Here is a 117099-nt window from a genome sequence, read left to right as displayed (position 1 = left end):
CGATTTTAATATTCTGGCAAGCGAAAGGATGGGCGCGATAGTAAGCTCAAGAAAGAGTCAGTGGTTTCAGAGGCGTAGCGACCCTACCCGGCGCTCGGGGATAAACTTTCGATTTGCACCCCCCCCCCCTCGAACTTTTGATTTGCACCCCCCCCCCCCTCAAACTTTCAATATGTTTTTTCAAGCCATTTTGGCGCCCCCCCCCCCTAAGGTCGGCGCCCGTGGACATATGTCCCCCCGCCCCTCCCCCCCCCCCTCGCTACGCCTCTGAGTGGTGTAGCTAGGATTATTGGGCCCCTATGCAAAAAGTGTTAGTGAGCCCCTCAGAGGCGTAGCGACCCTTCCCGGCGACCGGGGACAAACTTCGATTTGCACCCCCCTCAGACTTTCGATTTGCACCCCCCCCCCCACTCAAACTTTCGAAAAAGGGCCCCTATTTGCCTTGGGCCCCTATGCCTTGCTTACGCTAGCTTTACGGTAGCTACGCCACTGGAAAGAGTGTGTTAGAAACAGTATAAAAAATATGTATATTAGAAACCACAAGTACATTGTGTTAAAAGCAGTAGGCTACAAGTGGATTATAGAGCTAGATCTAGTCGTGAATGGTATGGTTAGTGCAGAGGCGTAGCGAGAGCGGGAGGGGGGTGCGGACCGCATCGGTTGACACCATTTAGGGGGGTGACACCAAGGCAAAAAATTGCAAAATGCACAGAAGAAAAATGCTTTTTGCCACTTCCATTAATGATTAATTAAAGTTAAATAGGCTTTTAAGTGTACAAATCGACAATTATTACAAAAGGGTGGGGGTGACACCATGGCGTAAACGTGCTAACTATAGAGAAAACAATGCTACATCCAACTGCACTATTAACTGACTATAGATAAACACCGTAACTATTAAGTCTGCAGTGATCAAAACTTATACACCGGGTGACACCCGACCTAGCGACGCCATTGGGATAGTGATAGAGCACCTATAAGCAAGCATATTAACACACAACAAACGCGTTATGATTATTTTAATTATACGAATCGCATAATTTCAGAGAAAATCTGTAGCAATTTTAAAATAAAAAGTTGAAATTATGTATTGTATACAGAAATAACTATTAGCAAATATTGTATCAACATATTCATCCAACGATTCTAAATATTTCGCAATAATAAGAAAACGAAAAGCAGTGTTAGATACAATTATTGCTCTCTGCCAATATAACAAAATCATAAGCCACCCTCAACCGCAGAGTTTCTTCCAGGCCTATCTTCGGGGGGGGGGGGGGCGAAGCCCCCCCCCCCGAAAATTTTTTACCGCCCCCCCCCCCCCCCCCGAACGAAATGAAATTTATATAATTTATATAGAAAATATATACTTTTAACAGTGTCCGCCCCCCCGAAGAAAGTCTACCGCCCCCCCCCCCGAAAATTTTAAGTGCCCCCCGGAGAAAAAAGTCTGGAAGAAACACTGCTCAACCGCCTTCGTGTTCTATAATGTATTTACCATTGCTAATTAGTTCTGTGTTTGGTTTTGAATTTATCAGTGTTAAATGTCCGCAAGGTAACATCATAGTATATAAAGGAGGCTGTCAAAATGGGTTTGGCCTTTGTTTGCTAGTACCACCTAATTAGCCATGGTCCTTGCTTTAAACCAGGGGTCTCCAAACTACGGCCCGCGGGCCGGATGCGGCCCGCGAAGTCCTCTCATCCGGCCCGCGGATATCTTTTTGTCTAAGGAAAAATCGTAGGTTGGTGATGGCTGAGGAACTTTGCCCAGAAAAATTAAAGACATGCCTGAAAGAAACTGGCCCCCGAACTGAAATTTGATAGTTAATGCGGCCCTCGGACTGAAAAGTTTGGAGACCCCTGCTTTAAACTCAGGCGTAGTCCTAATCCATGATTTTCGCTCTCTTCCGGTTCGTAATCTCGATGTTGACACTACTAGCGGCGCTAATGTTTTTGTGATTATAATTATAATGATAACAACAAAAAAATATAACCAGTAGTAAAACAATATCAACGAAGACGTCCACTCGGTTAATCCGTAAGAAGAGTTATCTAACTTTAATGTTACTGGGTTTTAGGTAGGGTATTAATTAGCATACATAATGGCAGTATCGAGTTCTTTGGTGTTTTATTTTGTATTGGTATCGCTGTTAGCACCATTATTAGAACTAGTGTCATATTCAGTTGTCGGTTCTTCCAGTTTTAAAACAACAAATAACGTGGTTAAACAACAAGTAGGTCTGCCAATGACGTTATTTGCTTTTAAACAAGATTACCTTAGTATTTCTAATGTCATACCTTAAGCCGACCCTACTTGTTAAATCACTATGGAAGTCCGATTTTGTATTTTTCATTCCCCCACTATGTGGGCTTTATATTTTTAAAAATGTTCTTTTCAGTTCTTGTTGCAGCATTAAGTTGTAGATCTACCAAATTCAGACAAATTTAATAGTAAACATAAACTTTAAAATGCTAGGTAATTGTTCAAACTGGTGCGACAATGTTTCAAATTTAAATATGACAGTGCGCAAAACATGCATATTATGTTATTGGAAACTTAGAGACAAATGGACAAGCTAATAATAGAAATTATGCAATAGGTGGTACCAAAGTAGAATAGTTTGACCTTGATAGACATTGTTGTCAACACCGGATGTACATCTGGGTGTGACTGGGTGTGTATTAAATAGAAGATGCGTGAGAAACAAGGAAGAACTTTGTGAGGGAAAGGATTGCAAGGTAGAGACGCCGATGAACGATTGATAGGCTGAAATGAAGATTAAACGTTTGTGGTCAGAAAGACCGAGAGATAGAGAATGGATTGAATGCAGAGACAACCCAGTCAGCACACATATATTGGCCCAATATTGGCTAAACATTGGTTACCAATATTGGCTACATCTTGGTGCAACATTGGCTTAACCTTGGCCAAACATTGGTAGTGAAACTCGGCATGATGTTGGCGCAATGTTGGCACAATATTGGCTATATCCCGGCTACATATTGGCCCAACATTGGCTAGATCTTGGCCAAATATTGGCTATATCTTGGCCCAATATTGGCTATATCCCGGCTACATATTGGCCCAACATTGGCTATATCTTGGCCAAATATTGGCTATATCTTGGCCCAATATTGGCTATATCTTGGCCCAAAATTGGCAATATCTTGGCCAAATATTGGCTATATCTTGGCCCAATATTGGCAATATCTTGGCCAAATATTGGCTATATCTTGGCCCAATATTGGCTATATCTTGGCCCAATATTGGCTACATCTTGGCAGAATAATGGCAATATCTTGGCCCAATAATGGCTATATCTTGGCCCAATAATGGCTATATCTTGGCTATACCTTGGCTCATTGTGTATTTTATCCTGGCTACATCTTGGCCCAATATTTGCTATATCTTGGCCCAATAATGGCTATATTTTGGCTATACCTTGGCTCATCCTGTATTATATCCTGGCCTAAAATAGGCTCAAATTTAATTTTTTACATACAAAAAGCTCCATTCTCATATCAGTCATAATATTTACAAAGTTAATTTCAAAATGTGAAAGAAACTTTAATCAAAATGTAATAAAGCAGCAATACATTCACAAAAAACTGTTCATCTATTAAAATATGTATTATACAATTCATTCAAATGTAAGAAAACTATAACTATATTATAAAGTACTGATAGAAAATGAATATGTAAATAGTAGTGTAGTAGCTTTCATGTTGACTTTTAATTTTATACAAACAAATTAAAAACAAATATACAAAAATGTTCATATAATGTAACAGCTGTTAAGTACAGTTTAAATTAAACTAATGTAAAAACTTAATTTACTGTACAAGAATACAGAAGCTGTCATGTACTATGGTAAGTAAAAATAACATTCAAACAAAATACTTAATTTATACATTTAAATAACAGGGGTAATAGTATTTGTTAAAAAAATTCAGCATTTTCACAGATTTACAATGTAGTAAACACTATCACTAAGTCATTTATGTTATTTTGAATAAACTTGTACTTCTATTAAAAAAAATGATTTTTTAAAAATACCATTAATGAAGGTAAGCAATTTTGTTTTACTTGGGATTGGGGGGGGGGGGGGGGGGGCTGATGCTTAAAATAATCACTCAGCCTCTTTATGATTATGTAGCTGTTTGTTGGGGCCCTCTCTTCTTTTTCTCCCCCCTGCACGGTCACCAGACATGGCAAGCCATTCACTTGTCCCCTTTTCCAGTTCTTTTATAGTAGAATTTTTAAAAGATCTTAGTATAGAATCTGAAAAAAAAAAGTAAAACTTATCAGCATCTTGCCTTGTCAATTCTTCTGTCCATATATCTGTCATTTACCTCATCTTTGTCTTTCTGTATAAGCAGACAGCTTTAGATATATACAAATAGGCCTACATAATTTTAAGTTATTGGAAGCAAAGAAGCCATTTTCATTTTACCAAAAATTGTCATCTTGAGGTTCCGGAGGTCATTGAATTTCAGTTTTCCTTTTTTGCCTTCAAATGAATAAAGAGTCGACAACTGAGGACTTATTAATTCTTTTAAAACCCTGAACAGACCATGCCGAGCATTTTTACCTCCATAGTTGCTGAGGTAAAGACTCTGTTGAACAAAAAGTATTCAGTTAATACAAAGTATTGAAAGAAATATAATACACTCTAGTTTCTAATTTAACAGTAATTTTGTTATAACATTGCTTACCATCCTCTTCTGTACTGCAGTGTCATTCAGACAACTATCCAGGCTGACCATTTGCTCCACTGTCTCTAAAGGAAAGGTGTACCCTTCTGGCAAGCTCTGGATAGTTTCTGGCATATCCTCTCCCATACCATTTAATTTTGCCTCAAGCCTATCCACTTTTCTATGCAGGCGCCGGATTTCTTCAAGCAGCTCTGCATTGTTTTCCATAATCTTTTTAAAAAATGGCATCAGCTGATCTGTACTTTGCTGGGTGACTAGAAAATAAATAGTTTATGTCAAATCTTTAATAAAAATTTTTACAAACAAAAGCAAGAATGCTAACAAAGTAATGATTTATTTTTAAAAAATACAATACACTTACAGCCAGAAAAACTAGGGGACGCTGAAAACTGTGCATATGATGCAGGTGGTTTTGGAACAGCTTTGGAAGCTTCAGGTGGTTGAGGCAAATATTTTATAGAAGGTATAGGTGACCTTGACCTCCGCCTCACCCCGACTCTGCACTGCTTCTTCCTGGCAGGTGATGATTCTGATGATTCAGAATCATCATTGGGACTCCTAATGCAACATTTTTATTTTCATTATTTATACAAACATAACAAACTTAAATGAGGCTATATATTTAGATCAAGATCTAAATTAGAGATTGTAATATATACCATCTAATTGTTGGCCGTGACTGCCGATGTGGCTCTGATCCTGAGCTCTCAACATCACTCTTATCTAGAGCCTTTCTCTCGAGTGATTTTATTTTTTCATAGGAAACTGTAATGTGATAAAAATGTCTAAATGTTATAATAAAACATTAAAAAACAATAATATAATTGTATTATAATAAGTATATGTTACTTTTAATATTTAAAATTTTTAATGTAAGTAATTGTTGTTAATTTAAAAATATATTAATTCTTACCATTGCTGTGCAGAATTTTCTCATATGTAAAAATCTGCCAGCTCTCACATGGCTCCTTTGCATTGCGCACCCATGCATCTCCAGCAGTTGGTGTGCTTGGCCAGTAACATTGATTTTTGCCAGCCAGCAGCCACACATCTGGCACCACCATCACCATCCTTACATTATCCTCAACAGTTTCCAGAAGGTGGTACATTCTTTAACTTTAATACAGACTTAAATACATAAACTATACTAATTGCAACAAATATGAATACACAGTATTTACATAAAAATTAAAGACTTAAATGGATTAGATAAAACAAATTCTAATATTTTTGTTCTTTGTGATTCAGAGGAAGCAGCACATATCTCTTTTTGTATGGTAAGAGAACACATTTCTGTTCAATTTTTGATACATTGAATGTCTCTAATTTACCTGAAAGATTTGACACCTCAAAAATGCTCAATTTTGAGGACAATAATGGATATTGAAAAAAATCATAACATGTTAGAAATCGCTCAACAACAAGTACTGGTTCAGAAGACAAATCCATAATGAGAATGTTTCTAAGCAAAAAGAAAGTGTCTTCAATTTTAACACAGTTGTCTCCATTATCTATGGAAAAAAATATACCTTTAAAATTAATTTGAGCAAATTGATCACATCTAACTCCATTTGGCAATGGCCCAAGACAATGTTTTTTTTTTGGAAAAGGATAAGGCTTGTCAGTTACAAAATCTTGAGATGAAAATAATCCTTTATCTGAGACTGCTCTTTCTGATAACCTCTTGACAACTTGTTCTAATGGTGTCTGTGGTTTGCGAACAAGTTTCTTCAACATACCCAAAAAATTTTCGAATGGAAAAGCACTGAAAGAATCTAGTGGTCCAAAATTCTTAACATCTGCTGCCAAATGTGTGAGCCCATGCACATTATAAACCAGAAATTCTTTACCATAAAGTTCTTTAGCTTCTTCTACAAACATACACAACAGTTCATGTGCATAATCAACATGACTGTAACATAAAGTAGGACTAGCAAGGCAATAAATACCAACAAAGAATAAAAGGTAGTGACTATAATGTACTTTGTCTATATTTCCTTTCAATGCAACTATACCACTGTATAACAAAAACTGCCTAAACTCTGTAGCTTTCCACCTTTCTATATCATGCAGAGAACGGCATTTTCTAGAGAATTCACGTGGAATATATTCTTTGAAGAGTAGTAGACGGTTTGATATCTGCTGGACAGCCTGATTTCCTATTCTAAGGCCTTTTGAAACTGGACTCTTAAGCCAGAGTAAAAGAATTCTTCTTGTAACCCCTAAGCACACTAAATGCATGTAATCTAAAGGAAACTGAGTGACCATGCCAACTGACAAACTAGTCAAGGGAGATAATCCATGAAATTGATGATTTTCATCTTCAATTAAATCGAAAGCTTCATCTGAACGTAATGTTGCATTTATTTCAGGAAAGATGACTTTTTCAGCCCACTCCCCTTTTTGACAACATTTATCACAGCCCCAGTAACCTGAATGCCCTTTTGTTTTCTTAACAAAAGACCGCGCTGGAGCATCACATATAAAACAAGATATACACAGTTTAATAGGAAAAATAGAATCTTCGTTGTCTTCAAATCTGAGTGAAGTGGCACCTTTCTCGAGTACTTGCATTTCATTCACAAAATCCGTTAAATATTCTTCAATGCTAACTGGTTTGCTATCTCCATAATACAAACCAATAAGGAATGGATCAGATTCAAATGGTTTACAAATTCTTCCAAGAATTGGCCAAAATTGACTGCATGAGGATTTAAATAAAGGCAAACCATCAAAATTAATTTGCAAATGGATAACTGGAGTCTCATTTGGATGAGAATGTAGAAATTTAAATAAATGTTTCGATTTTGTTAAGCAATTTTCAATTCCAAAATGGTAGTATGCACCACCTGTAATAGCTTTGACATTTATTTTTCTAGGAGTTTTCAGCAAAGTTCTTGAATCCTTTGGTAATGAAGGGTGGTAGGTGCACAATAAGCACAGTAAGGCACTAAGTGCATCATTTTTTATTTGAAAATCAATAGCCCACTTTCTGACTTCCTCTTGTAAATTATTTTCATAGTTGTCTTCTGGCGATGAGTCTGCATCTGTCTCACAATCTACATCCGACAGAATATCATTTAAATCTGTATAATCATAATTGCTAGTATTATCATACATGTGTTGCTCAGCGCCAGTCTGTTGATGGTGAGCTTCGTTTCTAACTTCTGAATAACATGCTTGGTGACCAGTTACTGTGACTGGTGTTGATGAATAATTTACACTGTCAAACTCATTGAGAATAGGCTTCTGATTACTACTTTTATAAATAGGCCTATCATACTCATAATCATAATTCCTGTGCCTGCCTCTGACAGAAACGTCATGTACTGCCCTTATACAGTCAGCTAAATCATTACTAGATTCTAACCCTTTTTCGGGTAGCTCTCCAAATAGAACATTTAGATGGTTCTTTCGTTGAAAACATATTTATTATTTAAAACAATCACCTAGCCTGTTACTGTAATGCCTAACTATGTAAATAGACTTCCTCTTATTTAATGACAGAAAGTGTTTTCTACACCGCAATATGAATTTATGTACATTATTCTCCTCACTGTTGAAAAATAAGTCAATAATTGGTGCAATACCTGTTGATGCGACAAGCTCACCTGTTGTCGGATAATCTGTTATCAATAAAAATTGACGATGTTACCTGTTGATTAAGTGGTTTTAAGTCCTTGAAAGGATTATTAACAGAATCCAAACGTCGGTAGATTAAGCGATGATAAAGACGAGGTCTTAGTGCCGCTGGCTTGATACAACAAAGGCTCTGTTGTTGAGGGAAATGGCGAGCGAAGAATGGCAAGCAAAGACCGGCGGGATGCTGGCTTGATAACAATAGAAAGGAATGTGGACATAGAATTTAGGCCGAGATGCGATGGACCAGCGTGACGCTGGACGGGTAGCCACGCACACAATTTTAAAAATATTAAACAAAATGTTTAAAACACGCAACATAGATTGTAGTTAAATCTAATTTTAAACTGAAGTATTATATTTGATTTTTAAACGTATTTCATGGAACATATATTAAGTTTAACAAACTTATTTAAATAAAATTGCTGCAGTAAATACATAAATCATTGTAATCTTGGCAAGCCAGGGTAAAAACGGTTAAATACCAAGGTATCAAGGGAAGCTATTCAAAACAAAGGGACGCAAGCACGTACAAATCTTGGCCGTATCCTGGCATAAGCATGGCGGGACCTTGGCCAATTTATCGCCAAGATAGCGATATTGGGCCAACCTTGGAACGACATTGGGTTAATAAATTGTGTTAGCTGGGAAGTGTTATTAGATTGAGAGACGGAGTGATACAGTGTGTGGACCTGTGACAGTGGAGGTCTGTTGAGATTCACCTAATTATCCCAACTGTGATTAATCATGAAGAAATTAAGTGTTAGAATCTTGAACCTGCGGTCAGAGTGTGCTTCTTTATATCAGGTGGGTGGATCGGTGCCAAATGAGGTGTCCGCGGCCTAGAGGCGGGATTTGCTAAGCCGCGGGCGAATAGCTTCAGACAGCGGTTACACGCCTCTGTCGCGTTTGAGTGCCGTGAGAAAGGGTTGCACAAGACCTAACAAAGAACGTCACACGTCTGCTGCTTTGGTCATATATATGTATATGTATATATATATATATATATATATATATATATATATATATATATATATATATATATATATATATATATATATATATATATATATATATATATATATATATATATATATATATATATATATATGTATATGTATATATATATATATATATATATATATATGTATATATATATATATATGTATATATATATATATATATATATATGTGTATATATATATATATATATATATATATATATATATATATATATATATATATATATATATATATATATATATATATATATATATATATATATATGTATATATATATATATATATATATATATATATATATATATATATATATATATATATATGTATATATAGAAATAGACAGGCAGGCAGATGAAGACAGACACAGACAGACATAGACCGACAATGAAAGACAGACAAGATGCGAAACGTAGGTGTAAAACGTCGAGCTTTGTCAAATTCTACACTTCGTAAGAAGTATCTAGTCATTCAGAAGTGTTTTTGGTGCTAAACATACATTAACAATTTTATTATGTGTAGGCCTCCATGCAAGCCGCAAAATATTCTTAATCTTTGACTAAGCTAAATTAAGTCATAGATTTAAACTTTAATGTCTGATTTTTAAAAAATATGGAAATGGCATACTGGAAATGAAAAATCTGGCACAACTAAACATGCTTCTTTGAAATATATCGATACTAATATTACACAAAATCAGAAAGGCCAATTCGATCTTTAGACTCAGAAAGCCATTCATTAGAACCACGACCCGTTTGTTTCCATAATATCTTTGCTTATTTCTAGATATAAAAGCATCTAGATATAGATTTAGATCAAGATACGGTTTTAATGTTAGGGAGGGAAAGAGGGGCGACAGTTCGGATGTTGTAGCTTACTTTTGGGTTGGTTAGCGTGTAATGTTTTATATATCGCTGTCCACCTATCCAATTTTTTCGTGTCATCCAAAAGTTATTTTGCTAATTTAAATTTAAAACACCTATTCCTTTCTACCCGTCAATTTGAATTGAGCTGGATCGGTATCGGTACGCTTTTAAAAAAAAATTACAACTAACAACGAAAATCGAAAGATGTGAAATATACGTTAAAATACAATGTTTTAAAATGTTGATGTTTGGCTTCTGATGCCTATTCCTGGTCACTCAATTCCTATTCACCAGTGTTTCTTCCAGACTTTTTTCTTCGGGGGGGGGGGGGGGGGGGCATTTGAAATTTTCGGGGGGGACACTAGTAAAAGTGTATGTTTACTATATAAAATCCATCTCGTTCGGGGGGGGGGGGGCGGTAGATGCCTGGGAGAAACTCTGCCACTCACACGCCGTGTGTGTGACATCATTTAAATGATATAGGAACGACAACTTACAATTTAAAAAAAAAGCAATGTCTCACCTCCCCCCCTCCCCCCCAACACACACACTGCTATTTCGGGTTTTTTATAGAAACATGCCTCAATACAAGTAAACAAGTAGTCACATCATGGCATGTAGTTTATATAGAAATCTACTTCGTAGATGCTAAAATTATTGTTTTTGTATAACGTGTTTTCGCTTTTTATTAGATCTAGTATCCGAACTGAAAGGAACCTGGAGCAATTGCGATAAAATAGCGTATCGATACTTTTCAGAAATCGTAAATTAACTTCCTTTTCATTAATTCTTGGACGCCATATTGAATAATTCTTCGTCGTCCAAATCTAGTTCTCCACACGAAGATGTCACGCTACTCAAGACCGCCAAATTCTTCTCTATACGTTAGAAACGTTCCTGACGGCACACGGTATTAAGTTTTAGTCATTTTGATTATTAATTTTGTGTTTATAATAACCACAAAGCAATGTCTACGATGAAATCTAGATTCTAGAGAAGTTCTAGACTAGACTAGATCTAGAAAATCTAGATTAAGATTCTAGAAGTCTAGAGATCAGACAGACAAGCTTGAAACCCCATAATCTTTTTCACGCTTAATTCACTTATCTCAATTTCTTGCATTTTATTATCCATTTCAGCTCTTTTTAGCATCTGTTCAAGCTTAAAGACTTACAATTTTGAGTTTTTGTCATTTTCTATTAAGGAATTTTTTGTTGTGTTATATTTATAGCCCTGAAGAGCTGAGAAGCATGTTTGGAAAGTATGGACCTATCACAGATGTCTACGTTCCTTTGGACTATTACACCAGACGCCCTCGTGGATTTGCATACGTGCAATATCCTTGTTACACATTATTTAAAGCCAGCAGAAATTTATCAGATTAAACTTTAAACTCTCTACAGCCAAAACTTTTATTTGGTTTTAAACATTCAACCGTTTGTCATGCCATATTACCTTGGCAAGTTTTTAAATATCTTTTAAACAGTTGTTGAATCTTTGGAAGGTATTAGCCCATCTAGATCTATCTATCTACTGTAATAGGGAAAGTGTTAAGATTTCACTTAGCGAATGGGAAGGGTGAGCTATGTAGGCCTACTGTGCTCTTAGTGAGCAAAAAGTTTTGCCTAAACTAGTCAACAGAGTGGCCTCATTTCCTTAAACAATACTAGATCTAGTTGAAATGTAACATTAATTACTTTTCCTTTTTTTATCAGAATGCCAAGTGGTTTCAAAGTTAAAGCACAAGGCAAGTCATTCAGTAGTTTATTATGGTCCGATCAAGCCCACAAGACCAAAGTCTTAAACAAGATCAGAGTTTATACATATGGTTCAAGTAGTTATGTGGTCGGGATGAAGAAAGGGAATGGGAATAGTCATTAAATAAAGAAATTAACAAGCAAGTTACAAAACTTCAGTCTTTTAATAACAAGCAAGTTAACAAGATACAGTATTAAGAGTAACAGATTTCAAGCTTTCAAGCAAGACCAACAAGTCATCATTTTGTCTTATATCCTAAGGTTATGTGAGTAACTTGTTGTAAACATTACAGCTGCTGGGTGGAGGGGATAAGTTCCATGTCTAAAGAAGAATATTCTTTTCTTTGTTCATGTAACTATAAAAAAAAACTAGCTTGAGTAATTTCATTTACATTTTAAAAATTCTGTATATTAAGTACTTCTACATTTTATAGAGATTCTCTGATGGCTTGTTTTGTTATTATTTTTTTAATTCTCCGTGACATTTGAGTAGTTAATCTACTTAAAGCTAAGCGGTTAGGATCCTTGATTGCGTGTGGGTTTCTTTTCATATTCTGTGGGCATTTTTAGACACACCCTGTTTTGTTTCTTAAAATGACATTTCTTTGAAGGTATAATAAACTCACTCCTTAACTAGCTCAAATTTGAAGACCCTCGTGATGCAGATGATGCATTGTATCATCTTGATCGCACACGATTTTATGGAAGAGAGTTAGAGATTGAGTTTGCTAGAGGAGACAGAAAATGTAAGTATCCATTGTGTTGGGGTTAAGCTTTGTGAATGTTTTGTGTAGGCTCTTTTTCTCACTTTACTTTTAATTCCTTTTTCTTCTCTTTACAGCCCCAGGTCAGATGAGAGGTAAAGAAAGGTCGTCACGTCGCTCTCCATATTCCAGATATGATGATTATGATCGTAGACGCAATCGTTCTAGAAGTCGAAGCCCCAGGTAAAGCTATGAAGTAGATATTGCTAGAAGTGTATCTGTAACTGTATTTTTTTTTCAGACATCTGCAGGGTGCCCACCTTGAGCATGGTAAACATTTTTTTGCATTAATTTCATTTATTTCAGGTACAGATCACTTTCACGCAGTCCTTATTCAAGTCGGTAAGTCTAAAGGTTTAGATTAAGCACTTGGATTTGTGTTTTTCAATAAGTCTAATTTGTGCTTGACTGTCATTCAACTATTTTTTATTTGAATACGGTTAAAACATAAAACTTTTGTTCTTTAGATATATATTTTTCAGGGTATTATTTTTTAGGGCCATTTTCTAGAAGCTGATATTTTACTACTTGTTTCAGTACTTCCCCCTACCCCCCTTATTCCAGAGCAATGAATAAATAACCTAGCAAATCTGTTATCATATTTGAAAATTGGTTTAGCATTCACCATATATTTCCTTTTTGTTTTCACAGTATTTATTTCAGCTTTAGCTGAAATTTTTTTCTCCCGGTATTTGAAGTGTTAAAAATAACTCATTTGTTTACAATTTTTGCTAATTTCTTTCCCTAATTTATACTTTCAATCATTGACATGAATCAACTTAGTTTCTATTATTTATAAGGTATATGATTAGTATGGATTGATTGCTGAAGACTTAAATCAGCTAAATATTTTGCAACTTTTCTTTTACAACATTAACCCAGCTTTTCATTATTTCTGTGACAAATTGTAAATGTGTGTTGTATCTATGAAACTACCAATATTCTCTTTATACATTAATTTACAATAATTTTCTGTGAATACTTATTTATTACAAATGTAGTATCAGACTTAAATTTCTTTTGTTTCAGAAACAGATCACACTCAAGGAGTCCTTATAAAGGCAGCAGGTGATAGTTTTGAATTTATAAGGCTTATTTTTATTTTAGTTGAAATATTTATTCGTCTCACTGTTTTAATATTTTTTACCTTACTCATAAAAGTTATTGTGTTGAAATAAACCAAATTGATGGTGTTTTCTAAGACTTATTTTCTACATTACCTATGTAGTGAGTTTTTTCATCTCTACTTACCACAATAATAATTTTGTTAGCAGTTGTAATTATTATCATGGTTTGTCATGGAAGGTTAATCATAGCTCTAAATGTAATACAATTGGGGCTTTTGTGTTTCATATTTTGGTTTCAGAGTTTAACCATTACTACCAAAATGATTGTTGTTGTTCTCAAACTTAGATTTTACCTTTTTTCTGATTAGACGCAGTAGGACAAGAAGTCGTACACCTAAAAGAGAAAGGTAAGCCTGATTTTTCAGTTCTAGTCATATGCTTTGCAACAGCACCTTCTTTCAAGTCTCAAAGGCGCATTGAATTTTCAACACACTTCAATGCTTATCATTTACCTTTTTTTACAATTGTTCTATTCCAGATGTTTTTGGGTCTCTCTTTTTTGTAGTTTCCATATGTCTATCTTTAACGCATCTGACACTAACCTGTTCACTATAACATTGTACACACTCTGCTAGTATGAACAAAATCACCTTTGTGTACTCTATCAATCCACTATATATTTATTATATAATAATATATATATTATTATGTATATATATATATCGTATATATAATATTTATATAATACTTTCAGCTGCATTTTACATTAGAGTTAGTAGCAGTTTGGTTAGATTAGAACTCCATATATTTTAAGTGCTACGCACTAGGATGTACATCTACTCAATGTTCTGCTAATGTCAATGCTTTCCCCATCTCTGACATAACTTTTTCTCCATATTCTCTTTGATATTCTCATAGCTTATCCTGCTTGCATTTATTAACAAGTTTATTATAGAATTTGAAATTATTTAATTTAAGGAGATCCTACAGTCATTCCAGAAGTAGATCAGCATCATATGATAGAAAGAAAGAAAATGGGTGAGTTTTCTATATTGTTTTTCCTCAAACTGCATGACAACTTGTTCGTGGGGGGTCTAGACAGTAGTGTGAACATACCTGGTTCCAATAACTAGGATCTAAGACATCAACTGTTTACATTTAAATAACTCATTATTTAAAAAACTAGGTCACACGTCTGAAAATATTGGTAACACATTTATAATTGTCAGCCTTTCTACTGAGTTTCAGAAAAAAAACGTGATGGGTACATTATATATATTTATATACAATTAATACAGCTTTTTTTAATGATATATTACATTTTTGTTTAGCTCAAGAAGTCGATCAAAGACAAGATCCCCTGCAAAATCAGATAAAGAGGAAAGAGAAGATTCACCTGCGGAATAAACATTACCTTTTTAATTCATTTTGTAACATTCATTTGCACATATTCATTTTTTTTAAATATAAATGTACTGGTGTTCTTTTAATGTTTTAAATTGTTGATTTTGAAATGTTGCATAGTGTAGATTATATCATTAATTTTAGTATGGAGATTACTTATTATTGTAATTTTTAATTAGGTTAAGATTCAAATAGAGAACCACACTTTGCCAGATTAAAGACCTATAATGAAACAGTTTTGTATTGAATGATTTTAGACAGCTAGATGTAAGTCAGGAAAGTTGTATGCTGAAATACATGGTTTTGAGCAGCTGGTTTTATTTTGATCTACATGCTATTTGAGAGGTGTGAAAACTTACATTAAGCTAGCTGTACTGTTCCATTTTATGTGGTTATAGTTATATTGTAAATACAAAACAATTTCATCAAGATAATTTAATTTATGAATTATTTCTTAATTGCACTCAATTAGATCAAAAAGTGTCTTTATAAAGTACCATGACTGAAGGATCTCTGAATTATTTATTATGATTTTATTAAGTCTAGTGTCTAGTGACTGCATCTAAAATATTGTAGGCTTTGTGATCGGAATAGGCTTAGTTTCAGAAATGTTAATGTATTTCAATATAGCCTATGGTACTTAACATCCACGGTCATTGACTAAGAATTTTTGACCATTTGGATTATTCTGGGTTTTCCAAGACGAAAGCCTGCAAATCTTTCAAATAAAATTTTCAGCTCTGCTTTTTGCAATTTTTTTTTGTTCTTTGTATTTCACTACTTAGCTACAGGTGTGCTTTAACATGAGATTGTGCTAATTTAAGAGGAAAAACAATTACAGCCTCTTGTTGGCGATGCACTGCGATTTTTCAGGGTAAATTATTAACATTACGGATATTCTACTAAGCCTGTACTCTTGAAATTTTCGGGGGGGGGGGGCGGACACTGTTACATTAGTAAAAGTATATAAATTTCGGGGGGGGGGGGGGGGGGCTTCGCCGCGCGGCTTTCCCCCCCCCCCCCCCCCCCCCCCCCCCCGAAGAGATGCCTGGAAGAAACTCTGGCACCGGGTGACACTCGACACGCCACTGCCCCCTGGAGACGTTGAGTTCAGTTGTTTTTTTTTATCTATAGACCTATTGTAATAGGCCGATAGCATACGTATTGCAGGAACAGCGATTTGAAATTGACTGAGACGTCATTTTTATTTTTCCCCCTAACAGTACCAGGCACGTAGGACTTGCGGTCATGATGTCACAAAAGCCACCATTGCTGCAAGGGGGGACGGGTTAGTCTAGTCCTTATAGTCACCATTTGCAAGGATTTCAATATTATTTTGAAATTGCGATATCAGGGAGTAACTAGATTCGGGCGGGTTATAATACCGATGAATAAATTAGGCTATATCAATAGCTAGATTACAAGGCTTGGGAGATGTAAGTTTCATTTGAAGAAAGGCATTATTTTAGATTACTTTTTCCCGTATTTTTGATAAATATTTAATTGAAAATATCAGCGGAAAATTTGGACTAAAAAATGTGCGTTCTGAAAAATTCGGAAATTGGCAGAAATACTCTGTCTTGACCTACATTTAATCTTATTCGTCAGACCTTGCGCAATTGTCCAATTGAAAAGAAATGCGCATATTCGATTGTCCGTTTGATCTAAGTACTATGATTCTCGATTTAATTATTATTAATTACGAATATGTGGAATGCGCATGTCGGCCGTTTCCGTAGATGCCATTTCCATTTTCCACCCTAATTTTAAAAAATCGAAAAACGGCGGAAAAATCTGCGAAAATGAAACGGAAAAATCGGTTCCCTTACAAATCGGAAAAGTCACATCAATTAATAACACTGAAAATTGTATTTAGCATCCCCTTTCACTACACCTTAACTCTTTTAATCAAAAATTTAAATATTGGGTAATGTACTGCTATAATTATAATGCATTTTTTAGCGCAATTTCCATACGGACAATTGCGATTATTAAGTCGTTATTTCTGGATGGATGGATCTGTGTCCGCAATGGATGGATGTGTGTCCGCAGCTTTAAGTCGTATCTCCTCCTCAACGAAGCAATATCGAGGACTAGTTCCAAAAGCAAATATGTTAAGCAAGTTCCGAGGATGATTGTGGGCCAAAAAAATTCCCGGAATTCCTTCCTGGATTTCCCGGAAGAGCCAAAGAACCTCGAAAAAATGCAGTTTTTTGCCCATATCTCGGCAACCAGACCACTTAGTGACTTGAAACATTTACCAATCGATTCCTGCCATAATTTAGAACAATATTGCCGAAGAAAGTTTTTAAAAATATCCTCTCGTTCGGTCACAAAAAATTAATTAAGAAAATTGCGCTTAAATTGTCACTAGACTTTTTATTAACTTGTTTTAGACGAACCCTTATCATTAATGCTATTTGTACTTCAACCTAAGATCCCTTCAGTTCCTAGCCCAAAATCTTGATAGTTGCTATACTTACTATAAATTCTGCCACATAGCACTTGAAAATATCTTTTTAAAAATAGCATTATATGAAATTACCTTCCATAAAAATATTTATTCCTATAATAAAAGGGTGGCCGGAAGCGCAAACGGAAAAAAGCGCAAAGAGAAAAAAGCGCACACGGAAAAAAGCGCAAAGAGAAAAAAGCGCAAACAGAAAAAAGCGCAAAGAGAAAAAAGCGCACACAGAAAAAAGCGCAAACAGAAAAAAGCGCAAACGGAAAAAAGCGCAAAGTGAAAAAAGCGCAAACGGAAAAAAGCGCAAACAGAAAAAAGCGCACACGGAAAAAAGCGCAAACGGAAAAAAGCGCAAACGGAAAAAAGCGCAAACAGAAAAAAGCGCACACAGAAAAAAGCGCAAACAGAAAAAAGCGCAAACGGAAAAAAGCGCAAACGGAAAAAAGCGCACACAGAAAAAAGCGCAAACGGAAAAAAGCGCAAACAGAAACAGAAAAATGCGCAACTTGAAAAAACACAACGAAAAATGTGCAAAAGAGAAATTTAGCACAAAGACCATATGGACTAGATGACACATTTATACATGACTGTTAGGGCTGCTGTGAGAGTGTCGACATTACACGGTAGGGTATAATAAATGGTGGGGTTAGGAAAGTTAAGGGGTCCATTCTCTAATAGGCAATCTATGTCTCTTTCGTACTTTCGTGTTGGTTTATTGTCGAACCTGTCCTCACCTTACATCACAACAGTTGGGTGACGCTTACCGTGTAATGTTAAAATAAATAGCATGTAATTGAGTTAGTTCGAAGTGAGTTTTCATACAAGCCCAACGCACTAATTAAGGTTGTCGCAAAATGTAACATATATGTAACAAATGTCAATGATGTCAATGAATTTTCATTAAAAAAATGATGTCTAGTACAGTTTACGAAACTTACGAACTTCGCCGATACTTTTTTGGTGGGTAGTTTGGTAAGTATGTAGGCGGGTAAGTGGGTAAGTGGGTAGGTGGGTAGTTAGGTAGGTAGGTAGGTAGGTGGGTAGTAGGTAGGTAGGTAGGTGCGTCATGATGTGAAAAAATATTAAATACAAAATTGTTATTTTGGTGCGAATGAATGTTGTTACGAGAGATATGACGAATGCATGTTTGATGACGCGGATGAAAGAGAGTGAAGTTTTGCTATAGGAACGGGTTGTTATAGTATGCAAGCTAGGTAGTTCGGACTAGGGAGAATGTGAAAGATACTTCGTGTAATGTCGATAGTTTTTTGTTTATACGAGAATAGTAGTTGAATAATTATTGACCACGAAAATAATAGGCATTGTGTAAAGTGATTATCGCCTGTATCGTGGTGATGGGAATGCAGATGGTAGTGGTACGCTTTAAATGGTAGTAGATCACGTGATCAAACACGACACTCTCACAGCAGCTCTAACAGTCATGTATAAATGTGTCATCTAGTCCATATGGTCTTTGTGCTAAATTTCTCTTTTGCACATTTTTCGTTGTGTTTTTTCAAGTTGCGCATTTTTCTGTTTCTGTTTGCGCTTTTTTCCGTTTGCGCTTTTTTCTGTGTGCGCTTTTTTCCGTTTGCGCTTTTTTCTGTGTGCGCTTTTTTCTGTTTGCGCTTTTTTCTGTTTGCGCTTTTTTCCGTTTGCGCTTTTTTCCGTGTGCGCTTTTTTCTGTTTGCGCTTTTTTCCGTTTGCGCTTTTTTCTCTTTGCGCTTTTTTCCGTTTGCGCTTTTTTCTGTTTGCGCTTTTTTCTGTGTGCGCTTTTTTCTCTTTGCGCTTTTTTCTGTTTGCGCTTTTTTCTCTTTGCGCTTTTTTCCGTGTGCGCTTTTTTCTCTTTGCGCTTTTTTCCGTTTGCGCTTTTTTCTCTTTGCGCTTTTTTCTGTGTGCGCTTTTTTCTCTTTGCGCTTTTTTCCGTTTGCGCTTTTTTCTGTGTGCGCTTTTTTCTCTTTGCGCTTTTTTCCGTGTGCGCTTATTTCCGTTGCGCTTTTTGATTTGCGCTTTTTTCCGTTGCGCTTTTTTCCGTTGCGGTTCTTTCTGGGAACCAATAAAAGCTAAATAAAATAAACTGGGAGTGATCTCCCCTAAACGTTCTCGAATGTAACACTACAGGGGATGTCAACTCGGCATATAGACAATATTTTAAATCCATTTTTAATTACCTAAAAAAGAATTGCGCACAAAGTGAACTCCAAACAATGTGTATAATAGTGCGCAATGTTATTGGTACTTTATAAATTCACCGATGTTTTTTGAGAAATCGGAAATAGTGTAAATTACTACTTTTACTTATGTGAAATTTCGTTCATCTATCTGAAACAGTACTCAAGTTATACTTATAGGCTTTTGAAAAATTGAAAGTAGAATAAGTTCCACTTCAGGTTACCGGAAATTGCTGAAAAGTTGATACAGAACTACAAATTTGATGTTATACTTATTAATGAAATTTCAAGCTAGACTCTAGCTGTAATCGTGTATACAGACAAGATTGGAGAATTATGTTTTTCCGATTCAGGGAGGTGCAAAAATCTCAATTTTTTTTTTTTGCACGATTACAATACTTTCTCTATACTTCGTATTCAAGAAAGTAAAGTAAAAATAATGTTGACTGAAAATAAGAATGCGTTTAATTTGTATTAAATGCTGGAATTTCTTACCATGGAATTAATGTCTTTTAAATGTGTGTAGTTAAAAATGGACAAAAACAGTCTTTTTTTTAAATTGAAGTTTAATGTAAAAACATTATATGGTGATTCACTTGAATGTGCAAATATACCAGTTACCAAAAAAAAAAAAATTAAAACATTTACATTATTTACACTTGCATTCTGAAAACCTTACAATAAATATACATTTTATTTAGAACATGAATTTGTGAAATGCAAAGTATAGAAATAATTTTACTGTTGGTGAAGTACCACTAAATCTGCAAATGTATGGGCATTAACAGTATTGTTTTAGAGTTACGAAACTCCAGAGATGTGTACATTTTATAACACCATTCTAAACAAATTTTAGAACTAAAAAGTCGTATATAAACTTTTAAAAAAATACATTGGGAGTTTCCTTTTTAGCTTTAGTGGTAGCCCACGGAAAATGGGCTTTAAAAAATAGTAGAAAATCATCACTGAGCATGAGGGAAAATATTTTTATTTTAAATTTTACATTAGGGCATGAACAGGAAAAAAGTTACCTAGTCAGACTTGACATTCTTTCAATTGTGTCAAAACTTTAAGCATTCCTGCAGTGTTTGAATAGTATAATGCAGAAGAGGCAATTAAGTAGCTTCTTTAAATACAGCAGTTTCTTTTTCAGATATTTTTGGCCGTAATTTTCTTAAAATTAACCTCAATTTGACCAAAAAAAAGTCCCCTTGGGAATACATATTGAAAAGTTTCAGATGCGAAAGAAAAAAAAAATAACTTAAGATGGTACCTTTCAGTCTTTACAAACAGCCATTTCACAAAAAAAACAAAATATATGATTTGATACAATAATGAATGATACATGTATGATACATCTATTCTTGTTTGATCTCTGCCTCAGTCAGTGGCGTATTGGTTGTAGGTGTTGTGGTAGCTGTTGATGGTTGGGGTGTGTTCTTGTCTCCACCCCATGGACTTTGTTGAATTGCAGGTGAATTGTGAAACTTGTCAGCATTATCATCATTATTTGTGGGCTCAAACTGTGAGTTCTCGAGTCGTGTGATAAGGCGTTCATCCTCATCTCCAAACTCACCACCCATCAAAGTTGGCTCACCAACAACCATAACATCCTGCATAATGTGTATAAAATATAGCTACTGAACAGATGATGATGTGAATATACAGGTGCTTATTGTATTTATAGAAGATAAAATGGTTTAAAAAATTAAGCTAAGTTGGTGAGAATCACAAAATACTTGCTATATATGTATGAAAAGAGTTACAAGACTGCCAAATTAAAGGGACATACAACTGCCTATGAAGTAATATTAAATGTTTTTTGCATTTTTAGCAGGATCTTTCTATGTATAATAAAACTATGGCTCAGAGGCTAACAAAACTACAGATACTTACGCCAGGTACAGTAGAGCCCAAATTAAAACCTTGAGGCCCTGGTGAACGCTTTTGTTTCCCTGATGGTGGAGCATCCCGGTTATTCATGTTTCCTGTACCTGCATTGTTTCCAGTAGAGCCTTTGCGCTTTCTACGCTTATTAGGCGGGCGAGCAGATTCTATAACAGTAAAAAAAAATGTAAAACAATATATGACACAAATTCAAACAAGCTAGGACAATTCTTTTAATATTATGAACATTTTATCCATTATTTCAAAACAAGGCAGTTTCTACAATTAGTAGTATTGCTAAAAAGATCTCTATTATTTCTACATATACTGCCCCTAACAATTGTCTTATAACTTGTAATAAATTCATACAATTTTTAAAAATATGCATGCAGTTGAAAAATAAAATCTTTTGATATTACCGTCAAAAATTAGTTATGCGTTAAAAAAAAACAACAACAGAATGATAGGCAGTAATACTTATACTTGGGACGATGCTTGCCTTTACCTGGCGGCGCCACCATTCGCTGCCATTTTTGAAAGAGAGTAGTTTTTAAACAATCTCGTGGATTTAGGCCATATGCTTTATGTCGGGACATCAACTCCTGCATAGGTTCCAATATTACACACAGCTGAAAAAAAAAAAGAATCGAATGAGGTATCTTCCAAAATGAGAATAACTCAAGTAATAAAATGTCAAGTTGGTGATAAATAAAATGAAGCTTACCCTCAGGAAGTTTAATGTATAATTTGTCAGACCCATTCTTGTGATATTTTTTGAAAGCTGTTCCACCATTGTTGGATCTTGCTAAACATGCAAAAAAAAAAATGGTAATCAAAATTATTAACTTAACATATAAGGGGTTGGTTTAAATAAGTGGAGATTTGCATTAAAACACTGCTGTAAGTACAGCATTTGATGATATAGAGTACATCAGTGATAAATGCACCAGAGTGAATCATTAGTGTTTAGAGAATGTATTTCTCTCCTGTATTAACTATGTAAACAGTAGGGTACAATGAATTATTTTTAGCTTATTATATTGTTTTTAATAGATGTAGATAAGAAAAAGTACAGCTATTAAATTATGGAAAATTAGACAACAGATTAATATTTTCCTTTCACTGAAGTTGTGGTTGTCCCCTTTAACACTACCTACTAAAAAATTTTAACACATGAACACCAACCTGGGAGAAAGTAGAGAAGAAATTTTTAAATTCAAATTTCTATTCTGAGATATTAGTAAATGAGATGGTTACTGTTTGAATTAATTTTTAATTTTACTTAATGAATGAAGATGAACTACAAGTGGTATATATTTTTGCGAATTAACTAATTGTCTTTATCAACACTTTCCTTATCATTTGAATTCTGAACTAAGTTAAATGAAAGTCAACATGAGATTTATTATTATCCCCATCATCATCAAAAACTCTTTATTAGGAATGTGTGATTGCCCATCTTCAAGAAAAATAAATTATGCTGATAAATTAAAGTTGATACAAATAGAAATTAAACTTGATACAATGCTAGATTTTACCCTGGCTATAGTTACAAGGCTGTATATCCATTTAAACAGTACTTTTCAACAGCACTTTTCAAGCATGCTATCATTTTTTATGCTTCAAAATATATATTTTTAAAAAAACTACAGTATGTATGTTCAATTTGAATAGCTTAATGATTTACACATCATTTATAAAATTCTATCGAAAGGAACAATGTAAAATGAAAATCCACAGCATTACTAATATTTCTTTGTTGTTATTGAAAAAATATTTTTTTATTGTACTATATTATTTACAATTCAATCAAACCAGCTGATTCATCAACGGAGAAGTTTGAATTAAAAAAATGTGACGAACAATTTACAAAATTTAATTAGTCAGCTGAGACAGGTTGTGATTAGAATTTCCAAATTATTTCTACTATTGAAGAAGAAAGGTTATTTCTAACTAGCACCACAATTAAACAATTATTTCAAAGAAAATACTGTATAAAGTAAAGTGAAGTAAACAAACCTGCATGCCGATCACACTACGTGGAATAAGCTCTCTGTGCTGCCTTATAGCAAAATGCCATGAACGAATTCGCATAAGGTCATCAAAGGTAAATTCTAATATCAGTCGACCTTCTGTAATTACCTGCTGGCGCAAAAAAAATGACACTATGCTGCTTGATTTATTAATAAAGAGTAATTAATAATTTATCTTTAAAAAAAAAAACTATTGGAAAATATAGCTAATAAACCTACGTTTGTGAACATTGGTTTTCCATGCTGAGTGACCATAAGTGCATGATCACAATCCAATGTAATTGTTGTGTTGTGAAATGACTCCTTGGGATACTTTAACACATAATGCAAATCAGTAACTCCTCCTTCAAATATGCTACGAAAATATCGTGGTATTAACGTTCTTCCTATGGCTGAAATTGTAACAAAAAAATTTAAGAGAGCATTCACTTGTAATTCATAACCTTGTACTGAAATAGTAAATTTTTGACAGAATAACTTACTGTATCTCTTAGGACCATCTTCAAGACAAAAGGTTAGCGTAAGCTGAGCATCATCTTCAAAAAATTCAGTTGTAAAAGAATCCCACCACAAATTATCACTGTCCTAATACAAAAGAATAAAAACACTGTTAATGGGTAAAGTAACCACACAGCTCTATAACCTAATATGATTGGATGATTGTGTCAAGGAACTTCAAGCACAAAGTCTGGACAGCGTGTTGAGAAGGGCCAGATGTTGTCCATGTATCACTCTACTCTATACACAGTTGATGGACCCATGAGAGGGGCGTTACCTAAATAAGTTACCTATATCTACAGCCGGAGTTTCCAAATTGAAACCAGTAGTAATCTTATCACCTAAGGTGCCCCACTTTTATTTATATTTATTGAGTTTTCTCTACCAGATGAGTTATCACACCCAACTAACTAGCCTCAACTTCCAGAGGGTTCAATATTTACTGGCAAATAACCCCTAAATTAATAGTACAGCAAGTTGTATTTAATAATAAAGTCAAAGTTCTCTTATGATAGCATCAAAATTTGAACTCCTATAGTAGAATAAGAAGTAAACTAAAACAAAAGATGGCAGATTTAAAAGCCATAAAACAAGTGTTCAGTTCATGCATGTAAATTATATTAACATTAATTGATCTTAAATCTCAAATAAAGCTGGCTGCTTTAAAGTTAAAGATAATTATAAATGACACCACTGACTTTTATAAAAAGAAAAAGATCTCAACACACATTTCGCCATCTAATTTTTAGTAGTATCAAAGACATTTGCAAAGCATTACTATACCTCAGTGCGATGCTGCAGTCGTTTATTAAGCTCATATATCCTGTAGTCAGGTTGTCCCATGTAAGGTGTTGGACGCCTGGATTTTTATGTGCACATTTAGAAAAAAAATTTAATAAATCAACTGAATATTTTTGAAATGCTAATCAGAAACTATTGTAAAACTTTTAAAATTCTGACTTACGGTATCATGTGATCTCTGTCCATAAACATAGGCATGGGACCTGGCATAGGGCCTGGCATTGAACCTGGCATGGGTCCAGGCATAGGGCCAGACATTGGACCTTGCATAGGACCAGCCATTGACATTGGACCTGACATTGACATAGGACCAGGCATAGGGCCTGGCATTGGTCCTGCCATTGACATTGGGCCTGGCATCATTGGTTCCCTTGGACCTGGCATCATTGGCTCTCTTTCCATAGGGGCAGGCATGATAGGGGGTCTGGACATGAATTAAAACTAAATGAGCCTCTTGTAAAGCTGAGCTTAGAGATACCTGAAAATAAATAAGAATTCAAGAAACATAAGAAAGACACAAAAAATGTGCAGCATGTAGATAAATATACTATACTAAAAATAAAAACAATAAAGCAACAAAATTAAATGTTTTCAAATTAACTTTTTTTAAAGGCAAAAATGAAAGAAAATGAAAAGTAACTGCACTAGGTTATAGCTGAACCTCAGTAGATTTTGAAAATAAGGTTGATTTGTTGAATGTAAAAGAATTTAGGCCTAGGCCTATTAATTTTTAATAAATAAGATACAATTGACCCATTGATTTGTTGATTGTAAAAGAATATAGACCTAGGCCTATTAATTTTCAATTAATTAGATACAGTGGTAAAAACAAAATTTGGAAAATCATTCAAAAGCTTCTTTGGCAGGGCATTGGTAAATGGTGAGATGCGAAACAACAAGGCGGTAAATTGCGAGATGGGTGCCAAACCTCTAGTCACATGACATTTTTGTCTCGCATCTAACCCCCCCCCCCCCCATACTTACACTGCAAAAATGATACAGAACCCAATTTTCAATTAACTGTGATGCAGACACTTGTTTGTATTATTATTTTCTGTTGCTAGATGTGCGATGATTTATCCATTTCTTTATTATTTTGTGTAGAACAACAGAGCTTCCCGATATGGTATATCGCTTTTGAACATTAATGTCTTGAAGCTGTTGCAAACATATGTGGTATTCTTGTAAAGAAATTTTGTATTATTACTGCTGCCTACAATTTATTTTTTCATCATATAAGCCTAAATATAAATTCGATTTTTAAAAAATGGCTTAAAATTAAATTAAATTTTAAAACTTTACTATTCGCAGTGTACTCAATGTTATCTTGTTTTGATGATAAGTCAAGTTTTACAACATGTGCATGCATCAAGTGAAGATCGATTCCTCACGACAGCTGAACGTTACATTTTTAAAATTTTATCTAAAGCAAAATAAAACATAAATTTTACAAATTTAAATAGATTTAGCTAAACTGATATCATAATACACGTTTTAAGCACAGTTCTTTAAACAGATAAGTGTTTAGGGCTCCAGTTCTAATATAATTTACGACTTTTATTAGCAAAGGAGTCGGAAGAGTCTTGCTGGCGATGGCATACCGGTGAATCATGCAATGGATTACCCTTGGTTAGGGAGCTAAATCTTTTACTTTTTTCTGAAAGCTTTATTATGACCCAAACATAGATGACGCACCATCCATCTGTAAAAGCACCACAGCCGTTTTCCCATTTTAATCCTCCAGTTTCAAAAAACTTATTTATTTTCTCCATTATATCTTCACAAAATAGCAACTCTTCTTTGCTAACATCTAAATGAATATATTTCACAAAGACAAGCAACTGCGAACACGAACTCACGTCTGTTGATTCATGAACTTGAAAAGCAAACTGAAACAACGGTGAAAACTTGATTTCATTCAAAATTTGTTCGTTAACATCTACGGACAAGCCTGCTATAACCCGCTGAATAGTATTATTAGGCAGATTATATTTGTTGCATCTTTACTGCACTGGAATCCCCAATAATTAATTTCATCATCTTCATCATGCAGGGTTTGATGAGATTTTATCCGACTGTGTGTGAGGGTTTTTTTTTTTTTTTTTTGGCTTGGCTATTTCTAATGCTTGCACTAATGCTGTGTTTACTCTGTGAAAACTTCCTGAATGATCAAGTCTGACCGTTTGCAACTAGCTTCATGGCGACGAGAGAACTCCATATCTTTGTGGGTGTGTTCCGAATGACTCGTCTCAAAATGACTTTAACACTTTTTAGGTTTGAAGGTTTTATAGACATAACTGAGCACAACTTTGCACAATTTCTTCTCTATTCCATCTCCAGTGATTTTAGTAAAGCCGAGTGTCAGATATTCTTCTAAATAATAAATTAAATATGTAGAATCTAGTACTAGAGTGTGTAGTAGGCCTAGCCTATGTATTTTTTTAATGCTAGGGCTTAGCCTACCAGTTGGCGACCCCCCCCCCCCCCCCCCCAGAAAGCCCTTCGCGACCCCCAAGACCCGACCCCCAGTTTGGGAACCCATAATCTAGACTTTAGAATCTAAAGTTGCTAGATATCTAGATCTAGATTCTAGACTTAGTCTAGTCTACCTACTCACTACTGACTAGAGTAGAGTAGTGATGTAGTGTAGTGGAGTTGGAGTGTAGTGTAATACTGAGTGATACCTTTTCAAATTCCAGTAATAACAAAACATGTAGACTATAAAACTCTTGTTGTTGAGCTTTTTTTCATTAAACTGTAACATATATTCTAGATCTAATTATAAATCCATAAAAACGTCCATGAAATTTATTTAATTTTGGATGGGAATAAAAGGAAAATGGTGTCCCTCTTGTTTTACCATTAATTTATTGGTTCTAGCCAGGATTTAAAATACATTTATGGCCAAATACACACGTTTGCTAAATACAATTTCTAGACTTCCTAAACGTAAATATAATTAAATTAAAGATTGAATACTTTTTGTTAAATATAGAAAACTTGATAAAGTATATATTCGCCTTGTCATAAGCACATTTCTAAATAAATTAGAACGAATTTTATAGAAGACCATTGCGGCAGATTGACAAAACGTAGGCCTAGGCCTAATATCGATTTCTAATTTGCCCAGTGGCCTTCTGGTTTTTCACTGCGCAGAGGCGTCACTAGAAGAGTTGCACATGAATCCAGTAGTTTAAGTTGCACCCGTACCAACAACTAGATTCATTTAAACTTTAAACAAACTACATTGCAAAAAAAAAAAAACAATAAAGGCTCTTATATTGAGGTCTGCGTCTGGTGTCCATAGAGGCTAGAGGTTAATGAAGGCGCACCTCATTGCTTTGACGTTGGCGTCTGTAAATACACGTTTGTTACATATTATGATAGAACGGGTATGAGAAATCGCTCGAATATATAGTCTAGATCTTGTCTACCTAACTTAACAGTTATTCAAGGCGCCAAGAACAGCAAAAAAAAAAAGAATGAGTTAATAACGTGTTTATAGCTTAATTAGTATAGATGTAGCGGCTTACTTGTACAGTATGGCGTTAATATTTAAATACCAATTTGCTACGATCGACATGGATGACTACGTATATTAATTAAAATATGCTGATAGGTGTGAGAGCAGCATTGAGTGACCATGCGTGAATGGATTATTTTAGACAAAACGGCCCCGACACCACCTCTATATTAAGGTCGTTTTGTCGAATGTTTGTCAAAAGTTTGTTTTTAATGAAAAGTAACTAATTATACTGACATTTTGAGCAGTGTTTCTTCCAGGCATCTCTCCGCCCACCCCCACCCCACCCGAAGAAAGTCATTTTTATAAAGAAAATATATACTTTTAACAGTGTCCGCTCACACCCCCCCCCCCCCCCCCCCGGAAATTTCAAGTGCTACCCGGAGAAGAAATTCTGGAAGAACAACTGCATTCTGAGCCCACGAATCGTTGATACAAAGAAGCAACCAATTCACGACTGTCTTCCTTTTAGCCATTAAAGATATACAATGGTGATATTTTTCGTGAAAACGACCTTTGGCCAAAGTGGCTTTTGGGCATTTATCGCATTCGGGCAAGTGTCCATTCGGGCAAGTGTCCATTCGGGCAAGTGTCCATTCGGGCATTTGTCGCATTAGGGCAAATATCCATTGGGGCAAGTGTCCATTCGGGCATTCGTCGCATTCTGGAATTTGTTGCATTCGGGCATTTGTCGCATTCGGGCAAGTGTTCGTTCGGGAATTTGGCCTATTAAAAAAAAATTAGGCATCCAATTAAGTCGATTGCATTTTCATAAGGTCTTGATCCACGTGCCGAATTTAAGAGAAATTGGTTGGTTACAAGTGCTCAACATTTTGCTAGCCAGTTTCGATCTAAATAGACAGAAAGACAGACAGACATGATCGAGGATAGAAGCTTGAAAAAAAAGCTCCTTTTTCGAACCTGACGATACATGATGCAAGTGATGTAGAGTTCACCTGTTTCTGTGACCTCGACATATGAAGGGATGGCGTGTTAGGTACCCATTGAGGATGTGTGAACTCAGGGACGTTCCTCTAACTTAAACCCGGAATCAAACTCGAAACTCTCTGGTTAGCAGATCTCTTAACCGCTAGGCCAAAGCCCGTTGCCCGGGAGATGAATTACTATGGTGGTAAATTTAGATGGGGATACATAATCTGGGGTGGGTGCAACTGCAAAAAAGTAAGGGGAATTTTATTAGGGAATTAATGAAGACAATATAGGATAGACCTATGCATATAGTACTCTTACACTCTATTAGCACTATATGCCTAAGGGTCGTCCATAAATGACGTCACACTCGTAAGGGGGAGGGGGTCTGTAATTTTGTGGCGGTGTGTGATGAGGGGGAGGGGGTTCAGATGGTGTGACGTCACACTTTTGCATTATAAAAAAAACAATGTTAGAAAACGTATTTTAGAAGTTATTTCGCGTTTTAGAAAACTGTTGTAATATATATAGTAATAGGAATTTATTAAAATACTCTATTTTGACAGAGTTCAGCCAAGATTTTGGAAAAATATCGATGTTTAAAAAAATTCAACTGCAATTTCGAGGGGGGGGGTTGTAGGCTGACTTGTGACGTCATTTTAGGGGGGGGTCTGTTTTTTGTGACGATGTGTGACGGAGAGGAGGGGGGGGGGGTAAAAATCGTCAAAAAAGCGTGGCGTCATTTATGGATGACCCCCTACTCACTCTGTTCTCCCTTTGGCGCAACAATGGAATTGATGTATGCCTAATTACATTGAGAACTAATATAACAAAAGCCATTTTATTTTGTGCCAGTCAGGAATTCTATTTGTGGTGAACCCTTTTTATAGGGAGCCAATATATAAGCCAGATAGTAGAGAGCATTTTTATCCCTTGTGTCGGGATAGTCCTTGTGTCGGAAGCCGAATAATGAATATGAGCCGATATGTCACTGTAAGTGCTAATTTGACTGAGTCGTTTTTTTTTATTTGTCTAATACTAATAGGCATACATCTCATTATCTGAATCGCTTTCTAATGGTTTTTTGGTTACCGGTCGTTTTAGGCGCCACAATTTTTGTCATATCTCATGGGCTGTTTTTCTCTGTTATTTTTTTTGGGCGAAAATAAAATTGTTTAAGTGCATACATTAGTTTAGGCGTTAACTAGTAATGGATAAACCCAGAGTTTCTTCCAGTCATCTCGGGGGGGGGGGGGGGCTCTGAAAAAGTCTACCCCCCCCCCGAACGAGATGGATTTTATATAATAAACATACACTTTTACTAGTGCCCCCCCCCCTCGAAAAATGTTTACCCCCCCCCCCCCCGAAAATTTAAAGTGCCCCCCCCCCCCCCCCCCGGAGAAAAAAAGTCTGGAAGAAACAGTGGAAACAGTGGATGGATACTCATTGTAATGAAATAGTTTAGTTATTTTTTTTTTTTTTTTACTGAGATTCGAGGTGAAAAACGTGTTCATAATCACTCTAAAGTTGTTTTGGAACTAGATTAAGAAATCTATACTTACTATAAGAGTCATTGTAGAGGAGGGGAGGGGAAAATTATTATAACGTTTTTTGGAAGATCTGGGAATATTAAGTTTTTGGGAGATAACTCCCGTTTTTTTCGGTAATAATTTCGGGCGAGTTAAAGTTTTACTAAAATTATTGCATTTCCGGATATGTCACTTAAACCCGGAAAAGAATCAGGAAAATATTTATTATTCTAAAATGTTTTTTGTTAGGCCTATGCTATGGATCTAATATTTTAAATACCATTTTAATCGTAATTTAGCTAGATCTATGTTGAAAATCTAATCTTGTAAGTATGTAGTAATGTAGTAGTCTAATTATTAATAATTTAGAATTTAGTTTAACTTTAGGCTGGATACTGGATCTAGATCTAGATCTAGATTTCTAGGCCTACATAAAAATTAAATGAAAATGGTAATCTATCGTTTTGGGTACGTAAAATCGCCGGCGATTTGTAATGTGAAAAACAGGTGACTCCTTAAATTTTAATAATTATTTCACATTTTGAGGAAGATTTATGTTTTAAAAAATTCAAAAATGTTTCCTTGATTCATTTATGTACCTGTTTTTAAACAATTGAATTAAATCTTTTCCGTAATAAATGAAGACTAGCGATGTTTCCAACAGATGCAACCATGCTCATTTACTATAGCAGCCATCTTGTCTAAGTTTTATTTTTATAAGCTTTTAGCGCCAGATTCAGGGGGAAGCCACTCTATTTTACAAATGGCTGCTATTTATATAGCAAATCTTGCTCTCAGACACTGCTGTTTAAAGTTAATTTCTGGCCTATATCGATATATTTAGCCATTGATTTAGGTTTATTATTAGGGAGGCTCACTAACTTAAAAGCGTCCTTGGTTGCTAACCAGAACATGGCGTAAGGATCGGACCATGACTTCCGGCGAGTTTTTCGACTTAGTTCCAGAGACCTTCTTAGAATTACTTTTAAAAATGTTTATCACGAGTAAAATGGCGGGTTTTCACGTTATAAAAACATGCTATAGGTGGCAAGGCTAAATATGCCAGAAAAGCATTTTCAAAAATTGCTTTGGGGGATGTTGGCTAAATTTAAAGTCGGTGTCATTCAAAATAATATAACTTTTTAAATATAGATTTCCATATCACAAAATTGATTTCCACAGTAAAGCATTATTAGTTTTATCATTCTATGAAAAAATAAATCAAATATCTTCAACCGTTTTTTTATAAGATCGACCGAGAAATGACAACCAAATTTTTTTTATTTTTTTTGACCACGTGACCGCTATTTGAATGGATACGTTTACCTGGCATGGTTTTTTTTTTTTGCTCTTTTGTACAATAAAAAATGTCATAAAATTAAAGAAATAAAAGAATTCAAAAATCACTTCTGTCTTGTCTTTTTTTTTAATTCTTTTCTGATGACATTCTCTTAAATTTTTTTCCTCTAAAAATATTACCCGACGATAGACGGGCCAATTCTACTTTTAGGAACTCTCTTGTGAAAAAAAATTAGATCTATTTCACGGTCACTTAAAAAGTTAAACCTTTCAACTTTTAACCAGGTTGTCATGGATGATCCGTCATATCATAGCTGTGAGTGACAAATAAATTTAAAATTCAATAATTTAGTCTAAACTCGCTACAACCCCCAAATTTAGTGCCTAGAGGATAAAGTATGGACGTTTTTTATTCAGTTGTCATGTTTAAATTGAGAATTAAGTAGATTTCACAAATAGTAAGAAAAACTATTTATTATTCATTTATCTATAATATTTGACACAAAAGTATGACAATATACTTCTATTAAAGCCTTGACAATGAGGTCACGTTTTCATACATAAATAGCCGCGGGCGATTTTACGTACCCAAAACGATAGATTACCAATTAAATTTCTACTCAAGATTGACTACCTTGGACCGTGACTGATTCGATTGAGATAGGTTAAAACTCCATTTTACTTTTTTTAGCGTATTTTATTCCCGCTTCACGTTCACCTCCAGTTGAGCATATTTTATTATAAACACAACCGAAACACACAAACAAAAACGTTAAGAAAACACTAGATTGATCTAATTAATTATTAATTATTACTAATTATTTTTTTTTTATGAATCAGAATGTGATTAAGTGATTTTTAATTAGAAAAGGTAAAAAAAAACTTTAAAAAGCATTAGAACTGTTCCAATTAAATATTGTGTGGTCGTCAGCGGGAGAAAAATCCTTACATGGTCACGGGTTCACCGTGAGTTCACATTGACTTTAATTATCAGCATACGTCATAGCTCGGGCAATAGCTGTTTGTAATTGTGTTGGCCTCAGTTTTGGGGTCATTGTAAGTTCATAAATGTGTATTTATAGTATCATGCCTGGGAGATACTTGTAACAATACAAACTTAACCACCTTGCAATTGTGAGTTACGTTTACGTACTTCACCCATTGCCATGATTCATGATTCGTGTGTCAGAATTTTCATGGCATGAAAATTCTGACACACGAACATAGCACATTCAATATTCCAAATTTGGACTTTTCTCAAGTTTTGACAAAAGTAAATTATCAAAATCTAAAACAAAGTCAGTCTCTTTGTTTTTTTATTCATTTTTATTCATTTGTTAAAACAAAAATACAATACAAATAAATAAATCATGTTTTCCTAATGTTTTGGTGTGTTTTGGTTATTATAATAAAATATGCTCAACTGGAGGTAAACAAGAAGCGGAGAATAAAATATGCTAAAATAGAGTTTTACCTTGAGATAGATCTAGGCCTATTCAAAATAAAATATTATAATAATAGGCATATTTAATTTAATAATAATTAAATAATAGTAATAGGTAGCCAAATAGGTAGGCCTATATAAATAATATATAGGCCTACAGGCCTAATTAATTAGTGATTAAATAGGGCCTAGGCCTATAGTATATTTTCTCTTACTCTACGCTAAGACATAAAAACTAATCAATGCTAGATCTAGATTATTCTAGATCTATCTATTAGTATCTACTGTTAAGTAACTATTACTATAGACTCTAGTCAGTCTAGTAACATGTAGGCCCTACTCAAAACTTTGCCAATTATTTAGGCCTAAAATAAAATAATTTTTTTTTAAAACCTCATGACCTAGTTAAGCCATGATTGTTGTCATTTTGTGTGATAAAATGTGTATATAACCAAATTGATTTTGCCTTTTTAACTTTTTAAATATTGTGTTTAGTTATCAAAAATACTAGGGCAGCGTGGTTGTATTTTTACCTGACAGTCTCTAGTTCTCAGGACCTGGCCAGAACTCCTACTCTATTCATGTTTAATCACAATGCTAATTACATAATTGTAATATTTGTATTTCAGAATAAGCAAGAGTTTTCTGCGATGAATTCTGAGCAGCCACACATTATTAGAAAATCTTCTGTATTTTATTAAATACAGTACTCCATAACAACATCTCATTTTAAAATGGTAACTACTCCATCACATAAAACTATATTAATTAACTATTTTAATTAAAAGATGCACTAATTCATGTCCATGAATGTTAAAAGTAAGACCATAAACTGATTGCGTATATGACCATCTGTCTACATACTCCATGTCATTGTTAAAGGATAGATAATAAATATGTTCATAGTTGGTATTGTCATTTTAGGTATTAGCAAAAGAATTGTTTTGAGTATATTGTCATCATAAATATAACATCTGCTCTTTCTTCAGCCTTATCATTGGCAGAGTCACAATGTCAAAACAAGTGGGGTGGATGACATGGTTCTGCTTCAGAAAATTTCTGAAGCAGGAATTATGGACAATTTAAAAAAGCGTTTCATGGATGATGTCATCTATGTATCCTTTTGTTATTAATTAATTACTTATATTTCAAATTTAAGTAGCAATTACAAGGTGAATTTTATACTAGTGTTAAGCTTAATTTATTTTTAATTTTGTGTACACAAAGCTCTTTAGATATAGTCTATTAATGTAATTTAGTGCCCATACTTAAATATTTAAACAGAGTGGCTGGTCCTTAATTATCTTCTCAGACATATATTGGCCCTGTACTTGTGTCTGTCAACCCTTTCAAAAGCATAAATATATATGGTGACAGGGAAATAGAAATTTATCAAGGAGCAGTGAGTGTCATTGTTTGGTGTTTTGTTATTGGACAATAGTTTGTAGCTAAAATTCTAACATGTAACACATTGTTTTATATAAAATTTAAAAAAAAGTGCATTTTTACTGCAAAGAAATATTAATTATTAATTTTATACCAGATTACATTTTTAAAGAAATGTTGATCAATCATTGGCAATTCAAGTCATTTTATGCATCATTATAGGCTCAATATGAAAACCCCCCTCATGTGTATGCCCTTACTGACAACATGTATAGGAACATGCTGATTGAGATGGAGAATCAATGTGTGATCATCAGGTTGGTAAAATTTTCATCCATGTATTATAAAAAAATATGGATAAATGCAGAACATACACAGACCCACATATAATATATATAGAATTAGATATAGATATAGATCCATATATATATATATAGATAGATTATATATTTATTGATGACTTAGATTATATAGATACAGAGATAAAGATTACAGAGATAGAGCTTATAGGTATAGAGATAGATATTTTTTATTCTGATTATTAATGTAGATATTTAGAAATTATTTTATAAATGACTGCTGAAGATTTTAAAAATATCACATTTTAAGTGGAGAGAGTGGAGCTGGTAAAACAGTTGCGGCTAAATATATTATGGGATACATTTCAAAAGTATCTGGTGGAGGTCCTCTTGTACAGGTAAGTTTCTCTTTCTCTAAGATTCTCTAATTGGAACTGTTACATTTTGATTATAGGTTTCACATGTTTTTCCTTAAATCTTGGTAATAGTGGCAGATAGTTTTTACAAGTGTTCTGTCTGTAAAATAAGGCCAATTAAAACAGCAATAGATTTTCATAATTTCATTGTTATTGGGCAATCCAGAAAAGATTCCATATTCCTCAAGTAGAGGAATAAAATGTTTAGACAATTATTATTATTTTTGTAATGGCTTGGTTGTTTGGTAGAGCACTTAATAGAAAAAAATAATAAAGTAAAGATTCCTCTTAAAACCTAGTGATCTATTGGGCAGATGAAGTAGAGTTCACGTTTTTTTTATTTTCAGTGCAATCATGCAATATTAATTTTTTATAATACTTACATATTTTAAATAGGAAAGAGTCGAGTAGTAAAAAAATATGAAGGGATAATGTGGTCAACACTATGCCCAGCCGCCTTTACTTTCGTGAGTTAGGCATCCATCAGAGCTGGGTGCACTCAGGGACGTTCCACTGTCTTGAACCTAGATTCAAACTTGAGACTTTTGGGTTAGAAGTCTAGCGCTGTACCGCTACTCCACAGAGCACTTGATAAACAACCCAAAAGTCTTGCATTTAGATCATGGTTCAAGTCCGTCAGATGTTCCTAAGCAAGTCAACTCTGAAATTTCCCATACCCAAGTTGAGGTGAATGAAGACAGCAGGCAAAGCAGTGACCTAACCATAACTTTCTTTCTTTCAAGTTATTTAAAAGAATCAGATAATTCTGACCACAGATCTTAATTTTTAAAGTTATTATAGTTAAAAGTGATCATTTTTCAGCATGTAAAAGAAATTATTCTTGAGTCAAACCCATTACTTGAAGCATTTGGGAATGCGAAGACAGTTAGGAATAACAACTCCAGTAGATTTGTAAGTTGGATTTTTTTTCCTGCACCAGTGTTCTTAGAATGAAATATGAGTTGGGTTTTTTAATTGAATAGGAAAATTATTTTGTTTTAAAAGAATTCATATATCATTTTTTTTTTACAGGGCAAATATGTTGAAATTCAGTTCAGCAGAGGAGGAGAGCCTGATGGGGGAAAAATATCAAACTTTTTATTAGAAAAGGTAATTTTTATATAATCAGTACAAAATGCTGTTTTTTTCATGAAGTTTCTTTTTCAGTAAGTGTCAAGTCTTTACAAAATGAAGAGTAAAATTAGTAAAAAAAAATTAATAATAAAATCCCTATGTGATAGCTGTAAAATAATTGATATTTTGCCACTTGTATATTTTCAGTCTCGAGTTGTCAGCCAGAATACTGATGAGAGAAGTTTTCACATATTTTATCAACTATGTTCTGGTGCCACTACAAAAGTTAGAGGTATGTTAATAATCACACATTTTTCTGATATCTGTATTCACAATCATTGTTAATTTTCTACAGCATCATTAATCACATGGAATTAATTTCCATAGTTGTTATAGTTTTATATTTTGATCATAAGACTATATTAAGCCTCTTGAAAATACATTTTCCTAAGTTGCTTCTGCATATTTTTAGTCATCAAAGTGACATAGTGGTTTGTTCAAATGTTAGTGATTCAAACAAACTTGCTTATTGTAAATCTACACCTACTTTAATGGCTTAATAATGTTATGCTTGGTAAAATTGACAAAACGGTGAAAACTCAAAATGAAGTTTTATTGTCTAAAATTTTATCATTTAATTAGCAAAATAATGAATAACCTTGATAAATAATGACCTTTCTGATAATATTATTGGGGAAAACAGCAGCTTACATCACTTACAAAAAAAATTTAAAAAGTTCGATGTCAACCTTCACTGGATATCAAAATCACCAAAAAATAAGATATATAAAAATGATTTTAGTTGAAAAAATTGAAATTTTTCTAGAAAGTTGACTACCACTCCCCCCGTAAACTGTTGAAAGAAGATAGAAGAAGGGAAAAACCTTAATCAGTATTCTATTTTTAAAATATCTTTTTCATAGTAATTATGTTTTTAAGCTCAAAGATTTGGTCTTGGAGAATGATTGTTTAATTCTTAAGTGTACTCATCTCCAGCCACTTAACACCTACTTAAAAATAATCATACCTCTTTACATGTATAAACAAAACAAACAGTTAAATATTACTTACATCTTATTTACAATATTGTTTACATCTACTTAAATTTACTATTGGGTTAAACAAATCTTCTATTGAAATAACTAAAAAGGATAGGAATCTTATTATCTTAAATTTAAAAGTACCCATTCTGAGCTGACATTAGGGCAGATAAAGTTAAGTTTGCTTTTTTCTTTTACTTTGGGTCAGGTTGGTACTAATTAGAGATAAATTAATTCAAGGAAATTATACAGCCCAAGCAAGCAATTATACCCTATTTCGCCTGACTTCATGTGTCAGTATAGTTTATTTCTAGCTTGGTTTAAATATTGAATACTATGAAAAAAATAAAAATAGCCATTAAATCTAAGACAAGGAAGTGAAAAGCTGGGTTACTTTGATTAAATATAACTATTGATTCAGTTTGTAACAAGGAAGTAAAATGCATAGTGTGCACAGAGAAAAAAATTCTTGAGCAGTTGTGTTTATCTTGGTACAAATTAAAATTGAAGTGCTGGGCTGGTACTTGTGTGTTTAAGTGAAGAACATGAATGGATTACCAGATCCTAAATAAATACTTGCTGCTGTGAAGAAAAGAAAAAACTGGTTCATTAAATAAAGCAGGAGTGATCTCCCCTAAAATTTCTTATATATTCTTATATAACAGGAAAGGGGATGGTACTTTCATATTCTTATGTAACAGTAAAGGGGATGGCATTCATGCAATAATATTTTTTTACAATACTTAAATTTTTTAAATAGAAAAGAGTCGAATAGAAAAAAGAATTGCGCACCAAATGAACATTGTACCTTATAAAGGAAACATTGATTAATTAAAAAAAAATTAATTAAATATCTAATTAATTGACATTTAATGTCACAGTGCAATATTATTGGGTCATTACATAAGTGAAAAGTTTGAAACAAATCCGTCCAGTCAAAGTGATATTTTTTGGTAAATCGGTAAAACCGTAAAGTATTACTTGACTGGAAATCACTCAAATTTTGTCAGATTCAAGACTAGAAGATCTTATAGCTAAGTGTAAAATTTTGCTTATCTAAATGAAATAGTACTTACGTTATCGGAATTTTAAAAACCGGAAATAAAGTACATCTTCCTGATTCTAAAAGATCTTATACTTCCAATGAAATATCTACTACCAAACTGTGTTATCAAGTTATCAGGTTCCCACGGAAATAGAGTAAAATACCACTACTGGTTGCTGGAGATTGTTCAAAAGCTAAAACATTCACATATAATCTAATACTTTGATTTGAATTTCCTCCACCTAACTGGAAATGGAGTAACTATCATTGTATCAACATCAAAAGTTGATAGCAAACTACAAATTTGGTGTAGTTCTTATATTATAAATTTTGTCAACCTAACAGGAACGATACTCAAGTTATCATGTTTACATATAATCGGACAGTATTGAAAAACTAAGATTTTCTTGCTGCAGAAGTTTATAAAATGTCAGTTTGTGAAACTGACATGATATAGATTTTTGCACAATTTCAATTCATCCTTTATTTTACGTATACGGTAAAGAAGGGAGGTGTAAAACTGAAAATGGTTGAAATATTTGTTAATTACTCAGTATGATTACAATACTTCATCTATCCAAGAAAGTAAAAATCTGTAACTTTTAGATTATGTTCAGATTTGTATTAAATGAAAGCATTACAAAAGATAAGTCTTTTGAAATGCTATAGGCAGTAATGTTGTAGAATGCACAGCTATGTCAGTCCCTCTACCCAGCTGTAAATTTACATGTTGTGTCATATATTGTCTGTATTGTTCATTTTATTTTTACTTTCTGGTATATACGAAGTATAGAGAAAGTATTGTAATCGTGCAAAAAAAAAATCGAGATTTTTACAAATCTCGACGTTCTACACCTCACTGATATGGAAAAACATAATTTTGCAATCTTGTCTGTATGTCTGTGTGTCTGTCTGTGTGTGTGTGTGTGTGTGTCTGTGTGTCTGTGTGTCTGTGTGTAAACACGATTACTTGAGTACCGTTACAGCTAGGTTGATGAAATTTTATATATAAGTATTTTATCAAAATCGTAGGTCCGTATCAACTTTTGAGCGATTTCCGATAACCGGAAGTGATACTTTTCCTACTTTGAATTTTTCAAAAGCCTATAACTTGAGTACTATTTCAGATAGATAAATGAAATTTCACATTTAAGTTAAATATCTAATTCTCTACCTTCTGTTAAATTTTGAGTAATTTCCGTTGACCGGAAGTAGTAATTTACGCTAGTTCCGATTTCTCAAAAAACTAATGTAAATTTTTAAAGTACTAATAATATTGCGCACTATTATGCACTTTTCTATTTGGAGTTCACTTGGTGTGCAATTCTTTTGTCTACGAGATTTTATTCTATTTTAAAAACTTTAAGTATTTAAAATGGATTAAAAATCATGTCTATAGCTCGAGTTATTTTATATAAGAATATTCGAGAAAGTTTTGGGGAGATCACTCCCGGTTTATTTAATTAAAAATGACACATTTTTACCATAAGTATGCTAGTGCCAAAGTGATTTATATCTTACACACACATTAGGCAAAAAAAAACAGTTGTAACAATGCAGCAGTAACATAGGGTTTTAGCTATAGTAATAACTCTACTGACTCTTTCACTGGCTAAATCTAATAGCCCTTAAGCCCTTGCATTATTGTGACATATAGAGCCATTGGAATAAAAAAATTTACAGGCCTGAAATTTGTTAGAAAATATGTTTAATTATTCATATCAATCAAATTACCAAAATAAATGGAAAAAAAGCAATAGACACTTCAATGGTAAACGTAGTTTTAAAAAGTTTATTTAAAAATTTGATAAGCGCATAGAAGTTAGATTATGCTCATGCTGAATTTAACAATGCTGAAATTAACACTCATCTATCACTGTAATTCTTTTATCACTGTAATTTTTTTCCACCAGAAAATTTTGGCATTACAGAACCAAACTACTACAATTATCTTCTCCAGAGTGGGACCTACAATGTTGATGGAATTGATGATAACAAAGAATTTCAAGATACCTTGGTAAAGAATTCATTGGCTTTTTTAAAACAATATTTAGTTAAATGAGTTTGCAACACATTTTTTTACCCACTTTTACTGAGTTAAATTAGGACATTCTTTTGGCACTTACTAAGGTAATATAGCGGTAAACACAATGGAGAAAAATTATTTATCATTAACAAAATGGCTGTCAGCTAATGACATGTAGTCCTGTAAAGTTAGTAAAGTGAAAAGACTCATAATTGTTACAATACATATGATTTCAAAATAATATTTTTATTTAGTTTATTTTTATAACTAATGTACTCCTTGTTTGATATCTTATGAGTCTGCTAATCTTAAGCAATTTTAATACTAAAAGTTAAAAAAAAATTGAAACAGGAAATACATTACAAAATATTACAAATTTTAATGTACATAAATGTTAAAAAAGGCATGGTTGGCTTATAACATGTTGGCTTTAGTTTTTTATTAGTTTCAAAATTTGACAGAAGTGTTCAATGATATCTAATGAATTTTTGATATTCTCTGATATGAGATTCTTTAGAAGTATGTTGCTAATCATCAACAGTCTTGTCATTAACCAAGCTGTACAGCATTCACTATTATATTTTATTTAAATATCTAACCTGTATTTATAATATGAAATATATTCATTGCTCTTTAATATTAATTTTATATTTTCTTTCAGCAAGCCATGCAGGTAATTGGAATCCACCCAGACACACAGAATGATATTTTATCCATTGTTGCTGGCATACTTCACTTGGGGAACATAACTTTTAAAGAGTCAGGAAACTATGCAGAAATAGCCAGTGCTGATTGTGAGTTAATAGAAGCTGAAAATTGCATTCTGTTGTTATTTTCTGTTAAAAAGTCTCCATTAAATTTAACTTTATAAAAATATATAATATTAGCACCACATAACTAATGTACTGTAATAGAACTTTCTTAAACTAGTTCAAAATCAATAGCTGAAATTTTACAAGTTCATTGCTTAAAGATTAGACACAATAAGTTTGTGTAAAATCAAGACACAACTTAAATAAATATTGATGGGAGGTAGTTGTCCATAAATGATGTCACACTTTCCCCCCAATTTTCTTATCTCTCCTTGTAACATGACATCATACCTTATCCTCCCTGCTCAAGTTTTAAGTTTTTCCTATTTGGAACACAAATTTAAAAAAAAACAACAATTGAGCAGTTTCTCTGTAATAAATAAATAGAATAATCAATAAATAACTGAAGACAAAATGGTATTATTTAACTGTTTACTATGTTAATTTTGCTGAAACCATCATTAATCAATATTTAATGCTGAACATGAACAAGATTAGGTACATTGATTATTTTTTTAATTACAAATTACAAAGGAGTATTTTAAAAATGCAAATTAATTTAAAATTCAGGACACAAAATTCTAAGTTTAATTTGTATACAATCCCTTTTTCAGTTCTTGAATTTCCAGCTTTTTTGTTGGGAGTGGATAAAGAACTGTTGAGAAATAAACTGATTGGCAGAATCATGGACAGCAAATGGGGTGGCCAGACAGAGAGTATAGAGATGAAGCTAAATGTCCAGCAGGCCGAGTTCACAAGGGATGCACTTGCAAAGGCCATCTACTCAAGAGTCTTTGATTTCCTGGTTGAAGTAATATCTCTTGCTGTGTACTTAATTATTAGTTGATGAAGAAAGGAAAATTTTCCTTTAATTGAAAGTTTATTGAATGTATATTTTTTGTTAAATATAATTTATCAGTAGGTCTGAAACATTTTTAAATGTAGGTTTTGTTTCTAAAATTAATGATGTCACTTCCTTTAGTAACACTATGATTGTAATTTTGAGCTGAAAATAGCCAAATAATAATAGTTACATAATTTTTACATTGCAGTCTATAAACAAAGCCATGCGGAAGGACATTGAAGTTGTGAACATTGGCATCCTAGACATCTATGGCTTTGAAATTTTTGGCCGCAATGGTTTTGAACAGTTTTGTATCAACTATGTGAATGAAAAGCTTCAGCAGATCTTTATTGAGCTGACCCTGAAGGCTGAACAGGAGGAGTATGTTACAGAAGGCATCAAGTGGACAGCTATTGATTACTTCAACAACAAAATAGTCTGTGATCTTATTGAATCCAAGTCCCCACCAGGCATCATGTGTGTCCTGGATGATGTTTGTGCCACCATGCATGCTGTCTCTGAGGGTGCTGATGAAAAGTTGCTAGAGGTGATATTTTCTTGTGATTTTATCATGTTTTATTTTTAGCATAAGTGATCAGATAAAGACAATATCTTGTTGTTTTAATCAGTTTGCTTAAATACAATGCTGATAAGTAAAGTATATAATATATAGCAAACTCACTGTTCAAGGACTGATATAATGGATATTTTGAAGTGAGGTCTTCAGCCTTCAAAAATTTGTTATAATAGCACTCAATTTAAAAAGAAAGAAATAAGGAAAACTTTTGATTAGAAAAAAAATCAACTTTATAAAAACAAGCTGTTAAAAAGTGATTCTTGCTTCTATTTAGTTTTAAAAATAGAGTTGCATTATTCTATTTTAAGATAATCATTTTTCTCCTTTTATTGGATATAGAAAAGCTTGTTACTACAAACGGTACAATATATTTATTGATTTTATTAAGGGGAAATAACAAAGCTGGGATTTTGAACACTGAAAATATTACCTGAGTATTTTCCCTTTGTATATAGTTCTGTTTTTGTACAAAAAATCAATCAATACAAGGCATTGTTCAATTTTCGTATCAATTTAAAAAAAAAAAATGGAGGAAATAAAAATGGCTAAACTTTAGTTTAAAAGACACCTGTTTAAAATACAGCCTTTCTTCCCTTCCACCTCCGCTTTTAACACTGTCAGAAAAGTTAGAACTGAAGAACATTTATCTGCCTTTTATCAATGGCAGTGTGAAAATATCTGTGAATTTCTATTATTTATACTTTTGTTATTGAATATAGTAATCTTCACATTAATTGTAGTGACTAATTTAATGTCTAATTATACTAAAAATGTGATTTTCTTGTGTTGTAAATAGAATTTATATGGAAATAAATACATTAAAAGTGGGTCGAAATTGAATTGCAATATTTGTTGACTGACCCACTGAGATATTTTTGTCTTGTGCACTACTTAAAAGTTTGTTAAAAAAAAAGGATGTTTGGGAAAATATGGGCAAAATATTCACAGCAAAGGGTTGTCAAAGCATCTTGTCACGTTTCCTGACGTTTGTCATTATGTCAGCATCAGTTTGATACTATAATAGCTGACACCTTGTATTTTAGTGTGCATGAAGTCTCTCAAATAAAAAAAAAATACATTTATCTCATTGACTCCCTAGTCTTGTAAGACTATCACATTTGATGTAACTTGTTGAGGGTGTCAGTCTTTGGGTATTTCACATGCAGGCAGATCTTTTCCTCTCTTTTTTTAAATAGAGGGTGTGGGGGGGGGTGCACCTCCACTTTTCTGTCGTGGGTTCTCACATTGCTAATGCTTTAATGTCACTGAATTACATATTTGTATCCAAGTTATACACCGCCTTTTCCCTTCAAAATATATACATTTTTAGTGCAATACATCTTTCAGAATTTCTCCATCACTCAACCTATGGACATGTTCCAGCCAATGAAGGCAGAATAGTCAATGTCAAGTGCCCATGCTGGGTAATTTTACCCACTCCAGGATAGGATTGTTTATTACGTGGTCTTTTCAACAGATCCTGTTTGTATCTCTAAAACTGCTTGTCAGGACCTCCGCCACATGTGTAGCCCCTCTCCTACATGCGTAGTCATCATTTGAGTCTGAACTAAGTCACATGTTAAAGCAGGCTCTGCATTTAATTGAGGGAGGCTTTTATAGTCTTTTGCTAGCTGTTAAGAGATTGTATGTAATGAATTTCAAGCAGTTTGAAAAAAATTATTTATTATTTTAAAACTATTTTGCTTGTTTAACTTTCAGAAATTACAAGGCCAATCTGCAACAAATAAACATTACCAAGGCTGTAGTGTAGGATTTATTATTCATCACTATGCAGGGCAGGTGAGTTTATACCTTTCCCCAGTTGTATCCCATCTTTCTGATGTAATTCTCCAGATCACTTCTCCGAGTCTTCCTTGATCTGCTTCTTTTTTTTTTGTGTGCACTTTAGTTGTTAACTGATGGCTGTACTTGGTCATTAGTTTTGTGCAGAATGATAGGATATTTGTAATATGTCTGGAACCTCTGTTGAAGAACATTAAGGAACAATATTTTATTACAGGTAGAGTACTATGCAGATGGTTTCTGTGAGAGAAACAGGGATGTATTGTTCTCTGACCTAGTGCTTCTCATGCAATCAAGTAGGAAGTGAGTGCCTTTAACTTAATGAATAACTTACCTGTTTTACATACATTGAGGCTGCAGGATGGGATCTGAATTTGTTTCTGGATATATCCAGAGTTGATATTTTTAATGTTTCCACTTGTCAATATTTTTAGCATTTTTTTTGTAAAAATTCTATCGTGTTGTTTAGATATAACATATGACATAATGACATAATTTTTGTGTGGTTTGAAGTTTTAAAAGATATTATTTACCCGTTCATTAGTTTATTTAGATAATTCTAATGATATATCATTTGCTTTTTTTTTCTCTTTTATTAGCCAATTTATCGTTAGCTTGTTCCCTGAAGTAGTCAACACTGCAGCAAAAAGCAGACCAACCACAGCTAGCATGAAAATTAAGGTCAGTGAGACTTTTTTCTACTAATGCTGTAGCAGTGTAAAAAATGCAGTTACATTATAAGTCATTGAGCTTCAGTAGAAATACTAATATTTTAAAAAATTCTTCATCCAGACTCAGGCCAATAAACTTGTCGAGACTCTAATGAAATGCACACCTCACTATATTCGATGCATTAAACCTAATGAGACAAAACGAGCAAAAGATTGGGAAGACCAGAGGTAGGCTAGGATTTTCTGTGCTTAACACGTCTCTGCAATTAAAAATATAGTAGCATGAATTGCTAAATATACAATTAATTCTGTTTTTAAGGGTCAAACATCAGGTTGAGTATCTTGGCCTCAAGGAAAACATCAGAGTGAGGAGAGCAGGTTTTGCATTTCGAAGAGAATTTGCAAAGTTTATCAAAAGGTAGGATAATATACTGTAAAGTAACAAATAATAATGTAAATTAGATCTCTAGAACACAGTATTTTTAAATTAAAACAGAAACGTAGAAGTAAATTTTACCCAATCTAGAGGTAATTTTGCATGCCAATCAATCACAACTTTTCTTATTTAAACAAATACCAGTAAGGTGGGAGAGATTATTTTCTGAATTTCTTTAGATTTCCCATTTTTCCCCATCATATTTGAATGTTTAATCTGAAATTTTCCAGATATTTTTCAATTACATATAGTAATTGAGCTTCCAATTTTTAGAGTGCAAGTGTTAGCTACTCACTTTACTGCTCTAATTTTTTGCAAAAAATGACCATTGCTAGTCCAAGCTAACTCACTGTTACAATTTAGGCTATTTACTGTGAAAAACTTTTCTGAAGTAAAATAATCTGAATACCATGTCCATCTTAAAAAGTATAGACCTGCTTAGGACTGTTCTGGTTGTTCACACTCGACTTGGTTCATTTGATGGGCAGGGAGGCTTATATCAGTATGGAGGAGAGAGTCTGTTACAGCACAGGGATACAGTTACTAGTTTAAATAAGTTTACTCTGTTAACTTGCTCTGAGTCAAAATAAAAACTATCTAAATTAATTACTATAACTTCATTAAGTTAATTAAAAAACTTTTCAGACGTTGGGGAAAAAATGTTAGTAATTATAAAATTGAAAGTAAATCAGAACTGCACTCTGTATAATTAACTTGTCCAACCCAAAATATTTCCTTTTTTTTAATGATCTGGTCACGTGTGTGATACTCAAAGCCTCATAGAAAGCAACACTTTATACATGATCTCACATATTTTTAGTAGTAGCTAATACATTTTAGCTAGATATTGGTTACTAATTGTTTTGGTTTTATGTATTTTGATTACAGGTATGCCATCCTTACACCAGAGACTTACCCTAACTGGAGAGGAGAAGCAAAACAAGGTGTCCTGCATTTACTTAAGACGGTTAACATGGACACAGACCAGTACCAGCTTGGGAAGACAAAAGTTTTTATCAAGAATCCAGAATCTGTAAGTATTCTTTGGTATTTGATGGAAATACATAGGGTAATTATTAAATTTGTAAACTTGCTTCCAACTAAATTAAATTTTATTTTATTCACTTTTTCAAAATTTTAACTGTCACACATTTTACTTCTTCTGTAGCTGTTCTTGCTAGAAGAAATGAGAGAAAGAAAATTTGATGGCTTTGCTAGAGTTATCCAAAAAGTGTGGAGAAAACATCACGCTCAACAGAAATATTTCAAGCTAAGAGAGGAAGGTAAGCCTAGTTTACCATGGCCTTTACCAACTTGTCAGCATGCAAATAAACAACTTGCCCATCCTAACCGAGCACCTAGATCTAACTCTTCTTAGAGGTCATCTATTTATGATGCCCGCAAAAAAAAAATGAACTTAAGTTCCACCAAGTTCCAATTGAAACATGAGCAAAACTATTTGATTGTTAATATTTAACATACATGTTATGTGTTCATTTTGACTTTAATTTTTAAGTTTTGTTAATTTGATCTTACATTTATAAATTACTTACAGCATCCGATATCCTCTTCAACAAGAAAGAGCGTAGACGTCATAGCCTTAATCGTAATTTTGTTGGGGACTATCTTGGCTTAGATGATAACCCTGAATTAAGAGCTTTGGCAGGGAAAAGAGAGAGGATAGAGTTTGCTGATTCTGTGAAGAAATTTGATCGCCGTTTCAAAGTAAGACTATTAACAAATCCTCTAATTTAAATCCCTTAAATTCTAGAATAAGCAAAGAGCAATTAACTCTAAAATGTGTTCATTACTTTGACATTTTTCAGTTCGTTAAAAGAGATATGCTGCTGACTGCTAAAAGTCTTCTGCTAGTGGGTCTTGAGACTGTAAGTACATCCACTTTTTAAAATCTTGTTACCAGAAAATTAGTTAATGAAATCTTATGGAGAAGGGTAAATTCAAATTTGCTATAACAAAAGTTCTTTTATTTCCTGTGTTTAGATTTATTATTTGACATGTGGTTAAAGTGAGTGAATTAAAAGAATGATTAATTTTTTTCTCTTTTGAATTTATTTAGATAAAAAAAGGACCAGATAAGGGAAAGAAACAATTGGTTGTGAAACGGAACATACCTCTAGACCAGATCTCAGGGATTGTAATGAGGTAATCAAACTTTGTACAAGTTTTGATCTTGTGTAATTATCATGATGAGATACACAAAAATAATATGCTGATATTAATATTAATCTACAGCACAATGCAGGATGACTTTTTTGTTCTAAATGTCAACAATGAATATGGAAGCTTTTTAGAGAATGTTTTCAAGACTGAATTTCTCACTGTTCTGGCAAAGAAATACAAAGAAAGAACAAACAGAGAAATTAGCATACAGTTTCAAGACACGTAAGAATGATTTCCTCCTTTTAATATAATTTATAAATATAAACAGTGCATTATTATAGTTGTTTGATTAAAATATATTGAATTTTGAATAATTTTCTTGATAGAAGTTCAGAGCAGTTTGTTAAGTTCTAATTAAAATAAAAGTTATCTAATAAATTTCACAATACTTCAAACGTGTCAATATTAGGTTAGATTTCCAAGTTAAGAAAGAAGGTTGGGGTGGAGGTGGATCCAGGCAGGTGAAATTTCTTCGTGGTGCAGGTGATATTGCACAGCTCAAACCCTCATCCAAAGTTCTGACAGTCACCATCGGACCAGGCCTTCCAAAGAACTCAAGTGAGTTATTAAATATGTCAGCCGCTTCAGTTCATTGTGTGTCCCACTTCTTAACCTACATCTAATTTCTTTTCTTACTTTAGTTTTTGGTAAATTAAATCTATTGTTAACAATTCAGAGAGCATAAAATCTGTTATAAAAATATATTTGCTATATATATATAAAACAAACACAACATAAGCAATAAAATAAAAACAATATCTAGTTATAATTGATTGGTTGTTCTTTTAGCTTTAGCTTTAAAATAAGTTTCTAATGAATTTTATGTTGACGAGACTAGTTAGAACTTTGCCATAGAACTGATGCATTTTTTTTTCTTTTTGTAGGACCTGGTAGAAAACCTGTAGTCAAGAGCAATGGTTCCAGTGCCCCGCGTCGAGCACCAGGCCCCCCTGCCCCTGTTGGAGTTGTGTCTGGTAGATCAGCTCCTGGTCGTCCTGCACCAGGTCGACCTGCTCCAGGTGCTCCACCCACTGGTCCTCCACCTGCTATACCACAAGGCAATGCTCCACCCCCTCCAACAAGTCAACCGCCTTCACGTAAAGCAGGTGATAAATCTTGTACGCAGATTTTTTGTTTTTATTTTATAATTTTTAAGTTCAAAGATCTTTTTATTTTAAATAAACTACCAGTACATTTGTTTTAAAATTGAACAGGAGGTTTTATATTAATTTGCCGTGGTCTAGTTGCTAAAAAGTCATGAGTTCAAACTCTCGGGCAGATGAGGCTTCTTAGCTGGGGACAGCCACTCTTCTAGGTGACAACTCCAAAATCAAACAACTGCTGCCTTGTAGTTTGTTCTTGGTTGGACAAAGGCTATGGAAGCAAATCCAAAAAGAAAGGCAGGCTGTAATCAGAGTCCTCAATGGCGCATAACCAGTTAGATGTATTTAATTGTGTTGGAGGTATGGTCAAGTCTGCTAACTCATGGTTGTTGAAATACGAAAGAAAATTCTGGAGTTCAAACCCACTGGCAGATAAGGCTCGATCCCTTCCAACACTAAAAATTAAGAATAAAGAAGAAGATCCTCACATAGGATGTCACCTAAGATTTTAAACTTCATTATTGTTTTTCAAAAAAACGCATTTGTTTTTAAATGACTATGATACTATGATTGATACGGTGGGTTAGTTTTTAAGGAATGTTGTGATGCAATTGTCCATGCAGCAGGAATGTGTCGTCTGCTAGATTTCTTCTCATCTAAAACTTGGCGGGCGAAGTGGGTGGGCTTAGTTGGCTGTTGTCTCAATCAGGTTATATTTTTAAGGAATTTTGTTTTTACCCTGATACATTTTTTAAATTAATGAAATTAGTTTAGTAAGACATAATATATAACTTTGTGTATGACACAATAAGTATAAGTGTTGACACAAAAGTATCAAGTACAGTAATTAATTTTTTTCACACATTATGATCTGCTAAAAATATTCTCAGCTTTTAGGCCAAATAATGTACAAAAAGCAAGTTTACATAAAACACTAATTGTCCATTGTTAAAACTAGATCGGTCTCATTGTATAAGACACAAATATGATTACAAATATGTGTTGTTGAAATGACCATGAAGCATTGTTAAAAAATGAAACCCCGGTATCGTTGTTTTTGACAACCATCATTACTATGACGACGATAAAAAAGTAGGTCAAGCGACAAAGAAATATATTTTTCCTTCCTCCCCAGTCAAACGCCAGTCAAGTAAAGATATCCAGGAGAACCTCATGCAAAGGCAAGCATCCAGGCGACCCACTGACAAGACACCTTCACTCCCAAGAGGTGCAGACAGTCCGGCTAAGATAATGGCAGCAGCTAAGAAAATGAACAACAACAACAATGCTAATTTCATGAGACCACCAGATCCTGGTATGGCAGGGTAAGTTCTCTCCCATAGCTTCTAAGAAGCTGAATACTTCATTGACCATCTAAATAATAGGAAGTTGGCATATATATAATTGATTGTTGCAATTTTTATGTCATATGAAACTAGAGCAATACTTGTGTCATTACTTTTTATGGGGGTCATCCCTACCCTACCCGGCCATCACACATCACAAACACCCTTTATATGATATCACCTCCCCATCCTGTTCCACTCTGAAATTGCTGTTCCTATAAAAAATTAAAGTTTTTTTATTTTAAGAAATATAAATTGCCTCCCCTATTCCCCCTTGTAGCTCATCCCAAAAAAAAGTCTTAAATCCCTTTCATAAGGTGTGTAGCCTCATGTATTCATTTTTAATTTGATGGCAATTTAATTACTACTCTCATCAAAGTTTTGTAGGTATTTGAAAATTTATTGAGTAATCTATATATATAATTCTCTTCTTCGAGCCGTTAGAAAACAAGCTGCAAACGCTCTCCCTACCTCCCCACCCCTACATGGTTTTAGTGAGCTGTGTTCACTCTAAATGTTTACAAGCAGAGCCAACGATTTTAAACGTAGGGGGGGGGGGGTAAGAAGGGGGGGAGGGAAGGAAGGGGGGGGGTTATGGTCCTTAACGAGCTACTTATAGTGTTTTAAAGAAATATTTTCAGTGTCAGCGTTGGTACTGTCGAATTCACAAATTATGAATTATTGAAAATTAGAAACAACTAAATAGCGGCGTATGTTATGCCGCGGGCCGGCTCGTCTATTATATTACAGCTTTTAGAATGCTATTCTAATACTAATAGCTCTAACAGGTTGGTTATCTGTTCTGGTTAATATGTGAATTAATCAACAAATATTTATATATTTTTTTAATTTCTTTTGAATTACTATAGACTTTGTTTGATTGTTGGGTATATGTTTGAAAAAATTCAACACAATTTTTTATTTTAATTTTAATGTTTTAAAAGTATCTGTATTCTAAAACTATTTTGTACGAATTAATAAAATTAGTACACATTTTTAACTCCATCCTAAAGACTTGTTACCCATTGGCATAATTTCAACATGTTTTTTAAAAATGTTTAATCGGTTTACTGTATATCTCCAATACTGTGAAGGTTTAATTATTTGACTTTTAAACACATCGGATCTTGATAGAGCTTATTTTGCTTAATTTCTCTGTGTCAACAAAATGATCAAAACCCAAACAATTATATTATGATATATGAAAGCCTTTGACTCCATCTTTTGTGTAACAAAATGTTATGTTTATTCATCCACTGTGTGCAGCCCATTTCATGTTGTTACACAATATATTGTTGCAAGGCACAAAAAATGCACACGTACACACTATTTTTCCCTTGTGAATAAATGTGTCTCCTTTCAACCTTGTCCTCCTCAGCATTGAATCCAAACAGTAAGTGCTGCTAGGATGTTGTACAGTCAATGTTGGTCTTGGTATACACTGGCTTTTGTCTGAAAAATTGTCTATTTGTGTTAGGTTGACAAGTAACTTAGCCTTCCATAGAATTTGATTACTTTAGTTTTTGTTTTAATATTATTTTTATTTCTTGACTGTAAGAAAAAAATTCAAGCTTTCAAATTTTAAACTTTAAAATAATGAAATTTGTTGCAAATGAAACAAAATTTCAAGCTTTCTAATTTTAAAACCTTCCACATATTGAGTGGCAGAAAAAGCCAATAGCAGCATGTGTGTTTTCAGTAATTGAGTACCTAGAGCTTTGGTTGATTTTCTAAATTAAGTCATTAAGTTTTTTACTTTCTCGTATATACGAAGTATAGAGAAAGTATTGTAATCGTGCACAAAAATCACTTGAAATTTTAACATCTTTCACCGTATTACACCTCAGTCCTTCATCACATCCGAAGTTTAGAGGACTTATTTTAATCGGGCAAAAATTATCAATCCAGATTTATCAAAATTAAAAGGTTTTATGCGTATTCCAGTCTGAAAAACTGGGCTTTGCAATTCTGTCCGTATGTCTGTGTGTCTGTGTGTGTGTGTGTCCGTGTGTAAACACGATAACTTGAGTACCGTTACAGCTAGGTTGATGAAATTTCATATATAAGTATTTTATCAAAATCGTAGATCCGTATCAACTTTTGAGCGATTTCGGATAACCGGAAGTGGTACTTTTTATACTTTGAATTTTTCAAAAGCCTATAACTTGAGTACTATTTCAGATAGATAAATGAAATTTGATATGTAAGTAAAAGATCTAATTCTCTACCTTCTGTCAAATTTTGAGAATTTTTCGTTGACCGGAAGTACTTATTTACGCTACTTCCGATTTCTCAAAAAACTAATGTAAATTTTAAAAGTACTAATAATATTGCGCACTATTATGCGCTTTTTTATTCGCGTTCACTTGGTGTGCAATTAATTTGTCTACGAGATTTTATTCTATTTTTAAAACTTTAAGTATTTAAAATGGATTAAAAATCATGTCTATAGCCCGAGTTCCCATCCCCTGTTATTTTATATAAGAATATTCGAGAAAGTTTAGGGGAGATCACTCGCGGTTTATTTTAAAAAAAGCCTGCAGTTTCATTGAATTAATCATTAGATACATGTTACTCATTTTGTTATAAATGTTTTTCACTTTTCTTCTTTGTAAAAAATAAGGAAGTATTTTACTACATATACACTCTGCTTTAACATGAACCCCCTCTACTACAGTTACAGGAATTTTCAGTACAATTCTATTACTTGCTATCTTTAGTCCTCTGTTTTAGAGAGGTTTATGAATGTTACCAAGTCACTGTTTGTGGTACTCTAGTTTTGCTTTGTTGTTTGTTTGCCCCAGCTTTGGTGATAATCTACATTTTCCATTGTCATAAAATAATTTAAATACTCTTGCCTTTTTTGATGGATGCTTTCTAAATTTAACGTTGCCTAAATACTGGCTATTACTAAAGAAGATACTTGTCTAGTCTATAACAAGTCTAATAAGTTAATTATTTCATCTTTCAAAATAATTTTTGTACACTATAGTAATATTGATCAGGCATGTAATTATTATAAAAACAGAAGTGAAAAACAAATTTAACTTAATAATTTATCTAGTATAAAAAAAGCTGTTAAGACAGTGTACATATTTGAAATTAACTACTCATAAACATTATACTTTGTTGAAATATACTTTTAAAGTTTTCTATGAAAACACATTATAATCTTGTCTCAGTAAGTTGTTAATTTAATTGCTTTAATTATTAATAATCTTGTTTTACTGAAAATAATGTAGAACATCCTGAATTTCAATAAGTAGAAAAGCTAGTGATGAATGATTTAGTTGTGTTGGGTCAGTTTAGCCCAAAATGTACATTGAGTTACTTATATATAGGAATCATGCAATAGTCCATCACATTAAAACATGTAAGCAGAGTGAAGTACATTTATTTCTATAGTGTATTGGGGGTTTAAGAAAAAAATATTGAAATGCAAATTTTCTGTCTGATCATAGTTAATTAAAAGCCATCTTATGTTTTGACTAATAAATATGGGTCAAATAAAAACAAAACATGATGCACTTTAATATATTCAGCTACATTTATACCTGACAGTGACTCTTTAACCACTCTGACACACTGCATGTTTTAATTTGACACTAACTTACTCTGATGTGACTTTTACACATGCCATAGTTACACTATGTATAATTGCAACATTGACGTTACCATTAAATCATCAGTGTTATTAAAATGTCTAATAAAATACATAAACTAGCACACATCACATTGGCATAGTTGGACACTTGCTTTTTTACCATGTAATCTTGTCACCCAGTTGTAACATATAAAAGTTGTCAAGCAGTTTTACTCAATAGAAATCCAAGATGTTTTTTGAGTCGAACTTTGGCTACATTGATTACTTCCTTGTTTGACCTTGTTTTACAGAAAGGCATTTCTTTCTATGTATATTTGATCATCATCATTTCACATTCTAATAACAAATTTTTATTATAGTGTTTTTTTAAATATACTTATCTACTAATCTTTCTCTCTTTTTTTTATTACTAATATTATTGATTGCATGGTTTTTTCTTACTTAACGTGAAATCCAAATTATAGAAATCTTTAAAATGAAAGGGGAAAATTTGTGTGTAATATAAGTGATTTAATTAGGGCCTGTTACCTTCCAATTTTACTAGTGTTTGTTCTCTTGCAAATGGCTATCATTAGTTACAAATTTTACATTGTCAAACCTACATTTAAAATAACATCTGAGTTAGCATAAAGTCTTTGGTGGAAATGTATGCACTAACATCTATTATAAAATACTATAAATATTGTTTCTTGAAATTGTTACTATTGTTGGTGAGAATAACATAACATCATCAGTGAATGTTTTGCTTGTGGTGCATTTAGACATGCCCATTATTCTTTATTTTCACAGAGCACAGAGACAAAGTTTGAGCAAGCCAGCCCCCGGCGGTGGAAGACCACGACCAACTCCTAAAGCCAAACCAGCTCTACCACAGTGCCGATGTCTTTATGCTTATGATGCTCAAGATACAGATGAGCTTAGCTTCAATGAGGGAGACATAATTGATATTATATCAGAAGGTATAGTCTTTATGCTTATGATGCTCAAGATACAGATGAGCTTAGCTTCAATGAGGGAGACATAATTGATATTATATCAGAAGGTATAGTCTTTATGCTTATGATGCTCAAGATACAGATGAGCTTAGCTTCAATGAGGGAGACATAATTGATATTATATCAGAAGGTATAGTCTTTATGCTTATGATGCTCAAGATACAGATGAGCTTAGCTTCAATGAGGGAGACATAATTGATATTATATCAGAAGGTATAGTCTTTATGCTTATGATGCTCAAGATACAGATGAGCTTAGCTTCAATGAGGGAGACATAATTGATATTATATCAGAAGGTATAGTCTTTATGCTTATGATGCTCAAGATACAGATGAGCTTAGCTTCAATGAGGGAGACATAATTGATATTATATCAGAAGGTATAGTCTTTATGCTTATGATGCTCAAGATACAGATGAGCTTAGCTTCAATGAGGGAGACATAATTGATATTATATCAGAAGGTATAGTCTTTATGCTTATGATGCTCAAGATACAGATGAGCTTAGCTTCAATGAGGGAGACATAATTGATATTATATCAGAAGGTATAGTCTTTATGCTTATGATGCTCAAGATACAGATGAGCTTAGCTTCAATGAGGGAGACATAATTGATATTATATCAGAAGGTATAGTCTTTATGCTTATGATGCTCAAGATACAGATGAGCTTAGCTTCAATGAGGGAGACATAATTGATATTATATCAGAAGGTATAGTCTTTATGCTTATGATGCTCAAGATACAGATGAGCTTAGCTTCAATGAGGGAGACATAATTGATATTATATCAGAAGGTATAGTCTTTATGCTTATGATGCTCAAGATACAGATGAGCTTAGCTTCAATGAGGGAGACATAATTGATATTATATCAGAAGGTATAGTCTTTATGCTTATGATGCTCAAGATACAGATGAGCTAAGCTTCAATGAGGGAGACATAATTGATATTATATCAGAAGGTATAGTCTTTATGCTTATGATGCTCAAGATACAGATGAGCTTAGCTTCAATGAGGGAGACATAATTGATATTATATCAGAAGGTATAGTCTTTATGCTTATGATGCTCAAGATACAGATGAGCTTAGCTTCAATGAGGGAGACATAATTGATATTATATCAGAAGGTATATAGTTCTATTTGTGGTTGAAATTAAAAAAAAAAACACCCACTTTATTGTGGGTTAGAACTGCAGTTGTTTTATTTGTATCTTGAAGTAGTCATTTCTTGTAGAAAGTAAAATGCATATTGGTATAATGTGCATACATCTAGTACGGACTTTTTTATTATATGTCAAAAATTTTTACTTTAAAAGCTGTAGAGAAAACGTGCACAAAACATTTATTATAATAATAAGTTTTGCTGTTTAAAAATCAAAACAAAACTTGCTGGCAAAATATATTTATGTTAGTACTCTGCATTACCTTAGGCAAGAGATCACATGCTCAATTCAGGATAGGCTGCATCACAAACAAAAAAAATATTAAAAAATCAGTTCTGTATTATGTTAAATTATTCAAAACAATATTTTATATTCCTAAATATAACATATCAAAGCTTGTAAAGCTGGAAATATGTGGAAAGTTGCATGGGCATGGCATTCATGAAGTGCTGTATCTACCAACAAGTAGTCTCTGTCTTGTGTTACATGACATTCAATTTAGGATACACGTTGCATTGGGCGGTATCTGTAGAATCCCTGTATAATGAGTATTTAAGACTGAAACCACTACTTTATAATTAGCAGTCTTTTTATGTTTTTGTTAATATTTCAACAGATGCATCGGGATGGTGGAAAGGCAAAGTGAGGGGACAAGAAGGCCTCTTCCCTGAGAATTATGTTCAGAAAATTTAACAAACATTTAAGGCAAGATGGCAGGATAATAAAACCTATTTCCTGAGAATTTTTTGAGTGAAAATGGAAACAAGGAGTTTGAAGCTCATTCTCAGGATTTGAATGTTACTATTTTTGAGGAATTAGGGAAAATCATCAACATGATATGATGAAATCAGTTCGATATGTTTTTATATATATATATATATTGTCTGAGTGAAATTAAATGGCTGGATGTAAACAAGTACACCATAAGGTATTAATTATTTTACTGTTCATTTCAGTGTGTGCAACATTTTGTTACTTATGCTGATCTTTTTAATGTCAATTTGCTGTTAAAATTCTTTTACATTATTTCATGCAGTAAAAACATTTTAAAGATTTTAAAAAGATTATTTGTTTGCAAAAAAAGAAAACACCAAAACAATGAAATCCTTGTACTATTTTGCTTACATACATTGTTTTCTAGTAATATTTAAATGCTTAAAATAACAAGACATTAGCTCTAAAAGTTGTTTGTTATTTAGTTTTGCTATTTAAACATTGTTGATGAGGATCATCTTTGGTATCATCATTTTAACATAGAACTATTTTTTTTAAAAGTGTCAGTTGATAAAAAATTCTTTTGATTAAGCAAAGAGCTTTTGCTGGTAGAAACTAATAACATGTTTAGCAAAGCAGTTTTGGCAACAACTACATAAATAATAACAAAAATGAGAATAATCTAGGTGAAAATTTTTAGTAACATAATGTCAGTACTCAAAAATTGATCACATCTCAGAGTGGCATGATTTTCTGAGACAAAGTTATGGTGCTGTAGGCTATTAAAACTTAATGTACTATTGAAATTTAGTGACATGTCTGTAAGTTAAGTCTATTGTGGTTTGAACTACAGTATTTTTAATGTCAGTGAATGAAATTGATTTTCAGTATTGTTTAGTTTGATGTATTTGACCTACTCTAAAGACCTATTTGTTTGTTGTATATGGCTTAACATTAAGCTTATTGGTTATGACTAAACTAAACATATGGCTTAGAACTTATTGTTTATGACTAAACTTGAGGCATTTAAGCTAGTTGTTTATGACTAAACATTGGGCATTTAAGCTAGTTGTTGATCGTATTTAATTTACATTAAGAACAAATTTGAAATTTAAAAAAAATATTGTTCTATATGTTGCTTTACTAGTCTATTCTGCCAAAAGAAATTTTGTATGGCTATTTGTTTTTATCTGTTATTTTTTTTTAAAAGAATTTTTTTTATTCTGTTAATTTTGTAAGAAATTTTGAATGTCAGCAAATCACTGTAATCTGTTATTTTTGGTTTACTTATATTTGCTTTCAATACACAATTCTACATTTATTTTTTTAAGTTACATTTAGAACCATTATTTTAAGTAGTATAGTATATGTGACTTCATAGGTTTAAGTTATATGAATAGCAAAATGTTAAATATAAAGCTTTTGTAAAAAAAAATTTTTTGAATGATCCAGTAAAACAGCGATTACTCTGAGGGTGTTTGAAGCCTAAATGGTTTTATCATTAGTATGGATGGCCATTCCAAATATCTCAAAATAGCACACTGGTGCTAAACTACTAAAATCATGTTGGAAATCACATGTTGTCAAGTTTTGTAGTCTCAACATGACAAGGATTGTATTTAGATTGAAAAATTCAATATGAAATGTAAATTGTCACTAATTTTGAATATTTATGAAATAATTTTATAAATGTTATGTGTAGGGAGATCTATCTGTATTATAATTATTATTTTATCATTCTGATATTCCTAGGTAGTAACATTTTTCTCCCCATTGTCAGGGATAATAAGATCAATTTACACTGTTTGATCTCTAATTGTGGCTTGTGAAAATTGCTTTCAACTTCAAAACAAAATACCTTACTGATTAAAAAAAGTATAAGCATGAATATGCATCTACAGCAGTTTCCAACCTTTTAACCTCTAGTGTAGGCCTACTTCTTGTCCATGTGTTCCTTTTATAACCCCCTCATGTTCTTATTTTAAAAAGTTAATAAATTCTAATTTGGGCATAAGAAGGTGTGGTTAGTCCATTACTTCCTATGGATTTTTCCCCTCACTGTGACTTTCACCAGTCTCTGCAAACCAGTACATTCATTAAGCCTAATTTTAGACCCCTTTTATTTAGTAATTTCCACTTTTTTCTACACCCCCCCCCCCTTCTCCAGCTAAAGTACATTTACATGGGTGTTGTTTTTTGTAAAATTCTTCTATTGAGACTGAAGTCATTCCATATTTAAACAGCTGATTACAACTTTTAAAATTCCTCATGTCTGTTAAAAAATAATCATTAAAAAACGCCTTAGCATTTAACCTGTGATTAAAACCAGTTGTGCAGTATGTCTTTCCAATTTTATGAAAATTTGCTGAGATAACTTTTTTTTACTGTCCCATGATTTGTGTAGTATCAATGCCTATTTCAGTGTGTTTGATATCTTGACATTAAAAATGAGCATCACTTGTCACTGTATGTTAAGCATTTTTGTGTCATTTTATTTTTTAAGTTAAAAAAGTTGATATGAGATTGTAAAATAGCTGTAACAAGCATTTTACTTTGATACTATATCTTGTTATTGTCCTTTGTATTTAAAAATACTTATTTAGTCAGTTTGTAAGACAGTGTCTTGATATAAATAAACCCTACAAGTAAATTCTTCCATGACTTGTACATTTTTAGAACAGTCTACTTTTGGCATCCAAATATAGTTATTTATATCTATCTATCTATATATATGCATTGTTTATTTTTTAATTTTTAGCATTTGGTATGTATATTTTTGTATGGCTTTACCTTGGTGAAAACTTTCTCAATTATCATATCATGTATTGAAACATTTCTATTTCTTGTCATTTATACAACAATGAAACCATCTATTTTAGTAAAGCTAATTAACTACCTGTGATTGTTAACTTTGTTGATCAATCCTGTGCTATTTTTCTTACAACTTTTATATCTCCACATTCCAATCTTATCAGATACAACCCTGTGAGTAGATTCTTGTACATACTGATTGTATCTGTCTTGTTATCTCTGCTTTGCTTCTGGGGCTTCTTTCAGAATTCTCTTTAAGGGGAGGGTCGTACCCCACCTACCCCATGGAAGATCTACTAACCCCCCATCAAATAAAAAGAATTTATATGCAAAATATATACTTTGTTCTTCATCTACTGTTTAACCCGCACCCCCACCCTGAAATTTAAGGCCCTTCCCCCATGGAGAAAATTGTCTGAAAGGAACGCTGTTGCTTCTACTGCTCAAAGCTCAAAATTCAAGTCTATTGCTATAAAGACTGTTGTGCCCATATTGCCAGCAGATTTTTTTTTCATATTGGATTACTGAGTATTGTTAAATCATTTAAACAATCTTCAGCTTTATAACAATGAAATCTATCTTAGATTTTTGAAAGATTAAAAACTGTATAATTTATTGTGCTGAGGTTAAATAATAATGATGTTCATAGAAAATTTCCTATGCTATAAAATTAAAAGTTATTAATTGTTATGTTTACTAAATTGTTTAAATACAGGATTTTTTTTTTTTAAATTACAATATTTATAACTCACACAGCCAGTCAGCAAATAGTCTATTAAATGTGTTTCTAAAAGTTTTAATTGTATATAAACTACTTGTATTGTTAATGATTAGTTCCCTTTCATTTGTTTCCACATGTTTTTAATGATACCATTACCCAGTCGTTTGATCTCTGAAACAAGTGAAGTAAAATTGAGGGGATATGATTATTTCCCTTGAGGGTATTTGGAAGTTGTTACACATCTCAGGCTAAATATAGAAAAGCTTCATCCATTTATTTATTCATTTAATTGAGAATAGTCTTTATTATTAGGTGAATGGAACTGTATACCTTTTCAATTTTTCACCATGTATTTTACTATTTGTTTATTTTATATTCATGTAATCTCTTCTTCTAATAATGACAACCATCTATGTCGCTGTGACAACAAGCAAATTTATTTGTGTATTTAATTTTTTTGCTTCTTTTGTGAAGCATTTACCATTTTTATAAATAATTACATGTAAACATTATATATTGCATGAGTTTCTCTATAAGCTTGCTTATTTTACTGAGTGCAAGGTGAAAGATATATGTATGTGCATATACATGTCCTTGTCTGGTTACACATGAACATTTGATCAATTCAAACGTGTACACTCTGCTATTAATAGTTCAGAAATAAAACAGATTGGGCTAAATATGTCTCTGACTTTTCAGTCAATTCTTAAAATGTTAACAAATTTTGTTTACTGCCATCTACCCCCCCCCCCCCCCCGACCCATACTATTTGAAAATAAAACATCTCAAATGGGATCATGTCAAGAGCAACTTTAACATAAATCATATTTTAAATGTAACTCTTCTTATAAGGAAAAAAACCCAATATTACCGCCTAGTGGCATAGCCAGGATCGTCTCAAGGGGGGGGGGGGGCTTCCAATTTTTACCCGGGGACAAACTTTCGATTTGCACCCCCCCCTCATACTTTATATATATATATATATATATATATATATATATATATATATATATATATATATACCGAGGGGTCTATGGGGGGTATGAGACCCCTAACCCCCCCTGCCTACGCCACTGTTACCGCCCATGTAAGAGGCGCATTCAACTAACATCAAATGTTTGTTATGTGATCAATTTTAAAATAATATTTTAGGAAAACCCCACACATCTTAACTAATTTATACACAGCGCACGTAACCATGATCTATAGTCGCTAGTGAAAGTAAGGCAAACATGTCCAATTTTAAAATGCGCTTTTTATTTTTGACAAGTAATCCCTAATAGCGTAATTTGTGATCATGTATTTAAAAAAAATCACTGTCCATTTTTGTTTTAACAAAACATCTCCAAACCATAATTTAAGTTGATGGAACATTTTCACAGTGTGGTGTAACCATGACCAAATTCTGAATCAGTGCGACCCAAACCCGAATGAAAATAAGCTGCCCCGCAGCGTCTTGTCGCGTTGATTTTATTGTGGTAACCTATCTCGCGTGCTGACTACAAATTGGGCAAATTAGCAAAATAATCATTATGGCGAGGTGGGGGAGATGAACTGAAGGAAAAATAAAGATTCTCGCCCGAGGGACGCGTTCGCGAGTGAAGCGGTTCTCATTTTGTTAACAAGCCTGTACCAACGTAAAAGTAATACTATCATGTTTCTAATACTTTTTTTAAAGTCGTGCTCACCCTATGACTTTAAACCTCAAACACACAGCATGTGCACCACTAAATAGCCTCGGTGGCCACTGATGTACGAGGCATCTTAATCAAAACGGGATCAGCAGAAGCGGAAGGACATGTGCCCAGACTCAGCGCTTCTGGGCGGATGGAGACAGATTTGCTTTAAACCCCATGATCTCCTTCCGACACCCTTAATTCTGTTTTACTCACTCAATTTCCCGCGCATCACAATTCCAATTACAGTTAGGGGGATGGAACTTAATCAAATGGCAGGGCGGGCGACGCTGTAGCTAATTCTATTAGCTCTTGGGCTGTATCGAAGGACGGGAGCGAGCGAGTACTTCGACTAAATCGAAAGTAGCTATTCAAGACGATTCTGCAAATCTTTATTCTTTTAAGTCAAGAATAACAAACTTTTAGTTGGTATGAGTCTATCTCAGCTTTTATTATGGTTTCTATATTTTAACCAGCAGATAAAAAAGTTAAAGTATTTAGAAAATCTACCAAAAAAATGCAAGAATTTGTGGTACGAGGTATCGATTCTTTTTACCAGGAATTAAAGCCACGACTACTTTTGTGGTGATTTGCTAGAACCGCTGGTGGTCGTTGGGCGCTCTAATGGTAATCAAATGTTGAATCTGCCCGAGGTAAGCGGTCGGCCCGTGATGTGGTTTGAATAGTCAAGTAAGTCACAGAACAGTGTATAGTTTGCAACTAGTCTCTTGCCACAGTGGCTGATATGCTTCCAAGAATTTGTAAAAATTGGATCACTCTGGTATTTTTAAACCGGATGTATCTGATTTTTTTCACAAATAAACCTTCAAAGTTTTTACAAAACCACCAAACGATCACTACGACTTCCATATCTAGATTTAACACTAGATGTTCAAACTGGTATTGAGTGAATGTTATTAGATCTAAATTATGCAAACATAGGTTACAAATAATCGCCAGTCCCACATTCTATAAACAAAATCAAACTTTCCTTTTATATAATATAATATATAAATTATACTACACGATAATGTTTCTCTTTAATCTTTTTTATTTTCCTCATCTCATCTTTACGTCTACAGGAAAATTTCAATATCATGTTGACTTTTCTACTGAAAATTAGAATCTAGAATTGATTGACTGCTGCTTTATTGATAATAAGGGATCAGCCTGGTAGATATAATGTGATAAAATTAGGTAAGTACCCTTAACTACAACAGCTTTAGTTATCTTCCTTTTATACTCACGAAAAGGTGTGGGAGGGGGTGGGGTATGGGGGGGGGGGGGGTTGAAGCGAGGGACCTCATTGTTGTGTTTTATTGTTTTAGATTCTAGATCTAATTGTGTTATATTTTGTGTTAGTGAAGTGCAAAATTTTCTTTTATATTATAGTTTATTCTTATCTTTTATAATTTTAATTTTTGTTTATAATGGTTAGAGGAAAAGGCTGATACTGCATGCTTACCTGTACACTGAGGGGGTTTGCTGGAAATGTTTTCTTTTTCGCAGTTGTTGTTTAGGTTTTGTTTTTTTTTGTTTTGAGAGTGCTAATAATAATAATATCGTTGGTATTTGAAGTGAAGTTTTGTAAACTTTTGTCGAATCAAGTCTCCAAAGGGCTGGCAACAACCCGATTCTATTGTTAACTGTTCGCAGCATGTATTCCTTCCTAGATCTAGTTCAAAACTATATTGAAATAAAGCATTTGACACTACTTTTAGATATTATTGAAGAGGGAGGGAGAATTAATGTTATTAATAATTTGCTTGAAAAGGTCTGTATTTCGGTATCTTTAACCCTAACCTCAACCCTAACCCGAGGAGGTTAAGCGGTTGTTTTTATGACGTGCGTTTCAATATTCACACGTCAGGACCTCAGAAACAGGTCACAAGTGGCGGGGCTTAACTTTTCGCCGAGCATTTTATCGGCGAAGATTATCTGGACAAGATCCTTATTTTCTTTTTTTTTTTGGACTATAGTGGTACAATAGGATTTACTTAAACTTGTACATTATTAACAGATTCGTAAAACAGAACAGGCCATATGGCACAACCACTATTTAAGCTGACGAAATAAGCAATAGCTGATCGATTATATTAGCTTCCCCTCCCCCCTCCCTCTTGTCCCATCGAGTCTTTGTGGTGACAAAAAGTAAACACTTGCAAGCTAAAGCCACTTAGTTTCATTCTGCTTTCTTTTTAGATTTTTCTCCTTCTCCTTGTCCTACAGCCCCCCCCCCCTCCCCCACTCACCATCATCTGCCATCAGACTGGTCCCACTGTCCACACAAAATGGACACGCGTGCGATTTGTTCTCACTTTTAAGTATGACAGACGTCAAGCCGATCTGGCGAGATTGATGAAAAAGATGATCGCGAGAAGAAAACACTTATGGAACTTTCGCGGAGGCGGTTTAAGCAGTTTGTCTCTCGTCGCTTTAACTGTCAGGGCTATTTTTCTCCCTTGCTTGCCGACTCAAGGATTAGTCCTGCTTGCCGACCCAAAGATTAGTCCTGCTTTGTTTTCCCCCTACTGTACAAGTAAATTATTTTTCACGCAAGTTATGACTCTTTGTTACGTCAAAGAAATATTATTTTTTGAGTCTGCATTACGACAATGAAACGTCCCTTTTGTGACGAGTATTCGTGGTCTCCAGAAACAAAACATTTTAATTTTTTCTTTTCGAAATGCATTTGAAATTAAGTTTGGAATGAATATGCTATTATTTATAAATGTTTCTAAAACACTACCAATTAAATAGGCTAATGCATTAATACAATTTCTAGAAAATACTTCTACAAAACTGTTATAAATAACGAGAACTTAGTGTTTAAAAATTTAAATAATTAACAAAGCAGTTTTAGTTTATCAAAATTAGTTATTAAAAAAAAAACATGTAACGCCTACAAAAGGCCAAAGAAGAAAATTTACGGTACACTAATCCTTACTAGTCCCCGTTATTATAAGAATCAAACACCATTGTTTGTAACTAATTTACTTCATGCCGTCCTAAGACCACAAGAAGCTTTGTCCCTCCCTTTTCCCCGCGCCATCCAAGAGCCTTTGTTACTGGGAAAAGCCGATCGACTCCGTTACCTGCAGTCACAGATTGCTCAAAGAACTCTACATACGAGAAAGCAATTAAGGGCAACAAGCTTAAGATTCGCAACAAGACGTGCTTGTCCGTTACTAATAGCATTGGGAAGAATTAGGTCGGCAGCCTCATCGTTGTTGGATCCGTCCGGTGTTTTCACATTGTGACGTTACCTATTTGATTGATGGGGTCTGAGGCCAGGCCTCACGACTAACAATGGCTGACGTTAGAATTCGTATAGTTGGGGATATTTTTTAATGATTTAAACATACCCGATTCAATGGTGTTGTGGTGTTGTTTTTTCTTTTACTAAATAATTCAAAATAAAAAAAACACACCAAAAACAATATATATATATATATATATATATATATATATATATATATATATATATATATATATATATATATATATATATATATACATATATCGGTAGTAAGGGATCGTGCACATATAACTCAAAATTAAAACACAATCTACGTACGCAGTGTAACGTTACCAAATATTTCATTATACATTTCTGTTTATTTTTGTGTATTTAGTTTATATTCTATTCTGAATGTAATCTATGCTCACCCATATTGCTGTTTGGTTTGTCGTATTGGTAGCTCATTTTCGATTTGCTCTTTCGTTGGTCAATTCTCTTCGCGTCCAGTTAGGCAACAAAAAAGATTACACCTGGTCCTGTTAAACTGAACCGAAGCTAATACTTGATCAATATTAAAATGTGGACCGTAGGCTGTTCTTAAAAAACATAAATCTAACATCTCTTTATCTTCTTTGTTTGTTATCCACTGTACCTCTGTATGTTTTTCTATGACACCCCATACATCTCCATGTTCATCTGTTATCTCTATGTTTGTTGTTATCTATGTTTTTTTTATGATTAACCTTCACCGTCTCTGTATCTTGCGTGTATCGTACACGTTGTATGATTCCGAAGAAAGAAAGTTTACCGCCCCCCTTCCCCCCGAATGAGATGGAATTTATATAGAACATATATACTTTTACCACTGTCCGGCCCCCCCCCCCCCCCCCCCCCCAGGAACAAATAGTCTGTCCCCTCAAAAATATCACGTTCAAACCTTGAGATGATTCTAAGAAGACACAATATTAAAAATACATTGACAGGAAAAGCTAACAATACGAAAATAGTTTTTCCTTTTCCATCGCATTTTCTCGTTCTCGACGAACTGTGTTTCACTAATGTATGAATGTATTTTGACCCTTTCCACCCATTCCGTTATATAAACGAGCCCAATTTAATTTCTGTTAAATATGCAAACTAGCTGTTGTATTAAGGCGGTTTTCTTTGTCTGGTAAGTTGAGCACTAAATTATAAGTTGATTAAAAAAAGAAACTGAGATACGCAATTAATTAAAAATTTATTTCAAATGTCTGCAAATGTAACAGCTGGCTGGAGATCCAGGCTAAGAAAGTGAGACGAAAACAGAATGTAGAGACAAAGTCTTGTATCACTCCAAGCTGTCCCACTCTTTCTCTGCGACATAACCGGAGATAGCTATCACACTAATGACCCAGCCGTCCTGTAGCTGTCTCACGTATGATACACTCGTTCTTTATCTGTCTCACTAATGACATAACCTTTGATACACTCGTTCTTTATCTGTCTCACTAATGACATAACCTTTGATACACTCGTTCTTTATCTGTCTCACTAATGACATAACCTTTGATACACTCGTTCTTTATCTGTCTCACTAATGACATAACCTGTCTCTCCTTCTCACCAAACAATACATTTCTATCGTTTGTATATTCACATTTTAATCCAACAGCAAAATCTATAAACACAATTTATAAGAAACAAAAAAGAAATATATATTTATATATAAGTATATCAGGTTATTCTTTTTTACATCACACTTTTGAGACAGGTAAATGATTTTAAAACAAACATTGTACATTAACATCAATTAAATAAGTTTGTGGCCGAGAAGTCCCGAAGAGTAAACAAAGCCCTGCCTCGGATAGGCAAAACAAAATGATCTAACAGTCCAGCTTACAACATAAACTTGCTGCTAAACTAGTGTAGTGGTTCTAAGGCTATAACCTTAGGCAACAATATGCTTGAATTGGTTATCCTTCCAGTTGCAGCTTACGTACATATATAAAAACCTCATTAAGAAAGACATTTAAAAAAGGTTTCAAGTGTGTCAATGTGTTATTGGGTCTTTTGTGAATATTTATAGTTGCGTGTTATATATGTTAAGTTGTTAACCCCAGCATGTTTAAAACTGAAAACGGAGCCTATGCTAATGTATTGTGCCCTCCGTACTTAACGTTTTTAAATACTTGGTCTATAGCCGCAACGACAGACAGTAGACAGTTTAAAACAAGAATTTCAAACAAAAATAATCTTGGACTTTGAGATAACATGAATCAAATTATATTATAAAACACATATCTTCAAATAGGAGGGTTAGTAAGATAAAAGTATTAAATATGCCAGTGTTGGTCATGTTTCATGTTTCATGTTATCATTTATTATATGATATCGATTAAGTCCTGAATTTTATGGTGCTTGCATCGTTTCTCTAGTATGTAGTGTCTCTCCTCCTTTCAAATTTTATACACACATCTCTCGGTCATATGTTACAGCCAATTTTTACTTGGTCCATTCTTAGAGTCAATGTTGGACTTTTAAGAACATATACAAGTGTCATTCATTGTCAGTTTACTAATATTATTTACACTTCATAAACTCATAAACATGAGTGTTGTCACCTTTTGTTAATTTTAAAATATCCGTTGTTATAGAGCTATTCTATATGTAGATCTATAGTCCGTATAGTGGAGACGAGAGTTTAATTGAAGGTTTCATCTTGGTGAGATGGCTGTTTCCTTGAGTGAAAATACGTCTCGTCTTCCTGTCAGCAGTCCACATGAAAAGTTCTGCAGGGCATCGTGGGCTTCTGGAGAAGGGAGATAAGGCGGGAAAATTATTTCATAATCTCCTAATATCCTAGTTCTTTTATCAGCTCCAAATATCCTAATGTATGGGATCGATATTGATTGCTAGATAATTCAACATCATACAAAATATGGGCAATCTAAGGTATTATTTTAAATGTTAGGTTAAACAAAGTAAACTTTGCTTATTTAATGTGTCGTTCTTTTTTGTTTTGAAAAGGAAATGAAAATGATTTTTACCTTTCAGTTTTTGTTGCAATGAAAATCTTATTTTCCTTTCCTGTTCCAGCTCAGTGGTCAAGGTTTCTGAAATTAATTTAAAAAAAGCTATATACCCTATGTAAACGAACCAACATAGATCTCTATGTAAGCTCACTAATCATGACCAGTTCATAAATAAAACTAAGCCAACATTGTCGCGTGAGTCGCCAAAGCAGTCTCCATCCCCACTCACCCACTTCTTCTATTTTGTGCCTTACGCTATATTTTTGTGCTTTACGCTATATTTTTGTGCTTTACGGTATATTTTTGTGCTTTACGCTATATTTTTGTGCTTTACGCTATATTTTTGTGCTTTACGCTATATTTTTGTGCTTTACACTATATTTTTGTGCTTTACGCTATATTTTTGTGCTTTACACTATATTTTTGTGTACAAACCTCGTAACATCTCCAACTGCTGGGCCATGTGTTCACGGAATGCTTTCTCTCGGTTGACGTCATCACGGAAGTTTTCTGATGAACAGAGATTGTTACATTAGTTTAATAGACAAGATGCTTTCATTGTATGAGTTGGATATCTTAGTTATAACGGGCATAGATTGGCTGCATAGGTTTTGTGTTAGATATCTAAGTTGTTGTAATTACATGCACTGCACTTTTTTCACTCAATAAGTTGAATAGTTTTGCTGTATTGAATATGTTAAGTGGTTAGGTCAACTAGCTTTATTGTATTCATTAGTTTAACTCGTGGCTGCTAACCCCCAATTCCCGGGCAGATGGGGCTCGTTAGCTGAGGACAGCAACCCATCTAGGAGAGAAAACTCCCAAATCACTCTAATGGAGGCTTTTAAGCGATAAGATAACCAACATTTGTTTGCGTTCAACGGCTTCAGCAACCGAATTTGGTACAAAACGTAAAAGCTTATCATTCCTTTGGACGTTCGAAAGATGGATCACAATGAATTAGCAACCCGTGAACTTTAACGTCTCATTCCTGACATGCCCCCCCCCCCTCCCTCCAGGATTCCACTTCTATGATACAGAACTTTGTAGAGGAAAATGTTTACCTTTTGAAGTGTCTCCTACATGTTTCGGGTTCTCCGTCTCTGTTTCTGATTCATCTGTGGATGACACATGTGTCAACAGTTCATTTAATCTTCAATAGATTTATGAAGGCAGTAGGTCGTTGGCTTGGCGTATCAAAGCCTTACGATTAATAGAGTTGGGAGTTTAATGGTTGGTAAGATTTTTGTATTAAGATATACATTAGGTGACATGATTTTAGAGTCATTAGGTCAGCAGATTATGTGATTGGGGGGAAAGGGGTCATTTTGAAGGATATTAGAGGAATGCTAATGTTAATAATTTTGGAGTAAGTAGGTCAATAATCATTATCCTTATAGGGCTGGTAAGTAGGTCACCAACCAGTTATACGGCTCAATAAAATCTTTATGAGCCATAGAACTGCCCTATTAAGAAAGAGAGGTAGCTTTGTAAACACGTATTTTTTGTGTTAAAGGCTATATAGTCAGCAGTTAATAAAGTGAGAAAACTAAATGATTTTAAAATTTTAAATACTATGATAAACTATTATAGTTTCCCTCATTCGTGTGTGTTTGATTGTCATCGCAGTTGAATTAAAATATTCAAATCGTAGAAAAAGTAAAAGAAAACACTAATTTAATGTATTGGATTTCAAAGAAAGAAGAATATTGCAAGCCTTGAGTGCGAGTGCTGCAACTTACCTGAGAGTCCCGAGTCTTGACCAGGAAGCTCAGTGGTCTCAGAGGTACCGCGTTTCTGGCATTCGTCATCGCTGGAGGCGGATCCAGGTCGGCTTGGAGATACACACTGTAAATTATATTTATTGTTAGTTTGTAAATATAGTCAAACATAGTAATGCCGACTGTAAACTATTTTTTTTTTGTAGTCTAGTATAAGTACATATCAAAATAAAATTGACCATATGTATAATGTCAAAGAAAATTTAAATGTAAGTAACATGAACGTGTTTTTGCCTAGCCTGCACATTTAAAAATACTTGACGCTCACAGAGAACCTGATCTATTATTCTACTATTCTGTGTAAGATTTACGTTTGACATTTATTACAAATAGCATGATAAAATAATTTATCCATTTAAAGTAGATGTACATTTATATTTATTTTCCATGACGCATTGGTGGATGGCACCCGACTCACCTTAACTCTCGGACCTTTCTTATCCCCTTCATCACAATTTTCCATAGAGGATGCACGCTCTGAACTGTGAGAGTGTCTGGAACTATCAAAATCGTTGTCCTGTTCTTTTTTCCCCTCGTAATGACTTTTGATATTATCATCTTCTGGGTCGTCTGCGGTTTTGCGTTTCCTTTCGTCGGCGTCCTCTTCAACGTCGATCTCTTCGGAATCCTCAATGTCTTTGTGCGTGGTTAGGTCCTGGGCACACAGACTGTTGTCTTCATCGTCCGAGTTGTCTCTGTGGAAGTCGTTCTGGGCGTGTCCATCGTTTTCTATGTTGGGACTGAGGTGAGGAGACAGCGAGGATGAAGACGGCGATGAGGATGTTGGAACAACGCGTTTGAATGCTGACATGCGATCTCGCATCTTTTCCCTGCGCTCGTAGTTTTGTTTGATGAGGTTTTGGGGAAGACCATGAGGCGATGTTGCACAGGGGTTGTGCTCTCCGTGTGGGGAAAGGTGTTCAGAGCTTTCCATAAGTGTTGGCGCCACTGACGTATGTGCAGCTGCGGTCCCAGCAAGATTGGGGGCATGGTAACCCCCGTTTCTAAAACCCAGTGCATTTGGAGGGAACCCGAAAGCTTTGTCCCAAAATAAGTCCATCGATGATAGTGGGAAATGTGGGTTGGATCGACCCACCCAAGTGTTGGGGGCCATGGGAGTGGATTTTAGCCTATCGGCCATGAGATCTTTATTTGGGGGAGGTTGCTGGGGGAATCCAAAACACATAGACTGTGACGTGTTCATTGCCATGAAAGGATAAGGGGGTTTTCCTGGTGCACTAGCTGCAATCCAGTTATACGGGTTAAAAGGGTTTGGGAATGGCGGTGGTTTTGGGAGGTAGGGGTTTGTTTCTATTGTTGGCACCATTTTGGTTTTCTTGGCCGCACTTCCCCCATCGGACTCACGACTGTGGGATCGTCCCGAATACGTGATGGTCGTGTGGTTTGAGGACGACACGGACGAAGATGGAAGCGTGGATGGAGAAGATGAGGAAGCAGAGGAGTGAGTGAAGACCCGTTTTCTTGTTCCGCCATTGAACATAGCCTTGACGTCCTCCCATTTGTAGGCGATCTCCTCGTTGTCGTGGCCCGTGTAGAGCTTGAGGTGCCGGCGCCACGAGTTGAAGTTGGCGGCGTCGGGATGGTTGTACTTGGACTCCGGGGTCCGGTGAAAGTGAAAGATGAATTTGTTGGGTGAGAAGTACATGTTGCAGTAGGTGCACTTGATGCACTTGGCCCGGGAACTGTTATACCGCGAAGGTTCAAAGAAACCTAAACATACAATAAAAAGAATGATAAACTGCACATTTCCACAATGTTTTGTATAACATTGGTTTTACATATTTTTCGACTTATAACTAAAAACTATAAGGTTTATTTATGGAATTATTTGAACTAGGCATACTTCACTGTCTAGTGAAGTCATAGATGCGTTTTCTGTGTAAAATGTGTGTACCTCTGCATCCCCAGCCACATTCGTGGTGAACGTCAAAGGCGAAGTCTTCTGGAAGTTTGGGAGGGGTGTTCTCTTCTAGAAAACTTTTCACCAGTCTCTCCGCCTCTCTCTTCGTTATCATACCACACCTTCTGGAGGACACGGGCATCGCCCCTGCACGTCTCAAAATTTCCAACTGGAAACAGAGCAAATTTTTATACAACATATATATATATATATATATATATATATATATATATATATATATATATATATATATATTATATATAAAGAGGAAGAGCGTTTATATAAATGGATGTATCCGATTACTTACTTGAACAGGTGTACACTGGACACACGTGATCCCTAAAGCCACACGTCTGTTATGTATCTCGTTATAGCTGTAGTCTTTGAGAAGCGTGTTGGAGATCTGAGCCAAACAAAGTCTCTCCTGTGTCCATCAGAGGCGGATCAGTAGAAAACAACGATTAATACCACGATGACGAAAGTAGAATTGTAAAAAGGACAAGAAGAGTAGCAGAGTAGGAAGAGGAAATGTCACTTTCCCTAAGTTGAGTGCACGCTAAATAATATAACCATAGTATTGTAAAAGTCTAAAGCAGTAGTTTTTAGAAGTTTTTAAACTAGCAAAATAGATACACAGATAACAAAATACACTGAACTAGACAAACTCTGAACTAGGCATGACATGGACACAGTAGGAAACTCAGACACGTCAATGACATGTATGAGTTTTTACATGACACAGACACACGACACAGAATGACCATAACTGGACGGACACAACATGTAGTGGAGTAAATAACTTGAACTCACCCTATCCTCACTAACCTTATTGTCAATGACTAGTGACACTATGGCTACGCCGTGAAGCATGATGGTGCCAACTTGGTTCTGTCGGCCGCTGCTGTTACTTTTGCTGCCGCTGCTGCTGCTGCTGGCGTTTGTGGTGTTGGTGCTGTTGGGAGTCATCGCTCCCCCTCCACGGGGGGAACAGTCGCTCATTGCGCTGTTACTGTTCTCGTTGTCAGAGGCAGTGGTGGAAAAACCCATGTAGCCGGTAGGGTTACCAAGCAGGCTGCTACTGTTGAGAATGCTGTTATGGGTGTGAGCGGCTGGAGGTGAAGGCCATTGCCCGATAGGTGATCGGCATGCCACACCCATCCCCCCGGCCAGACAACTGTCAATGGCCGGTGTATCCATGAAGACTGAAGAAGTGAAATTCAAACATTTGTTATACATTTTTCTTGTTATTTCATTACTTTAAAAGAAACATTGCATTTGTTAATGAATTAGTGAAGCACAATTAACTTCCTTTGTTAAATATGTGTGTGTGTGTGTGTGTGTGTGTGTGTGTGTGTGTGTGAAGGGGGTGGGGGTGGGGGGTGGAGAGAGACATGTTCATAAATGACCTCACTCAATTACAGCCAATTACAAAATTACAGCGCAACCTTATCTTTCTTCATATGGTCATAAGAAAACATTTACACAGCTAAAATTCCAAGCTTTTGTCTTACTATAACTGTATGGACAACGACATTTTTAAAAAAAATTTAGAATTTGAATTTAGAAAATAAAATAATGGCTGACACAATTCATTTTACATGGTAAAAAACGTCTGGTAACCCTAGATGTGTGATGAATATATTTCAAATTGATAGGAATTATTCACCTTAAATTCAAAGTAATACGTCGCAAATGACGTATGTAGTTCGGTCATGAGTTTGAACCAAATTGTACACAGAATCTGATCACATTGCGATAAATTCTTACATCTCTGTCAACTCCCATCACCCACTAGCTATGTCAACATAGTAACTCAGTTACTCAATATTTTAATGAACTTTTTGATGCACTTCGTAGAGGGCCCCCACAACTCACGTTAAGCAAAGTACAGCGTCTTGGCATAGAGATCTGACCAAATTATATTTAAGTGTACGGAGGTAACAGAAACAGGCGAAATCTATTTCCTTTCCCTTATTTACCATCAGGTCCTAAAAGATAACTTTTTACTTTTTAAAACTACTTTTACAATTGATTGGGGTAACTAATTGACAATATAAATCATCATGATTTTACGTTGAGCGTCTTGGTTGCGCTTTTGGTTCATGTCCGCATCCACGCATTAGCTTAAAAAATAATCAAATAATCGTTTAAACGTAACGTTGTATGCGTAGGTTGTAACGTAGGTTATTTAAAATGACACAGTTGATAAAGGTCACACTGCAAGTGCAATAAGTAAACTAAGGCTTCTAGGCGGATATGACACATAAGATCTGTGATATGACAAATAAGGTCAAGTATGTGGTACAAAAGGTCTGTGATATGACACATATGGTCATTCAGATGGTACATTTTGGTCTGGGATTGAAGCCTAGGATAGTTAAATAAGGTTAAGTATAAGGCACATAAAGCCCGTGTATGACTATAAGAAGTCTAGGTACATAAGGTCTGTGATAGGATACAGTATGTGTAGGATAGATACATAAGGTCTTTGGTGCTTAAGGTCTGATGTAGGCACATAACATCTTCGATACGATACCTACGTTTTTTTATCGCACATACGTTATGGAATAGGTACATAAGGTCTAGTTTAAATGCAAAGTTATGTGATATCATGTATAAGGTCTTTTATATGGTATTCAGTAAGAAAAGCAATTACAATAACATTTAAAGTAACAATAGTTGATCTATACCCGTCAGCACCATTATTCCTCCCCTCCCCTACCCTACCCTACTCTACCCTACCCTACTCTACTCTACCCTACCCTACCCTGCCCTACCCTACCCTACCCTACCCTACCCTACCCTACCCTACCCTACCCTACCACCCTACCCTACCCGGTGAGTAGTGCTGTTTCATGCGGTTTGTAAATGGCATTAAGTGAAATTAAAATGCATTTTTCAATATAGCGATCAATGCTTTTCTTTTTTCTGTTTAGTTATTTTAAATGTTGTTATATATTTATTAATTTTATAAAGTTAAGGAAGCCGAAAGTGCTTTTCTATTATAAAATAGACCTAGTAATTTTCTATAACTTCATAACTTTTGTCCTAGACATCTGTATGTGTAATCAAATTGACCTTTATTTAATAACTTTAATCGTATTTAACCAACTCAATTTTTACCAATGTATAGAATTGTTGTAACTGATTTTTTTTTTAACACGGTAGAAGATAAAATCAGAGAGAAAAACTGTGACATAGTCTCGATAAAAATCTAAAAAAAAACCCACTAATTTTTCTCAGACATAGATCTAATAGCAAATGTAAATACGCTTGTCGCAAAATGAATTTAGAAGATAACTAAAGCGGCCAACGCTTTTAAAATGTCCCTAAGGAAATTATTTTGTAAAGGTTTATTGATATGTTATTATAAAGGTTTTTTAACACATACTTTTTCTTGTTTGTGGGCCTGTTTAGATATTTTTAAAATCAAACAGTTCATATTTCTATTATCAACAGTTAAAAAGTTTCCCTTTCAAACCTGACGGCATATGGGGCAAGTGAAGTAGAGTTGTTTATCAACAGTTAATTGTATATTTATTATTATTCTCCGGCTCATCTTTCTTAAATCTACAACCCTCATAAGATCAGCTTTCAGTCAGATTGACAATGTCGCTATTATTCCCTTAAAGTTATAGAATAATTCATTCTACATGAGTTTAATCTGCCCATTTTTACCGTCTCTTTAGCATAAATATAAGTAAACAGCTCAATAGAAAATATATTAATCTTTAAATTATTTTTATGACAAATATAAATTTGTATGGTGTTATCTACAAAGTTTGAAATAAATCGCTTTATTTGAAAAGGGGGCGAAATTAAGTTTAAAATATTATACCACAAACATCCGCTAACAGATAGACATTGTGACCTCAATCATCTCAGTAATTTACAGTTTATAATTGATTTTTAAATCAACAAGAAAACCAAATAGTAAGCATTTTAAATTAAATTTTAATTACTTTCGATGAATCAAACATCGGTTAAATTTCACATTATTTTATAATTTTTCATTTATTTTAACCTTGTATAAAAGTAGTTTAAGCTTATATTTTGATGGTTAAAATGCAAATCAATCATTTACATTTTTGATTATCTAATAAACCATATTTTTTTCAAGTTAACGATTTAGTACAGTTATTGTAAATGTAAGTATTATTGTAAATGAAGTGTTAATGTTGTTTTGTAAAGACCTATTTTGTAGAAATTATTTAAAAAGGAAAATGTATGCTACTGTAACGTAAGTTGTAACTACTGATATTTTTAAGATATCTGCTATAAATGTTGTCCGAGACAACAACTAAAGCTCAGGAATATTGTGATTAATTTATGGACTTTCATGCTATGGAGACGGTCAAGTTGTTTAGTAATAATGACTTCAAGTTGCAAAGGACTACTTGTCCTTGGATGGCACACTGGTGGAGTGAATAATTGATAAAGCAATAAATTACTTGTTAAAATTTGACCAGCAATATCAACTGGTTTAATTGACACTTTTAAAAATAAATAATGAACCTAAATAAATATGAGCTGTATTGATTTAGAAAATAACGTTAACCCTGTCATTAACAATATCGACGCCCGACTATTCTTAGCTCTTATAGTATTTGTTAAACAAAATATTTGATGACCAAAAAGTTTAGTTTAAACTTTGTTTATCTGACCACTCAAGTAAGCTTAAACGAATTAAAATCTCATACATTGAACTTATTTATGCACAAAACTTACTGAATAAAAATACCGATATCATAACTGCTAATTTACATGTAAACACTAATTTAAAAAATCGGAAAAAAATCTACTTACATTCATGTCCACAAACATTTACTCAAGTTATATAATCTCTAAAACCAAATCCGTTTATTGTTTTGTTTAGTATAGTTTTACTTACGAGCAGAATGTCCTACGTCCTACGACGTTAGTCTAAAGTTAAATAAACCCATAGCCCCGCGCCCCGCGCTCTGCCCGCTTACAAATATCGATGTTTGAACCGGCACTTCCAGAAAGTTCGAAATATTAATCAAGACCTTTAAACATTCGCTACTTCTGCGGTAATTCACTGTGGGGGGAAATATGACGTCACAATACGACGCGCGCGATGTTTGTGTCTGCCGCCACGAGTCGTTTGCTGTGAATCGCAGGCGGCACTGATGTCTTCGTAGGTTTGTTGTTATCCGCAGGGTTGTCGTCTCCACCCCCCTCCCCCATCCCGCTTGATAAAAAATGCCAACATAAGAAGTTAACGGCGGTAATGTAAAGACCAGTGATTTTTTTACCAAGCTGGGCATTTATGGCATTTATTTAAACATTTAATACAGTTTATTTGGTGCTGGGTATTGACAGACTTTCCATGATTAATTATAATAAATCGGCGATTGGAGCGGATTATGGAAATGTGGATGGTATAAGATTATTGAATACTAATTGAGCCAAATAAGGTCTCTTCTCTTGGTGTTAAGGAAGCGGTTTTAGAAGAACTATTATTGCATCATTGTCCTATTTATGCCCTCTCAGGATGCGCGGTAAACGAATGCGTGACATGACTATAAAATGTTAAAAGACAATAAACATAAAATAAGTTCCTGTAAAAGAATTTACCGCTATTCTATGCATGTAACCAATGGCTTTCTAAAAATGTGCGTGGGTGTACATATCATGTTTGTTTCACATACACATACACGTGCATACGCAGACACACTAATACACCCACACACACACACAAACACAAAAACACACATACTTATATATATATATATATATATATATATATATATATATATATATATATATATATATATATATATATATATATATATGTATATATATATGCGTGCATTTTTCAAAATAAATGTTGATCATATTGTATTTACTATTCATTTATTTAGTTATTAAATTCGGTAGTTTAGAATTACTTCGACAATATTGGACAATAAATAAAATAACATCGAAGATGTATTATGGTGACGCAGAGAAGAGTCGCTAACAACAAATAATGAGTTAGCGATATCACCGACCATAGTTTGCGAAACGTCAAGTGAATGCGCGCGCAGCTGTCAATTGCCCGATGAGAGACGCGCACATCACTTTTTCACTGCTTGCGGCAGACGAATTTTCTGCTTCTGGAATGTTTTGGAATTTTCTACAAGATTGTCTGCTGTGTTTGTCGTGACTTCCTGTTGAGTTCTTTCTTTATGGTATTTTTTTCCCTGGGTGATTACACAGCTTTAGCATTTCAAGGACAGGAATGAGCTTTTCTATACCAGCATTTCAAAAAGGAAAATCGAAACTCCATCATTTGATTTATAAGATATCAATGCACACATTGGTTTAGGGGGAACGTGTTTATTGAACAATATAATATAACATAATTGTTTGTAATGTCTGTTTATAATGGAAAGACATTCCTGTGAAATTTTGTGTGTGAATTCAGCTGCTAAACTTTGCTATAGTCTTTTTTAAAGATCAATTTAATTAATATATATTTGTACTACTCTGTTAGCGTGAACTAAGGAAGTATTCTCTTTAAAAAATGTAAAAAAAAAAGCACATAAAACAACAAAAACACGACAAAACAATAATGTATCAAAACAACACAGCAAAACAATGACCACCTCTCGGTCATCCCGCGACATTTCCCATTGTTCATTACCCCTGTACAGTAACCCGTCCCCCGCCCCAAAAACTGTAGTAGGAAAATGACGCCATAACTATCGATTAAAAATTGACTCTATCCCTAATCCTAAAATAAAACGTAATCTTAATCAAAAGGTTATGACTTACGTTAGGGATGTGGTTATTGCGAGGTTAAAGTTTAGGGTTAAGGTAAATATAGCGGGTAATGAATGGGGGGTTATTGACCGGTGGTTAATGTCCAAGACCCACAAAACTACAAAAGTACAGAACAACACAACAAAAACTAACATCGTCACAATACGACACACATCGACTCGACAAAATACAGTCTTATTGAAGACGATACAATACCATTCTCTTGTTTAACATTTGTATGCACCTGTTTACTCGATGCTGTTTGACACGCGCAGGGGAATGATAATAGCTAAAATAATATAAGCTGGGATAAAAAGTCGTTTTATAGAGTATTTATATTATATATTCAACAAATACTTTTTAAACAGTATAAAATATCGATCTCCTCTGATTATGTCAAATAGGAACACGTTCGGCGTTAGCGTTCACATTTCTATTCGGCTCGGCACATCCATAAAAATCCCATATATATATATACTAGCCGTCCCGGCCAGGCCCTGCTCTGGCTTCTGTGAAAAACCTTTCTGTTAAAGACCATTACCTGTGTGTTTAGTAATCATCATAAACCCGGCATTGCCCACCCAAACCACAACCAACCAAAACCAAAACAACAAAACGCAAACATAACGCTAACACAATTACAAATACAAACGAAAACAAAAACCTAACAACAAACCCAACCACAACCACAAACACCAATACAAACACAAAGAAAAAACAAACAAAAAAGCAAACGAAAACAAAAACCTAACAACAAACCCAACCACAAACACCAATACCAACAAAAAAAAAACAACGAAAAAGCAAACGAAAACAAACCAAATTCAAACGCAAAACCAACCAAAAACACAAATACAAACCCAAAAAAAAAAAAAAAAAAAAAAAACGAAAAAAGAAAGAACAAAATCGAACCAAATCAAAACGCAACCACTAACGCAAACCCACCTAAACACAAAGAAAACACTAACGCGAACATAAACGCCCGGGGCGGAATCACCTGTTTTAGCTTAATGAACGACTATAGTACCCCAACTTATTCATAGTCTTTTGCACTCACTTAAACGAACGCGCCTGTTTCAGTTTGATGAACAATTTTAATACTCCAAGCTTATCCGTAAAATACCTACAACATTTGCACTTGATCAATCCCCGCTAATTATGTAATTATTTTTTTTTCCCAACACCAAAACAAAGTAATTAAAAAGTAAATTATTTTCGACTAATGCAATGGTTTTATAAAGGGAAGTAATTTTGTTTTCCTAATTTATCAAAGGGAAGTAAGTGCTATAGGACTAAATAAAGACATAATTAGAATTTTTGTAAAAGATGATATTTTTTTTAAACTTGTGTTTAATGAACATGCCGACAATTATTACTGTAATTTGAAAAATGAAAATGATTTCCCAACACTTTCAATGGTAATTTTTTAGCTCATAAATTTAGACAAATGCGCACGATAATTTTCTAACACTTAAATTCGTACAATTCCAACGACATACAAATGCATTACATACAGAACTGAGCTTTATATATTATATATATATATATATATATATATATATATATATATATATATATATATATATATATATATATATATATATATATATATATATATGTATATATGTCTGTGTGTGTGGGTGTGTGGGTGTGTTTTAAAAAACGGAACATTCTTGTTTAACGGTTTAACATTTAAAATCGGGAAACTAACCCTGAAATGAACACCAACGCTCTATTGCGAATAGCTGCAGTGTGAGATAATACTTGAAGTCCATTTGAGGAGAATTATTATAACCCCATTTTAATGCCACCGTGTAAAATCTAGATCTTAAACATCACACACAACTGCATGTATAGTCTATACCTTAATGTTAACGCTTTAGATAATAAATCTTGCTTGTATTAAACTACTTTCACACTGATTACTCATGCTAAAAATGCACCTTCCCTAACACCAGTGGCGTAGCGAGGTCGGGTGTCACCCGGTGCGGCACTTAATGGTGTCACCCCCCCAGAGGCATAGAGACCCTTCCCAGGGACAAACTTTCAAATTTTCGATTTGCACCCCCCCCTCAAACTTTCGATTTGCACCCCCCCCCTCGAGTTTTCGATTTGCACCCCCCCCTCAAACTTTCGATTTGCACCCCCCCCCCCTCGAGTTTTCGATTTGCACCCCCCCCTCAAACTTTCGATTTGCACCCCCCCCCCTCGAGTTTTCGATTTGCACCCCCCCCCCCCCTCAAACTTTCGATTTGCACCCCCCCCCCCTCGAGTTTTTCTCTATATATTTTGCTATCTTTTGCCTTGGTGTCACCCCCCTAAATGGTGTCACCCGGTGCGGTCCGCACCCCCCGCCCCCCCCTCGCTACGCCCCTGCCTAACACACACTGTATTCTTCCGCAAAAGATCCAGCACAGATAATGAATGTATACTTTGAAGCGGCGTTGAGAGGTAAGATAACAGGTATTAAATCTCAATACCGGTTATTTTAGGTCTTTGTTCATTTAGTGTTCTGGAGAGTTCTAAGAAGGAAAACTGTAGTATGAGCTCATGCTATAGGTGGAATATATATGTATTGGTAGTTTATCGGAAGATAGTATTTTTCAAGTATTATGTTTAGTAGGTATATTGGTTAATCAATGTATTGGCAGCTATGTGTATATGTGAGCGGATTAAATATTGTATGGGGAAGGTGAAAATGGTAATAATGAGTGAATTTTTCATTGCGCATGTCTTGTTTCGTATTGTTATATACAGCTAAGTAATTGAGTAGATAAATCTAAAAGTAGTCCAAATCACTGGGGCATGTCTACACGGTATCCTTACATTTAAACAAAATAAATAATTCGTCAGCTATATAAATAAATATGTTGCACAACAGTAAAGAACAATAGATTGGAAGGTAATTAAAAGGCACAGCGTCACGAGGCAGCTAGCTAACCCGTCTGTGGCCGCATTAACAGGCATACATTTGTCTGTCTGGTATGGAGATCCATACATCAATCAATGAGGCGTGCATAGCCTCGTAGCCAGTTGTAACAACCAAAGTGTGTGAGGAATCATCGCCTTTCAATTGACGGGGTACCTGTCCTCGTCACTTTGTATTTATGAATCAGACACATAAACACAGGCTAATATTATCTACTCACTGTGTGTTGTAATTTTATACCGTCGGTGGTGTGATTGAACGGCCAGTCACCGACTAGCTGGTATTCTGTAGTATTTGGTTCCGCCCAACTGACACTTAACAGAAATACAAGGAATGATTTTTAACCTTCTAGTAACTAGTAGTTAGCTAACTAGTGACTAGTTCTTAACAATCTAGTGCTTCCTTTGCACTGAACAACGAAACTGTTTTTATCAGTGGATCACAAATTGCTGCTCTAAACTATTTATTGACACGTCCCCCATCGCCCCCTCCCCCCCGATCTATTACTTCTCGAAAACTTTGATCTAAAATGTAGAGCTTTAACACTATTTAAGAAAACGCGTTTGATTTGTAACACCTTTTGGTCAGGTGCAGTAGAGTCAACAGGTTTCATGAAAAATATTAACATGGCATGCACTAGTCTTTGCTTGCTTCGCCCCACCAGACATTTCGTCGCCTCGAGTAGGATGCAGACGTTAAGGCCTTATGTTTGGAGCCGCGATGGTCCGTATATTTTCTAAAGATTTCAGTTTGCAAGGCTAAACGTTACGAGCCTGGATTCTGTCGCTGGCAATCGATGGATACAAATAGACTTAGAAAATTTAACTGGAAGAATAATAATCGAACTCTCTTATACTACAATATTTATTATTGATTGATAATTGTTGATAACCGCGTTAAACGATTTTAATTATTATTATTTTATTATATCTTACACCGAAAAATGAATTTATTTTTAGAATAACTTGATCTAGAAATGTGTGCTTCGATTCTTATTCGGATTAACACCACGATTCTACTTAGTTGAACTATCCGTTTTAACTCGTCTATTTAACTTAACGGGGTTCATCTCGTCTATTTAACAGGGTTTATCTCCTCCATTTAACGAGGTCTAACCCCAATTTACCCGAGGTTTAACGCCGCATACAGGCGATGGCCTCAGCTGGTGCCCCGGCTGCCCCACCTTTAGAGCCCGCTCCGTCCATGTCGTATAACCATCAGCATTGTTCCCTCCGCCGCGGCTGCCAATCAATGGTAAGGCGTTTCCACTGCCATTGTGCCTCGCTACGCATTGTAATCAAACTATGAAGGTTTTTTTTTCCCTTCATAATTCTCCAATCGATAAAAAAAAACTCGCTTCCTTTGGTTCTTTATTATTGCCTCAACATTTCACCTCGCAATTAACAAATAATATAGGAAGTTCTGTCCGCCACAGTTCACTGAGTGCATCGAGTTTGTCCCTTGTCAACGGCGTCATGACCGATGGCTCGGCTTGACTAACTTAAAATAGCCACAAAAAGCTGGCCGGTCAGACGACTTGGACGTAATTCTAGCATGTCTACTGTTCGGACACACGCTCTTCTCTATTTTTTTTATTGCCTTTCCTTTTTATCTTCCAGAAGCGCCGCGATGAAAGAAAAGTGTAGATGAATATCTGAGTCCCACAGAAGCGGACTGGCATTAGTGTAATGACAGGAAAACAAAGCGCGCGAGAAAAACCTGTGCCATATGGCCCGGGACGTGGACGCATGTGCGCCTGGACGTGCTCGGCTTGTCCGACTTGGTGTGAGCAGGTTGGGGGCACGTGCGACACTGTTACATTTTAATCAAAGCCCCGGTCCCAATTGTCACGTGGTGTCGGGAATTACGGCGTGAGCACCGCGCCCTCTGCCTCCCCCCGTCTCCCTGCAAGAAACGATTTGGTGACACGGGGCGTACGTTGTTTAACTCACTGGGGCAGATGGTGAAAGGAGGAGAGGGACTGCGCCTTGACTCGGCCGTCATTAGGGGTCAAGTGTTATGGTGGGGACAATGTAGGGCGGGGAGGTGGCCGGGAGCTTATTTAACTCTTAAACTCGAGAGGGTAGTGTTAACATTGCGAGCTCATGTAATGGCGGTGTGTCGGGTTCGAGTGACTCCTGCTTCACCCCCCCCCCCCCCCCCCACGCCCTCTCTCTCACACACTGGCGTGCGATTTAAACGACTACTCACTCCGTTATCGGACTAGTCCGTCTCAAATATTTTGTTTTGTCTAGAGAGCGAATACATTTAAGAGATATTAAAAAAAAACATTTTAAATGAACTACAAGAAAAGTAGGAAAGTAAGAGAACTAAATTAAACAGTTTATTTTTTTAAAAACTTGCTTAATTAAACTATTAGTTTTATATACAGTAAAATGTACTATACTATAACAAAACATATTAAAGGAAGAGTTTCTATTTTTCTGACTTAATGAATTGCTAAATTTCGAACGATTACTTTTTGAAACTACTACTGGTGAATGAGCCCCACACAGAATCGGTAAGTGAGACTACCACAGAGGCGAGTGAGACTACCACAGAGGCGAGTGAGACTACCACAGAGGCGAGTGAGACTACCACAGAGGCGAGTGAGACTACCACAGAGGTGAGTAAGTGAGACTACCACAGAGGCGAGTAAGTGGGACTACCACAAAGGTGAGTAAGTGAGACTACCACAGAGGCGAGTAAGTGAGACTACCACAAAAGTGAGTAAGTGAGACTACCACAGAGGCGAGTAAGTGAGACTACCACAGAGGCGAGTAAGTGAGACTACAACAAAGGTGAGTAAGTGAGACTACCACAGAGGCGAGTGAGACTACCACAGAGGCGAGTAAGTGAGACTACCACAGAGGCGAATGAGACTACCACAGAGGCGAGTAAGTGAGACTACCACAAAGGTGAGTAAGTGAGACTACCACAGAGGTGAGTAAGTGAGACTACCACAGAGGCAAGTGAGACTACCACAGAGGCGAGTAAGTGAGACTACCACAGAGGCGAGTAAGTGAGACTACAACAAAGGTGAGTAAGTGAGACTACCACAGAGGCGAGTGAGACTACCACAGAGGCGAGTAAGTGAGACTACCACAGAGGCGAATGAGACTACCACAGAGGCGAGTAAGTGAGACTACCACAAAGGTGAGTAAGTGAGACTACCACAGAGGGGGGGGTAGGGGTTGGGGAAAGGAGGGAGGGGGGGGGGGGGTTATCGTCCTTAACGAGCTACTGATAGTGTTTTAAAGCAAATATTTTCAGTGGCAGCGTTGGTATTGTCGAATTCACTGAAAAGTAGAAAATAAAACAACTAAATAGCGGCGTATGATACGCCGCGGGTCGGCTCGTAAACAATAACATACATACACAATTACCAAAAATGCGGTACTTTTTACAAAAAAATGTCTAAAAAGTAGTACAAATTGGTCAAGTAATGAATATATTGGTTTATAAAAGGTATAAGTCTTAAAATTATTTTTCATCTTTGTAACGAATTGGGTGGCGAAGATTTTCTGTATTAAGTGCAACATTCCTACAACAGCTCGACATTAGAAAATTTAGAAAACCCCCAGAAAATTTAGGTTTAGGCTTTAACCTTTTCATTTAGGAACCAGGTTGGGACGGAGAATGAGGTGACACCGCGCCCTGAATTCAGAACTCCACGGGAGTGTCTGTTGGCTCTCACCGTTAACCAAGCTGGAACTCGGGTTTGAAACCGGGTGTCAATTACTTGGTCATTGTTCGACTAAAGGTGCGGCATTAAAAAAAAAAAAAAAAAACTACAACAAAACAAACATCAATCAGGTAAGCTTAATGAAATGCAGGTTAAGTTTTTTTTTTTTTGCAAGTTTGGTTGGAAGGGAGGGGGGGGGTATTCTTCTGAGTTTTGTATATTCTGAAATTTTTTCTCTCTTAACGATGATCCAATTATCATACGTTGGATTTAAAAGTAAAATTAAATTTATAAACAAGATATTTTATTATTACCCCTCACATTTACATTTATTAAAAAAAGTACTTAGATCAGGGGACGGAGTGGTCTAGCGGTATTGAGCTGGACTACTTACCCGTAATTCTCGAGTTCGAATCCGGGTTCAAGTCAGTAGACCGTCCCTGAGTCCACCCAACTCTGATGGGTACCTAACTCATGTTAGGAAAAGCAAAGGCGGCTGGGCTTAGTGCTGACCACACTATCTCTTCGTTTGCCGAAGTCACAGAAACAAGTGAACTCTACTTCACTTGCCCCATAGACCGTCAGGTTTGAAAGGGAAACTTTACTTTACTACTAAGGTCAGTGACGGTTGGGAGCGAGATGCAGGAATGGCAAATTGGAACAAGCGCAAATGTATCTGCATCAAATACAAACTTAATCCTCACCAGGTGATATATATATATATATATATATATATATATATATATATATATATATATATATATATATATATATATATATATATATATATATATATATATTTGACTATATTATGACTACAGAAACTAAAACTCCTTCATTAAAATTTACATGAATCTATAGAGTAACAAAAATGTATTCACTACTTTAAATAAGTATGTAAATCCATTTTTTTTGCACCATATAACTTTTTAATTAGGTTTGTTTCTTTCGGTGGCTACCTAACTCAATATTACTGTGAATTTCAACTAGTATTTTACAGTATTATCTTTTTTTTTTGTCTGTCTCAATTAAAGGACTACTCCCCATTTTAAAATATCACGCGAGCGCCCTTGGTTGCCGTACAATAAATTCACCATTCTGTATAACAATTACCGCTTCATTCACTCGCGCGTCTATGAACACTGAGTTAGTTCAATCTTGCAGCATTAGCGGTGGCTCGCGATCTTACTACTTAAGCCTATTTCATTATAATCTAAACTCCCTCCAAAACAACAAGTAAAAGTCTCGTAAAAACAAAGCCGTATGATGCCACAAAAACCTACTAACGTGCGATTAGTTTCAGAGTCTTAAATTAATAGTACAACACGTTACTTGGCCAATGTACGCTTACACAAGTGGCATAGACAAATGGGTGTAGGTGGGGCGGGGGATATAACCCTTCCCATGTACCTCGCTCTATGTAAAAAGAAAAATTGAATATCGTCTCACCATTGTTACTTTCCCGGCAACTGGGTGAATTACATCAATAGTCTATCTCAAAGTAAATGGCTTCTTTTTTATTTAATTGTGTAGGTGAGTAACAACACTGAAACAGTTTTAAGTATTTGGCAGGGTGGCCAGGAGAAATCCCTTCCATGTTACCGACTACGAGAGAGCTGTAAGGTGTTACTACAGGTTACTGGATGCACCAAGTAATAGTAAACTTTTGGGAGGACACATTTACTGAGTTGTAATTTTTTCTGACGCTTTGACATGCAATTACAAGCGGTGCTGTACTTTACAAGTATAACAGGTTAAAGAAATGCATGAGTAAGATTGCTCGAGTGAGCACTAAGGAATTTAATTCAATATACGTTTCAACTACAAAAAAAATGCATCGGTCAAGTAATATGCTAAGACCGGCGTTAAACCTTATATCTGTGTGAGGTTCCGCGGGGTATCATTTTACGGTAAATACATAGTATGTAATTTTTTTATTGATTAGGACTGGAGATAACTGAATGCAAACATCGGCACTACATCCCATAAATTGTATGTATATATATATATATATATATATATATATATATATATATATATATATATATATATATATATATATATATATATATTGCGCTTGTGTTTATGTTGCGTTTGCCTTTTGGTTGTGGTTGGATGTGGTTAGAGTTAAGTTAGAGTTAGGTTTATGGTTATGTGTTATTTTCTCAAACGTCCATATTTGCATATAGACATTTAATTGTAATACAAAATATGGGTATATGGTACTTAATAAACACACAAGACACTGTCCTTCACAGATAGAGTTTCCCCAGAGCCCAGGGCTTGGCCGGGACGGTTAGTATATATATATATATATATATATGTAGATTTATATATATATATATATATATATATATATATATATATATATATATATATATATATATATATATATATATATATATAAATCTACACACATATATATATATATATATATATATATATATATATATATATATATATATATATATATATAAGTATAATACATAAATAAATAAATAAATAAATAAATAAATATATTTATATATATAAAGCCTATGTATTTTTGTGTGCATATAGCTTATATTGAAGCCTATATATATATATATATATATATATATATATATATATATATATATATATATATATATATATATATATAAAATATATATTAAATATGCCTATGTATTGTAAAAATACAGAGAGAAAGTTAGAGAGAGAGAGAGAAAATTTAAACCCCTCCCATGACCATCACCTGGCAACGCCATTGACTTTAATAATATTCAGATAGAAGAAGCAAAACAGAGTGAACATTTGTTGAAATGAAATAACAAAAATTTATTAACAATAACTTCGCTTAAAATTAAGGCCTTACAACAACAGTCCTATAGTTATCTATGTTTGGCTAACGACGGCAAATATTCGTCGTTTGAAGGTTATTAAATTAAATGCGCTTCAAAATCACGGTAATATTTATGAACAAACAGCGACAGATAAGGTGACGTTAGATATACTTATAGCCATTTGAGGGTAGTTTAATTTAATATTATTGCACTCACTAGTTATGTACCAGTATTTCTAAACCAAATTTAACATTTAATCAAAGTTACGCTTTGCGTCTGAACAATAGAAGACAAAAATAACTACTCACCTGCGTTTATTTCGGGCCGTGTGTATTAGCTAGTCACAAGTTCTTATCTGCGTGTTTACAGAGACACAAATGTCGCTTGTTTGTACATGTCTTTGTTTCTGTGGCTAGAGCGGCACAATTGTTTCTCGCTTGTTCATAACTTTTTGTCGTCAATCATGAACGTTAACGTCTGTGCGGAGTTATTTTTTTTCTACCAAACAGGGTCTTAATCAAGTACTCTGATTTTTATTCTGTCGTTGGTCAACTTTTTTTGTGATCGGTAGAATTCATTACACTAAAAATCCGCGAAACTTCTTTAATACGACTTCTTAGATGCAAAGAGGCTGTTCATGCGATATTTTGAAACGTGTGAAGTTCTATTGAGAATAGAATTTACATTGTATTTAATTTAAGTGGTTTAATTAATTTATATGACTCTGGAGGAATAGTTAGATGAAATGTCTGCAATATCCAGCTCTAAACTGATGATGTACGGATGGTCCAGAGAAACGGCCGAACTCTAGCGACTGGCCTACCGGATGGCATCGGTACCTGATTACAAAATAACAGCACGAAGAGACAGCGGAGATTCTTGTATCCGTGTGTTTACACCAGTTGGCAAAGATTACCGTTTGCCATTTCTCATTCAAGCTCGCCATTGGGGGGAAAGGGGACGGGGGGAGGTGTAGGCGGGGGTGACTTAGGACAATTATAAATCGAGCAGCAGTTTATCGGTCCCGTAATGAAAGGATTGGTGGGCGTGGCCTGCCGGATATTCGGCCATGACGGTTTAGTCTCCGCCTGCCGCGCGGGATGGCCAAACCCACATTGGATGCCCTCGTTGTCATATCGATCAGCAGAGAGAACCTTTTAGAACAATCTCAAGACTTCTGGGACAAGCCGACTGCCAATTTCATTTCAGACAGGGAAGGGGAGTGGGATCGGGGTGGTGGTGGTGGTGGGGGGGGGGGGGGGGGAAATCGCTCGGCAGCGCGAGTTGACAACAGTGGCCACCATACTGTAAGGTGAGCAGACAGCAAGCACTGCGGCACAGGGAGCCCGCCATCGGTAGACTTTGAACTAGCACTAGTATCAGCAACCAGTTTGTGACCATTCGATTTATTCAATCGTTAATCTATTTTTGATTGTTTCGATGTTATTATACGCGAATGTTTACTGATATTTCTATCGCTGCTGCGATTTAAAAAAAAATTACCATGGTGAAACAGCTAAACCATACTTTGGCATTAAAGGTGATTTCCCCAATCAGCAGGTGTTTAATACTGATGTCGAAATGATTGGAACACTTAGGTTTCAAAAGCTAGTTAATTAACCAGATTCAGTAAACAAAGTATTTAATTATTGTGATAGGCTTACATCACCACAAATATGAGAAAATGGCACAATGTAGATCTATGTTGGCATGACTGTGTGCGATAACGTCTCACGCCAACAATGTTAAGATAACATTAAAACTAGGTAATGATGCTATCGATACACTGCAGTTTTGCGACGAGTCTATGTCCATGTCCATGTCCTTGTCCATGTCCATGTCCCTGTCCCTATGTCCCTATGTCCCTACGTCCCTACGCCCCTATCTGTATCTGTATCTGTATCAGTATCTGTATCTGTATCTATATCTGTATCATTTCTACCCCCACCAGATGTCACTGTCTCCTCTTTCTATCAGCACCAGGTGTCTCTCTCTCTTATTTTTTCCTCCACCAGAGGTCATTGTCTCCCATTTCTACCTCCACCAGGTTTCACTGTCACCCATTTCTACCTACACCATATGTCACTGTCACCCTTCCCTGCATCCACCAGGTGTCACAGTGTTTCATCTCTACCTCCATCAAGGTTCACAAATGCACATCGTTATTACTTGCCACCACCTCCCAACCTTACCTACCAAAACTGCCGCGACCTCCCATCTTTAATTTCATCAAATGCCACCGCCTCCTGTTTTTACCTCTCTCAAATGACACCACCTCCCATCTTTACTTCCCTCAAATGCAGAGGCGTACCTAGGGTAGGGCGGGTGTGACGGGTCGCCAAACTTGATAGTTCGCACTGAGTGCTGGAATGGGATTGTACGCATCTGTTCAAAAGCCACCACCTCTCGTCTTTACCTTCATTACTACTTACATTAGAGAGAAAAAAGAAAGAAAAAACGAATTGAAAATAAATAATTAAAAATACACATTAAAAAACTCTTTTTAGTATTTAAATATAAATATTTTAAAATTTTAATTTAATTTTTTAAATTTCTATTTTTAGTATTCAAATATTAAAAACGTATAAGATCAAGTCAATACTAAAGTTTTAAGAACAGTACTATCTTCTTTCTAAACATATCTATTTTACTTCGACACTCCTCATAACTAAAGCTTTCTACCGGGTGACTAATTACCTTAACTTAATCAAGCCCTTAATTGGAGTCCTCTTCGAATTTAACACTAACATACACTGTAAAGACAACCAAACATTTAGACAAAAATAAAATAAAATAAAATACAAAAACAAAAACCGAATGTAATCTTTATCTAAGAAAGAGTTGCTTGCATGATATTGTATCAGGTTCTCTCCCATGCTTCTCGCTCCATTTAAACCCCCACCCTCCAGACATGTTTAATCCCTGTTTCAAGCTGTAATTAAAACAAGATGGATTAACCGATCAGGTTATCCGACAGCGCTTTCTAAATTATCTTTTCACATTTTTGTGATGGTCGCCAACAATTTAATTACATTTTGTATCTCGTAAAGTTTTACAATTGTGTATCAAATGTTTACATTTTGTGTACTATGTATAATTTTCAAACAGAAAGTGTATACTTTAAGTAAGCTAAATATATACATTTTGTGCACCAAAGATACGTACATTCCTAGAACTAAATATTATTAGGGTACAACTATATACCGGCTTTACATCGGTCAACATTTATATGTTACAATTGCACTGAAACCCTGAATTTTTTACTCTTAAAGCCGGATTCAACCCGACGAATTGTGTTTCTGGTGAACTCGATTGAATGTTACAATCCAAACATGAACAAATATGAACATCAATCACATCATTCCGCGTAAGTGGGCTTCAGTGTGCACCTGTTATTTTGGTTTACGTCATATGCACCATTAATAAGTTTTGTGTCAATTCTTCATTTGATCATAAACATTTGCATTTTAACAGTACGTGCCCTTCACCTCGTAACGACCATGACCTTTAATTCGTCAGGCCTCAAACATCATTTACGAAGATTGGGTTTGTCAGAACCAAAGGGTGTCAATGGTAATATACACCTTAAAGCCGGAAAGGTGAATAAAAGAGGGCAGGAGGAGAGGGGCAAGACCGCCTTTTGAGGTGTGTGTGTGTGTGGGGGGGGGGGTCATTAAATGAAACTAGCGTGAGAGGCTTGTAATTTTCGTTCCAGCTTGCCCTAGTGACGTCCAGTGTTTCATTCGTTCATCTATTCGGAGGCAGGCCCCCATTCCCCGAACGAAATAGAATTTATAAAGTAAATATATATTTTTACTCGTGTCCGTCTCCCCGGAAAATTTAGTCCGCCCCCCCCCCCCCCCCCCACGAAGAAAACTTTGAAGGAACATCTCATGACTTCTTGATACAAGTTTAACGAATCCCATTTTAGCATTACTGTCTCTTCAAGTGGCCTATCCCTGATTCTAACTCAATACGAACCATAACAATGGATATTTTTTTCTTGTGTTGAAACCGACACGCCTGCCTATCGTTTTTAACAAGATGTTCTTTAATGTTATTACTGTTTGTGTTGAAAGGTTAGCTGGGATAAAGTACAAAAGCAACTAGGCAGCTAAAAGCTATAAAGATCAAGTAAACAGTTCTGCTGATTAATTTGAAGCCCAATTACACTATTAATGCCAACATTGATCTTGCGTTTTCCTTGTGATACGAAACGATACTTCCTTTAACATGAATGTATACGGCCCGGACGGGTAAGGGTGCGGTTTAAAACGGCAATTTCGGAAAGGATGTGCACGTCAGTGTGCATCGGGATCGTTCACGGGGGTGAAAGGTTAGTTATATGATTAGCTCGAGTCGCTTGCCCTTTTTAACGAGGAGCAGTCGCTGTTTACTGCACGCCTCGTCGCGTCGCATCAGTTCGGAAACCCGGAAAGGGACGCCACTGATGTTCAGCTAGGGGATTAACCGTAATACGACGGTTGGTGGAGGGGTGGGCTCGAACCCGTATCGGATAATTATGATAAAGTGAATATTGTTAAGGGTCGGTTTTTGTCACGAGTGGAGGAGAAAACAAGATTTTGATGGGAGTCATCGAACCAAATGGGAGAACATGTTAACAAGCAGAGGGGTGGGGAATAGTTCTTTTTGTCCTTGACATTTAATCCGACAAGGTTTGGGCAAATCAAATGCGTTTCATATTGACATTTGGCAGCCAATTAAAGGTAATAGAGCTAAAGGCTACGAAGTCACACCAATACAAGCAGCTAGGTTAAAGCAGCTACAAATTCTGACTGCGGGGCGGTTAAGTCATCAAAGAAAGCGGCCAAGCGATCCACGAATGACGTCATGCACGTTAAACCTGCTTACCCCCTTCCCCAATCCTCACGGGTCGTCATAAAAGCTAGACCCCCTAATATCACGTCACAACATTTACAGGACCCCCCCCCCCCCACACACACACACACAAACAAAATAAAAACAAAAAGACAAAAAAAAACCCCACCACTAATCCTAAGCAACGAAAATAATTTGATAAAATAGATATTGTGTTACATTAGTTTGATAATCTTGCCACCCGCTGATAACATCTAAACCCATCTGCAGTTTATGTATGACCCCCTAAACACAAATTGAACAATGATATCACATTACTAGCGAAAGGAGGCAATTTTTGACATATCTTTAAAGATACTATCATGTTTTTTTTCACGAATAACAAAAAGTTTAGTATGCTAAAAATGAAAAGTTCAAAGCTTAATAATGTGGCATCTTAAATACATTACCATAGAAACTTTCCTATAAAGTGGTTCCACTTACTATCATAGAAGTTTAGTAACTGCCTTTTAATGTTAAGCTAGTGCGGTTGTTCAAATCTTGCTTTTTAAAGTTTATAAAGTTTGGTTCATAACTGGATGACTGGATTGAGTCGACTGGGCATTGTGCTGACTACACAATGTCAGCGTGTTCCAAGATAATAACAATAGACTATACAAACCATACTTTGCCTGTTCTATGGGGTGCTTTATCTTTTCTTTAAATATTCTTTGTTGGTCAAGTCAACCTCTTTGATATTAAAATGTTGTTAGTCATGTTAAGCTTAAGTAGTTGTTGACTGCTGTTGGTCAAGTCAAGCTTTTTTGTAGTTGTTGTTAATCAACACAAGCTTTTGTTTCTGGTTGCTCTTTGTCACGCTAGGCATCTGTGGTTGTTAAATGCCGTTGGTCCATTCATATATATTTCTGTTGAGATATTGTGTTTTGATACTTTAAATTTCTGTTGTATCATGTAGACCTACTCATTAATCTAACATTCTACTTCAGTACTAAGGTTAATTTTGAATATATGTATATATATATATATATATATATATATATATATATATATATATATATATATATATATATATATATATATATATATATATATATATATATATATATATATACATATATATATATATATATATATATATATATATATATATATATATATATATATATATATATATATATATATATATATATATATATATATATATATATATACACCCAGAGGCGTATCCAGGTTTTCGTTGTAGGGGGAGCGAAAAGAGCAAAAAAAAGGCGCCGAATTTAAACACGTTCTAAATACGTGTATTATATATATATATATATATATATATATATATATATATATATATATATATATATATATATATATATATATATATATATATATATAATTACTAGATGTATGTCATTAGTTCGCTATGATGTAAAATAAATTGAAAGTAGCACTCTGAAGAAATAAAAAAAACACACAATGTAGGCCGACAAAACAAAAATTGTATCAATCTAAACAAAAAAAACAAACAAAATATACACACACTACAACAAAAAACAATGAACGTAACACAATCTGTTTTGTAATTCTTGTAAAAAAATTTCTTACATAATAATTTCTGGGAAATTATTTAAGACAAGTGAAATAGGGGAAATAATCACTCTCATAATATAAATATGTATATATCTACACATTTAATTATAAATGTCAAAACGAATAAACTATTACTTTAGAATATAATGAAAATATTTAACACTATTCGTGTTTATAAAATGTTTTTGTCTATAATCAGAATTAAATATATCATTATCATAAATGCTAAAGCATTACAGCATAATGAAAGTTTTTGAAATCAGAGTTGGTATAAAACCACGCTTTTCGATACAATTGAAACACATTCGGAATAACAGCCTACATTTAACTACATGTCGGTATTATAGTTCAGATCATATATTTTTTTAATTAACTACTGCTTCTTTGTGTTCCTTAAAGATCATTTTTAACATAGTGATAGGTATGGGTTAGATCACTGTATTGCTCACACACCCTTTTACTGTCCGGTCACTTTAGGTCAATTATCCAACCTAGTGTATACCTAGGTGTGACATTAATGTCGCTCTACACAATTGTGGTGGTGAGGTGTGTGGGGGGGGGGGGGGAAGATAACCAACTCAGAGTGAACATAGCGTCAGTTTTTAGATGAATGTTCTAAACATACATATATATTACACATGTATACTGATTCAGAAATATATTTAAATAAGTAGCAGTGGTATTATGACAATATTTTTTTTTTACAGAGGGGTCCATGGGGGAGGGGGGTTGTAACTGTTTCATATAATTTGTAATCGTATCACTATCGCCCAAACTGTAAGAATACTACTACTTCATCGTGACGACGTTGTTGACCTTGTCAAAATTTCCCCACCGCTACGCAGCTTGCCCATAAGTAAATTTAAATAGAGGTGCCACATCAGTTGTATTTGTTTCTGTATAGTAATTTTTAAAAAAATTAATCACACGATTCAAACTGTATATATAAAGTAATTTAAATTATGTGTGAAGTTTTATGTATAACATTTTCTAATGCAATTTTCGAAAGCAAATACATTATACAGTTGCCTTAAACTTAACACCCCTCTTGCCAAGTCTACCTGTAGAGGATTTTTAAAAATTCTAATGCATCGTAGTGGTTATTTTTAGAATAGAAAACTGATGCAGCTATTAATACGTGTTGTAAACGTAGACACTACTAGACTAGTACAATAATGCTTAATTGCTGCATGAAAAGAAATCTTGTGATTTACATAGATGTGCCTACCAAAAATATTTTTTTAACAAATAACATTGCTTAAAACTTAGTTTAAAAAGTTTCCAAAAAGGCGCCACTTTGCTAAAAATGGCCAGAGGGGGAGCGGCCGCTCCCCCTGCTCCCCCCCTGCGTACGCTACTGTATACACCTATACTTTTTTTGTTACGTTTAAATATCGAATATTGAATAGCACTGCCATTATTCAACTTTTCTTGCAGACATTCCGACACCAAAGATAGGTAAAGTGATGTAATCTTTGTTGCTAAAGACACCCGTAGCAATAGCGCGTGAAGAATTAAGTTTAAAAATATAGAGCTTTAATAGTGTGATCATATTTCTTGTACATTACATAGTTTTGCTTCCAAATAAGACTAATAAATAATAATGGAAACGGGGAAATTGAAACCTTCACCAACGACTGGAGGTCATACTTCTATAGATTCCATCTCTATCGGCCAGGGAAACTGTTACTACAAAAATATACCAACATCCGAGGAATTACATTCTCACAGACACACACCGGCTAGGGCTGAGGTCTTCTGGGAAATTTAAATGATGCCCGAGTCTCCTCTATTACAGGCTAGTTGAGAGGGGGAGGTGGGGGTGGTTATTAATAAAAATCCCGACACAATTGCATTTTTCGTAATCAATTGATTCTGGCTGCTAAACGGGAGACTTGTGAGCGCCATGAATCGGAGAGAGCGATTATTTTGTCCGAGACATACAATGCAGTCCGTCGCCCCCCGGTATGGACATCCCGGCACGGGTCGGGCGCCGGGGACGGACACCGGGGCACATGGGGAACGTGGGAGTAATCTGAACAGCACGTGATCTCTAGCCCTCGAGAAATGAACTTTGTAAACACACAGAACGGACACGATGGAAATACGGTCCATTTCATCGGATCCCCGGGGAACGGAACCCGTCATCGCAGCGCCCGTCCAAGCGCTTTAAAAACTCTCCTTCTTTGACCTAACAGCCAGAGCGGTGTCCGTTATTTCTACTGGCTATCGACGTTATGAAGCGTGTGATCCAAACTGCAGCTCGCCATTTGAAACTAACTGGGAGGAGAAATGACGATTGAGAGAAGGAGGGGTCGGATAAAAAGAAAAAAAAAATCCTCCTTTTTGAGTTTTGCTATGCGGAGATTAATTTCTGATGCAAAATGCTGTGCTTAATTGCCTTTATTCGTGTACATGAAATCTATTCCGAGGGCGATTGAGCGTTGTTGACGACAGCACTCATCCAATGAGCTACACGTCCTCAGAGACCAGACGCAGCCACCAGTCTCCATTGGAAAACCTCCAGTCGGCTCACGTTGTCCACACGTTGGCAATAAGTCCTGAACAATCTCAAACCCAAAACGTTTCACGTTCGAGTTTATTTTTTCCCTTCTCGTCACACACATAAAACTCTCTAATAATAAACGGGAATTTTTTCTCCCTTCTCGTTCTCTATGTGTTGTACAAGATAGCAAAGAGAATGAAGCCTGGCTCGATGGGTTTTAAATGGAGATAGGGGGGTCTTAGGAGTCAGGGGGTTCAATACAGACAGGCGCGATGATTCAAGGGAGAGCGTATGATGGGAGGGGGCAAAGGTTGGGCTCGCAGCGTGCGTTAAGATTATTAATGAGGCGGGATAACGGTGTGTATGGAATAGATTTGGCTAACAGCTTTATGGCCGCTATCTCCAAAGTGTATGGGCAGTGAAAGAAATGTCTGAAGTTCTTGGGCTGCCGGCTCTCATTACAAACAAATAATAAATTCACAATTTCTTAAACAAAAAAAAAATGTAATTGAATGAAAAATAAAAACAGTATGAGTATTTTAGTAGATGGCAAATACAAGTGTTTCTTAGGAGAGGGAACACAGTCAAAACAAACAATGTGCCGGGTCTAAGTAATTTAACGGCAAGATTAAATATAGAGCCAAACTTTGGATTCTTAGTCCGAATTTTAAAAATTGCATTTGAAAACGTCAGAAATGTTACATAAGTAACTTTTAGACTAATGATCTTTTTGAACGGAAATAATTCAAAGGTGCTCAATTGAAAAAACAAATTCTCCACTGAGGCTTGATATTATTTTTTCTGAACCAGTAACGCTATGGGGACGGAATGGTCTAGCGGTAAACAGCTGTACTGTAAGTCTCGAATTCGAATCCGGGTTCAAGTCAGTAGACCGTCCCTGAGTCCACCCAACTCTGATGGGTACCTAACTCACGTTAGGGAAAGTAAAGGCAGCTGGGCATATTGCTGACCAAACTATCTCTTCATATGCCGAACGAAGGTCACAGAAAAAAGTGAACTCTACTTCACTTGTCCTATAGACCGTCAGGTTTGAAAAAGGAACTTTTTTTTTACAGTAGACGTTATAGTAATTCTATGTACAACAATAATAACTCTAAACGCATGAAATAATCTAATTTTCAAAACTCGTATTTGTTTCATAATTTTTTTTAACACTAAATATCAGCTTCTAAAGAATCTCAATGTAAAACAAATCAGCGTTAGAACAATATCTGACCAATGCTGATGCTTGCTTTAGGTGTTTAAAAATTTTGTTTTAAGTTATGTTCAATAATATTTAATGAGGATCTCTCGACCACTTTGTTTGAATCTTTGCTTTAGCAACAAGAGCAAATCACTTGTGAAGCGTATTCGTAATCAGCTCTAATACATCGCTTTTCGAGGGAATATAAAAACAATACCAAATTAAGCCAGCATTATCACACTCGGCACCGGAAAAAGCAATTTTTCCCCCTCGGGTTCTCCCGGCTTTTGATAATTTCAACGGCGTGATTTAAAATCCATTTCAGACGAGCTGACAAAATGTTGAATTCGTTTAAATATTTTACACAAAAAATATGCAAGCAAAAAGTTCTTTCAGGACGGTGATAGTCTGTATTTCATGTCGCGACACTTCAATCGACTCATGCGTTAATTATTAATCAAACTGTTTTTCATTTATTTGACTTTTAAAAAAAAAGTATTTTAAAAAAAACAGCTCTTCAACATCTCATCACAAGCCTGTGTTAAACGCGTCGACGGTTTAACGGTTTAGCCGTTAAGTGCTCTAACTAAGCTTGTAGTCTTCAATGTTTTATAGAGCGACGGGTCTCTTACATCGTGTGAATTTCCCATCTATTATTTTGTTAGATTAACTGATAGCACGTTTGCCACGGGACTGATTTACGATGGATTGTCCCTTTTCTAAACATCTTAGCGCATGCGCAAACTAGCATTGTTGTCCAGCACGTTCCGGTTCAACAGGAGCCGATTTGATGAACATCTCTGATTTTTGAAAAGTTGCTGATTACGTTGAAGAATGATTTATAATTTAAAAGTCATTTGATTTTAGATGAAGTTAATCTGAACAGTCGGGAAAAAAAATTGTTTAAAGAGATAAAAGTACAACCTTTAATCATGCAATCAGAGGGTTTGAGTCAAAATTTAAAACAACTATATTTGTCAGACTACGAGCAAAAACGCCTGAGTCATTGTCATAAAAAATAAATACACACACGAAAAAAGCAACGCAAAAACTATTAAAACAACTAAAAACTACACCCTATATATATATATATATATATATATATATATATATATATATATATATATATATATATATATAGGCTTTATATATATATATAGGCTTTATATATAAAGCTGAAGTTAATTAGCTTATGCAGCTCTTATATTCCCCGCTCCTAGGTGCAATTTCATAAGTGTTTCCGTCCCCCTAAAGTCTCCTACTACCCCAGGGATTGTATTTTCTTTTTTGCTTGGCTGGATTCACCAACTACAGTAAGTGGATAACGAGCGCCGCGTCGTATTGCCGCCTAGGGAACATTAGCTCCTCTTTACCAGAATACGTGTAACATGTTATATGCGAGCTGTGTATGTTGTCTCCTCTTATCATACAATATTTATATCTGACCATAGGTCAAAGTTATTTGCCGCCCCTTTTTTATCACTCTTGTTGTAAAGGCAGCCGGCGTACAATTAAACGTTAGCACTGTCTCGCACGATGCGAAAAGGTCGCACACAATTAAACACACATACTAGCTCATTGACAGATGTGGAATTCCCAAAAGTGGTTGGTATTTGCACTGTCAGTCACCGAGTCGAAAGATCCCCCATTAGCGCATTAACTTAACCTTTCACTTGCAAGAAAACGCGCCGGCGTCTTTGCTAACTAGGGCCCAGTGGCATCACTACATCAAAAGGGCTATAAAGTAATGCACTACTTTGTAATTAGTTTAACGTATAATGAATTAATACTATTCTGGAATAGTCTTATTAGTATGTGCATGAGCAGTACAACGTACCATAGAGATTCCACGCTTAACTATCATGTACCTAGTTTAACTTTTTCATAAAACGAATAAATACTATATGAACTAAATAAAACACAGCAGGTAGGCCTACCTTATTAAATTATTACGGAATTTGAAAGTAATGCACTTTTTTTTTCAGTAACTAAAATTAATCCAAATTCAATTTTCCAATATTTATAAGCATTTATATAAGCAACAACAGCTACAACAAGAAATAACAACAAAATATCATAAGAAATGGACGATTATCATAATTATACCCATCACAACGCCATCGAAAGTATAAAGGACAAACCGGCTATTATAGCAGGGGCGGCAACTCCCCTCGGAAGGTTAATGACGCGAGCACCCATGTGAATATTTAATAAATAAACCTTCTCTTTCATTACTTAATGTTCTCCGCCATCGCATAATCTGCCAGGAAGTCATCCATGTGATGCGTTAAGATGTTCGGATTCTTTTTTGTCCCGAGACCACGCGCAAGTATTTGTAGTCCATCGGTTTTTTCATTTTCTAGCTCAACTGCATGCAATTGTAGATCGTGTTTTAGTTCTGAAGGATATATTTGTAGGCACATGATTTGATCAAATTGATATAAGCCACATGATTCAACACACTGCATGTTTGTTGATTACAAGTTTTTTCAGCTACAGTTTATGTATTCGTAAATAATTTGATTTGACTCAGCTGCATATATGTGTAGATAAAGTGAATAGGCTCAAGCAACACAGCTTATAGTAGTGGACTGTGTTACTGTTACACAGTGTGTTGACAACACATCTTATATTAGTGGACTGTGTTACTGTTACACATTGTGTTGACAACACAGCTTATATTATTGGATTGTGTTACTGTAGCCGTTGTCTCCGCGACATGGCTTGAACTAACTAAAACGCTAACCAAATTTTGGATTGTAAGCGAAGATCATATGAATAAATGAGTGTATTCACATGTATTAGCACCAGTATTATTTTGATAACACTCAGACTCAGGGCTTACCCTATAGCTTGGTAATAATAGAATCGACGCTTTAGTTCTTGAATTATGAAAACTATTTTGTCGTTTACCCCGATTAATAAAAATCGAAAGAAGGAAAAGGAAACCCCATTATATATAAAGCAGTTTTTTTTTAGTTTAACAGCAAACATCAACACACAAATCTAATGCTGACAAATAATCAGCTGGCTGTTTGTCCACCCCTTGCAATGAATATCTGGTTGATGCTGTGGGCTCTTCCATCCCCAGAGGGCGAATGTTGAAGCTGTTTCTGCATCCAACGCAAGCCAACGTAACGCGATATGACATGGATATGAATAGAATTCAACACGCATTTAAATGAGTGTGCACATTTTAGTGCGCAATTTGAGATGGTCATTTATAATTTTAGCCCCTTCATCATTATAATTGTTAGGATCTGTTTCAACTTTTTTATCATGCTACTAAACATTTGTCCTAATGCTACTGTGATAATGAGATAATCACTGTTATTAACTTATTAGCTAATTAAAAAAAAATTTACAACGTATACGGGGCCTAAAAGTTAAAATAGTGTATGCGAACGAATTGAGTATATTTTAAACTTATACGTTTTATGTATTACAGACATTACATTAACAACGAATGCGAAATATTAGCACCTGAAAATTTCTTTTAGCTTGAGATGTAATTGCGGTGTATAGAGCGCAGTTGGGGTGTGATCAAGTCTTATAAAAAACAAATATTTTAGTCTTGTTTGAGTGTCAACTTTGTATAGAATAAAAAGAATAAATATGGCGCTAGATTCTAGTTTGCTTATTTTAAACAGAAATGGCTAAATGGCGATTTACTATTATATATTTGGAATTCTGTAAACACTAATCTATATATAGGGTATATATATATATATATATATATATATATATATATATATATATATATATATATATATATATATATATGCGTGAGAACAAGCTTTGAACTAAACAAATTTTCTTTAATTTGTTAAATTAGTAAAAGGTTGCTAAAAGGTTTTAAAGATAATTCACCAACGATCAATGTTGTTTCTATGTTTAACTATCCTACCATTGGTTTAGATTTGGGTGATACTTACTTCCTATACCTGCACTTGGGTATCAGAGATAAAATACTATTTCAACAAAATGCCAGTAAAGTACTGGAATAGCTAACTCAACTGAAATAAGTGCCACGTTCTGACATGCGCGTGCCTGTATTGTGCCACGCATGACTGATCTGGTTTGATCACAAAGAAACAAATAAACGAGTTGAGGCAACGCCCGCGAGTTTAATATTTAAACACCAGTGACATTTATCTCCCCACGGGTGGTCGAGGTAATTTTGAAGAAACCCTAAGCCCCACGCCACCCCCTGCAACCTCATTAACACACCCCCTCCCCCACCTCTTCACCAGCAGCAGACATAATGTTTTTGGTCAGTGACAGTTTCCGACACGATTACCATGATATTTAATTATTAATCACGTGACCTTTTCTGGGGCGTCTACGCCCTCAAATGCCAAGAGGAGCCCGACCACCGACGCACGCATTGGCCGGCCGTTAACATAGTCTCTGTTTTTTTTTTTGTTGTGGTGCTGTATTTCAACTCAAAAACAAAAAACCTCAACCATTATATCATAGTCTAATGGGTGTGGTGTTCGTTATTTGATAACGTCAAGAGATGGTTACGCCTAAGATAAAATACCACCTCGAAAATTACAGATCGTTTGCGTTTTGTGAGTTTATAGAGCTATGCTATTTATTCTGTGGTTTTAACCAATCAAAGTAAGCCACGATCAGATTGCTTACACCAGGCAAACCAAGAATTTGGGTCACACAAAGTTCAAACTATATTGTTTTAAAGCCAGGAATGAACTCATAGTAAAATATATATTATTTACTCGTAAATTTATGGCCATTAAGCTGAGGCAGTTTAGACTATTCTACCATTATTTCTGAACTTTTAGAATCATGTTGAACTTTTAAACTGCGTTGTTATTGTACAGGTAAAATTAAGTTTCTTGAGTAGATCCCGGGAAACGAGATCCCGTTAGGTCTGTTCTCAAGAGTTCACTGTTTGCCGGGCTGACAGCACAATCAAACTTAATGAAATAAGAACTAATGCTTTAATGACATTGCAATCAACAGGCTTCAGCAAAGAACTGCACACAGTTGATGTTGACCGAAAGAGGACGAAAAAACATCGACGTGTCAAATTGTTCGCCATGTATGCGTCACTTAACAACGATACCTGATTGGCGTTTAAAGTTCAGGGGATTTGCCTGTGTCGTTTTAAACTGACACTTCAAGCTTGCTGTCTTAACCTAGAATAAGAGTAATATGCGTGTACGTTTGAACCCTGCTTCAATAAGTCGCCCCCACCCTCCGCTCAGCATTTCAGCTTTCGATCAAAGCTTTTTGATTAAAACATCGCCATGGCGGATTTTCCCGCATGTTTAAAAAAGCGTGAATAACTTCCTTTCTGGAAGAAATTCAAAACATTCTCTATCTTCTGATAATTATTCTGATTACAGACAAAATAACGGGTATCCCGTCCCCATCAAAGATGATGGCGTCTTTCCCTAACTTTAAAGCTGTTTATTTATCGGATTGCAGGAAGCCAATTTAATATGCAAATCATGAGCAACATTTGTAATTACATTTTCAAAACGAGCAACTGATGCGTGTATGCGTACTCATTCAAATTATCAATTGCGATTTCAACAGAATGCATATATTATCTTGATTATACGCGGGGTGGGTGCGGTATTTTAAAGGCGGGTATCGGATGTAAAATAGCTTGAGGCCAGTAAAAAAAGAGTATTGATCCTGAAGATGATTAAAGGCGTTACTGCAGCTTGAATAATGTGCAATGTAAATGTTTTCTTTCAAAAGTAATTATTACTTTGATCAAAATAAGATTACTAAATACGTTGGATGTTGAATTCTCTTATTCTTAATGCTACTAGCTTACGTACAAATATATAATAAAAAGTATGTAAACCAAGATCACAACATCAGATGTCTTTATTAGGAGAGAGAGAGAGAGAGAGAGAGAGAGAGAGAGAGAGAGAGAGAGAGAGAGAGAGAGAGAGAGAGAGAGAGAGAGATAGAGAGAGTGTATACAATTCGAAATACGAAACAAATGTCAACCGTGAATGATGTTAGTGACACGAAACATAGATAATAAAACATTAAGATGGCTCCATGATTTTAAAATTTTCACCGTTGTTTCAATGCTTTTTGAACTCAGCTGTTATTAATGGTATTAAAAAATAGCATATACACACTTGAAAACTTAACAATTATTTGACGTGAGATTAGTCTCTGTCAAAAAATGCACACATCTCTTTAACGCTTTTTTTATTATCAATTTATAGCTCAATGCAAAGATATATTCTGACATCGTAATGTTTGAATATTTGTGGTCTCGTCGTCCTATAGAAAAAAAATAGCCTGTACATGTTCTAATTTTCTTTGACTATTGTAGCCATCACATTAACAGAAATTACATTTCCCGTGTCAACAAGAGCCCTAAACAGAATGGGCATCGGGCAGTACTAGTCTCGCGAGATTATGTATCAATTACCCAGCATTCCTCATGAAGTATTTGACGTCACGTACCGGTGCTACGCAGTGAATCGCTTAGGGGGCGTCGCCCTCGGTTGGGAAATCACGCGCGGTTTACTGTAGAGAGCGAGAACCGGGAACAAATGACATCTGACTCGAGTGCACACAAGAACCGAGCCCAAATTTACTACAAAGCATTTTTCCTTACGTATGAGCGTAGAGACCCATCGCGCCATGGGAGGGTGGAAGGAAGGAAATTAAATAGAAATTCATCTCAATTTTGGTTGGGGTGAAACAAAACAAAAATCTGAATATGTGCTTGAGGCAAAGAGAGTTATCTGCCATACAATTATGCCTGAGAGGACTCTGGTCAATTTGGGTTATGACTTTTGGTCTCAGAAGATTAATGCCAAAAGCCGAAACAGAATCAGTTTGGTTAAGGGAGGGGACGGGGGCAGGGCAAGGATCATGTCCCGGGTCTCGTAGCGTTTGATCAACACGAGTTTTATTCTTATTCTATGCATACTTATTTGATGGGGGAAGCTTTCAAATTAACGCGTTTTTTTTTTCTTGCAGCGAGTTTTTTTTTATATATGCTGGTTATTAATATGCGCTGCATTAGCATTGGAAATACATCATTGTATGATATTATTGAGAGATATTTAGAATTGTTTATACCCCATTTTAACATTGTATTGTTTTCTTTGCAAGTAGTAAATTTAACTCCAATTTTTAAAAACAAGATTTGCCTCATTTTAGAATTACATTTTTAAAAACATTGGTGCACCGTTTTTAATTGTATGCTGCTAATCGCCATATTTCGGTAAGCGCCCGCTGTGCACCTGGACAATCGTGACATGCATCTGTAAAAACCGTTAAAGATAAATTGAAAGCCACAGATGAGAAAAAAAGGAAGTGAGTGATTGCGGCGAGGTGGTGGCACAGAGGAGACAAATACAGCGAATTGCTGCCTTGTTTAAACCCTTGATTGATGACAGCACACCCTCGACGGCTGGCCCGGGACGCATCTTTTTCCACGCTGGTTTTTCCTGCGCTAACTCTGTTTAGAGTATCGGGACTGCACTATCTGCTCACAGCGTGTACAGAGTTGGGGGACTAGGGGCGAGCCGTAATGCAATGACTATTAATTATACTGTGGCCAAACAAAGTCGGATTAGCTTGTCGGCTGAGAATTACTGTCCTGGCTTTTTATCACAAGTTAATAACCTCGCTGCCAGCTGGGTGCGCAGTCTCTGCGCCGGTCGCTGCTATAAGTTAACTCTGATTGGTGCTGAGTTCATCGGAGAAGCGTCAGCATGTCTCATTTGTCGCTAATTAAAAAGATGGCCAAGCTTGCATGCCCAGGGGTAATTGTTAGCTATTTTACAGCTATTATATATATATATATATATATATATATATATATATATATATATATATATATATATATATATATATATATGTAACATTCATTTCGAGTTAATGTCTAAGTTTAGTATCTACCTTTAAAATTTGAAGCAATCAGATAATGATGTAGTGTTTGCTGTTGTTGTATGTTTCTGATGAACAGCTACTATATTCAGCAAGCAAAAATAAGTAGATTGTTGGTTTTTGTCTCAAACCTGATCTGTAATTGGCAGGTGTTTTGGATGTCAAAGGTCAGATGTCATATATTTTATACGAAATAGATGATCTTAGAGTTTAGATGACTAGCTCTACTTTGTTGTCGAAACATTTTACTGATTTTAGTTAATGTATAACCCTGTTTCCAGCGCTAATTATAGATAATGCAGTTTTAGCCGTATCAAAATTATTTCTGAATGTCCTTGGATTGCTTAAACATGACCTGTTAAAAACACTTGAAGTATAATTAAAATTATTTAAATAAATCTACAACACAAATTGATCTTGTATCTAAGTTGTAAATAGAATCAGTAGCTCATCCATCTCGTACAAATTATCTCCCCTTTTATCTCTCCGCTCCCCTGCATATCTTTGCATTTGTCAACGGCCAAGCTTTATGATAGAGTGTCACTCCAGATACGGTTGACAATGGTTATACATCGTTAATTAATCTTTGATTTAGTGCAGTGCTCTCGAGTTGGGTGGAGGGTGAATGAAGGAGGAGGTGGTCGCAGGTATGAAAGTAAGGATTTTCGGTAGAACGGGCGTTTAGCCGTTACGTAACCATAAAAACAACCGTTAAAAAATAACTGTTTAAAGTTAAAATGGGCGAAGTAACTGTTCTCAAAAACATTTTGTAATCGGATTGCACGAGCGGTAGGTGCGTCACATTTCATGCAACTAATAAAATGATTCAAGCTCAAGGATATAGAAAAAAAAGTCCTTGTTATGTTAATGGAGATATTCGTACGTTAAAATTATACTTAGGACCTTAATTCTATTCCTTACTTCTAGATGGTTTCATACTTAATGGATGTTTCTTCAAGTATTTTTGCTGGTTACCTGACATAGAGGAAAATATAGACGGCTGGATACTGGCCACAAAAATACATGTCCTCTACTTCTTCCAGTCAATTCAGTAGTTGTGTTTTTACCCAAAGCAAAAGGTTGTGTAAAATAATAATATGTAATTTTATTTTCAATTACTGCTTTTAATTCTGGTTAAAATTATTCAGTCAAGATTTTATTGTTCCAGTTTCTTTGAATGAATTTAGCGCGAGGCAAGAATTAACCCAGTTATTTACCATCTGGCGGGCATGTGATGAAGCGATCAAATGGTAATTGTTGCTGTTTAAAGAGGTGACAAGATTGTCGTAATTATAAATAAAACTAATATTAATTATAGAGGTGGTGGACTGTAGCCTTTCAAAACTGTAACCTTCATGGCGGTGATGATCAACAAAAACACAAATGGCATTTCTTTTTCTAATACTCTTCAGAAAATGTGCTTTAAAAGATCGCGGAAACTCAAATAATTACTACCATGCGACGCATAGCAATTAGATTTAGTTCGGTAAACTTGTTGTGATTTTGATTTTGCTGGTAAATCCCAGAATATGAAGAGTTTTTATTTATTTATTCGAAGAGTTGCACGTGATGTTGAATGTAGGCGGGGGTGGGTAGCGTCTTTAATTGCACATTGTTTTCTTTGGCAGCAAGTATTTACCTCAATAATTATTATTGCTTCAGATTTAGCTTAGATCGAGGTAGTGCCATTGTGTAATTCCACTCCCCTTGTGGGGGTAAAGTTGACTTGCTTAACAAGAATTTAGCACCCTGTTACCTGTATACCTTTCTTTCCTTCATTGCATTAAAAAGGGAGTTTTTTTTCTTTGTCTGATGATTTGATTTTAATTCTTAAAATTATGTTAATTATTTAATTAAGACCGGGTTTCCTGTAATAACGATTTATTAAAATAATGGACATGTTCGTGTTATAAACAGTTCCCCTTAGGGGTGTGTCATTAAATACTTTATTTTTCATCACCTGAAACTACTTATGGAAAGTTCTCTTTATTTTTGTTTTTTAGCTGTATAATTGTTTTTGGTAATCGGTAGAAATGACAAGCTGCTGTGGGTTGATGTTGTAAATACTGCGAGGACAATACGTACCAACAAAATTAAAACTAAACCAGACTAGATGATACATTTCATGTAATAGAACACAAATGCTAAATGGTAACAACGACACCCAATGTTTCAACCCCCACGCGCATCGATATTTTATTCAGTGGTCCCCAAACTCCCTAGCTTGGTGCGACTGGATAAATGAACTAAAACTTTACTTGTAACGCCGATCGTTAAAATTAATCTAGTAAAGAATGAATAGAGAAGGAACTGCTTGATCATTATTCTTCCAGTCATTAACTTTTCTTAATGTTGCCGCATCTTTGGGTATCGAACTAAAGAGCTCTGAGAAAGCACCCAAGTAAACTAGCAACCAAATGTCCTATTCCACCCCCATTATCGATACAGCCCACTGGGAGAAAAAAACTAGGTCGGCAGATCACCTCGGGTTTGTACCTTGTACAGCTGAAGAAAAGACAGCTCCAATACTCTATTGATCTCTTTAAAAGTGTAAACAAATGCCTCGGTGCTCTTTGTACGGGCTTGATCGTGTCTGAAAGCCCAATAACAAACGTTTAACTCGAACTGTAGCAAAGTTTTCTGCTAGACGAAGCCACGCAGATGGTGCGTAAGAACTCACATTGTGTCTCCTTTTTTACTTGTTTCCAACTCAAGAGTGCTTTAATGAGGTACTAATTAGATATTTGATCGGAACGATTAGGCCGCGCCAAGGAACTCTTTGAGAATAATTAATATTCGGAAAAGGTGTGTAATTAAATGTGATGCGCTATAAGGAAAATACAGCGTGAACTCTCCATCACATAGATTTGTCAACAATTGCGATAATAGGAAACACATAGTGGCTATTTATATCTAAAGTATCGGTAAATAACACTCTTTTTGCTTTATGTACTACAATTGATTACGAAAATAGTGTTGTATTTGATTTCAATATATAAAAATGGCGTTCTGAAGATACTCTTTATTATGCGGAAGAGTGATTATTTTACAGTAAATACAATATTTGTTCATGAACAATGAGGGTAGGTGGGGGCGGGGCAAATTGTAAATAAAATCTTGTTTGTCAATGAGCCGTAGCGATCTGTAATTATGGCAAATACGTAGTGTTGAAGTGGAGCACTCTTTTGCATCGACCAGCCTCATTCAAACTTAAGGGCGTTTAGGGGCGGGGGTGGGGGCGTTGTACATAGTACCCGATGCTCAGGTGGCGTCGAGTGAAGAGTCTTAAAGACTTGTTTACAACGATGAAAGCGGAGGGGAAAATTCGCCCTCTTTTTTCATTGCAGGGAGTACGCATTTATATTTCTTTTTGTTGTTGTTGTTGTAAACCTTATGTGGTTTTTATCGTAAAGCCGCCCCTAATTGACAGTTAATTTAGGAGCTTGACGTCTAATAGCAAGGGTTGGTCAAAAACATCTGGAGAGACAAAGAGCGGGGAGGGGGGGGGGGGAGGGTTAAAGTGTAGATAATGTGGCTTAAAAAGGTACTAAAACTATAAAATAAAAACATAATGATGGGTTTTTCCGTGCAACCCATTGAATAGATTGTATAGTCCAGTAACTGTAAAAAAAAAGCTTCCATTTATTAGCATATGGGTGATGAACATACGACGTTTCATATATGAAGGTCTTTACATATTAAAAAAAATACTTCAAAAAAATACAACACATGTATGCATTAGTTAAACACAAGTGGCGCAGATGTTTGAAAAAAAACATTAGATTTATGTGCAGTTGCTTAGAGACAGACGTTCTCGGTCTTATGGATCGCCAACTAGTTTTACTTTTTAAATACGTATTAACTGGTTAAATAAAAAGTCCAATAAATTGTGTTAGAACCGTTTACGCAAAGTTTATTTTTTCCCTATCTAATTACAATTAAACCTTATTAAATTCTTGCACTTTATTGACAAACGGAAACAGTTGTATTGAACACGCTGAACGTTCATTAAATTCCACCTCTAATTAACCCCAACTCTCTCTTTCTTTGTTTGTTTCCGTGTGATGTAAGTGTACACACCTCAGAAGAGCAAGTAAACAAACAAACGGACGCACAAAGAACTCTAGCTGAAGGAGCGAGTCCCGCGTCTGTTGAAGCTCTGGGTGAGTTTGGATTGGCTCGTGGCAGACAGGATACACGCGCTGGGGACAGGGGCTCATCGCACGGAGATACGCCAGGCAAACATTCCACGGACCCGAACGCAGCTGAGCCCCGTCTTACAGATACGGAGCCACTCATTGAATTACTTCCCTTTAAAAGTAAACGCGTAAAAACTTAGTTAATAATCAAATTATTGTTTTATTACTCTAAAAAGTTTGAGGGTTTTATAGCAATTCATAAAATAATTCAAAGACAATACAGTAATTCACTGCTATTTTAATGCTTTAGATATTATATATATATATATATATAGTATGCAAATATTATATATCCCATATTTAAAATAATGAATATTGATTATATTATTAAATTTTAATTTTGTCTGATTAGTTACCAGATTAATTAAGAGCCTATTTATGGCACGTTATTTTTAGCGAAGAGCTTAATTAATTTGATATAAATATGGACCAGCGATGTTTATTTCCACTGCGAGCCTGCCGATCAAAGTAATGTGGTTGTAGGCAGTAGGGTGAGTTAAGGGAGGGGGAGTGAGTAGAAGAGGATGACAGGATAATTGCTTAATCGTTGTTTGCATGTACCAATATCGCTCACTTCCAACGCTTCTCCCACCCCACACAATCACCCATCTGTCTAGTACGTGTGTGTGTGTGTGTGCTGCCAGCGGTGGGGCACGATTTGAGACGATTCTGTTGATGCTAAGCGACAGGTAATAGTTGAGACTTGACATTATGTGTGTGATGAGGTCAGACGAGGGCGACGGAGTGAGGCAAACCGCTAACAAAAAAACAACAACAAAATACAACTCCAAGCACTCGGTATGTAAAATGACGTATAGAGATAATCAAAGCACGGTCTTATACGGTAGATTTGAACTAGATACCTGGATGTATATAGTGAATGTGGGTGGCTTGTTACAGCGTATATGGGGTGGAATGAACTAAGAAAACGTTGTTGGATGTGATGGATGTTGTAATGGTTGGATTATGAGGATAGCTCTAAATATTGTGTAGGTTGGATTATTAGGGTATTACTTTGATGTGGAGAGAGTTATATAAGTATTATAAAAGTATATATATATATATATATATATATATATATATATATATATATATATATATATATATATATATATATATATATATATATATATATATATATATATATATATGATGAGAGAGATAATGTATTTACATTTTGAGCACGAGTTTTTAATGCCATTTTTTTTCCCAAGTTTCTGTTAACTACATAATGGTTTTTATCCTAAGCATCCACCATTGTAAGTTGGAATGAGGACGCCTAATTTGAAAGCTTTGAATGTTGATGGAATCGCTCGTAAATCCCTTACACTGCTTAGATCCTGTTTCAAATGTTAAATATTTTGATAACATGACTGCGCCAATGTGACATTTTATATTTCAATAATCACAGATCAGACCCCAACATTTGTGTGCATGTCTGTGTTGGGGGAGGGGGGAGAGGCCCATATGGCGAGGGCGCGTGAATCACAGGTACTTAGTGGATCTCAAAACACTACTCAAGCTAGGACACGAGCGACTCACGCGCGCGACTCGGAATGAAGTCACGTGGCCAACACAACACCGGCATGCGCATCACATCTGTTGGATTTCTTCCTGTTTTTTTTCTCTAAGTATTAAACAGATGCATTTTAGCATTAGAAGAAAAAGCTCAAATGAATTAGAAATATTTAATTAGATAATTGTAATTGGTGGACTCAATGAAACCTGCTTTGTAAATTCCCGGCGTGCTAACCCATGCGTGTCGACACAAGCGGTTAATGATCAATTCATTTGATCGCGGGGCAATAAAAATAAATCAAAGAATGAATAAATTACACGGCGTTCTAACATTTGCATTGGTATCTGTACACGGATAAGTATTACAAACCACGTCCTCTAGTAGCTGGCAGAAGATGGGAGCTATTGTTTAAGGTTAGGATTGTGATTTACGATGTGGGGAGAAAAATGGACGGGAGTGATAGTGATGGTGAGGAGGGAGGGATGTCTAAAATAGGGAGAGATTGATAACACTAACAGCACAAAGAGAAGAGAGGGAAAAATCGATACGAATAAATTAGTATGCCGCAGGACGAGTAAAGTGAGCGTTGCATTTTAAGCGTTGGGCAGAAAATGTTTGCGGGAAAGGTTCGTGAGTACTTAAATTTTAATTGAAGACTTGTTTGAAAAACAAGAGAAAATGTATACTGCACACAAAAAAAAGATAAAGCCATACAAACTACACAAAATATATTTTCATTTCATCATTTAATGCTATAAAATAACCTTTAATAAAAAAAATAAACTAAATTCGTCTTCTAAGTAGTTGATAATTAACAGCTTAATTACATATTTTTATTGCATGTATGTAAAAAGAGTTATTTAGTAAGTCTTTTTAATCACAATCGTTTTATTTCAAATAATTTTAAATATAGAAGGGCTTTTGTCACAGGCAACGACATATCCATGACTATTAGATGTGTTTGTGTGTGTGTGTGTGTGCGCGCGTGTATGTGTGAGGAGGGGGTCATATTTTATTTCTTTTGGGATTTATTGTCCAGACAGTGATTGATTATTTCTATAACACAGTATTTGAGTTCAAAATGTCCTATACAGTCAAAGCACTGTAGTTCCCATCGTATAACTCTAAAACAATATTTCTAAAACAAGAGCACTATTTCTGTTACACCCGAGTAAAGTTTCGTACACCACATGCAGTTTGATTATTAAACTCGTAACATCATAGATGTGCTACAGAAGATGAAAATAACGTCAAGAGTACGATCTGGTTTAATTACTTAATATTTAATAGAAAGCTTTTTCATTTCATTTGTCTTGTAAAAAAAAAAATTGAAAAAAACATTTTAAACACGACCTTAGCTAGATTAGTTTTATAGGTAATGAATGAAATGCGAAACAAAAGAAAACGTTAACAAAAAAAAAAACAAAAAAAAAACCCAGCAGAATCCGTCAATACCTTTTTGTGCGATTTTCCGGGCACCATCCCTTCCCTGTTTGTCGGCCGATCTGAACCCCACCACAATCAACGCGTTTCTCATTATTAATTGACTCGTTCTTGGTTGACTTTCTTTCAGCCGGCAGGAAGTAGGGGATGAAAATCCCAGATTAAACAAATACGCGTGTTCCGTTGTCGCACACTCTGTAATCCGGAACACATTTCACCCCAGACGGTGTAAATGAAGAGTGACATTAAGGGAGAAAACTTGCAGGAAATTGCCCGGAAATCAATGTTCTAAGAACCGTAATCCCCCTGCTTTACTCACCGTCTTCACTGGAGTTGTCTCCCCCCACCGAAGATTTGAAAAAGCTCAATTCGTAATATGGCTGTAGTGAATGGAGGAATTAAGTTCGATGGAAGCATTTTCTCAACTATGGTTCGGCGTTTGAAGCAGAAATTTACTTAAAGATGAGCTCCACTGGAGAGTCAAAATCTGGTTTATAAACATAACACATATATTTTAAAAAAAAGTAATCTAAATAATTTGATTAATAGTAATAGGGTATGTTGTAAGACCTATACTATATCTATACATATTAAAACAAGCTATTTTGCTCATTTCACTAATCAGCTTTTTAACAATTATAACAAACACACACACGCACACACACATATATAGGCCGTGTATATATATATATATATATATATATATATATATATATATATATATATATATATATATATATATATATATACCACCATCTTTATCATCGCAGTCGGCATTCAAATTTGAGCCTATCACACACACTTGTGTGACTTGGCCGAATGCCCCTAACTTATTTCACATTTTTAACAACTGTTGTAATGACAGTTCCCCCACGGTGCCGTGGTCTCCTTTGAGTCGCGGACGGAAGTGGACATCTCGGAAATTACAACCCGTCAAGGTGCATCAATTTCGGATCCCCTTGTCGACTACGGACACTAACCGTCACGGCCCATATGCAAATATCGTCTGCTGTTTGAGCTTGATTACCACCGGCAGTCGTCAAGATTTTTTTTATTTCCAGGCCTGACAGCCACTGAGACTCAAGGAATCATTGCTATAATTTGTGTTGCCTCCATCGTGTTTCCCGGCGTGTGATTAGAAGAGCAAATGATGTCCCTGCTGCGAACAGTCAAGCTGAATCAGGCCTGACTGTAAAGTCGCCGCGACGGTGTCTTGGCTTGACTTGTTAGCAGGCTAACGATACTTGCGGGGGGTGATAAGGAGGTTTCTGCTTGTCGCCGTGCGTCGCAACACAGTTTCACTTTACGTTAGATTTTGAGAATGCGGGAAAATATTTTTTTTAATCCAGTCTTGTTAGATGGGTCAAATGTGGGTGCATTACGCCACAGACAGCTGTGGTTGTGGCTAAACCCTGAACTCAGCTACTCAGTATTTATTTCAACTAAGCGTAGTTTTTCTCAAGCTTCCTGTGGGCATCAAACCACCTCAACCCACCAGTGGGCATCAAACCACCTCAACCCACCAGTGGTCATCAAACCACCTCAATCCACCAGTGGTCATCAAACCACCTCAACCCACCAGTGGTCATCAAACCACCTCAACCCACCAGTGGTCATCAAACCACCTCAATCCACCAGTGGTCATCAAACCACCTCAACCCACCAGTGGTCATCAAACCACCTCAACCCACCAGTGGTCATCAAACCACCTCAACCCACCAGTGGTCATCAAACCACCTCAACCAACCAGTGGTCATCAAACCACCTCAACGCACCATCCTTCATTACATAATTTCCTTAGCCCATTGTTCACTTTCGGAAAGAAGGTTTGTAATATGATACACTTAATTATACGTTTGTAAAAAGTCCTGCAACATAAAACATATCCCCATGGTGTGACCTTTGTACACGGGGCAGTCTTTTAACACGTCGAAAGATTAGATCAAGATCTCAAAAACAGCCAATCAATTTTAATAAACCTGAAAACTTGGATGAAATAGCTACTCACAATACAATGAGTGAAAAAAAAATAATACAAATTAAACAAGTCCGTGATCCCTAAAATTGCCCATAGGGTATTTATTATCAATCCTCTATGGTCGAAACGGTTTTTCAGTTCCACGGATGCGCATGAGAAACACAGATGAATACAAATATGAAACAAATCTATTATATCCCATATTTCAAAGAGATTCGCTGCTCTTCCTTTATATTTCAAGACAGTTTTCAATTCATTCTCTTCTAATTTTTTTTTATTTTTTTGAAAACAAAAGCATCAGTAATTACCAAGTTTCGTTTTCATTATTTCCGCCAGACAATTTTAAAATTTCTAAAGAAAATTAAAATCGATAAACTTAGGGTATGTTTAATTATTTTTTTTTCTAAAATGAAAAATCCAAACAGATTGTACACATTTAAAGGAGAGTAATTTAATTTTCATTGACAAGAAAATAAAAATAAGACATGGCAATCTCCGCAGAGCTTTCCCTGTTTTAATTGATAGATTCTCGGCTGGGGAGAAATCCTTCTCTTTCTCTCGCCTGTCATAGTGATGTCCCTTTACTAATGAACGATGAAAAGAGCGCCAATTAAAGTGACAGTCGCCTTCAGCGGTAATAACCAAGTTCGTGGCTAATTTTAATGTAAATTCTTTTGTACCCCTCCCTCACCACCCTTTCTTCATCCAGATCTGTACCTTGCTTGATCACCCCCCCCCCTCAACCCCCCATCCCCTCTCCTTACCCCTCCCCCCCTCCCCCCACACACCTTCCCTCTCGCAATTAGTTCCCCTTGGGTTGTGCAGCTGAGTGAAGCAACCGTTGCCCTATTGTGCGAGGCCACGGATTTAATGACAGAAAACTTCCGAGCTAGTCAAAAGTCCTCGGCGCTAATCATATTGATGTAGCACCGACGGTCAGCAGGGTCATGTAAAGGCTCGAGGTGCGGGACACATTCACAGGGGAGAACATTCATCCGAAGGGGTTTAACTCGTCTGTGAAAAGTTAAAAAAAGGGAGATAATCAGAAGACAAGAAATGTGCATTTGCTTTGCGGATGTGCACTTTTTAAACTGTATTGTAACACGATTTGACGTGTGCGTGCACATCATACATGGTTTTAAAACCCAACCTTAGAAAACAAAGCTTTTAAAGCTTGAAAGTAAAAAATCATACACAGTATTATCACATTTTTGTTATAT

The 117099-nt window shown here is 35.0% G+C and overlaps 5 protein-coding genes across 10 annotated transcripts; 2 read left to right on the top strand and 3 right to left on the bottom strand.

Annotated features, from left to right (window-relative positions):
• Positions 1-4128: 4128 nt before the first annotated feature.
• LOC131941667 (uncharacterized) lies at positions 4129-5825 on the bottom strand. Its single transcript, XM_059301053.1, has 6 exons — positions 5630-5825; positions 5376-5481; positions 5078-5274; positions 4717-4970; positions 4455-4617; positions 4129-4282 (listed from the first exon to the last, which is right to left on the bottom strand). The coding sequence occupies exons 1-6, from the start codon at positions 5823-5825 to the stop codon at positions 4131-4133; spliced, it is 1068 nt and encodes a 355-aa protein (XP_059157036.1). The 3' UTR covers positions 4129-4130.
• A 5191-nt stretch (positions 5826-11016) lies between these two features.
• Positions 11017-15980, top strand: LOC131941676 (serine/arginine-rich splicing factor 10). Its single transcript, XM_059301087.1, has 9 exons — positions 11017-11150; positions 11472-11571; positions 12635-12743; positions 12839-12944; positions 13068-13103; positions 13791-13829; positions 14197-14235; positions 14807-14866; positions 15160-15980. The coding sequence occupies exons 1-9, from the start codon at positions 11086-11088 to the stop codon at positions 15233-15235; spliced, it is 630 nt and encodes a 209-aa protein (XP_059157070.1). The 5' UTR covers positions 11017-11085; the 3' UTR covers positions 15236-15980.
• Positions 15981-20412: 4432 nt separating this feature from the next.
• LOC131941684 (LIM domain-binding protein 2) lies at positions 20413-27952 on the bottom strand. 3 transcript variants are annotated; one of them, XM_059301098.1, is made up of 10 exons: positions 27771-27952; positions 25250-25564; positions 25069-25144; positions 24270-24372; positions 24007-24179; positions 23774-23899; positions 22479-22559; positions 22260-22383; positions 21764-21921; positions 20413-21480 (listed from the first exon to the last, which is right to left on the bottom strand). In XM_059301098.1, exons 2-10 carry the CDS (start codon positions 25516-25518, stop codon positions 21226-21228), a joined length of 1365 nt encoding a protein of 454 aa, XP_059157081.1. In that variant the 5' UTR covers positions 25519-25564; positions 27771-27952; the 3' UTR covers positions 20413-21225. The 3 variants fall into 3 exon arrangements, with proteins under 3 accessions (XP_059157081.1, XP_059157079.1, XP_059157080.1); XM_059301096.1 differs by having other exon boundaries at positions 20414-21480; positions 22254-22383; XM_059301097.1 differs by having other exon boundaries at positions 20414-21480; positions 22254-22383; positions 23774-23896.
• Positions 27953-31261: 3309 nt separating this feature from the next.
• Positions 31262-61606, top strand: LOC131941670 (unconventional myosin-Ie). Of its 3 annotated transcripts, none has more exons than XM_059301068.1 (29): positions 31262-31394; positions 34441-34548; positions 34801-34926; positions 35124-35213; positions 35420-35514; positions 35807-35894; positions 36735-36824; positions 36945-37022; positions 37194-37278; positions 40985-41088; positions 41759-41891; positions 42524-42720; positions 42962-43300; positions 45050-45130; positions 45351-45436; positions 45733-45814; positions 45926-46032; positions 46124-46222; positions 47129-47273; positions 47409-47523; positions 47796-47965; positions 48067-48126; positions 48318-48403; positions 48494-48643; positions 48831-48979; positions 49306-49527; positions 50660-50849; positions 55264-55433; positions 57248-61606. In XM_059301068.1, exons 2-29 carry the CDS (start codon positions 34546-34548, stop codon positions 57322-57324), a joined length of 3417 nt encoding a protein of 1138 aa, XP_059157051.1. In that variant the 5' UTR covers positions 31262-31394; positions 34441-34545; the 3' UTR covers positions 57325-61606. The 3 variants fall into 3 exon arrangements, with proteins under 3 accessions (XP_059157051.1, XP_059157050.1, XP_059157052.1); XM_059301067.1 differs by having other exon boundaries at positions 49306-49539; XM_059301069.1 differs by lacking the exons at positions 55264-55433; positions 57248-61606 and adding exons at positions 51621-51658; positions 52249-52353 and having other exon boundaries at positions 49306-49539.
• A 5445-nt stretch (positions 61607-67051) lies between these two features.
• On the bottom strand, positions 67052-89098 carry LOC131941701 (SKI family transcriptional corepressor 1 homolog-B). Of its 2 annotated transcripts, none has more exons than XM_059301130.1 (10): positions 89020-89098; positions 73318-73709; positions 72815-72931; positions 72502-72676; positions 71005-72317; positions 70548-70653; positions 69870-69923; positions 69241-69315; positions 68821-68886; positions 67052-68582 (listed from the first exon to the last, which is right to left on the bottom strand). In XM_059301130.1, the coding sequence occupies exons 2-10, from the start codon at positions 73702-73704 to the stop codon at positions 68488-68490; spliced, it is 2388 nt and encodes a 795-aa protein (XP_059157113.1). In that variant the 5' UTR covers positions 73705-73709; positions 89020-89098; the 3' UTR covers positions 67052-68487. The 2 variants fall into 2 exon arrangements, with proteins under 2 accessions (XP_059157113.1, XP_059157114.1); XM_059301131.1 differs by having other exon boundaries at positions 73333-73709.
• Positions 89099-117099: the final 28001 nt, after the last annotated feature.

Source organism: Physella acuta, unplaced genomic scaffold (assembly GCF_028476545.2).
Source record: "Physella acuta isolate Inbredline_101_S28 unplaced genomic scaffold, ASM2847654v3 ptg000369l, whole genome shotgun sequence".
Taxonomy (NCBI): domain Eukaryota; kingdom Metazoa; phylum Mollusca; class Gastropoda; family Physidae; genus Physella; species Physella acuta.
Note: the sequence above shows the minus strand (reverse complement) of the source record. Positions and strands in the feature narration are given on the sequence as shown.

What these genes read in the sequence shown, in the direction of transcription:
- LOC131941667 (XM_059301053.1), bottom strand. Translation starts at nt 5,825, where the DNA reads ATGTACCACCTTCTGGAAACTGTTGAGGATAATGTAAGGATGGTGATG. An exon ending in GTCCCCTAGTTTTTCTGGCT is followed by an intron (nt 4,971 to 5,077) that starts GTAAGTGTATTG and finishes TTTATTTTCTAG; the next exon opens with TCACCCAGCAAAGTACAGAT. An exon ending in CCTCAAGATGACAATTTTTG is followed by an intron (nt 4,283 to 4,454) that starts GTAAAATGAAAA and finishes TTTTTTTTTCAG; the next exon opens with ATTCTATACTAAGATCTTTT.
- LOC131941676 (XM_059301087.1), top strand. Translation starts at nt 11,086, where the DNA reads ATGTCACGCTACTCAAGACCGCCAAATTCTTCTCTATACGTTAGAAAC. An exon ending in GCCCTCGTGGATTTGCATAC is followed by an intron (nt 11,572 to 12,634) that starts GTGCAATATCCT and finishes CTCCTTAACTAG; the next exon opens with CTCAAATTTGAAGACCCTCG. An exon ending in CGTACACCTAAAAGAGAAAG is followed by an intron (nt 14,236 to 14,806) that starts GTAAGCCTGATT and finishes ATTTAATTTAAG; the next exon opens with GAGATCCTACAGTCATTCCA.
- LOC131941684 (XM_059301096.1), bottom strand. Translation starts at nt 25,518, where the DNA reads ATGTCCAGACCCCCTATCATGCCTGCCCCTATGGAAAGAGAGCCAATG. An exon ending in GACAGAGATCACATGATACC is followed by an intron (nt 25,145 to 25,249) that starts GTAAGTCAGAAT and finishes ATAAAAATCCAG; the next exon opens with GCGTCCAACACCTTACATGG. An exon ending in GGTGGCGCCGCCAGGTAAAG is followed by an intron (nt 21,922 to 22,253) that starts GCAAGCATCGTC and finishes TTACTGTTATAG; the next exon opens with AATCTGCTCGCCCGCCTAAT.
- LOC131941670 (XM_059301067.1), top strand. An exon ending in ATCTCAGGGATTGTAATGAG is followed by an intron (nt 48,404 to 48,493) that starts GTAATCAAACTT and finishes ATTAATCTACAG; the next exon opens with CACAATGCAGGATGACTTTT. An exon ending in CCAGATCCTGGTATGGCAGG is followed by an intron (nt 50,850 to 55,263) that starts GTAAGTTCTCTC and finishes TTATTTTCACAG; the next exon opens with AGCACAGAGACAAAGTTTGA.
- LOC131941701 (XM_059301130.1), bottom strand. Translation starts at nt 73,704, where the DNA reads ATGGATACACCGGCCATTGACAGTTGTCTGGCCGGGGGGATGGGTGTG. An exon ending in TCCAGTGTACACCTGTTCAA is followed by an intron (nt 72,677 to 72,814) that starts GTAAGTAATCGG and finishes CTCTGTTTCCAG; the next exon opens with TTGGAAATTTTGAGACGTGC. An exon ending in GCAGTTGGAGATGTTACGAG is followed by an intron (nt 68,887 to 69,240) that starts GTTTGTACACAA and finishes AATTAATTTCAG; the next exon opens with AAACCTTGACCACTGAGCTG.